Here is a 144,179-nt window from a genome sequence, read left to right as displayed (position 1 = left end):
GCTGGTGACCTCACCAAGAAAACAAGTAGAATTTAACAAGAGTAAATCAAACAACATATCACCAATCACTTAACTTCTAATAAACTGCAATTTCTCGAGAAGACCTGGCACACTACCCCCAAATCGCTCTCCCGAACCGTCCGCAGCCAGCCGCTTCAACGGACGCAGGAAGAACTAAGCCCCTACCGGGCGACCACTCGCTGAGTTCTCTTACTGGCGAAGTGGAAAGACTCTCATTTTGCCGGCTTTAAAGGTTGATCCGAACGACAGACAGACACTAACTGCCTAACAAATGCGACCGAGAGACACACTAGCAAGCTGAGGACGAGAGACTGACCCAGACTGACCAACCGGTGAGCTCATAGCGCCCTTTAAATGCACGTGAACAGGCACCTTTCCCCTTTCCCACCGGAGGGAGACACTAAAGCTGCGATTGCCACAGCGGCGCCACCGCCGGAAACGGAGGACGACTGCATCACACTTCGTGCTGCGGCGCGCTCTTCGAAACAGCAATTTTTTACCACGGCTCAACAAGGAGGTGCAAATCAAAATGATGAAGACCTCAGATCTTTTAACGTGGCACACTCATAGCTAAACGTTATACACTGCACTCGTTTCCCATGTGTGTGTCTCCAGTATTGCATTGCGCCGTGATTTCATTCTTATGGACGAGAATGCGCGACCGTATCGAACTGCACACGTGGAGGTGCCCTTGCCTCGAACGAATGGTACGGCGCCCGACGTAAATCCCGTCGAGCACGTTTGGGATGTTTTGGGAAGACATACTGCAACATGTTCACATGCACCGACGTCTGTCAATCGATTGTAGACCACGCTGGCGGATGAATGGAACGCCCTACCAAAACAACTCCGCCGGCCGCTGTGACCGAGCGGTTCTAGGCTTCAGTCGGGAACCGCCCTGCTGCTACGGTCGCAGAGTCGAATCCTGCCTATGGCAAGGCTGTGTGTGATGTACTTCGGTTAGTTAGGTTTAAGTAGTTCTAAGTATAAGGGACTGATGACCTCAGATGTTAAGTCCCATAGTGCTTAGAGCCATTTGAACCATTTTCTTGGAAACAACTCCTGACCAACCTTGTGGTCAACGACGGAGCATGTTGCAGAACATGCACTGCAGTCTCTGGTGTCCACACATCCTATTAAAAACCATGTACCGCCTCTTGCAAAGTCCAAGGTACATTCATAAATTGCGGTAACTTGAGTGTAATTTTGTCTTTGAATAAAAGTGTCTCTTCGTCTCATTGCGTATTTCTTCTATATTATAGTATACTATATTACACTGTACCAACCTATACTATACTATTCAGCAGCAGTTATTTCCATGAATTATCCAAGTTTCATCGAGATATATTACGTGGCAGTGGTATCATGTGAAAGTTACTATCGCACGCCAGTGTGTGTAAAAGAAACATCTACATACATGCTCCGCCATAAGAGGCAATTATCCGATTAATTAAAATCTAACTGCTAACCCCCTCCTCGCGGGTTGCAGTCTCAGTACAAACGAGGCCAGTACCATGGACACAGTGCAAATGGTTCAAATGGCTCCGAGCACTATGGAACTTAACATCTGAGGTCATCAGTCCCCTAGAACTTAGAACTACTTAAACTTAACTAACCTATGAATATCACACACATTCATTCCCGAGGCAGGATTCGAACCTGCGACCGTAACAGTCACGAGGTTCCGGACTGAAGCGCATTGAACTGCTCGACCACAGCGGCCGGGGACACATTAATAATATTTTTAGAGGGATGGTTATACCCAAACAACAAGAAAAATCTCGTAGAATATATGTTAGGTATGTGGTTGTAAACTGGTTACGTCTGATAATAAACAACTTCTTGCAACATCGACGTTATGGCGCAATCTTAAAAACAATATACAATCATCTGTGACATCTCCTCAATGTTTACCCCTGTTTCATACTCGTTGTCGAAGATGGAATGTGATGGGCATTGCCAGACAAGCGGTAATGTATCACGCTGCAGGACGCCGTGCCCAGAATATACGGAGGAACAATTTAGCAAAAAGAGCGAAACCTGGTTTTCAAAATGTATCGCAGTAGAAGGCCACTGATGACACATTTGGCTATTGACACTACAAGGAGATGAACAAGGCGGTCGTCAAGGAATTGTTCGCACAGCAGTATTTGAAAATACGCTATTGGCTCTTGAGGCAGAAGATTCATTAATGAAAACCCACCAGCTTTCTCTAAAGATCACACTTTGAATTAAAGAGAGTAATGTTTCTGGTTGCAACAGTAGTTACTAAACAATGTGAACGAAGAGTGGTATCAGATGGTTTTGCACCCAGAGTTCCCCTCTGTCCAGCACAGTATTACAGTGCGAACTTCCTGTGGCTTTTATTATTCACGGACGACGCCTCTTTCAATCTGGTAAAGTTTACTATATGGAGGGATGAAAATCCGTGCACCATACTCGTTCCTGGTCACCTGCAACGATTCTGCGGGGAACTGTAATATCAATTAACAGGATTCCTGGCTAATGCAATATACACTTCTACCGCCGCCATTTCCTTTGACAAAATCTTTCGGGACTGAGAGGCCGCAGGCGATATACACTGAGGAACCAAAGAAACTGGTACACCTACCTAATCTTGTGTAGAGCCTCTGCGAACACGCCGAAGTGACGTAACACGACGTGGCATGGACTCGACCAATGTCTGAAGTAGTACTCGGGGTAATTGACACCATAAATCCCGCAGGGCTATCCATAAATCCGTAAGAATACGAGGAGGTGGAGATCTCTTTTAAACAGCACGTTGCAAGTGATCTCAGAAATGCTCAATAATGTTCATGTTTGGGGAGTTTGGTGGGCAGCGGAAGTGTTGAAGCTCATAGGAGTGTTCCTGGAGCCACGCTGAAGCAATTTGGAAATGTGGGGTATCGCATGGTTCTGCTGTAATAGCCCAAGTGCATCGGAATGTACAATGGACATGAATGGATGCAGGTGGTCAGACTGGATGCTTACGTAGTGTCACCTGTCAGAGAGCTATCTAGATGTATCGGGGTCCCCATATCACTCCAATTGCACGCGCGCCACACCATTACAGAGCCTCCACCAGCTTGAACAGTCCCGTGGTGAGATTCAGGGTCAATGGATTCATGAGGTTGTCTCCATACCCGTACACGTCCACCCTCTCGATACAATTTGAAACGAGACTCGTCCGACCTGACAATATCTATCCAGTCATCGACTGTCGGTGCTGACGGGCCCAGACGAGGCGTCAAGTTTGTGTCGTGCAGTCATCAAGGATACACGAGTGGGCCTTCGGCTCCGAAAGCCCATATCGATGATGTTTCGTTGAATAGTTCGCACGCTGACACTTGCTGATAGTTCAGCATTTAAATCTGCACCAATTTGCGGAAGGGTTGCACTTCTGTCACGTTGAACGATTCTCTTCAGTCGTTGTTGGTCCCGTTCTTGCAGGATCTTCTTCAGGCCGCAGCAATGTCGGAGATTTGATATTTCACCGGATTCCTACACTCACGGACCATTCGTGAAATGGTCGTAAGGGAAAATCCCCTCTTCATCGCTACCTCGCAGATGCTGTGTCCCATCGCTCGTGCGCCGCGTGTAACACTACGTTCGAACTCATTTAAATCTTGATAAAGTGCCATTGTAGCAGCTGCAACCGATGTAACAACTGCTTCAGACACTTTTTGTCTTTATAGGCGTTGCCGACCGCAGCGCTGTACTCTGCTTGTATACTGTTTACGTCTCTCTGTATTCGAATACTCATGCCTAAGCCAGTTTCTTTACCGTTTCAGTGTATAAAACTATTCAGTGTGTGTGTGTGTGTGTGTGTGTGTGTGTGTGTGTGTGTGTGTGTTTGGAACTTACGGGCGCTCAACTTCGAGGTTACCAGCGCCCTACAAAACAATTCCCTGACGTTTCGTCTTCGACCGCAGAGGCATTGACAGATATAAAAAGGCAACAGCAACGCTACCTCGAGGGGCCTCGAGTTCATGGAGCTGTATGAAATGAACCACATTTCGACACATGTTGCCGAACGGGTGATTATCACAGACTGTCAGTCGTTTTCTATTAAAAGTAGTTGATAGTAATTCTGTTGGAGAAAAGTCAGCATCCATATTTTATGTAATTAGTATGTATGAAGTACCCGTTGTTCAAAACAATGTGTTTAAAGCAAAGTAGTACCACTACGTAAAAGCTTTTTAACCAAGGAAACTGTTTAGGACTAGTCGTTAACAGGCGGAACAAACGTTTTGTCTGCGACTGTTATTGTTGTACAAACTTCATTGTTGTTAATGCTTTTGTAAAAAAGAGTGTAGCTGTTTAGAAAGTATAATATTTCTACAAGCAGGAATCATATGCTTTACTGGTGAAGCACAGCGCGTTTTAGATATATGCACTCAGAAAGATTTTCATTTTAACTGTGTTACTACGGTAACATGTAATTACAAAGTAAGAGTTCTCAAAACTGGTGTAATACACAGATCTAAAAAGGTTTTGCATCACCCCGATTTCCAGAACTCCTGAAGATAGACGTTGGCTGTGGATATTGTATCACAGACGCAGTCCCTTTGACGGTTCGGAGATGTCACTAAACCAGCCCAAAGATGTAAACAACCATGTGTGAGCAGCGCCTATTAGACGGAGGTGGTCCGTCAGCCGATCATTTTCAATCATTCCACCGCCGGCCGAAGTGGCCGTGCGGTTAAAGGCGCTGCAGTCTGGAACCGCAAGGCCGCTACGGTCGCAGGTTCGAATCCTGCCTCGGGCATGGATGTTTGTGATGTCCTTAGGTTAGTTAGGTTTAACTAGTTCTAAGTTCTAGGGGACTAATAACCTCAGCAGTTGAGTCCCATAGTGCTCAGAGCCATTTTTCAATCATTCCACCAGGAAGGAGGTACACGGCTCGTGTTGCCTGTAGCTCAACCATGCCTACACAGTCAGTACCGCTGTTCGATCGCGTTCACAATGTTACTTTGTGCCAGGAAGGCCTCTCAACAAGGGAAGTATGCAGACATCTCGGAGTGAACCAAACCGATGTTGTGCGGACATGGAGGAGATACATAGACTGGAACTGTTGATGACATGCCACGCTGAGGCCGCCCAAGGGCTACTACTGTAGTGGATGACCGCTACCCACGGTTATGGCTCGGGGAAACCCTGACAGCAACACCATCATGTAAATAATGCTTTTCGTGCAGCCACAAGACGTCGTGTTACGACACAAACTGTGCGCAATACGTTGCATGATGTGCGACTTCACTCCGACGGCCATGGCGAAGTCAATCTTTGCAACCACGACACCATGCAGCGCGGTACAAATGGGCCTAACAACATGCCGAATGGACCTCTCAGAATTGGCATCACGTTCTCTTCAATGATGACAGTCGCATATGCCTTCAACCAGACAATCGTCGGAGACGTGTTTGGAGGCAAGCCGGTCAGGATGAACGCTTTAGACACACTGTCCAGCGAGTGCAGCAAGGTGGAGATTCCCTGCTGTTTTGGGGTGGCATTGTGCGGAGCTGAGGTACGCCGCTGGTGGTCATGGAAAGCTCCGTAACGGCTTTACGATACGTGAATGCCATTCTTCGACCGATAGTACAACCATATCGGCAGCATATTGGTGAAGCATTCGTCTTCATTGACGACAATTCATGGCCCCATCGTGCACATCTTGTGAATGACTTCCTTCAGGATAACAACACTGCTCGACTAGAGTGGCCAGCATTATCTGCAGATATGTATCCTATCGAACATGCCGGGGATAGATTGAAAAGGGCTGTTTCTGGACGACGTGACCCACCAGCCACTCTGAGGGATCTACGCTGAATCGCTGTTGAGGAGTGGGACAATCTGGACCAACAGTGTCTTGAGGAAATTGTAGATAGTATGCCACGACGAATACAGGCATGCATCAATGCAAGAGGACGTGCTACTGTGTATTAAAGGAACCGGTGTATACAGCAATCTTGATCACCACCTCTGAAGGTCGGGCTGTATGGTGGTACAACATGAATTGTGTGGTTTTCATGAGCAATAAATAGGGCGGAAATGATGATTATATTGATCTCTACTCCAATTTTCTGTACAGTTTTCGGAACTCTCGGAACCGAGGTTATGCAAAACTTTTTTGATGTGTGTACATAACATCTTTACACACACATATATTCTTCCCGCCCTTAACAAATTATTCATGGCCCTTCTTTCCTGTAAATCTGGATCCATGGTGTATAATTTTGTTCGGCGGTCCACTAAAAGAAGTACAACTAATGCCAGCGTACACAAGAGATAATTCGTAGAATCAAGAACTTTTAGAGTCTATTAGTAAATGGTAAAGTTTGGCATTATTGAATCTTCGGTAATTTTCGTTACACGGACATTGAGCCGTGGTGTAGCTCATATTTATGTTTTGTCTCGTAATGCTGGAGACATCGTCTGAGACTGTAAAGATACAAATAGGAGTTTCAAGCAGTTTCGACTCGCCGAAGCTGGTTTAAGTTTGAAACTATTATCCGATTTTGTTTTACAGTCACTGATGATTTCTGCAGCATTAGGAAACGAAATGCCATTTTTACCACGGTTTGTTGAATATTGCAACTATATTGCTTCAGAAGGCACAATTTATGTCTGAGTTGATACTTTTCTTGTACGCAGCTTTTTTATCCTTTTCTTTTCATGCGCTCATGACGTGCGAGAAGTGTCACCACCTCTCATTTCGTACACAAAGATTCCCAAAAAGGAGATCAGATGTGCAATTGTAGCCGAGCTGTCGCTCCTTGGTCTGCGAACAATACGACCCGTTCACCATCAACGTGGACGTACCACGGTAGCTGAGATTTCATCAAGCCTTCTGCCTTTACGGCCACCCCCGCTGGCAATAAAGTGCGCCCATTCTCCCTCCTCTCTCTCTCTCTCTCTCTCTCTCTCTCTCTCTCTCTCTCTCACACACACACACACACACACACACACACACACACACACACACACACCGGCACGTGGACTGAGATTTGCTGGTTGGCAGATGTGCGTGACAGTCACTACCATTGGTTCGCTGTGAGGTCATCCGCAGAGTCGTATTCTTCGCAGACCTCGACTTAGGTCTTGTCTGCATATCGACTGGTTCTCGTTTCGCATGCTTCGTCCGACTACCTTGCCCGTAAAGAGGAAGATGTTAGGTAAGCGGAGTGGCGCAGTTCTTAAGACACTGGATTCGCATTCGTCAGGAGGACGTTTCATACACCCTTTTGATCAACCAGATGTAGGTTTTCCGGTGTTTTCCTGTATGCTTGAATAGTATCTTCAGTCGGTAACTTCCCTTCTTCCTGCTGAACCGGTGCCCCGTCTCTAATCGAGAATGAGATGTTGTTCCGTCCTTTCATTCTCTTATGATAGTTGGATCTAAACAGGCTTGTCACTCCACAGGAACTATTACTAGGTACCAGATGGTTACCCGTCCTTCGTAGGGAATGAAGATTAAATTGTACATATGTAGCACCATACAGCTTTCCACTGCCTCAGTTGTTATTCTGCTTGAGGCCCTGTAGTGTACCGAGCGCCAGCTACGTCATTTCAGAACTCCATCTTTGAGAAACACGTGTATGCAGAAACAACGCAGCATGTTAGGTATCTTATCGTTATCCTTACGACAATGGATCATAACTGTCTGAGTGCATGACAATTCAAATACGCTGACTACATTCAAATGCAACAGGCTGCTGAAAAACAACTGCTATTAACTATGTGTAATACGGATTAGGCGCCAACCTCTAACGAGCACAGTAGCATTAAGTCATCCTTTTGTTGAAACCTGGAAATCACTGTCTTGAAAAACATTTTGTTTTAAACAATTGGAGATATAGGAACTTAATGTCTCAATCTTTTACAGTAAGTTACCTTCGGTTGAAAGGTCTCTATTGGATTCCTTTCATGTTAATTTCGTAAATCTGTTGTCATTTACAGCATACATTCCACTTCTGAATTTACTATGGTGTTTCTGACTGTATCTGGGAGGAGACTGAGCAGTGGAACGTATTACTTTTACACATAATCAAGAACAATCTGTCACACTACTACACTTTAAAACACAGCTTATATGTAATTCATGTCACACACTCTCATACGGAACCTAAATCCGCTTTCTTTTATATACCGTATATGATAAGATACTGTCATCCCCCTTCCCTTCTGTGTGAAAGGATGAATGAGAAAATGTGTCTCTAGTTGCATGCTTGATGGTAGCAGACAAGCCTGTCTGCTAGAGAACAGTAGGACCAACGTCGGAATAGGTAGCTACGCTTTCTAAAAGCAAAGAGGTTTCTATTCTTCGTATGGTCCTGTCTGTCCCTTGTCATGTTGATATAGGAAGCTGCCTCTCTAATCACTTCCGTTTGTATCTTTGAAGCACCCTCGGTAGGGGCCCATGGCAGTCTGTCCGCAGCGAGCATCTGAAGTGGTAAGATCTCCGGCTAAGCGCGTCTCTGCTAAGTCCGTAGGACAATGGATTTCTTAAGTTCAGCCTAACTGAAAATTTAATCACCTTTATTTCAGGTTTAGATCTAAAATATCTAATGTTATTTTAAATTGCAACGCAGTGTAATTCGAGTGTGAAGTTCAGAATCTTCCAGTAGTTGCTTTGTCACTACTTTGTGAGTAAAGTGGAACCACGTATTGAGGATCCGTAACTCTAACTAAGATCATCAATCTTAAATTCGAATGTGCGTGAGATTATAACGTCTCGTCTTGACAATTTTTTTCGATATAGCAACTTTTCTTTATGTTCAACCCACATGGGGTGTACTTTGTGAGACCAGTACCACGTGCTTATACAGTTGTTTGACCCACCAGGTTAATAGTAAGACGATAGTAACCAGTTCGAGGTTTTTCTTTTGTAAATTGCGTTTCGATGTAATTTATTTTAATTATCAAAATTATTGTGGAGTTACACTTTTTGTGTAAACCAAGTTGACCGCGTGAAGCATGTGGTGTAATCATCAAAGTAGCCCTCAGCTATTCTTTTCAGGAAGATTTCACAGAGAGTTAGTATGAATTTAGTATAACAGTGTGTGGTAATTTCATGACAGACAGGATTGCGCTACGAACGTAACTTCTTTGGGTGAAAATTGAGTCGGTTGGTTGTGGTTAATTTACTCTTGCATATGTTTCAACGTTCTTCGTGTGTAATTTATGAATGCATTGTTGTATGCAGTCTCCCAATCTTGGCTCCATATTTGATGTGTTCCGAAAGATTTCAAACTCACATTTTCACAATCCTAAATAAGGCACCAGTTTAGTTATGAATCAAGTTTAATATTCTGAAATTTTAACGGAACGATGATCAATGTTAAAATAAATGTCCAAATATAAACTGATTTATTTGTTTTTATTTAAATTCTCTTATATATATATCACCGGTTGTCGTAAGATGACTATTAAAAGATAATAATTAATGTTAGTCTGGTAAGCTAGACTGGATACCTGGTAAAACAGTTGCTCACTAATGCAAGGTTAACTTCCCCAGATAGCTCACGGCTTTTAACCCGCTTTTATTGTCTTGAATATCAGCACCGCTATCAGAACAAATTAATGCAGACATTACACGGTTGTCTAAAGAAACTGAGGTTTCATCTTAGTGCCTTAATATAAATGGCCGACGTCTTGGAATGTTAGATATTTTCAAAATGGTAGTAGGTCTGTGCTTAAACCAGATGTCTTATGTTCTGTCAAAATTTCCACATAATCATTTAAGCAGTTTGAACATGGCTGAGAATTCCTGGACGTACCTATATCCCCTCATAAGAACATAAATAAAACCGACAAACAGCAGGGATGGAATCCTGAATGGAAATGGAGGTAAAACTGTCCTATGCAGATGTGTCTGAAAATGCATCGTTGTCACAGTAGATGGCGCTGACAAGTGACAGTTCCTCTGAGCACGTGCCACGTGTTCCTTGTGTGTTGCAGGCTGTGTGAGTGTAGCCGTCTGCTGTAAGCAGCAGATTTGTCCGGTATTCATGTCGGGAGTAAGGTTCAAATGGCTCTGAGCACTATGGGACTTAACTTCTAAGGTCATCAGTCCCCTAGAACTTAGAACTACTTACACCTAACTAACCTAAGGACAACACACACATCCATGCCCGAGGCAGGATTCGAAGCTGCGACCCTAGCGGTCACGCGGTTCCAGACTGTAGCGCCTAGAACCGCACGGCCACCCCGGCCGGCTCGGGAGCAAGCCGAGATGGTGTCTGTGTACGGCCAAGCAGCTGGAAACGGCCGAGAGGCACCACGGCTATACCAAAACAAGTATCCTCACAGATACCAACGACATCACCAAACATTTCACGACTTTTTTTGGGCGTTTGTGCGATCAAGGGTTCTTTCAAACGGACGAACATGCAGGGAGGTGAAGGGCTGTTCGTAAACCAGATGCAGAACTTGTACTGGGGTTCGTCTCAATATCTCGTAACCCGTTCCTTATGAACAAGTTTATAGTTCGAGTCTGTGTGTAAAAAATGGGGTAAATTGTTGACTTCAGTGAGTTTAGGAAAGGACACTATGATGATGGAAAGGGTGAGGTTCAGCAGATGTTCATGGTGGGCTGTTTTTTATTACATTTCATAACTGGACACTGACGGTGAAAAACTTATTGGTTGATGGAGAAACAACCAACGTATGTTCCATAGTTTTTATTTGTCATTTTCACAGACTTTTCATTACAGAGGCTGTCATCATCCTCACACAGAATTTCCTTCCTCCTGCATTCGACTTCAGGAATATTTTCTGCAGGACGCGTTACTTTCTGCCATACATGTATTCCAGAAATCCCAACGAAATCCTGCAAATGCAAAATTTCACATTGTGTCAGATAAAGAGCAGTGCGGTAAATTTTCAGCAATCATAGAAGGCATCAGTACCAGACAAAAGCCAACTACTCAAAACACGGTGAGAATGAACTCATTAAAAGTAGCAACAGACGGACGCAGTTCTATGTCTTAATATTGACACAGAGCGAAAGCAGATTCCGTTGACAGTGCTTGAGATGAACAGACAACTAACACAAACCCTTACTTTTGAACAGCCAGACTTATCTCAAAACGTCCGCTCTACTTTACCTAATAACTTCATCTATCCAATATTCCCATACTAATTTCCACGAGTGCTGAACTGTATAACATATTTTTAAGTTAGCCACTTTTTTTAATGAGTTTCGATAGTTTCATCATAGTTCTCACTAGATACCAGAAATCATTTAGATGGACGTTACTAACGGTAAGTACTATTGATTTCCTGCTTCACCCTTAGAGATTGCCAAACACATATGTTGTCTCTTTCACTTGTATTTTTGGAAATTTATGGTAAGATCCTTTGTGACCAAACTGCTGAGGTTATCTGTACCTAAGCTTACACATTACTTAATCTAACTTAAACTGACTTACGCTACGGACAACACACACACCCATGTTCGAGGGAGGACTCGAACCTTCGACGCGGGGGAGCCGCGTCTTTCACTTGTAATTATATTCAAAGTGAGCACGTCACTGGAAGATGTGACTCTACTGCTGTAGGATCCATATATTTTCCACACTGAGTCTCTTTTAAGTGGATAATAGCACTCACCACTTGGTCCCAGCCTGATGCAATGCTCCTTCCTTCCGGATGACATTGAAAGGTTTATATGTAATGAGAAATGGCGATTTTGTTTGGAATGTTTAGCAATATGAGCGTCTTTGAATACCTAAACACGTGAATGATACATTATTCTTTGACTACCTGAGGTTGTGTTAGGATCAGATGACGTCACTGTTTTTCTGCTTTGAGAGTGAGTGTCGAGAGGTCGGAGGGTGAGATGCCCTGATGGCGGACGTGGAGAACAGAGGATGATTTCTCTCTGAGATGATCCCCGGTGTAACTGAGGATAGAGGATAATCTTTTGAGATGCTTTCATGAAGTGGAAATAATATAAATAGAGTTATCATTTACTGTAAGCGATAAGATTGCGTTTTGTTCAGCAGTATTTAAATTTGATGTCTAGAGTGGACTATCGATCAGTTGTTTAGAGTTTTAATAACAGTTTTCACTTTCTACTTTCAGTTGCAGCTATGTTTTAAGAAAAGCAAAGAGTAAATTTCGTAACTTAAATACTGTTTGTCTGCATTACGTATCATTGTTTCTGTCAATGCCACACGAAGGGCATCGTTTTGAAGTCAATGCGATGTATTTTCATGTTTTTAGAAAACCGTGCTGCAATTTCAAGTTAAAGCAACGTTTCATTCTTTACTAACTTTTCACTAAGTTTGATTTCACAGTTTGAATGCAAATCGTAATACAACTGTGCTGGCATGCCTTGCAGTACTGCAAGAACGGCCAGCTGCAAGTTCCTTTTTCAGATCAGCTGAAGTGAATAATAAGGCAGTTAACAGAGCAGTATTTTCTATCAGGAGCATGCAGTGCAATATTTCATATTATGCAGTAAAGCAGACCAGAACAGAACAGAGCAAAGCTGAATTCTCCGTTCGACAGGTAAGAATCAATCGCAGGGCCAAAACGAACTTTGCAAGATGGAGTTAGAAAACTGTGTTTATTGGTAAGTTTTTCGTATAATTCAGTAGATGCATTTTCTAAGACGACACAGATTCAACACGCGGCAGTCAGCGAGTGTATTGGGATTGTTCGAAGAGGGATCCGTTCTGCATATTACATAGGCCAACGAAAAAAAAATTTCTTTTCAAAACCATTTTTACTTTGATAGCTGATCTTTATAGATTTTTGTGAGCTGAATACAAATATAGCCTTAGTATTTTTGTATCACCCACAGTTTTCGATCAATATGCTTTTTACTATATAGTATAAAAAAACCTATGCTATACGGTAAACGCGGAAATTAATGGAACGCTTTGTTACAAATAAGCATGGTTTGTATTTACAGTAAGCTACTTGAAACAATTATATGTGTTAATAGAGGTTTCACTTGTCAGCTGGAATTGGTTTGTATTTTCTTTGTCTTTTTTCTTTGAAGCTTCTTGTGTAGCTTTTTCTACGATGAGTCGCTTGCTGAACTCAGTGAAGTGGCCAACAGCAGCCCCCCATCATGTTGGTGTTCCACCGGCCTTGGTAGCGTTTTTCCACCACTTTAATGTCCTGGTGAAAACGCTCTCCTTGCTCCTCACTAACATCTTCCATATTGTCCGGGAAGTAATCAAGGTGACTGTTCAAAAAGTGAACTTTCAGGCTCATTAAACATCCTAAAGTTTTTAACTTCTTTAACATTGTAGCTATAATAAAAACATATTCTTGGTCTTTTTCATGTCCTAAGAACTTTGTAACGACTTGCTTGATTGATACTCATGCTTCTTTCTCATTTCAGGCCATTGTTGATCCACAGTTAACATCAAACATCAATTTTCTAATGTCAGGTCCGACAAAGACGCCTTCTTTTAGTTTAGCTTTTGGCAGAGATACTTGAAACATGGTCCATCTTTAGGCGAAGCCTTTACAAACTGTTTCATTTAGCACTATTTCTAGATTTTCATAGCTTTCTTTCATATTTACAGAATGTCCAACAGGTATAGAAGCATTACCATGGCGTAATAAAACAGCCTTTAAACTACTTTTGGAAGAATCAATAAACAGCCTTCAGTCTTCTTTTTGTATACGATACCAAACTCATTCATCAGACCTGGAATGTCTGAGCAGTACAGTAAATCAACTTCCTGTTGAAAAAACTTGGAAAATTACTGCTCTCTCTCTCTTTCTATACATGTATACGCTGGTTCCAACTGCCAATATGTTCTTTTCATTTAATATAGAGCCAAGCAATTCAGCTTGTTCTTTCGTTAAGCCCAGATCCCTAAAGAAATCGTTAAGCTCGGGCTGAGTAAATAATTTGAGCTTTAGACTTTCTGTATTACAACGGAATTCATCATCATCTGGTTCATCTAAATCAGATTGTACATCAGAAAACACTGCTGTTGGAATAGAATTTAAATCATGTGGTGGTTCAGGAACCGGCAAATTTACACCATGTCCTACCGGTCTGATGGCGGACGGAAGGTTAGGGTAGCTTATTACATTCTTGTTTTTTGAATTATGACCAGTAATATCAACATTGCAGAAGTAGCAATCATCGGAATGATTTCTTGGCCCCTCCATATCATAGGAACAGAAAATCCAAATGCTTTTTTCTCCTTTTTGGACCATTTCCTCACATCTTCAACACACATATAACGTACCTTATGTGGCGCCCAAGATTTATCTTCATCACCAAGTTTAGATCCAAAGTATTATAGATAAACCTTTTTGACAAAGTCTGTAATGTTTCTTTGATGTTTCTTAATCACAAACTCACCAGAAATACAACTAAAACTGCCAGCAGACTTTTTACAACGACGATTAGACATTGTACTGAGCACATGTACAGGAAACGGGAAAGTGAGGTTAACACCATCTGTTAATACAAAAATAGAATCGACATTTTTTGGCAGCAAATGTTTTTCAGCAGTGCTACCAACGTCATCTACATTCATTACACCTCCTTTTTAAATTATTTGAACTACATAAAAGCTATTAAATTGTTTAAAAAATCGTTTAATTAAATAAATTTAACTGTAAAATGTGAATAAATGGTGGGTTTTAGTTTTTTAAGTATCATATTTGGATTTCGCACCGTAAAAAACATAAAAATAAGGTGTTTTCAGCAACGAAGTTTTTCCATCGTTGGCCTGTGTTATGGATCACCATTCTTCGTATTCAGTTTTACTTACAGGTAGTGAGATTCAGTTTAGAATAACTGTCCTCACACACATATAGTGAAATTTACAAGTAAAAGTAGTGCAGGGAAGGCTGTTCTAGATCAGAATACATGGGCGATAGGTAATCGGAATTTAGAGCACTTACTTTTATATTGCTAGTAACACTCTGAAACGCTATATGCATGCAGAAACTTAAAATTAAGAGTTCGAAGTACTGCTAAATAAGTCCCATAAGATTCCACCCACAGTACTGCTAAAGTGTACAAAGTATACAATAACGGTAATAAGAAACAGTCTTCAGTAAGAGGTTTTGTCACATACGGTTTCCAACTTTCAGCATAAAACTTGATATTTATCAACGCCCATTAGCAGCTGAAGGTGTTAATGTAATTCTAATTTCGTTCTAGACGGCTGCAAGTCATCAGTGGTGTCTGGTCTTTCGGACATGTTCGAAAGAACAGACACCATATCCAGATAAGTACATAGTTCTGGCAACACCGGCCATGACCTTCCGAACTCTTACGGGACTTGGTAAGAACGTCTTCCACGAGTAATGAGTGTGTTAGGGTGGGACACTACCAATGTAGTGTGTGGACATACAAGGTGAGAATGTGGGTCTCGCGGGAGGCATGCGCGAGATAGTCCCTGCAGTCGCGTTATCCTCTGTGCCTTCGGTGGCTCAGATAGCCGGCACGGTAACTCAGCGTGTTCGGTCAGAGGGTTACGTTCCCTCTGTAATAAAAAAAAACTGGTTTAATAGATGAACGACAAACTGAAACAGGTGTCTTACGACGTCCGCCACGAGCAGATACAACGAACGATAAACGAACAAAATGAGATTTTAAAAAAAAAAAGGATAGCACGTCTGCCATGTAAGCAGGAGGTCCCGGGTTCGAGTCCCGGTCGGGGCACAAATTTTCACCTGTCCCCGTTGATATATATTAACGCCCGTTATCAGCTGGAGGTATTAATGTAATTCTAATTTCGTAAAAGCTTCAGCGTTCGCGTAAGTCGCATACTTAATAAAATATGATCTTACGGAATATCAAACCATCTTGATAATTTCATATGTAGCAGATAGACCGCCTAGCTAGCACACACAGCTCCAAAGGTGCCAGATCACGTTTAATATGAATGCAGCTCCGCAGTGTCCTTAGAGAAGGATTGGAACGTCCAAGGATGTCAGCAGTGTCAAAGATTGTGAATAATGCCTTCTTGTTGCTCATCACTTTGCGAACTGTCATTTTAGACCGCAAAATGTGAGGGGATCAACGCCCTACGGAAAGGGGTGGTTTCATTGAGGTGTTTCGGGCCAGCCGCTGGGGCCTTTTTGTCCCTCTTCTGAGCGGCGGTGTGTCTGGAATGTTTTCCTCGGCCACTCAGGAGAAAACTGCAAGATTTCAACACTGTGCGTCGTGGTTCTAATTTCCATCGGAGAGGCCTGAAAAGAAGGGGTGAAATTTAGGTAAGAGGGGCTATGACGAGCTTTGCATCGTCTGGCACGTCCATGGTAGCGTTGGGTAGAATTTTGATGTCAATGTAACATCATTAAGCCCGCCTTACACGTCACTTGAACTTCTGAGCTGTGGCCTTTTTTTTTTTTTTTTTTTCCCGCACGTGTCAACACCTTGCTGTGTAAAGTGTTTTCGAGCGCGAGTCTGGCGTCGCAGGGCGCCACGCTTTAGCAACATTACAGAGGAAGGTTGCAAGCACCTTCTGAGCGAATTACATGTCGCAGTGAGTGGGAATTACGGGGTTTCGGAAAAGTGACCCTTTAATTCTTTGCGCAATGTATCTTCAGAAAAGATTTCCGAACACTTTTGATGTCAGATGTTAATAGATTCCTCTTTTCAGAAATTATTTTCTTGCTATGATGATTTACATTTTATATCCTCTCAACTGCTGCCAACATGAGTTATTTTGCTGCACAAATTGCAAAACTCTTGCACTCCTTTCAGTATTTCATTTCCTAATCTAATTCTCTCAGCACCCGCTGATATAATTCAACTACATCCCGTTACCTTTGTTTTACTTTTTGTTGATGTTCTTCACGTAACTTCTTTTCAAGACGTCATTCATTCTGTTACACTTATCTTTCAAGCCGAATACCGTCTCTGACAGAACTTCGTCATCAGTAAATCTCAAATATCTTTTCCTTGGATATTATTCCCTTCCAAATTTATCCTTGGTTTCCTATACTTCTTGCTCAATGTACAGACTGAATGACATCATGGGCAGGCTACAAACCTTCGATTCATATAACAGCAGTCTTGTTTCTGTACGTGTTGTGAAAAATATTTTGCTCCTTGTGTTTTATCCCTGCTGCCTTGAGACTTACAAAGAGTGTGTTACAGTCAACAATTTCAAAAGATTTCTCTAAATGTAGAGATGCTATAAAATGTTGTGTGCCTTTCTTTATCCTGTCTTCTAAGATAAGTGATGAAGTCAGTATAGCCTCGTGTGTGTTTCTATATTTCCCCAGAGGCAAAAATGATCTCCGACGTCGACTTCTACCAGTTTTTCCATTCTTCTGTATAGGTTCTGATAGATAATATTTATGCGTGTCAGCACTTGCCTTCTTTGGACCTTGAACTGTTACATTCCTCCTAAAGTCTGACGCTGGCCGCCTTTCTTATACAGTGTGATTCCGTGTTTACGTTACAAATTTTCAGAGATGATGGGGAGGGTAAATGAATCAATCTGAGGCAAGAGAGCGTAGTCCGGAAGACGACCTAGTCGAAATGTATAATCATAAATGTATTCAAGTTCCGGCTTAGGCCTCCTCTTCGCTCAAACTTAGGACCCAAACGTCAGAACACAAGATCATTACGTACAGAATTCCCGCTGGATACTCCCAAATACCGTCAGATAATGTCCACTGTAGGACTAGAATCGCAAATGTACCTTGATGTCAGAAGGATCAAAAATCCTAAGCCTACGCTACAGTAAATATGGATTCCAATTACCTGCGCAAGTCTTACAAACTGCTACTGTTACAACAGTTGTTCAAAATGGCGTCTGCCAGGTTCAGTGCAGGCATGGCATCGCCCCACAAAGTTCTGTCGTACCAGTTCTAATACCCCCAGTGTTGCCTGAACAGTGTCGTAGTAGTGAGAATTCTTGCCAGAAGAACGTCTTGAGTCTCGACAGGCATCTCGTACACAAGACATTTCACATGGCCCCACAAAAAGAAACCAAGTGGAGTGATATCAGGTTAACGAACTGGCCAAGAAACAAAACCACCTCTTCCTATGCACTTTTCAGGTAATATCTGATCCAGATGTTCACGAACCCTCAGTGCGAAGTGAGGTGAGAGCTTTATCATGTTGGAACCACAACTGTTGACGAATAACAAATAGAATATGTTCCAGCGGCCTGGATAGTTAGTCTCTGATAAATTAAGTGCACGCTGGTGCGCTTCAGTAGGACGAGTAAAGAAACGGTTCTAGTACGTAGTCATTTACTACCCCTTGCCCATATAAAAATGGTTCAAATGGCTCTGAGCACTATGGGACTTAACTTCTGAGGTCATCAGTCCCCTAGAACTTAGAACTACTTAAACCTAACTAACCTAAGGACATCACACACATCCATGCCCGAGGCAGGATTTGAACCTGCGACCGTAGTGCTCGCGCGGTTGCAGACTGTAGCGCCTAAAGCCCCTCGGCCACCTCTGTTGGCCTTGCCCACATATTTACTGATTGTGTTGATGGCTCTTCACAGCTATAGCGTGGGGATTCTCATCTACCCAAACACGACTTTTGAGACTATTCAACATTCCGTCTCTGGTGAAACAGGCTTCCTCCGTGAGAAGTACGTACGTAGGAATGTGAGGATCGACTTAATCCGTTGCAAGAAGCATTGGCTGTACACGACACGATATCCGAGGTTCACAGGAGTAAAAGCGTGCATTTTCTGTAGAATGTAGGGGTATAGCTGCACTTCGCATAATACTCGCCACACAGTACTCTGCGAAACATTCACTTCTCGTCAACTGGTCGAGTGCTGGTTGCGGATGTCTCATCCACTCGTGCAAGCACTGCATCTCCTTAAGTCTTCTAAGTCGGGAGTCACTGAAGTTATCTTCCTCTGCGGCCGTTGAATTGTCGTACATAGCCCTATTTCACCTAGTCGTTGCAAAAGTCATGGAAACATGGCGTGAGCCGCATGTCTTCTACGCGGATATTTGACCCTGTATAACCTTTCCGCTTCTGCTGTTTCCATTTGCTTGCCCACACATGAAAATCATGTCTTGAACTTCCGTCATTGGGAACAACTCAATTTGGTTAGGAGTGATCGATGTGAGTACTACAGCTTGTAAACACTCTGATCAGTCTAGTACACTCAAAAGTACAGACATTGTACATCAGCATTGCTCTTCATCACACAGAACACCACCTACATTGGATCAGTTGAGCTACTACCCCAGACTCTACATCTCGTGCTCGTGGGGACTGCCAACCCTACAAACTTAGCAACAACGGTACCAATATACGAGGGGCAGAACTTAAATAGTGGCAACTATTTATTCACAACCGATACAAGAGAGTTACATGTTTGCAGCTGTTACTGTCCTGCAACGTAGTCACCAGCGTTGTGTAGAACCCGTTGGCAGCCATGTGGAAGGCGTGGTATACCGTTAGCAGAGCCTGTTCTGTTGATGGTGCGAATGGAGCGGTCTGCTGCCTGTCGAATCTCTGGAACTGTTCTGAATCGAATGCCACGAAGTTGTTCCTTCAACTTCGGAATCAAATCAAAGTCACAAGGACTTAAGTCCGTGGAGTATGGTGGATGGTACAGTACTTTCCAGTCCCATCGACCGAACAGAGGAGCCACAGCTTGCGCCGTATGAGCCCGCTCAATGTCGTGCAAATTGATGGGTGGGTTGCGCAGGAAGTGTCGCCGCTTCTTCCGCAAATCTGGTCGCAAGGCTGCTCCAAAAAAAGAACAGTAATACTGTGCATTGACGGTCTGCCATGGAGGAACGTAAAGCTTTAGGTTAACACCATCACAGTCGTACACGAGAATCACCATAACTTTCACCATACTGGGGCTCTGACGCACTTTCGGCTTTCACCGCGACCCATAAAGACGCAATTCGTTGGATTGACGCTACAGTTTTGGCTCGTACGATGTGGCCCATGTCTCATCCAGTGCTACGATACGGCGTAAGAAAGCCTCTCCTTCGCGCTCATAGCGCTACAAGTGCATCTGAGCAGCGCCGTAACGCATCCATTTCTGCATTTCCGTCAAGTCATGCGGAACCCATGGTGGTGCAATTTTTCGCATGCCTAGGCGTTCCTTCAGGATGCGAACCACAGTCGTACGTGCTAATCCGGTTTCGAGGGCGAGCTCACGAATCGTATGGCGTCGATCACTGTCCACTATCGCGGCAGCAGCATGCACTTCTTCTTCAGAGACGCTAGGACGACCTGCACGATGCATGTCTGCCAGTCTGCCGACCTCCGTTGAAGGCTTTTACCCAACGTGTCACTGTTCTGAACGGCAATGCCGATTCCCCGCACGCCTCTTGAAGACCTTGATGATACTGTCGTGCTGTACGATCTCGCCGGCTGGGGTGGCCGAGCGGTTCTAGGCGCTACAGTCTGGAACCGCGCGACCGCTACGGTCGCAGGTTCGAATCCTGCCTGGGGCATGGGTGTGTGTGATGTCCTTAGGTTGGTTAGGTTTAAGTAGTTCAAAGTTCTAGGGGATTGATGACCTCAGAAGTTAAGTCCCATAGTGCTCAGAGCCGTTTGAACCATTTGTACGATCTCTGGCACATTCAATCTTGATCCAAGTCGGTTGTTCCTGTTTCGAAAACATAGTGACACCTTTACGTTTGACCACTCGCTCACAAGTAACTGTGTTTCCCTCGATAGTGCGCACGCCGGTGACGTGGGAAGGTCGAGTCCATTTTCTCGGAGATAAGGTAGATATGTCAACAACGTGTGCTATCAGCGACAGTAGTAGATTACATTGCATAGTGTCTCCACAGCAGTGTTACCACTATTTAAGTTTCAACCCTCGTATGTATTCTACTGTCGGAAGTATCAGAACGATTTTCGCTTATAGCTTTAAAGTCGGTCGTTTTCAGACCAGGCTTCCTTACTTAGAATTGATACATTCACCTTATTCCATATCCATGAAAATTTGTTACTTCATCAAGGAATCACACTGCATATCTTGCATACTAGCTTGAATAGTTCTGTCATAGGTAAGTGTCTTAGGGAAATGATAGTGGTACCATAAGTATGATTCGCCACGCAGCGTAGTATGCCTTGAGAGTATTGATGTAGATATATTACGTTAGCGCGTACGTTCGTAGCGTTTTTGTTTTGCATGCTGGTATTTCGGATACTACGGTTTTTTTATCGATAGTCATTCTTTATTTGTACATCACTGCTGCTGTTTGAGTTTACGTATTGTCATTTCATCATTTTGAGCTGTGGACGCTAGAAAATGGAGTGCCAAGTGCAGAAATCTGAATATTTCCGATATTTTCTTTGGTTTGGGTTCAACAGCGGCATGACAGCAGAGGACGCAGCCATAAACTGTTGCACAGTGAATAGAGATAATTTGATTGGACAGAGTACGGCGAAAATAGTTTTCTCCTTTTACGGAGGATCGTCTTGACATCAGTTACTCTCCGTGTTCAGGAAGGCTCTCGGGGTGTGATAAAAATCGTTTAAACGCATTAATCCACAATGGCCCATGTCAGTGTACTCGAGAATTGGAAAGTGTGATGAACTGGAGCCACTCCACCAGCATGCGGCATTTGCATACAATGGGGAAGATTCAAAAAATCGTGGGTACGGCATGCTCTAAGCCAAAAATCACGAAAATCAGCGAGTGGTCATACGTGCATCTCTGCTTATCGGTCATCATTTGGCTTGTGAACGACACGGACCATTCCTATCTTGTACCGTTACTAGCGACGAAAAATGGTGTCTTCATACTAACATAAGGAAAGTAAAGTAATTGTTAACCCCAAAGAAGCAGGAGCTCCCCGCACAAAGATCTGCGCGTATCCACAAAAGATAATGTTATGCATCTAGTGAAAAAGTGACGGTGTGGTGTACTACGAATTGCTCGTTGTCGACAACTGAGACGTCTTGCAGACGCAGTCCGCGATCAGCGACCATGAAGATTGCATGAAGTGATGCTAGTCCACGATAAGCCCCCCGCCACCCCCACCCACCGCATTCTGTTAGACTAGAAAAACACTACACATGAGTTGAAATTAGAATTATATTAATATCTTCAGCGGCTAACGGGCGTTGATATATATCAACGGGGACAGGTGAAAATGTGTATCCCGACCGGGACTCGATCCCGGGATCTCCTGCTTACATGGCAGACACTCTATCCATCTTTTCTTTTTTTTTAAATCTCATTCTGTTCGTTTTTGTTCGTTGCATCTGCTCGGGACGGACGTCGTAAGACAACCGTTTTTAGTTCGTTGTTGATCGATTAATTCAGTTTTTTATTACAGAGGACACGTAACCCTCTGACCGAACACGCTGAGCTACCGTGCCGCCTTCGTTCGTTGCATCTGCTCGGGGCGAACGTCGCAAGAACCCGTTTTAGTTCGTCGTTGATCTATTAATTCAGTTTTCTTTATTACAGAGGGCAGCTGACCGAACCGCTGAGTTACCGTGCCGGCTCCATCTGAGCCACCGAGGACACAAAGGATAGTGCGACTGCAGGGACTACCTCGCGCACGCCTCCCGCGAGACCCACATTCTCACCCTGAATGTCCGCACACTGTATTCGTAGTGTCCCACCCCAACACATTCAATACTCATGGAAGACATTCTTACCAAGTCCCGTAAGAGTTCTGGGAAGATGTGTGCATCCGCACAGAAGAGGAAGGTTATGGTCGGTGTTGCCAGAACTATAAACTTATATGGATATGGTATCTGTTCTTTCGGACATGTCCGAAAGAACAGACACCATATCCATATAAGTATCCATGAGTTGGGTTGGAAAGTCATTCCGCATCCACCTGATCTTGCGCCCTCAGATTTTAAACTTTTTCTCTCTCTACTGAGCAACTTTCTAGGAACTTCGTTTCAGAGTGAAAATGTGTTCCGAACTTGGCTCGACGGTTTCTTCGCCTCAAAACCACGTGATTTCTACAGTCGCGGAATCGAAAAGTTACCCCAGCGTTGGTAGACTGTGCAAATGGTGAAGGAGAATTTACAGGGTGTTACAAAAAGGTACGGCCAAACTTTCAGGAAACATTCCTCATATACAAAGAAAGAAAATATGTTATGTGGACATGTGACCGGAAACGCTTACTTTCCATGTTAGAGCTCATTTTATTACTTCTCTTCAAATCACATTAATCATGGAATGGAAACACACAGCAGCAAAACGTACCAGCATGACTTCAAACACTTTGTTATAGGAAATGTTCAAAATGTCCTCCGTTAGCGAGGATACATGCATCCACCCTCCGTCGTATGGAATCCCTGATGCGCTGATGCAGCCCTGGAGAATGGCGTATTGTATCCACAATACGAGCACTAAGAGTCTCTACATGTGGTACCGGGGTTGCGTAGACAAGAGCTTTCAAATGCCCCCATAAATGAAAGTCAAGAGGGTTGAGGTCAGGAGAGCGTGGAGGCCATGGAATTGGTCCGCCGCTACCAACCCATCGGCCACCGAATCTGTTGTTGAGAAGTGTACGAACACTTCGACTGAAATGTGCAGGAGCTCCATCGTGCATGAACCACATGTTGTCTCGTGCTTGTAAAGGCACATGTCCTAGCAGCACAGGTAGAGTATCCCGTACGAAATCATGGCGGTGAATCGAGGAAGTACAGTACATACTGACGAAACTAAAATGAGCTCTAACATGGAAATTAAGCGTTTCCGGACACATGTCCACATAACATCTTTTCTCCATTTGTGTGTGAGGAATATTTCCTGAAAGTTTGGCCGTACCTTTTTGAAACACCCTGTATTATCGATGACTGAAGCGTCCATTATGTATATCTGTTGTGTTTATTAAACTTATGGAAAACGATACCAGCTTACGTACCAAACAAATAAAACAGGGAACTATTTGGAGAACGAGAACAATTTCTTAGAAAATGTAACCTTTCTCGGAACAGCGTTACTGTCGTACAGCTTGCCTCGTATCCTAATTACTCTGGTAGCTTCCTTGAGAGACGCACATGCTGTGAGCGAGCAGTAGGGTTGCGAGGCAGCGCGACCTTAGCCACGCTTGACTGGGCTGTGGCCATTTCGCAGCCGGAGTCAAGTTGGGTTGGTTGCCGCGCCGCGCGCCACGTTAATTACGTCGGCGAACTCTGCGAGCGACAAGCCAGAAGTGGTTCCTACTCAGCCGCACTCTCCTCCCACACCCCGCCCCCTCGCCTCACCCACAAGTTATTCAAACTCCGATTATCTTATCACCAACAGCGTCGCGCTGCACAATTCACAGGTAATTACGTAATTATTACCGTCTTCGTACGTTGGTTTAATGCTGAAAATTGTTAAGGTGATGGAATCGCTTCTCTAATGCCGGAAGTTGTGCACCATGACACAGAAGCTGTGCAGAGCATATATTCCCTGCAGGAAAGTAGTTTATCCCTCGCAGTGTGTAAGGAGCACTCAGACGTGCCTAAATTGTTCCAAAAGGCCGCTCATAAAAATGAGATTTTCCGGTGTTCGTACCTCGGGTTCAACTGCTGATAAAAAAAGTAGGGTCAAGCGTTTTGGATAGCCCTTGGGCCTTTGGGCTAGGGACCATTTGTATATCCGAAGGAAGAATCGTCTCAGTGCCATTATCCTACAGCTTGTGGTCAAAGTGGGAATATTACACTCTTCCGCCTGCTTTGGCAAATGGGTAAATCGGTTGGTTCCTTTTGCGTTTCATGTGGTTGACAGATGGGCTTGATGGGAGTAATGGGAGTTATGGAGGCACCAATAGTTCATTCGCGGTCTTGGAAAACCCCACAAAAAGAGTTTTCCTACTATGTAGTCACCAACGGACCAAAACCTAGCCGCTGATTCCAAGAAGGCTATGCACAGAAAAGGGCTGAAGTCTTTGACGACAGATTTCTAAGATCTCGACGTCGAGCAACCCTGAAAATTTTCCTCTTATCTTTATCCGCTTCCGCTTTCGAGATACAGAGGTTCTAAGTTGCCCTACTCCTACACATAAAACACGTGTGTAAAATCTGGTGTGAGGGGAAATCGTAGTTTATAAACTGACATAGCACCGAGGAATATGATGTAAAGTGTCTCCGTTGTCACCTAAAAATTCAATGTTGTACTACTGAAACAAATGCAATTTTTTTGCGCGTAAAACCCGGTCTGAGGTTCAAAATCAAGTGGCTCTGAGCACTATGGGACTTAACATCTAAGGTCATCAGTCCCCTAGAACTTCGAACTACTTAAACCTAACTAACCTAAGGACATCACACACATCCATGCCCGAGGCAGGATTCGAACGTGCGACCGTATCAGTCGCGGAGTTCCGGACTGAAGCGCATAGAACCGCACGGTCACCGCTGCCGGCGGTCTGAGGTGTAAATTTAATTTTGTGATATTTCATTTTCACATAAGTAAACTATCTAAATTTTACTGACCAATACATTTATTTTCGTATGAGTTACATGCCATCCAGCAGGGAAAAGAAGTGAACCAGCGGAAAAATGCTGGTATCAGAGGAAGGAGCACAAAAAATGCCAATATGTTCCTGTTTATTTACAACTCTGAGAAGTGGGGTACCAGCTGCGTCATTCTCCAATCTTCAGTACGTTTAAAAATATTTCCAAATATTTTGGGATGCGAACATATTCGCAGGTTTTTATTCTGAGAGAGAAGAAAAGAGTAGCAGCGGCAAACAAACGGAAAAGTAGTAAATACTGGAAGCTGGCAATAGTTATAGAAGGAGCGAAGAAGGGAATGGCAATGTGACACAAAGAGAGGGGCACAATGACAGTGGAACAGTGGAACATAGTGCCAGGGGGTGGGGGGAGCAATAAAGAGAAGCAAAATGTGGAAGTGTGTGAGAGTCAGTGATAATGAGAAACAGCATAAATGACAATGACAATGAGGAAGAGGGAGAGAGTAACAGTGAGAAGAGACAGTAGCTGTGGTGTCACCGCCAGACACCACACTTGCTAGGTGGTAGCCTTTAAATCGGCCGCGGTCCGTTAGTATACGTCGGACCCGCGTGTCGCCACTGTCAGTGATTGCAGACCGAGCGCCACCACACGGCAGGTCTAGTGAGACGTCCTAGTACTCGCCCCAGTTGTACAGCAGAGTTCGCCAGAGATGGATCACTGACAATTACGCTCTCATTTGCCGAGACGATAGTTACCATAGCCTTCAGCTACGTCATTTGCTACGACCTAGTAAGGCGCCATTACCAGTTAATATTGAAATTATAAAACATGTACCGTCAAGAGCGACGTTCTCCAATTATGGATTAAAGTTAAGTATTATATCAACTACGTACTTTATTTGCTACTATTAATTCCGTTAACTGTTCCAGACCTCGCGCCTGCCTGCGTGAGCTTAAGCGCGTGCCTTTCGGCTTCCTCTCATAGTGACTTGGCTGTCTTGCCAAGTCACAACAGTAGCTGTAGGTTGGAAGGAAAGAGATATTAGCAGTAACAGAGAACGAGAGAGACAGTGACAGTAAAAGAAGACTGTAGTAGCAGGAAAGAAAGAAGGGGATTGTGGCTGTGACACAGGAGAGTTGGACTGAATGAGTGAGTGAGGAAGGGCAAACGTCAGTAGTTTGGTATGAGCGATTTACAGCGCTGGACTCGGAAGCATAAAATAGATCACATAGATCCTAGAGTATCACACCCTCTATTGGAGGATAGCCGTACCTCAGTTGCACCTGAGTACTGCGGAGTGTGGCGCTCTTCTGTGCATGGCTGTGTGTCGTACCTTACGCAGAACATAGCAGTTGAAGAACATCGCTGATAAATTTTTTGTTGTAGCACGAACAGTGTCTTATTGAAAGAATAATATGTGGGCAACCATTTGTGGGTCACTGACACGGTTGAATAAGGAAACTTGTGACACTGTCGAACCGTCGGAGTTCGTCGAAGCATTTGTAATAAATCCGAGACACTCTGACGTATGTGTCAGTGGAGAACATGACTGGCTGTCAAAGGACAATACACAGCTTCTTGTGGCGAAATTACTGCCGTTTGCTCCTCTGCAGACAATGATGGCTGAAGAAATTGAATATCAATCTGGAGGTATTATGATACGTACAGGGGAAAAACACAGCTGACCAAAGTAATACTTTATCTGGACTGCAATGGAGAAATAACTTCGGCCTAACTAACGCTACTGAAACGTCTCCGTGTTCGTGCTGCAAGTAAGCGACATAAAGACCTTGCACAACCGATTATTTCAGTGCATAAAACTGTATTTGTTTTCGGTATACAAGGTGATTCAGCTGGCCCTACCGCTGGGAGTTAAGCAACTCGCAACGCCCTCAAATACCATGCACAAGTTTTTCATATTCTGTCACTATGACCAAAGTATTAGTCCTACAGAAAAAATGAACAGTACCTTTTCACTAGAGGCGGTAGTTTTCGAATACTCAAGAAAACGTAAAAAAAAATGACCCTCAAAAGGGTTTTTTCCCGAATAAGTTGATAACTGTGGCCTCCATCGAAAATGTATCCCAGTACAAATTTTAAATGGCTCTGAGTACTATGGGACTTAACTTCTGAGGTCATCAGTCCCCTAGAACTTAGAACTCCTTAAACCTATCTAACATAAGGACAGCGCACACATCCATGCCCGAGGCAGGATTCGAATATGAGACAGTAGCGGTCGCGCGGTTCCAAACTGTAGCGCCTAGAACCACTCGGCCACCCAGATCGGCTTACAAATTTTAATTACATTAAATTGCCGACAGAAAAGTCCTGTTCATCTTTTCTGTAGCAATAGCGGTTTGCACATAGCAAGCGAGAGAATATAGAAATCTTTCATGTTGTTTTTGAAGGCGTTCTGGGTTGCATAAAACAGATCAGTAGGGGCAGCTGATTCACCTTGTTAATCAAGCTGACATGAAAATAATGTTGTGTGTTTACATGAGAAAAGATAATCTGCATATTTATGGCATCCCACCAGTGTCATTCTAACTTATTTTATGAATTTCTAAATTACCAGGAATTTCGAAAATCTGGATGGTCCGGCATCGCCCAGATAAACAGAGATGAGACAGAGTCGTAACCTATCCCTCAAGTAATTCAATTCTGGAAATTGAGAAATATCAAAGGAAAATAAGGAGAAATTTCGAAAGGGAATTTAAGACCAGTGAAAAGATTAAAACTTCAAGGTTTGCTGTGGACACTGTAATTCTGTCAGAAATGACGAAGAACGTGCGAGGTCAGTTGAATAAAATGTACAATGACTTGACAAGAGGTTGTAAATTGAACATCAGCAAATTCAAAACAACTGTAATGGTGTGTAGTTGAATGAAATCAAAGTGGTGGTCAGGGAATGAGATCAGGTAATGACACACTAAATGTAGTAGCTGAATTTTGATATTTGGTTAACGAAATTACTATCAATGGCGATAATTGGGAAGAGGTGGGGGACGTGACAAAGAGCGGACTGACAAAAAAAAGAATAAATTTTTTTGTAAATCAAACTCTGCGGGCATCAAATATAAATTACATCTTTCGTAAGACTTTCTGAATGAATTTGTCTGGGAGGTATGATTATATGGAAGAGAAATGCGAATGATAAACAGTACAGCCATGAAGAGAATATTTTTAAACCTGGTGCTACAAACGAACGCTGAAAATTAGGTTGGGTAGCTAATGTTGAGTTACTGAATCGAATCGAAGAAAAAAGAAATGTATGGTGCAAATATACTAAAAGTAGAGACTGGTTGAAGGGAAGCACCTTAAATGATGAAGTAGTAATTAATTTGATAATGAAAGGGAGGTTATGGAATAAGAATTATAGAGGCAATCTGGTTCAAATGAATTTAGGTTTCTGCAGTTTTGCAGAGATGAAGATATATGATAGATTAGCGTGAAGGAATGAATCAGTCTTCGGACTGAAGGCTACAACAACAACCGATGCGTTGGTTGGTTTCGTCAGAAGTGACTGGAGTTGCTCTTCAGACAGTCTCTCCGTTATGGCCACTCAGAACCAGTCAAGTACATCATTTAGCGAAACAGCTGACTTACATATTACACTCCCTTTCTTGTTCGCGTTATCGGAAAATAAGCACATCTGAAACAAATGTCTGAAAGGCGCATGCGCGTACAGCGACAAGCAAGCCTAATCGACAAATAATTCTACATCTGCCAGTGGTCACTAGGCCCCATTACGGATCATACATCACGACCAGAGTGTAATTAAAAACGTTTCTGCCTGACAAGTGGAGGCATCTTCCTCCCCAGCAAAGCGTCATTAAGGCGGCAGGCACCTAATTTGCCGCGCATCGCTAACGACCTGCTAATGGCGCCCTCCCCTCCCCCCCCCCCCTTCTTCTAGCTCATCCCTATCTCACCGACGAGTAACCAGTAATGGAAGCGGGAGCAAAGCCTCCCGAGTTCAGTCCCCAGTGAACGCTCCCCGGCATTTATCTACATACGTACGCGAGAACTACTCCAGAGAAGCTGCTCGAGTGAATTAATGACCCTGACGTCTAGAACGGTAGCTGATAATGGAAAGAGGAAGTAGCAAAGGCAACTGACTGCAAGGTGTACGATGGAGATCTTCGAATCTGCTAATGAAGACGGAGAGGCAAAGAGAGAAACAGAATCAGAACATTTTTCTTGATGGGAGAATGACAAAATATTACTCTCCATTCCCCTCATTTTCAAAATAGACACAATCTGTACAGCTTGACTTTGTTGTGTTTTAACACATTTTCATTAGGTTGATTTCTTGTCCGTCTCCCTGTTTGGTAGAAATTTTGCACTCAATTTGAAACCAACTTTCATATGAGATAAAGTGTTGAAATTTTAAACATAGGCCAGAAGCGGATGGTAATGTAATATTAACTCGCTTTCTTGTCGGTCGGTCCCATAGTGGTGTAGGTCGGGATAAAAAAGTTCGGTCATGCTTGACATCTCTGCTGACCTGCAGGAGCGTCATGTTATGCAGGCAGCATCGAAATCCGTTCCAGAGAGTATGCGAGCAGGAGGCAGATCTGAGCAAAGAGAGGGAGGAATAGGAAATGGATAGAGAGAGGGGGAGGAGGAGGAGGAGTTGTCTTCAATATTTGTGACACACATATAAAACGATGAAGTTGCTGTTAAAAACCTACTATATATAGAAATAATTATTTCAGTAATATATTCAGTCCCATCAAAATATTAAAATTTATTGATAAATTTCACATACACAATTAAAAAGGGGAAAATAATTATTTGAATAAAAATAAGTTTTTAATGTAATGCTTTTCAGATTCGACTAAAAATTATAGAATAATTTCTGCTAGCCCCAGAGAGACTCATAACATGATGCAGATAGCCTTGAAAATTTTTGCTCGTGCATTTTTAATAGCTGTGACGTTTTTTTTTCAGATCTATGATTAAAAAGGTGGTTAGAAGGTGAACTATTCATGCACCAATTACGTGTTGTATATGTCCGACGTGTTTCGTCATTTATCGCCAGAGCTATTAAAAATTTACAAGCAGAAATCTTCAGGACCATCTCTATAGGGTTAGGAAACTGTATTGGGCTAGGAAAAAGTAGCCTATAATTTTAGTCAGATTTAAAAATGTGTAATATTAAAAACTTATTTTTGTTCAAATAGTTATTTTGAAAACTTTAAACATGGCTGCAAAGCAGCAACTGTGTAAATCTGAAGAGGTTGAAAAAATCAGCCACCCAGTTGCGAAACAAAGGTTACTAGCCCTTGTCCTGAGTTTCGATATTTCTAAAAGTATCTCCTTCATAAGAGTTGGTCTTGTTACATCATATTATGGTACATTAGATTAGCTCAAGCCGAGCGGATCTTTTCATATATAAAACTGACACAACAAGAATTAACCCATACCCTAGCTTCAGCTAGCAGCCAGATTACATTTAGCATACTTCAAAATGAATTTAGTAGTGAGAATTCATTCTGAAGTATCCTAATTGTAATCTGGCTGCTATCGAAAGCCATGGCTTGAGTTTAATTCTTGTTTTATCAGTTTTATATACGACAAGAGCTGCTCAGCTTCAGTTAATCTAATGTACCATTACGTGATATAACAATGCCCTCTCCTTCTGAAGAAGATATTTTTAGAAATATCGAAACCTAGGTTAAGGGTTAATAAACCTTCGTTTTTCGACTGCTTAGCTGATTTCTTCAACCTCTTCTGATTATTTTGACATTTGGGCAATTACGCGTGATAAGGTATTACCTTTTCTGTTATTTTTACGCTGCGAAAACGTTCACAGCATAATGAATACTTGTACCTTTCGTTATTTGACATTAGCTGTCACTTTATATTGTCCGTGGTCTTAGTTTAGCGTCTGGGTAAGATGGGTTTTATATATTGTTTCATATTGATATGTTACATTACGAAAGTTAGGCTGTAAAACAAATCAGAAAACATTAAGTCCACATTTGTAATTTTTGTATGTCTGCACGATCGATATAATTTTCTTCTTTTTATTTTGAACGAGGTAACATATCTTCTGTTTATAAACTGTATTTTACTGTGTCTTTGTGTTTGAGCTCTTGTTCTGGAAGTTGTAATTCTGTATGTTTCATCTCATCTGTACAGTATGAGTACGCGTAATTGTTGTAAGTTTTGAGTGTGAAGTATGCGTCAGCATTATGAGGGTCATTTATCGAATCGCACTATGTTACCTATGATCACGGGACTTTGTTTCACTAGTGTCTTTTTACACTAAGCATCTTCTACATTTCATTCTGCTTGAAACAATAACTTTTTCAAAATGATGTATCAGTACATATTTATTATGCAACTAATTACCAGACAGAAGTCTATTTATGTACAGCCACACTACCTGGCGACGTGGAAGTTGATTTTCTCACTCTAACGTACTGCCCGCTCGTTAACAATGACAACATTACAAGCGTACGTGTAGTGACTTAAAGCATTTGAATTTCTTGGGCTGAGCAGCGATATTAACCACGTCGCGTAACAAGAATAGCAGCAACAAATACCTATAATTACCACTTTCCAGGTGGCGTCACATTTTACGTAATGAACTGAAGATTCGAAATTCTGTTGCTGTACCGAAGTGAGGCCGCCAATTATTCCCTTCTTTTCCAGCGACGCCGTTGCTGCGCTTTGTTTAGCCTGCACGCAATTAATTCTCTGAATCCTCGGTGAAACGGTATTTTACTACAATTTTACGCTCTGCGGTTTGTCTATAGAATCGATACCTGATTGCGTTCCTTTGTTATAAGAATATTTCTGTCATGTATTGTGACTGTTTGCTAAACTGAAACTCAATTTGCATCGCGGAGAGATACTGACGTTTTTCAATGAGACCCGTCCATATGCGCAAAGATGTGCTCGCGCCTTTTTAAGTAACCTAAATATGTGCACCAAAACGTATTTGCTACAAAATTTAGATTTCCGCGCTAAAACTGGATTAGAGTGGGATTTTTAACTTTGGAAAACAACGCGTCGCGCTTTTACCGTCTTTGAAAGACGCGGCTGCTACGGCCTGGAATACGTAATGCGTCTGATTCGCATTTCTGTAACTAGGTTTAGGGACTGGACCGTAGTTACAAATAATACTCAGAACTGACTGCAAACTAAGCGTCATAAATCAGTAACTCTCATAGTTGTTTTTATATTTCTTTCGTAACTGTACTCAAAACTGAGAAACTCATTCACGGACGATTTCGTGCCTCGCCGATAGTCGAGCACACCAAACAAGTAAAAAAAAAAAGCGTGTGTGTGTGTGTGTGTGTGTGTGTGTGTGTGTGTGTGTGTGTGTGTGAAAGAGAGAGAGGGAGAGAGAGAGAGAGAGAGAGAGAAGGAGAGGAAGAGAGAGAGAGAGAGAGAGAGAGACAGACAGAAATAAAGATAAAAAAGAATGGGATAGAAAATTTTTGTAATGAAATCTTTCATTAGAATAACACATTCCATGGAACAAGTATTAATCTCATCTAATCTAGTCATATCATATTGCTGACTAGCCCTGAAGAGTCATGAATTACCGAAATTTTCTCCAATATCAGTAACCAAATCTAAACTTGAAAATAAAAGACGACAGTTTTTGTATTAAACTGGGACTCCTATGAAGACCCTTTCATCCCTGTTAACTAACCACGAAAGATGTCTGATGTACCTCCATTCAGAAGTAACAAAGTGTGTATGCATGCAAAGATGAAGTGCATGATGCGAAGTTCTGTGACGGAGGTACGAATCAAAAATAAGGATACAAATTTTTGTGCCTGAGCGACAATCGAAGCGCACTCGTATCGTTCTTCTTGATCGTACACGAATACAGCTTAAGTATCAATTGCTTAGTCACCAACAGTAAGACGTGTGTGTGTTTGACCAGAAATTGTTGGCAACACATGAACAGACATTAAAAATACACGTTAATTTTCACTAGCAGGCCGACGTGCACGTGATAGGGCTTGAAATGGAATTATGAATATTTTTGTACTGGATCAGGAAGCGGACGCACATACTTACCTTTGGAGGAGACCTAGAGAAGATTGCAGTCTTGGAAAGAGGAACGAAATGACTGAACTATACTGTTCCTACAGATTCAGATCCTCGAAGGGGGAGATACGAATTCGAATCACAGTCCAGTCGTCATGGTATTAAGTCGACAGAAATAGCTGGGTGTTATTGCCTGCATCACCGGCTTCCCGTTGTCGTCTTCTCGTATTGAGATTTTCATATTACCCTGAACACAAGATGCCGAGATCCCATATTCCATTCAAGCTGATCCATTCGTTACATGCATCGGCAGCAATGAGTGATAGGGAACCTGTTGTGAGGTGACGGATAACAATAAAAATGGTAGTTATAACTAATCAGTAATCAAGGATGTTATTGCATTACAGACGATTAACAAAATAACCAAGAAAATCTGAATGTTTAATTGGCCAACTGCATAGGTGTTGTTTCCACATTTTTACTGAATTCTGTTCTGGTTGTTTGCAGAGAAAAAAGAAAGAACCCTTTAGCCATACATATCGCTAGTACAACGAGTTATTACCTATCAATAATCCTTGCTTTACATCACGAGACGAACACGGCGTCACCGAGCTGATATTTGAAATACATTTCTGTTTTCTCTCTCTGTCTCTCTCTTTTTATTTTTATTTTTTTAAGAAAGCATGGAGAAGCGCGAATAATAAACAAGTAGGTATATAACCTGTTTACTGTTATTTTCATTGGGACACATAATTCAAAAATACAACTTTTAAGTGTATTATTGCGTAATTCCAGTTATTGACAGTCTATTCGTGAGCTTGCTTGCATTCAATGGGGTGAAACCTATCACAGAAGCAAGAAAAACACAAATATTTCTTGCACCATGCGCATCACACAAACGAAATCTCGATGCACTGACGTGTTGTCCTACATATTGCACGGAAAACATATCTGACTCATGTTGCTAAATACAGCTCTATCAGATATCAATTTGGATGCGTACCAAGTGTATAAAAGTATATCTTGAAATACGCAGAAAGTCACATGGAGGTATTCGACTGAAACATAGCCATGACCAAGACCGTAACTGGGGTCGACAGCATCGTCGTCTACCACATTGACAACTCGAACGGTGACAGTGCTCGGCCGGTTACTTACGTTTGCTGCTATCAAAGCTACAGCATGAAAGCACAAAAATGTTAATAACCCGAAGATCATTAACTTTGGAATCCATAGAAAGTAAAGCAGTTATCAGTCGGAAGAGTGGTTTGAACACCACAGTGCTTTAATAGGCGCGGTCTTGTTGGAGGTGGTATGCCATTACTTTCCTGCGTCCTTTGAGTTAACTTACCTAGCCAGTTAACAGGGGAACATACAGTTTAACGTGGCTTTCAGACCACAGTGCAACTCGGCATTTTTCACAACAATAAACACTGCCTGACGGGAAATAAGTGCAAAATGGCACATATAAATCGTGAGCCTAACGAGGGATTGAATCTGAGACCTTCGTATTCGTTCTCTTGCTCTTTATCACTTTGCCACTATGCAGCTACTACTGTGGTCTCTGCTTAGCATTAAAATTAAGCATCTCTCATTTGTGCCTGCGTTGGCACATGCGTGTCCCTTAGGAGACCTTACTTTTGGGATTACCCTAGTATAAGTGTGTGTAAACGCCTTTCGATGCCCACTCAAGGAAGACAAGGATACACAGTCTAGCTTCAATATTATAAATACGCCTCACTTTGTGGATGAACTCAGACTTAGGTTGATAATCATTTTGAATATTTAGCAGTGCTGTACCCACTGGTGTTAAACTCGTTTTCAACCAATGGTTCCCACAGCTACAGGAACACTACTTGTGGTACCTCTTAGACAAAATACTTACGCAGTGCTATCAGACGAAAAGGTCAACCTAACACAAACTGTGGGAAGTTCGTTTTACAACCTTCGTACCTGGATCAAGAGCTTTTCCTATTTGAGATATCTGTGAACGTTGCTGCATAAGACGATTTAAGAAGAAACTAAATTCCTTTAGCTACGGCAATGTTTGAAGAAATCGTCTTAACGGCACTAAATTGTGGTTTGTGAATCGTTTACCGGCCGTGCTCTGCCGCATTTCGATGGTTGGAAGGCAAAACGCTTACTGACAAATTTCACACGAGGAAAAGGGGGACTAAATGTCTCCCACTGGAAGGTCATGTTGTTTTATTTAAATGATTACAAAACCAGGTCAAACGAACAGTGAGGTTGTCAGTATAAGCACATTTTGTTGTAAGTATGATGTTGCAACGTCCAGGGCTTGTAATGAGGAAGGGCCTCTTTAAGTCAGGCATATTGTATACAGAAGTGGAAGAGAGAGCACCACTAATTCGACAATCCGTATGCATTGCATACACACAGAAATCACTGTTACAGTGTACTTATGGAGCCCAAAGAGTGAACTGCAGATTTACCGGTGAGAAAGAGCACTGGTCAGCGACTAAGTGTAAGCCGGCGGGAGTGGCCGAGCGGTTCTAGGCGCTACAGTCTGGAACCGCGCGACCGCTATGGTCGCAGGTTAGAATCCTGTCTCGTGCATGGACGTGTGTGATGTCCTTAGGTTAGTTAGGTTTAAGTAGTTCTAAGTTCAAGGGGACTGATGACATCAGCAGTTAAGTCCCATAGTGCTCAGAGCCATTAGAACCATTTTGAACTAACTGTAAGGACAATGAGTCCAATGCGGGTTTTGCAACTGTGAAATACTTTCCTACATTATAGAAGCGAATATTAAATTTGAACTAATATTGCGAAAATTTTGAACTCGGATAGCTTAGAATGCAAATCTTTCTGTTTACTGCAAAGGAAAACAACTGATTTTATAAAACATTCTCTGTCATACACAACTTGAAACAGGTCACGTCGACCAAATCATATGGAAGAACTGACAACGACGTATATCGGAAGGCAGTAAGATACCTTGGCTTTTGGTTTGGCAGTATTCAACAGCCATTTCTTGGCGCAAGTAAATGAAGAAAGGCAGCGCGTTTTTGTTATCAAGTAACGTCTTCATCAATTAGTTTTAATGTAATCTACGAGTAATTGCTGATGTTTGATATTAACATGAAAAGGATTCATTAGACAGGGAAAGAACCTATTCTTGGGAAACTGCCTCTATAATGACCAAAAGGCCTTAAATGATCTTCAAGCACATGTGTTCCAGCAGCGGTATGAAGAAAATGGTTGTAATAATGACGGTAATAATCGATTTATCCGGTAACTTTACTCTTCACACTGGATTTCTCGAACTAAGAAATTTCCTGAATTAGTGAAAATTTCAAAATGGCTTCAAATCGAGGCTATGATGCCTAGAAGAGTCTTTACATCCTGCTTAACCATTTAATAGACACCCCCCCCCCCGTTTTTTCCCGCCGTGACTAATTTTGTAAGCTATGAACATCATCCGTTACAGCACACTCCTGGGGCTGGGAAATGGGGCCACAATGGTCTGGTGGAACGAACTATCACAAGTACAATGCGTTGGTTCAGGCATTTACTTTTAAGAGGCACAAACAGATTTACTTTACCTCTTTTAACCTCAAGACAAAGACGTTATAATCCAGAATCCGCATTAAACATCACGTTCCTTCATTCCCAACTGGACAGAGCCGGTTTGCTTTGAGAAATGACATAGGTGGAGGTCATTGTAAACAGAAATACTGTCGCCAGTAAACTTACTTACATTAGAAAATTTTATTCAATTTGATGAACCGATAGCCATTTAAAGAAACAGGGCTCTTATTTTGCTTGTACTTGATTGAACTAGAGACGTTGAAAAATTTGGTGCTACGGTCGCAGGTTCGAATCCTGCCTCGGGCATGCATGTTTGTGATGTCCTTAGGTTAGTTATGTTTAACTAGTTCTAAGTTCTAGGGGACTAATGACCTCAGCAGTTGAGTCCCATAGTGCTCAGAGCCATTTGAACCAAAATTTGGTGCTGGACTGTGATTCGAATTCGTATCTCCTCTTTCGAGGATCTGAATCTCTCGGAACAGTATAGTTCAATCATTTCGTTCCTTTTTCCAAGACTGCAATCTTCTCTAGGTCTCCTCCAAAGGTGAGTATGTGGGTCCGATTCCTAACCCAGTACAAAAATATTCATAATTTCATTTCAAGCCCTATCACGTGAAGCCCGGACTGCTAGTAAAAATTAGCGTTATTTTTAATGTCTGTTCATGTGTTGCCCACGATTTCTGGTCAAACACGCACAAGTTTTACTGTGGGTGAGTAAGCAATTGATACTTAAGCTATATTCGTGGACGATAAAGAAGAACGATACGAGTGCGGTTCGATTATCGCTCAGGCACAAAAATTTGTATCTTCATTTTTGATTCAAAAACCTAGCAGGTGGCAAGAAAATCCGATGCTTAACATTTGATTTTCTTAGTTAACAATCCGATTACGTGTTGGGTTCGTACCTCCGTCACAGAACTTCACATCATGCACCTCATCTTTACATGCATACACACTTTGTTACTTCTGAATGGAGGTATATCAGACATCTTTCGTGGTTAGTTAACAGGGATGAAAGGGTCTTCATAGGAGTCCCAGTTTATTACAAAAACTGTCGTCTTTTATTTTCAAGTTTAGATTTGGTTACTGATATTGGCGAAAATTTCGGTAATTCATGACTCTTCAGGGCTAGTCAGCAATATGATATGATTCGATTAGAAGAGATTAATACTTGTTCCATGGATCATGAATACGACGTTTCGTAGTGATGTGGAATGTGTTATTTTAATGAAAGATTTCTTTACATACTGGTATTCAATTTCTTTACAAAAATTTTTTACCGTCTCTCTCATTCTTTTTTATCTTTAACACTGACTGTCTCTCTCTTCCTCTTTCTTCCCCCCCCCCCTCTCACTCTCTCTCTCTCTCTCTCTCTCTCTCTCCCTCCCTCTCTCTCTTTCACACACACACACACACACACACACACACACACACATACATACTATTTTTTTATTTGTTTGGTGTGCTCGACTATCGGCGAGGCTCGAAAACGTCCGTGAATGAGTTTCTTAGTTGTGGGTACAGTTACGAAAGAAATATAAAAATAACTATGAGAGTTACTGATTTATGATGCTCAGTTTGCAGTCAGTTCTGAGTATTATTTGTAACTACGGTCCAGTCCCTAAACCCGGTTACAGAAATGCGAATCAGACGTATTACGTATTCCAGGCCGTAGCAGCCGCGTTTTTCAGAGGCCAGCTATGGTCACTTCCTAGCCCCCTGTAGGATCACATCGGTTCGTCTTCTTCCTGCTAGTACTGTAAGTGAGATTTGGCAACAAGGCAAGTTATTTTGGCAACTCTGTGATCGACGAGATACTTCCTGGTGTGTACGGAATTAAGCCTCAAAGTTCACTTGATTTTTCCTGTCATTTCCATTGAATAAGCTGAGTTATTATCGCTTGAGGTGTAACAAAATATTGTAAATTTACGGTTTGATCCCAGGAAAGTCGTTGCGTGTGGAAATTGCAACTAAACTCGTCCTTTAAATAGCGGTGTACGACTTCTAGCCCCTATTGGCCTCGTAAGAGGAGTGCAAAACACACACCTCTTCACTAGCTCTGTGGTGACGTGCTGACCTCTGAAAAGTCGTCTGTTATGGTTCGTGGTTCCATTCTCGCTGAATGTAACGTTTTCATTCCTTCAGTGAAAGAACTACAAGCAGTCAGATCAAACATCGATAAGAAAATCGCAAGCAAATACTTTAAGCTCATAGTGCAATGGTGAAAAACTTACAATGCTGCACAACAGTTAACGCCTCGTTCCGCTGCTGACAAGCAAATTATGGGTCTCTAGGAATATGTAACTTTATTTATGAAATACCACAATTGCAGTTTCGTAAGGTTTCTTTTAGTGTTGTTAAAACAATACTAAACATGAGAGAGAAATTAATCATCAACGATATATGCGAATTCCCTGATGTTATCTATGACAGTCTGACAATGCACATGCAGTTTATCGATGACATGCATGTAGAAAACTTGTTGTGAGTTAAAGTTGTCAAACGAGGTTTGAAGAAGAATAAAATGCCACTTCCAGACGACAGCTAATGTAGAAAATACTTTTCTGACTATTTTGGCACGATGTGCTCTCCCCATACATAATACAAAAGCTTCGAGATGCATCTGCTGCCGGGCCATCTATTAACCCTGAAAAGAACAAAAAGTCGCAGAAATTAGCCCTTTTCCCACATGCGGCTATTTTGGGTTGAGAAGTGAAGGGAATTTTGTTCAAAGTTAACTTCAACAGACAACAGAATTGTGTTGTAAAAAATGTAGCAGCGAATGCAATAGAACTCGCGACGTCGTATCTACGGTATGCGACACTCACCGAGACGCTACTAGCTGTCATCTAGCTAGAGCCCCTCCAGAAGTAAAGAACAGTTCCTCCAGAACTTCCGCATTCCACAGTGCTGTGAGATAACCCATATGGCCGGTACTAGACTTCTGAGAGACAGACAGTTACAGCTTTTCTTTTGCACTGCAGGACGTTATCAACAAACAGAAAGCGCAATAGAGTAGCTCAACTGGAAAGGAACACTTCCCTTTTAAATTTCTGCATCCTACACTGTTGGAAGCTCTGTGTAGGTGGCAGTTACGTGATTTTATTTCTGTGACTACAAAATAGAGTCGAATGTATGCACTGGGTAGCCGAGGCAATTAGTTCATGGCGATTCGGTCGACCAAGTAAATGAATGTACTGAAAATGCTGCAAACCACTACAGGGACCCTGTATGCCAGAATTCGTACGAGTGTGCCGCAACGGTGTTATGATAGAAAATGAGTCATACAGAAGAGGCGTTGGTGGTCTGTTGGGTTGGTGATAGTTTCCTATGATAATGGTCTGGGTTCGATTCCAGCTTCTGCCAATAATTTTTAATAGGGGGAGACAGATTCTAATCTCTTCTGGCTACGCCAGGTGAAGAAGGTATAATGGCATTGTGGTCTGAAATTCACATTAAACATGATATTCGTTCTCTACCAAGTAGACGTAAGGTTGAACCACAATAAAGTCAGGAGTGGCGAAATGTGGGAACTCTATCACCAGCAACCTTTCTTATACTAGTTATTTATTTCTAGTGACGAAACTAACGCTATGTGGGGTCCCAGGACCCTTATTCCATCTTTTATTTGAGCTTGTGTATGTCGATAAAATTGGTTCTGCCGGACGGTGTGGCGGTGCGGTTCTAGGAGTGTGGAACCGCGTAACCGCTACTGTCGCAGGTTCGAATCCTGCCTCGGGCATGGATGTGTGTGATGTCCTTAGGAAAGTCTACGTGGGATAGTCCTTAGGTTAGTTAGGTTTAAGTAGTTCTAGGGGACTGACGACGACAGATGTTAAGTCCCATAGTGCTCAGAGCCATTTGAACCATTTTTTGAAAATTGGTTCTGAACTTGGAATGCAACTCAGACCGCCCTTAAGGCGGAATTTGATCCCTTCGTGACAACACAGCTCGACTACAATTTGTTGTTTGTTCAAACCTGCAGATTCCTCAACATCTCCACATATTGCACGTGAATGGGTTCGAATGTCGGCCCTTTCACTAAAGTTTTCATTATGTATTATCAGGCTCTAGCATGAGATTACCTGTCTGCTGGTGGGTAATAATTTTGATTTGCAATGAATTTTCATTCGTTGTTAACGCTAACGATATCTGACAGGTTTGACTCCCAGTGAGACACAGGACTATTTGAGAGATCACTGTAAGTTCAAGGATGTTATTCCGAGCTGCTGGTGGAGAAAAATTCGGTAGCTATCGTCTCTTTGTGTGTAGTCAACAATGGTATATGTGGGGTTCGATTCCCAGTCAGCACTGAACTCTTCGTCATATTATTTCTAATTCAAACATGCTCACATGTCACTGCTGATGTAAAAAACCCATATTTAACGTTCGTTTTCTCTAGAATATAACAGCGATAGGTTCCGGGTTGGAGTCCTGGGAAGCAAAAAATTAATGTTACGTCTCGTCATTTCAGTTAAAACATCTAGCTACTGCCGATAACAATCCGATTAGGTTCTGGGCTCTAATCCGTGTCCAACACAAAGCTTTACCTCACGGTATTTCAAGTAAGTTACTTGTGAAGAAGCAATATTTAACATATCTCGTAGTTCGTTAACAGGGACAATAGAAGCTCGGTAGGAATTCGCGTCCGTTAAAAATGTTTACGTTATGTAATTTAAAGTTGATATTTGCTAACTGATACTGTCTAAAATCGAGGTTTATCACTCTCTGTATGCCTAGTCAGGAATGACTGTTAGTTTCCGTCCGTCACGAAATCTTAGTCGCATTGACCTGGGTTTGAATCCATATGCTGAACGAGACGGTTAGTTGTGTCATTTAAAGTTCATACATATTCTCAACTAGCTGCTAGTGAATAACTTAAATTTTTAATGTCATTTTGTGTTAAATAAGAAGTACTGTATGTTACTTTGAAGAGGAAGTTGTGAATACGACGAACTTACTAGGTGCATTACTTATCTGACGTAATAATGAGAATGGTAACATTTCAGGAATGTCATTTATTGCAATAAATGTGAGCTTACAAGCCTTAAGGACAGTCGTATCTATGATAAGGTGTTCCCTGATATTTGTAGTATCGTGGTATGACTTTACAGTTTGAGTTATTGCGTTACAGAGCCGATTTTTCTAGGGGTGACTTGTTGGAGCCATTTTCAATAGTCAAACGACTGTACCAAGGAGCGATTAGAGGATCTGCTAGACATCTGCGTTATGCTGGTTGCATGCGAATCAGGCGAAATGCAATTCAGGTCGTTCGGATACTTTTGAGCACGACTGTACGTAAACGGCCACAAGCGACTGGGCTGTCTGAGAGTGGTAGTGAGGCGTTTCCAGTTGTACAGGACTGGTAAGATCGCGGTACCGTCTAGTAGTCGTACCAAGAATCCGAGGATGACATGCTCCGGGCCAAGGAGGAGAGAAAATTCTTGGAGAAATAAGCTCACCTAATAGCCATCAATTTTGGAAGCCATGACTGTACTCAATGTATAAATGTATTGGAATGAGATTAATTGTCTTCCGATTATTTGTAGCTAATCACTCGTTTTCCTTCTGCGGTGCTACGCTGAGATAGGTGCAGGTGGCCATTAGATGGTCGTGGGAGAGAGGCTTTCAATTTTTAACACAGGTTGCCTACGAAAGACGAGAGTACTGTAAACAACAACGAGTCCTGTGCTCTTAACAATGTGAACTCGCAAAAGTGTAGCGTAATATCGGACCTGTAACGTTTATGATGATTAATCTCAACTATGTGAAACCAGACACTGAGACGTGGGTGCTCGTATTGTTCTGTCATGGATGAAGAGTAGAATATGCCTAAAGAGTGTGAGGGATTTGGTTTTTCGCTTGGTAGGACGCGTTTAGGACCTTATACGAACGAGATAGGCTAGATTGCTAACTCTAATTAAGGAAATGTCAATTAGATTCAACTCTTGCTCCTTGCGCAATTTAAAAGACGGTAAAAGCGCGACGTGTTGTTTTCTAAAATTAAAAATCCCACTCTAATCCAGTTTTAGCGCGGAAATCGAAATTTTGTAACAAATACGTTTTGGTGCACATATTTAGGTTACTTAAAAAGGCGCGAGCACATCTTTGCGCCTATGGACGGGTCTCATTGAAAAACGTCAGTATCTCTCCGCGATGCAAATTGAGTTTCAGTTTAACAAACAGTCACAATACATGACAGAAATATTCTTATAACAAAGGAACGCAATCAGGTATCGATTCTATTGACAAACCGCCGAGCGTAAAATTGTAGTAAAATACCGATTCACCGAGGATTCAGAGAATTAATTGCGTGAAGGCTAAACAAAGCGCAGCAACGGTTTCGCTGGAAAGAAGAGAATAATTGGCGGCCTCACTTCAGTACAGCAACAGAATTTCGAATCTTCAGTTCATTACGTAAAATGTGACGCCACCTGGAAAGTGGTAATTATAGGTATTTGGTGCTGCTATTCTTGTTACGCGACGTGGTTAGTATCGCTGCTCAGCCCAAGAAATTCAAATGCTTTCAGTCACTACACGTACGCTTGTAATGTTGTGGGGTTCAGAATTGGTGAGTAGTCAAAATGTAGGTTTTAATATCCGGAAGGGCTACTAAACTCGTTCAACTGCTGCTGTTTCTAAAATAAATATGATCTGTCACAAAATTACTTAACAGAATTCGCCACTGATGCGTGATCTTCGTACTAACATAGTTACACGACCAAAATCTGTTATAAGTTTCACTTATCGTAATCGCACGGCTAAAGTGAGACGTTGCAACATGTTACTGGCTAAAATTCTGTTCGTCGCAGTAGCTGGAGTATTATTTCTTAATTTTATTTATTAGCTGTTGCTCTGACATTACACTAATTTCTGGAATATTCCAAAGATATGAAGGTGGATGGCTGGCCGAAAGGTGAAGTCAAGACGTTAGGCGTACATCCGGGGAGGAATACCTATACAGCCAACGCAACTTTAGCTTTTCTGTGGTACCCCTTGCTAACTTCAGGAAAATGACGAGATGGTTGTCTTGAAAAGGGTACGACGGTTTTCCATCGTATCGATATCCAGTCCGAGTTTTTCCCAATCTCTCATGATATGAACTTCAGGGAGGGGATTCAACACTAATACTCCATCCTTACTTTCCTGGTCATTGGTAAGATTGGTAATAAACTGTGAACAGTGTGTCGATAACGAGCTGCAGAAAACATTCCAGTATAGACAATGAGAAAAAGAAAAGTATTGGTATGTGATTGCACGTAAGAAACCCGTTACGTAACTTAAGAAACAAGGGGAGCAGACGGCACGTGGTACCAAAAAAGAAATGTGATGCGAAAGAGGCAGAGACAAGACATACACTAAATGCAAAGGAATAGATGTTTTGGTGACATGTCCCAGCATGGTGTCTAAATCAGAAGAATGAGGAGGGAGAAATGGCTAGTCGAAGTTGTGAATGAGAGGGACAAATATTTTTTTGGAGATTAAACGGAGATAACAAAAGTTACTCGTGTAAAAGAAATGGAAGTTCTTGTATGCTCATAAGCAGTTTAACTAGACACTGCTGTTTAGTAGAGAAAGATGTTCTTTTTCGCCCTTATCACGGCTGCTTGGACGTAATGAAAAAGAGCTAGATGAGCGTTGATGGGCCATCTTGATTACGACCGCTCAGCTGCCACCCTGGATTGTTCACGATTTATCGATTTTTGCTCAAGGGAAAGTAAATCTCGCTGGATGAAGTTGAATGATGAATGACATACATTTCAAGATGTCACGCGAATAACATCGTCAGGATGGGTCCCAGACACAGAGAACTCCTTCGAAGATCGGGTATGTAGGACAGTTAGACTAAGATTTAATTTTTTGACCATATATACACTTCTGGCCATTAAAATTGCTACATCACGAAGATGACGTGCTACAGACGCGAGATTTAACCGACAGGAAGAAGATGCTCTGATATGCAGATCATTAGCTTTTCAGAGCATTCACACAAGGTTGGCGCCGGTGCTGACACCTACAACGCGCTGACATGAGGAAAGTTTCCAACCGATTTCTCATACACCAACAGAAGTTGACTGGCGTTGCCTGGTGAAACGTTGTTGTGATGCCTCGTGTAAGGGGGAGAAAAGCGTACCATCCCGTTTCCGACTTTGATAAAGGTCGGGTTGTAGCCTATCGCGATTGCGGTTTATCGTATCGCGACATTGCTGCTTGCTTTGGTCGAGATCCAAGGACTGTTAGCAGAATATGGAATCGGTGGGTTCAGGATGGTAATAAAAAACTTCGTGCGGGATCCCAACGGTCTCGTATCACTAGCAGTCGATATGACGGTATTTTATTCGTCCGCATGGCTGTAACGGATCGGGGAGCCACGTCTCGATCCGTAAATCAACAGATGGGAACATTTGAAAGACAACAACCATCAGCACGAAATGTTCGACGACGTTTGCAGCAGCATGGACTGTCAGCTCGAAAACCATGGCTGCGGTTACCCTTGACGCTGCATCACAGACACGAGCGCCTGCGATGGTGTACTCAACGACGAACCTGGGTGCACGAACGGCAAAACGTCATTTTTTCGGATGAATCCAGGTTCTGTTTACATCATCATGATGGTCGCATCCGTGTTTGGTGACATGGCGGTGAATGCACATTGAAAGCGTGTATTCGTCATCGCCATACTAGCGTATCACCCGGCGTGATGGTATGGGGTGCCATTGGTTACACGTCTCGGTCACCTCCTGTTCGCATTGACGGCTGTTGGAACAGTGGACGTTACATTTCAGATGTGTTACGACAGGCGGCTCTACCCTCCATTCGATCCCTGCAAAACCCTACATTTCAGCAGGATAATGCACTACCGCATGTTGCAGTTCCTGTACGGGCCTTTCTGGATACAGATAATGCTCGAATGCTGTCCTGGCCAGCACGTTCTCCAGATCTCTCACCAATTGAATACGTTTGGCCAATGGTGGCCGAGCAACTGGCTCGTCACAATACGCCAGTCACTACTCTTGATGAACTGTGGTATCGTGTTGAAGCTGCATGGGCAGCTGTACCTGTACACGCCATCCAATCTCTGTTTTACTCAATGCCCAGGCGTATCAAGGCCGTTATTACGGCCAGAGGTGGTTGTCCTGGGTAGTGATTTCTCAGGATCTATGCACCCAAATTGCGTGAAACTGTAATTACATGTCAGGTCTAGTATAATATGTTAGCCCAATGAATACCCGTTTATCATCTGCATTTCTTCTTGGTGTAGCAATTTTAATGGCCAGTAGTGCATTCTATTTTGTCGAGGTAGATACACGTATTACTCATTACTTGATGTCATTAAGTGTAATCGATTTTTTCTTTTTTTTAAATTTGATGTGGAATCCTTTAGCTGCCTTTCATTTTCGACACAAATCAAAATTTTATTCATTTCTTCGCTCATTTCTCAAATAAAAACCACTCGGTTTTCCTTTTTCTACGTTACAGTATGACCGCACCACACAATGTCAAAATATACCGTCTTTGCAGTAGCGAAGCCCTGCGACATACGGTCTACGAGCGTTGATGTGCCCGGCCACCTACCGTAGAGTGTCAAAAACCTCGGTTAAGGCAGATAGAAACCGTAGCGAATGAAATGGCGCAGCTCGTCAAACATACCTCAGCTCGATGAATTTCAGGCTTACGAATACTGCCAACTCGGAACGAGCTGGACACGCATTGCATACACTAAAAGAAACATGGCGAGTGACAAGATGTATTCGGTTCTCAGTGCCTTCCCTGACTTGGCCCGCTGAGAATAAGATTGGAAGAGTGTTAAAACTACCGACCCGTAGTCGCTAACGAGCACCGCATTATGTTACACTGAAGCGCACAAAGAAACTGGTATAGTCATGGGTATTCAAATACAGAGATATGTAAACAGGCAGACTACGGCGCAGCGGTCGGTACCGCCTATATAAGACGATAACTGACTGACATAGTTGTTGGATCGGTTACTGCTGCTACAATTGCAGGTTGTCAAGATTTAAGTGAGTTTGAACATGGTGTTATAATCGGCGCACGACAGATGGGACGCAGCATCTCCGTGGTAGCAAGGAAGTGGGGATTTTCCCGTACGACCATTTCACGAGAGTGCCGTCAATATTAAGAATCCAATTAAACATCAAATCTCCGATATCGCTGTGGCAGGAAAAAGATCCTGCAAGAACAGGACCAGCGATGACTTAAGAGAATCGTTAAACGTGACAGAAATGAAAGCCTTCCACAGATTGCTGCAGATATAAATGCTGGGCCATCAACAAGTGTCAGCGTGCGAACCGTTCAACGTAACATCATTGATTTGGGATTTCGGAGCCGAAGGCCCACTCGTGTACCCTTTATGACTGCACGACACAATGCTTTACGCCTTGCCTGGGCTCGTCAACACCGATATTCGACTGTTGATGGCCGGAAACATGTTGCCTGGTCGGACGAGTCTCGTTTCAGATTGTATCGAGCGGATGGGCGTGTATGAGTATGGAGGCAACCTCATGAATCCACGGACCCTGCATGTCAGCAGAGGTCTGTTCAAGCTGGTGGAGGCTCTGTTACGGTGTGTGACGTGTGCAGATATGGAACTCCTGATACGTCTAGATACGACTCTGACAGGTGACATGTACCTAAGTATCCTGTCTGATCACCTGTGTCCATTCATGTCCATTATGCATTCCGACGAACTTGGGCAAATTCCAGCAGGACAATGAGACACCACACACGTGCAGAATTGCTGCAGAGTGGCTCCATGAATACTCTTCTGAGTTCAGACATTTCCGCTGGACACCAAACTCTCCAGACATGAACATTATTGAGCATATCTGGTATGCCTTGCAACGTGCTGTTCAGAAGAGATCTCCACCCCCTCGTACTGTTACGGATTTATGGACAGCCCTGCATGGTATCGGTTCCCTCCAGCACTACTTCAGACATTAGTCAAGTCCATGCCCCGCCTTACTGCGGCACATCTACGTGCTCGCGGGGGCGCAATACGATATCAGGCAGGTGTACCAGTTTCTTTGGCTGTTCAGTATAGCTTCAGAAAGACTCCATTAACAATAGGGGAGTGCAGTATTCACAAATCCCGGCCTTATGGTTCGATCATCGGCGATGACGCATATAGATAATATCGAAATTGACAATCGAGTTGAACGAAAGCCACAGGGACCCCCATCTGCAAGCCACCTAGGGCAGATTCCAGGTTTAGGTAATCAAGAAACTTTCAAAACCAGTCAGTCAAGTTCATAATCGGAAATTTCAATACTAACAGCACAACGTCGGGCTACCAAGAGAGAGGTTCCAATGAGGAAAAGGAGGAAAGATGGGCGGAAAGAACTGAACTCAAGCTTGTACACAATCCTAAATTACCAGGTTCTTTCAACAGTGGTCGACGGAGACGTGGATACCACCCTGACGACATACTTGTAACAGATCTGATAGCTCAGCAGTCAGTTAAGTGCGTAGAAGACGTGAAGCCAGGGTCTCAATGTAGACCCATCGCACTGACCGTCAAGGCTCTCCCATTTATAAGGTGGTTCAACTTCTAGAAGGTACGTCGGAGATTTTCACAGAAGGACTGGGTTCCGAAACTGGTGAGATACCTCCAGTCGCTAGCTCCTATGACACATTTGTACAGCTCACCAGACGAATATGTCGGAAACACATCCCTACAGGCTGCCGAAAGGAATACCTAGCTGGACTTAATGACAACAAACAAGCAACGCTACAGCTTTACAATACTGATCCATTTTCTGAAGACACCTTGGATACTCAAGAGGAGCCGTCTGTGATCTCCATAAACGATTGACAACCTGAGCAATGCTGCTAGATTGTTTGCAGACGATTCTGTCGTTTACCGTCTAGTTAAGTCATCCTATGATCAAAATCAGTGACAAAGTGATTTACGGTAGATATATGTGTGGTGCCAAAAGTGGCATTTGACTCGCTGTAAAAAAAGTGTGAGGTCATCCACGTCTACATTCCTATTCTGCTAAACTGAGGCACGGTCCCAGTTAAAGTTCGCGACGCCTTACTGGGCAACCCAAATTTGATTTTCAGTCTTTCATGCAGTTTGAACCGTGAATTTACTTTCAAAATCTTTCTTAAATAATTTACTTTATTTACTGGCGATTCATCAAGAACATTGACAGATATAATCACACTAGGTGAGCGTGGAAGTAGTTGCCAGGAAGTAACTGATGGAAAATTACCTTTAACAAATGTGAATTTATTCCTAAAAGATTTTTCAAAACAGATTTAAAATTATAAGCAGAAAAGCACACTCGAAATATCAAGTCACAATTTAACAAATGTGAATTTTATTGCTAAAAGCCTTTTCAAAATAGATTTAAAATTATAAGCAGAAAAGCACACTCGAAATATCAAGTTACAGTTTTATTTAGAGGCAAGAACAATACTAACAGTAGGAGCCTTCCGGCTGAGAAGCTTGCCTGCTCCCTTTCAACACCGCTCACAACAACCTCTGAAAGAGTGCACTGGTGCAAATCTTCAACACACCAGATGACTTTAAACAAAAAAAAATTTTAACAACTCATACAAACATGTAAACTATGCATCCCGTAAGAGGGATGGAAATGGTACAGCCCTGAAATTATTTGCCACCGAAAGTGCAATTTGTTTTTTTCTTTTTTTAAAGGACTCTTACGGCGGAAGGGTGGCAAGCTTATAAACTTAAATGACTATTTAAATAAAACCCATAAAATGCAGACTTACATAAAATGTACAACATACTCTACATTACACATATACCACCTCGGAAGATGATAAGCAAGATAGAAACATATTTCAAGAATTCGGCCTTTAAGAAATACATTCGTTAACACCGAATCCGACAAACATGACAGAGGCAGCTATTAACGTGTGGCAAATTGACAGGGGCGGGGGGGGGGGGCGGTTATTAAACAACCCGAACCGCAGATTGGTCTAAACCTCCCCATTACCACAAGGGAAAAACGGACCACTCAATTCACAATAACCACCTTCCCGCGGATGGGAAAACGGAGAAGAATGGTGGGACGACCCCAAAACAAAGCGGCTGGTGACCTCACCAAGAAAACAAGTAGAATTTAACAAGTAAATGAAACAACATATCTCCAATCACTTAACTTCTAATAAACTGCGATTTCTTGCAAAGACCTGGCGCAGCACCCCCAACGCTCTCTCAAACCGTCCGCTGCCAGCCGCTTCAACGGACGCAGGAAGGCGCGCCGATCTCACGTCTCACGGCGTTGCAGCTTTCCCCGGCCACCCCGTTGTCGTGGTTCCGCTCCTGTTGCTCTCTTGTGAACCGCGAAGCCACTACCCCTTTCTGTACGGCACTACCCACTGGACTCACGTGGGGACCTCACATGCGCCGACACTCAAGGCGACAAGTCACCTAGTGTCTCAGTGCGCGACCAACCAACCGACCAACCCAACCGCCAATGACCGTTGCCCGAGCAACTCGAGCAGACTGGTGGCCTAACGAGCAGACTCAGATGCAAGAACTCAGCCACGACCGGGCGACCACTAGCTGAGCTCTGTTGGTGGCGGAGTGGCAAGACTCTCATTTTCTGGCTTAAAGTTTGATCCAAACAACAGACATACTCGCACTCCGGCGACAGACAGACACTGACTAGACTCGCCTCGACTGACCGACTCACCTCTACCGAGCTCATAGTGCCCCTTAAATGCACATGAACTAGCAATCTTTCCGCTTTCCCACCAGAGGGAGACACCAAAGCTGCGATTACCACATCGGCGCCACCGCCAGAAACGGAGGACGACTGCTTCACACAACGCGCTGCGGCGCGCACTTCAAAACAGATATTTTTTTTTTTTTTTACCACGGCTCACAGTTGTTAATCAAATTTAAAAATATCAAATGCTCTCATTATCTACTCATTAAGTTGTATAATCATATGTTATAGGCTTAACACAATTAGTCAAGTTTTGCAGTTGGAAACTGTGTACATATCTTGTGGCAATGTAATTCAATGCGCGCAAACTACATATATTGTATTCATCCATTATTTGGGAATGAGAGCACTCAGGGACTTCCAATAAACATTACGCATAATTACAAACTTTTATGAATCTTTTTCTTCGATAAGCTACCTGTCGCCAAATGTGTGATGTTTTTAGCTCAACATGTTTCGGAACTACACCATCCGATTAACAAATGCTATAAAACAAGTGAACCAATCAATAACTCGCAATGCTACACGTACTGGCAACCATTTAAAAATGCTTATAGAGGCCAGTAGTAAAATCCGAGCAACAAACGTGCACTGTCAAACATAAAACTCATCTTAGAACAACTCATGTTGTCGTATTACACTCTCAATGTGCAACTGTAAGTTGATGGCAGTCGCCTTTACCTACCAAAGATAGTACATTCATGCAAGGCACGCGTCATGTAGCTTTTATAGCATTTAATAATCGGATAACGTATTCTCGAAACATGTTGTGCTAAAAATATCACATATTTGACAGATGGTGGCGTAAAATCCACTTTACCGATGCTTGAGAAAGTTGTATGAAGGCGTCACAACAGACAAACATTTTCTTGCTGATACTCTCCGACAAAATGATGAAAGGAAAATACTCTATCGCTTACTACATTTTCAGAGCATTCACACAAGGTTGGCGCCGGTGGCGACACCTACAACGTGCTGACATGAGGAAAGTTTCCAACTCATTTCTCACACACAAACAGCAGTTGGCCGGCGTTGCCTGGTGAAGTGTTGGTGTAATGCCTCGAGTAAGGAAGAGAAATGCGTACCACCACGTATCTGACTTTGATAAAGGTCGGATTGTAGCCTATCGCGATTGCGGTTTATCGTATAGCGACATTGCTGCTCGCGTTGGTCGAGATCCAATGACTGTTAGCAGAATATGGAATCGGTGGGTTCCGGAGGATAATATCGAACGCCGTGCTGGATCCCAACGGCCTCGTATCACTAGCAGTCGACATGACAGGCACCTTATCTGCATGGCTGTAACGGATCGTGGAGCCACGCTCGATCCCTGAGTCAACAGATGGGGACGTTTGCAAGACAACAACTATCTGCACGAACAGTTCGACGACGTTTGCAGCAGCATGGACTATCAGCTCGGAGACCATGGCTGCGGTTACCCTTGACGCTGCATCACAGACAGGAGCGCCTGCGATGGTGTACTCAACGACGAACCTGGGTGCACGAATGGCAAAACGTCATTTTTTCGGATGAATGCAGGTACGGTTTACAGCATCATGATGGTCGAATCCGTGTTTGGTGACATCGCGGTGAACGTACATTGGAAGCGTGTATTCATCATTGCCATACTGGTGTATCACACGGCGCGATGGTATGGGGTGGCATTAGTTACACGTCTCGGTCACCTCTTGTTCGCATTGACGGCACTTTGAACAGTGGACGTGACATTTCAGATGTGTTGCGACCCGTGGCTCTACCCTTAATTCGATCCCTGTGAAAACCTACATTTCAGCAGGATAATGCACGACCGCATGTTGCAGGTCCTGTACTGGCCTTTCTCGATACAAAAAATGTTCGACTGCTGCCCTGGCCAGCACATTCTCCATATCTCTCACCAACTTAAAACGTCTGGTCAATGGTGGCCGAGCAACAGGCTCGTCACAATACGCCAGTCACTTCTCTTGATGAACTGTAGTTTCATGTTGAAGCTGCATGGGCAGCTGTACCTGTACACGCCATATAAGCTCTGTGTAATTCAATGCCCAGGCGTATCAAGGCCGTTATTACCGCCAGAGGTGGTTGTTCTGGGTACTGATTTCTCAGGATCTATGCACGTAAATTGCGTGAAACTGTAATCACATGTCAGTTCTAGTATAATATATTTGTCCAATGAATACCAGTTTATCATCTGCATTTCTTCTTGGTGTAGCAGTTTTAATGGCCAGCAGTGTACTTAGGATTTACAATTACGAACATCATAAACTGGAACGAAGACATATGGGGAAGGCGAACCAGAGACTGCGTTTTAGTCTGAAAACTTACAATATGCGGAAGATCTACCAAAGAGCCTGCCTACACCACGCTTGTCCATCCTCTTCAGGAATATTGCTGCGCGGTAGGGGCTGCTTGCGAGACAGGACTGACAGTGTACATGGAAACAGTTCAAAGAAGGATACCTCGTTTTGTATTTTCGCGAATTATGGGAGAATGTGTCACGGATATGATATGTGACGGGGTGGTAATCATTAAAAGTAAGGCGTTTCACATTGCGGCGAGATCTTTTTACGAAATTTCAGTAATCAGATTTCTCCTCCGAATGCGAAAATATTTCTTTGATGCCCGCCTACATTGGGAGAAACTATCATCGTAATAAAGTAAGAAATATCAGAGCTCTCACGGAAAGATAGGCTTAAGAGTAGGTTTTTCCGAGTGCTGTTCTAGAAAGAAACAGTTGCTATATAATCTGAAAAAAGTTTTTTATTCCAGTCTTTCATCAGTATATCAATTCTTTAGACGATGACCGGTTTCAGTCCACGATGACCACCCTCAGATCTTTCCTACGGTCGCAGGTTCGAATCCTCCCTCGGGCATGGGTGTGTGTGATGTCCTTAGGTTAGTTAGTTTTAAGTAGTTCTAAGTTCTAGGGGACTGATGACCTCAGATGTTAAGTCCCATAGTGCTCAGAGCCATGATGGCATCGTCAAAAACTTATAAATATAGTCAGTACAGCATTGTCATATAGATCAAAAATAAGGTGTAAAATAGGCCACATCGTCCACAAAATTATTCACGCGACTATGTCGCAGCTGGTGAAAACATAATCTGAAAGTAGCTCGGTGACCCTCTGCCAGACACTTACGTGTAGATGTGTTGCAGATGCATATGTAGCTGTACCCCGGTTACGGAATAACGGGCACCACCAGAAACTGCCGAGGCACTTCGATGTTCATGATTTCGTTCTCAGATTTGGGCGAAACTCGTAATGCTGGAAACATTTTTTGACTATCATGAACGACGTTTAAACACTCCATATTAGCAAAAATCTTTAAGTTCCAACCATTACCAAAATTGACTTTTCTGGAATCGATAGACACTGGTCACGGAATTTACTAACAAACGAAATACGGAAGGGAAACTTGGATGTAGAGATAGACTTCCATGGTCGCCGGATCTCCAACATTGGCTCGATTCGAAGTTATTGACAGTCTGAGGGAAAATCTAAACATCGAGAATATTTTGTGATGGTCACCAGCCTTCCGTAAGAAGGTTATATACATAGAAGAAGACACATCTCATGATTCATTCATACTCAGGTTAGCCACCCGATATCCATTTCACAACGTCTGCCACACTTCCCGTCCTTTGTGCCACAAAATGCACTTCTCGCTTCCAGTAAGATGCTTTCGGATATTTGCAGCCAGGTCTAAAAGCGATAGAGTTTAAGCTGCTTATATGCAGCTCAGGCGACGTGAAAAGGGCGTCTGAAATTGATGCCCAGTAGCTCAAAGCGCCACTCAAGCCGAGCCGGAGGTTCGCTCCGCTCTTCAATAGAAGTCGTTTAGCTTTGGTGAGGGCTTTTTCAGCGAGATGAAAGGCCGTCGAGTTGTTAACGTGGAGCGATGCACAAAGTGCAGCCCGGCGTGTGTTGTGACAGGCGGGCCCAAACAAACGCCTGTCAGCGCCAGTGGTGCACACCTCTGCATTTCGCCGGCGTGAGCCCATACCCCGCTCTGCTGACAGCGTCAGAGGCTGCTGCTGCACTAATGAGGTTCTGCGGGCAACACCTGTTTATACGGCCTCCCAGGAGCTGCAGCTGACAGCCGGTGTTCTGTACATCAACCACAGAGTAAACTCCATCAACGAATATCAGAAATATTGTGGAGTGATAGCAATTTTACTACTGCAACGAAAAGCTATTACATTCGACGAGGACTATAGACAATTTCCATGCACTGTAAACCAGTGGTTGCCAGTCGGGGGGTAGGTACCATCTGCGGGGCTAAAGGAAATTTTCTGAGAAATAAAAACAATAGCACTTGACGTGATCAGCCCGACAATCTCAGTTATACAGCAGGGGGAAAAAGCAAAAGAAATTAACGTAGAGTAATGAAATTTCGAGAATACATTTGTCTATTTAGGTATTTAACTTTGGAAGGTTGCAACTTAATGCAAGAACGAGATAAGCTATTGCAAATGTGAAGTGCTGGAAGATAAGTAATCGGTGTAACCGTCAGAACGTTGAATGCAACATATCCAACTGTGCGTGCATCGTGTCGCGCAGGAGTTGGATGTCAGTTTGTGGGATAGAGTTACATACTTGTTGGACTTGGTCGGTCAATACAGGGACGGTAAATGCTGGCTGTGGATGAAGTAGGAGTTGCCGTCCGATGATGTCCCATATGTGCTCGATTGGAGAGAGAGCCGGCCAAGGCAACATGTCGGCATACTGTAGAGCAGGGCTTCCCAACCTTTTCAGCTGGCGGATCCCACCTTCAGTCGAAAATCCATGGCGGACCCCTAGTCAGTCAAGAGCACAGTAACTTTAAATTTCAGAGCGAAACCCATGGGAACTGAAAGCTTCTTAATGCAAGTGCCATGTTCCCAATGACCCCCCCTCCCCCCCTCCCCCCTCCCCTCCTCCCCCCAAAGTATCAGTAGTCTTTGGTTTAGAGATGAATGGAAACAACTTGAAATTAACGATCCAATTTGAATTCCCACTGTATCCAGACACTTCCTAGTGGATTTACTCCCACTATAACCTGATTAAAAATACTTGGTAATCGAAATTTCAAACGATGGAGCTGTCTTCTTCCAAGAGCAATGAATGTCACGTCCAAACTGTTCGCTGTTGACAAGCTGCCGCTTATGGTCTGTTCACTTCCACTGTTTGACTACTGTTGTGTAAGGAGCATGCATATTTCGTAACAGTCGTGTGTGTGTGTGTGTGTGTGTGTGTGTGTGTGTGTGTCTGTGTATGTGTGTGTGGTTTTTCGTGAAATCCGAAGAAAAGTGTTCAAATGTATGTAAAGTCTTCCTTTGGTCGTCATCCCTCCTCATTCATTTCAACTGGAAACTTCCCTTGTTGTGAATGCGATGGGGAAACTGCACCCTTCTTCAATGAGCCTGACTTCAGCCACCGATCCATGTTAGAAGTAATAAATTGCTCAAAAATCGACTTATGAAACAGGTAGTGCACTGACAAAGCAAGTTTAACATTTAATGATGCCTGGGGCCGCATACGTGCCAGCGAGCGCTGTGATTGATTGACAAAACTTGCTCCGCGCATGCGTAAACGGTTTCAGCGCATCTAGCGCCGTGAGCCGGCGCACAAACGACTCCCGTATTGTTGCGAAACAGTCTTATCAGAGGAGCCGCATTCCCCGGCACTAAACTGTGTATACGTTCTCACTTAGGAACCGCGAAGGCTGCTTGGGGATACGACCTGAAGTAAAAGTACATATGTTTTTCACACGAAAAAAACGTGATGAATTTGATTTTCACATTTTTATTCAATAATTTTACTCATTATTTGACACGAGTTGGTGAAAGGTGGCCGCGGACCCCCTAGAAAGAGCCGGCGGACCCCTAAGGGGTCCGCGGACCACATGTTGGGAAGCCCTGCGTGTAGAGCATGTTGGGTTACACCAGCGGTATGCGGGTGAGTTTTATCCTGTCGGAAAATACTCCCAGGAATGCTGTTCATGAATGGCAGCACATCAGGTCGAATCACCAGATAGGCATAGACATTTGCAGTCAGGGTGGATGAGATAACCATAGAGTGCTCCTGCTGTGATACGAAATCGCACCCCAGACCATAACTGGAGGTGTGCGTCCAGCGCGTCTAGCACGCAGACAAATCGGTTGAAAGCCCTCAACTGGCCTCATATCATAACCAACACACGATCATCACTGACACGGAGCCAGAACCAGAACCAGCTGTTATCATAAAATGTAACCGACCGCCACCCCGGGCTCCACTGAAGACGCTAATGGTGGTGGTTTGGGGTCAGTGGAATGCACGCTACAGGGCGTCTGTCTCGGAGCTGTCCTTGAAGTAACAGATTTGTAACAGTTCGTTGTGTTACTGTGGTGCTAACTAAAGTTCGTATAGCTTCTGCAAATGCAGTACGATGCGCCAGAGCCATACGCCAAATAAGATAGTCTTTCTTCTTGGTAGTGCCACTTGGTCGTATGAAGCTCGTCTTTTTTGCAACCGTACATTACAGTTAATATAAAATTGCAAAATATGACATTCCAACGAAGACTATTAACATCATCAAGGAAATGTATGAAGAGTGTGAATGCCAAGTACTACATAATGGAGAACTGAAAGAGCCTTTCTTAGTTAATTTGGGAGTACGACAAGGGTGTATTCTTTCGCCAACAGTATTTCTTTTGGTGTTGGACCATGTGATGAAGAGAGTGATGGGGGGACGGAAGAGAGGTGTATAATGGGGGATACGGGATAGGCTCGAAGATCTAGATTTCACAATTTGCTTAATGGCACAACGATATCGAGACATCGAAGAGAAACTGGCCAGGTTGCCGAGAGAAGCGGACGTTGCAGGCCTCAAGATAAATGTTCGCAAAACCAAAGAAATTCGGATAAATTCGACGATCACGAATAGGCTGGCCATTAATGGAGAGGACGTAGAAGAGGTCCAATCTTTCCTCTATCTCGGAAGTACAGTCACGACTACAGGAGGCGCTGAGGAGGACGTCCGTAGTCGCATCCGCAAAGCAAATGGTGCGTTTGTACAACTGTACCTTGTCTGCAGTAATAGGAACATCTCAAAGAAGACTAGACTCCGGCTTTTCAATAGCAATTTGAACGCTGTTCTTTTGTATAGTTTCGGAACTTGGAAAGTGACTAACCACATCAAAAACCAGCTCCAAGTTTTTATCAACCACTGTCTCCGGCGTATTTTAAATGTGAGATGGCCAGATATAATGACAAATGAAGAACTTTGGAGGGAAACAAATCAGTAACACATCAATATACAAATCAAAGAAAGAAAATGGAACTGGATTGGGGATACATTGAGGAAACCAGATTGAGCTGTTGAAAGGATGGATTGGAACCCTCTAGGAGTTAGAAAACGTGGTCGTCACAAACAGACGTGGAAAAGTACGATCGAGAGAGAAGCTGCAGGGGATGAGAAAACTTGAAGTGAAGTGAAGAGACTTGCTAGAAATCGTACCAGGTGGAGGAATTTCGTCACGACCCTATGTTCCATAGGGAAGGACAGGAGCTAAGAAGACATTCCCGTGGCCACCGCTGGCAGGAGTAATGTACAGTCGCTACGTATCTGCTAAGTCTTTCTGGAATATCGCAAATGGAACATCCACGGCCTCGTCTTTGTCGCCTTGAAGGCATTCTTGACTAACATCAGCTCATCAAATCCACTCTCAAAGGTGCTGTAACTAACTCTCACGACCGTTACAGTGTGTATTTAAATAAAACCTGATTGTCATCCTCATAATGGCGCTACTGGCGCAAAATTTGAGTGCGCGTCATATTTCAGATGTACAAAGACGGCTACCAACTTTCGTTTCTGTTGCACAACTCGTTCTTGGTACAGCGATTTTTTTTCGTCCGTGTATCTGCAAAAAGTCATTATTATCGTTGTTAATGAAACGCCATCCAGAAACTCTCAGCCCAGCTCAGTTACAGCGCAGGGGAAAGGAAAATTCCATTTTCAGTTTTTCGCCTGATTATTAACCGGATTTAAAAATGTAGAATGCTGTGACAGTTTACTCATTACGAGCTACATCTACATCTACATTCATACTCCGCAAGCCACCTGACGGTGTGTGGCGGAGGGTATCCTGAGTACCTCTATCGGTTCGCTCTTCTATTCCAGTCTCGTATTGTTCGTGGAAAGAAGGATTGTCGGTATGCTTCTGCGGGCTCTAATCTAATATTATGAATATATAAATTAGAGCTCAACAGCCAGTATCCCTGACTGCTATGTAGAGGATCCAGCTTCAATTACTGGAACAGTCAGGCATTTCCCTTGGTGGAAGGACATAAATGTGCTGTTGATGAACATGCCATGAAACTCATGTGTGAAAGAATTCCAAAAGTATTCTCAGTTATAATTCTAAAAGTTTGTGGTTGAAGAATAATTATAGCAAGATTAATTTAACAGCATAAAAAGTAGTACATAAGACACGCACTTTTCTATTGTATACCTGTAAATAACAGGACAACTCTTATGGCTTCCATGAAAAATATTTAAATTGGTTCAAGTCGTATCTCATTAATAGGAAACAGAGCGTAGTCATACAACATTAAGAGTGAGAAAGCTTGCTCTAGTTGGAAGGAAATACAAACAGGTGTTCCCAGGGGTCCATACTAGGACCATTACTATTTCTATATTATATAAATGACATGCCCGGTAAGGTGACTTCAGATACGATTCTGTATGCAGATGACTCAACAGCAGTAGTCTGCTGTAAAAACACTGAAGAATTAGCACAGAAAACAAAACAGACTCTTCAAGAACCAGAAAATTGGATAAATAATAATGCTATTAAACCAAAACTTAACAAAAACACAAATTGTACACTTCACGACCAAACAAACTGTTGAATATTTAACATAGTTAAGCTATGAAGGCAGAGAACTGATAACTGCAGAATCATTCAAATTTCTGGGAGTGACCATAAACAAAACCTTGTCATGGACTGATCATGTGGATTACTTACTGAAGCAGTTAAATAGTTTTGTTTGGGCAATGAGGGTTCTGAATAAAGTAACTGGCTTAGCTGTTAGGAAAATTGTGTATAATGCATATTTTATATCAGTTGTAAGATATGGCATAATATTTTGGGGAGCTGAGAAAGGAAGCCTCCTCAGAGTGTTCGAGCTACAGAAAAAAAATATCAGAGCTATGACTGGAGCAAACAATAGACAATCATGTAAACCTTTATTTGCAGGCCTTGACTTACTGACAATTCCTTAAATGTTTATACACAAAACACTTCTCTTTGCGTTAAAAAGCCCACATCTTTTTGAGGGAAGTTCATTTACACACGCTTATGAAACAAGTCACAAATAAGATTACATGTTACCTTCTTGTTATTATGTTAAAAGCTTAACGCAATAAATGTTCCAGTTAGAAACTTTGTCTATTTTGAGGCAGCATAACTGACGGAGCTCACAAACACATGGACTTAATTCATCCTGTACTTCAGAATAACAGCACTTAGCGACTTCCATCTAACCATCCTTACACACAATTCCAAACATTTACGAAACTTTTATTCGCTGTCCCATCTCACCCCCAACCCCTTCCCACTCCAACACAAACAATAATGAAACGGGAAAAAGCTTTCTCTCTTACTTCATTTTCGTTGCTCATACAGTCAAACTTTAGTATCAGGTATTATCTTTCAATTTATTACTTCTTTGTATTACGGCCTCTATTCGCGTCACATTTTGCAAAAAATTGGTTCAAATGGCTCTAAGCACTACGGGACTTAACATCTGAGGTCATCAGTCCCTAGACTTAGAACTACTTAAATGTAACTAACCTAAGGACATCACACACATCCATGCCCGAGGTAGAATTCGAACCTGCGACCGCAGCAGTATCGCAGTTCCGGACTGAATCGCCTAGAACCGCTCGGCCACAGGGATCGGCCACATTATGCAGACAGTATCCTCATATAGCAGTGAATGTACCTGCAAAATTATATAATTGTCTGGAAATTGCTATGTTCGGCTACTTGGAGAAGATTTGCAGCAATTAATAGGCTCCTCGTTCCGAAACAGTTCAAAATTATATCATTGTACCACACAAAAAATCAGGAGATACTACGTAGTAAACATTGAGTTGCGTGTAAAAATAGCTTATTCTTAAAAAGGAGCGCAAATTACCCATTTCATATTCGCCGAATGTTTTATAATCGGAGCACTTAGCATCTTCAAGCAAACTTCCCTAAAAATTTCTCTCTTACTTGCTTAAAGACAAATATTTAACGCATTAACTCATTTTTAAAGTAATCACACATTTAAAGCGTTTGATACATGGGAAATCGACTCTTTAAAGCATGATACTGGTTATTACCATTTCACAAGGCTGTATCACTGATTACACTGAGGTGACAAAAATAATGGAACACCTACGAATATCGTGCCCGACGTCCTTTTGCCCCGCGTGGTACAGCAAGTCGACGTGACTTGGACTCAACAAGTTGGAAGTCACCTGCTGAAACAGAGCCATGCTGTCTCTATAGCCGTCCACAATTGCGAAAGAGTCGTCGATGCAGGATTTTGTGCTCGAACTGACCTGTCACTTAAGGCCCCCAAATATTCGATCGGATTCATGTCGGGCGATCTGGACGGCCAAATCATTCGCTCAAATTGTTCAGAATGTTCTTCAAACTAATGGCGAAAAATTATTGTTTCGGAATGAGAAGCATATTACACTACTGGCCATTAAAATTGCTACACAACGAAGATGACGTGCTACAGACGCGAAATGTAACCGACAGGAAGAAGATGCTGTGATATGGAAATGATTAGCTTTTCAGAGCATTCACACAAGGTTGGCGCCGGTGGCGACACCTACAACGTACTGACATGAGGAAAGTTTCCAACCGATTTCTCATATACAAACAGCAGTTGATCGGCGTTGCTTGGTGAAACGTTGTTGTGATGCCTCGTGTAAGGAGGAGAAATGAGTACCATCACGTTTCCGACTTTGATAAAGGTCGGATTGTAACCTATCGCGATTGCGGTTTATCATATCGCGACATTGCTGCTCGCGTTGGTCGGGATCCAATGACTGTTAGCAGAATATGGAATCGATGGGTTCAGGAGGGTAGTACGGAACGCCGTGCTGTAACGGATCGTGCAGCCACGTCTCGATCCCTGAGTCAACAGATGGGGACGTTTGCAAGACAACAACCATCTCCACGAACAGTTCGACGACGTTTGCAACAGCATGGACTATCAGCTCGGAGACCATGGCTGCGGTTACCCTTGACGCTGCATCACAGACAGGAGCGCCTGCGATGGTGTACTCAACGACGAACCTGGGTGCACGAAAGGCAAAACGTCATTTTTTCGGAAGAATCCAGGTTCTGTTTACAGCATCATGATGGTCGCATCCGTGTTTGGTGACATCGCGGTGAACGCACATTGGAAGCGTGTATTCGTCATCGCCATACTGGCGTATCACCCAGAGTGATGGTATGGGGTGCCATTGGTTACACGTCTCGGTCACCTCTTGTTCGCATTAACGGCACTTTGAACAGTGAACGTTACATTTCAGATGTCTTACGCCCCATAGCTCTACCCTTCATTCGATCCCTGCGAAACCCTACATTTCAGCAGGATAATGCACGACCGCATTTTGCAGGTCCTGTACGGGCCTCTCTGGATACAGAAAATGTTCGACTGCTGCCATGGCCAGCACATTCTCCAGATCTCTCCAAGTGGAAACGTCTGGTCAGTGGTGGCCGAGCAACTGGCTCGTCACTATCGCCAGTCGCTACTCTTGACGAACTGTGGTATCGTGTTGAAGCTGCATGGGCAGCTGTACCTGTACACGCCATCCAAGCTCTGTTTGACTCAATGCCCAGGCGTATCAAGGCCGTTATTACGGCCAGAGGTGGTTGTTCTGGGTAGTAATTTCTCAGGATCTATGCACGCAAATTGCGTGAAAATGTAGTCACATGTCAGTTCTAGTATAATATATTTGTCCAATGAATACCCGTTTATCATCTGCATTTCTTCTTGGTGTAGCAATTTTAATGGCCAGTAGTGTAGTAGCTGCAAATCTATTCCAAGTAGCCGAACATAGCCATTTCCAGACAGATAGAGCCATTTCCAGACAGAGTGCACAGTCCGTACGTTGCAAACAGAGCCCACGTCATTATGGACCTGTCACCAGCTTGCACAGTGGCTTTTTGGCAACCTTGTTCCATTACTTTCCGGGTCTGCGCCACACTCGAGCGCTACCATTTGCTCGTTAGCTCATCTGATCAGTCCAGGGGTCTTCAGTCGTGTAGGGACCAACCGGTATGCTCACTAGAGGCGCCGCAGGCGTTGTCGTGCTACCAGCAAAGGCACACGCGTCGATCGTCTGCTACCATAGCCCACTAACTCCAAAGTTCGCCCCACTTTCCTAACGAAAACAGTCGTTGTACATCCTATTTTTATTTCTGAGGTTCTTTCAGGCAGTGTGGCTTATCCGTTAGCACTGGCAACTCTACGCAAACGCCACAGATCTCGATAGTTAAAGCGAAGGCCGTCGATTACTGCGTTGTCCGTGGTGAGAACTAACGCCTGAAAGCTTCTCGACGGACTCTTGACACTGCGGATCTCAAGTTGTCGAATTCCCTTACGATTTTCGAAATGGAATGTTCTACACGTGTAGCTCCAACTACGTTCCGCGTTCACAGTCTGTTCATTCCGTCGTGCGGTCATAATCAGGTCGGACCCCTTTTCACATGAATCGTCGGAGTGCAAATGACAACTCAGCCAGTTCACTACCCATTTATACCTCGTGTACGCGATACTTCCACTATCTACATATGTGAATATCGCTGTCTCATGATTTCTGTCACGTCAGTGCACGTAGGTTACCAATAATTGTGTATTTTTTCAAATGCAGGCGTTAACGTGGGACACAAGCCTTGGAGGTCACAGCCTGTGAAACGAATATACGAGAAACATCATTCTATCCACTATACACATATTTTGTACTTTTGCGTCTTTGTCAGTAGAATTGAGACATACACGTCACATATGTTGAAATATCTAATGAAAAATCCGAATTGCAGGTAGTTCCCGCTACAGACCAGAAATCGCTTAATTATTCACTTCCCAGCAAATATAAGTACTAATTGACAGCACAACATGACAGTAACTATATAATGGTTACTACATTGTTGTGGAGCTACACGGTATTGTTACTGCTTTTACTGAAATTATTATTATTTGCGACAGTGGTCAGACACAAAGTATTGCTAGCCCGAATTCTATTTCTGTCAGTTCAGAAGTAAGGAGTCTATCACACATCTGATTTACAAACAATCAATGGTAGGCAATGAAAACCTGGTCACTCCACCCGTCCGTGAAAACTTGTTATTCCAGTAACCAGTAACCCCATGATCAAAGAAAGATTTGAAAGTACATGGCCGGCCGGAATGGCCGAGTGGTTCTAGGCGCTACAGTCTGGAACCGCGCGACCCCTACGGTCGCAGGTTCGAATCCTCCCTCGGGCATGGATGTGTGTGATGTCCTTAGTGCTCAGAGCCATGTTTGAAACTGCATGGATTTCTCTAATCCGTCAATAACTAGACTTCTACAATACTTTTACACACGTGCCAACTTTCTGTATCACTTAATATTATTTTATAAGAAACCGTTTTTGCTTCACCTGCAAAATTTAACAAAATGGAGTTGCGAGGTTTTCATTGCCTACCATCAAAGTGACCACGCTTCAACAAATGGGAATGTAAGCTCTGGCTACAGTAAGTGTCGCTGTGGAGAAGACAGGTGTGGAGCAAGCATGTCTTGTAGCGAGATTCTATCCCCAATATGGACAGTTAGCTTTCCTTTATGATAAAATGTTTTACAGCACTTGAGATGCACTGAGAATTGTTTCATCATTCTATAAAGAAAGGTTCTTAGACATATGATGTACGAGCTGTCTCATTAACTCATTAGTTTGTGGTTTAATAAAACATTTACATCAATTACCTTTCGTCATTTTAAAAATAAAACTGTTCAAAGTTTAGTTAGGCGCTAATGTAAATGATGGAGAGTGCGTGGGAGTACACTCAGGGGTAATGGCAGCAGAATGGTTGGAAGCCACCGCTGTAGACTCTTGCTAATTCGAACTTTGAGAAATCTAATTTCTCGATCAATCGAAATAACTGCTTTAATGATTTACACTTTGTACATCCGGTTTTATTCAGCGCTGAAGCAACATACGTGTTATAGTCGTCAGTTTTTGTAAAGAGTTTTACCCTTTGATGAAAGAATAATGAAAGAAAAGTTATTTAAGGGCAACACTTATTTTCTTCCCACCACCACCCCCTTTTTCTAAATTACGTATTTCTGCTCCAGGTCACATGAACGGTACGGCAACCGATTTCAAGTTTCTAAGAAGCCGTTAATAAAGTAAATAAGTTTCCTGTATGAGTATGCGATCATTGTGAATAGTTTGTGAATAAAATCGTCTAGACCGCTAAACAAATTTATTAATTACGTTGTTTCGCTTACTGCCGTAATCAGATATCTTTATGATGCTTTAGTCTTAATTGAAGATATATAGTGGCACCAGTAGCCGAAACGGCGTAATAAGTCAGGAAATTTATTTAGCTAGTTGGACGCTTTCATTCACAAAGTTATTACCAAATCGTCATCATCTAATAAACAGAAAAGTAAAATTTACTATTAAGAAAAGGAAAAAAATGATATACCGATGATTTAACAGACACTTGCTAGTAGTAGTAGTAGTAGTAGTAGTAGTATGTTATTCTGCCTTACAGCAGGTCTGTCATGGGTTAAGCCTCTTCCAGTTCTGTCTGTCCATAGCCAGTCTTTTCATTTCTGAATATATGTCTCCTTTTATATTGTCCAGCATTTGATATCTTCTTTTCCCTCTTCCCCTTTTTCCCTCCACCATTTCTTCTATTCCTTCCCTCAAAAAACAGTCCCTCCTCAAACAGTGTCCAATCCAGTTCCGTTTTCTCTTTCTGATAACTTTCAGCATTTTTCTTTCTTCTCCAACTCTTCTTAATACTTCTTCATTCCTTACTCGGTCTTCCCATTTCCCTTCTTCCATTCTTCTCCATATCCACATCTCCAGTCAACTCCATGTTTCCTTAGGATTTCCATCAGTTCGTCCCATCTGACACAATCAAAAGCCGTTTCAAGAACAATGAACACAACATACACCTTCCTTTTCTTCTCCATGTGCCTCTCCCCTATCAGTCTCAGTAGCCCAACGGCCTCTCTAGTTCCCACTTCTCAATGTACCTCTCCCCTATCTCTCTCAGTAGCCCAATGGCATCTCTGGTTCCCACTCCTCGCATCTACCTATCCCCTATCACACTCAGTAGCCCAATGGCATCTCTAGTTGCTCTAGTTGCTCCTTGCTAGTACCTTAGTAAAATGAATAGGTAAGATGATGATTTCGTAGGCGATTTAACGCGATGCAGACATCTAGCGACCTTGTGGACGGTGCCACTAAACACCACGCTTTGGGGCGGCGGATAAGTTTTTGTACAAATAATTATGTTTGCTGTATAAATGCTTGCATGTAGAATCAGTTTCTGGCTTTTAGAATGTTGTTAATGCTGTCGTTCGCCGTTCTCAACACTGGCTCTCTATTTACTTTTTGGCACCCAGAAAGTGATTTAATAAAACATGGAACCAGTAATTAGAGATCCTAGTGCCCACTTTATCTGAGAAGGTTATTATAGCTGCAGCTTATAGCTCTGAGGAATTAGGAGATTGTCCGGGATTTCTAATCAAAAACGGTTTTCCAAAATAGTTGAGTATATTCTGAAATTCACTGATAAAAAACACAGGTATCCCTACAACCTAACTAACAGAGCAGTTCAGAGTGTAATGCGCTGATGCAACTATAAATGTCCGAATTAAATGTTAAAAAGAATGCTCGCCATAATTTGATGAAAATATTTCATCAAACGCCACGCTAAATATTTGGTAGAATGTCTGTCCCGCGACGGCACGTGAAAATACGACAATACGCAAACTGAAGCTAGATAATGAAAATCATTCCAGAATTAACACTTCACATAAAATGTTTTCATGGTTCCGCGTATCTCTAGTAACTTAATACGGCACCCGAGGCTGTTTGTAGCAGTGACACTGATGCGACGCGGCTCCCGACACAGATGGCGTGTCATTCAGCGTCTGGAGAGAACTGGGGCCTTCCTTCCTCGCGCAGCGTCCTTATATATAAAGCCGCGGTGCGGACGGCGAAGGGAACGCCTGATCTTTTCGGCTCTCTCGACTAGCCGCTGGGCTAATAACGCACCACTTCAAGTTACATAATAATTTATAGCTTCTTTTGCTGATGGCCGATGAAGCTCTTAATTTAAACGTGCATTCAGCACGCAGGTAAGTATTGATAATAAAATTTTGACGTGGCTAAGTTAAATATTTTGGGCGAGAGAATTAATTAAATTACACTGTACGCAGTAGATGAGCTCTGAACTGGCCCTTTTGAGATCCGCTATCGCTATAATTTTATAGGTATTCAAAAGAAACTTTTCACATCTTCATAGTCATAGCGGACCTCCAACCTATTTAAATCTAAACATCCTAGCCTTATTTATTAGCCTACTTAATCTATCTTGCTTCCTTCAGTTTTGAGACGAAAACCACAAAATCATGAATTTCCACTAAAATCTTAATTTGTGAAATCTAAAGTACTGTTTTTATTAAATCATTATGAAAGATGAATCTAAATATAAATTTTGAAGTCTCTAGCTCTTTTCTGTTGCGCCAATGATTTTTTCAGAAAAACGTCCAAATTTCGAAAATGGCTGAAGTTATCGAACTGATATTTAACACACATTAGTTTAGTATTATATTTGAAATGCTAGAAAAGTTTTAGGTCATTTGCTTGATTTTTAAGGTATTGCGCATCATTTATGACGTCAGAGCTAGTTACAGCAGATTGGCTGGCACACAATGGAAAGACTGATGTGAATTTACTACAGCGTGAGTAGGCTGCTTCCCTACAACGCGACCGACGCGATCGGTGGGAATCTGGAGACATGTTTGTGATCATATGGTGATTGCAAATCACTTCGCAGGAACAACTTCGTAGAGTGTTTTCGAATGCTGGATAAATGTTAACATTAAATAGTTGATAATTTTATGTGATTTTGTCACTTTTACTACACAGGACTAAGGAAGCAATTCCGGACTGTGTCCTCTGCTGTAAGGAGATAGCGTGACGCGAGCAGATGCTGCACCTTCGGCCTCGCTTCGCTGTACTTGCGACATAAAACTTTTTTACGACCGGCTCCGCCGCAGCCCCATGCTAATCCGACGGTGGCGTCGGTGCAGCCGTGTCACACACGCCGGACACCTGTCTTTCGCATCTGGGCACAGACAATTTTTCTCCGTCGTCAGCATCGTTTTATAACGACTTAGCATCTTCGCAAACTCCTGAATTCATTTGAAAGCTGTGAGTTTGGACAGCTCGTGTTGCAACGAATTGGATGCATATCGATGCACAAAAGATTTTTTAATGGTGTTGCACACAGAGACGGATAACTGGAGAAAGTAAGGTTACACTGGGCCGCTTTCCACAAAGTGACTGTTGGCTTTACCTTTACAGAGGGTCTATAAACAAGTGTCACAAAGTACTACAGGTTACTGGTCAACAATAGAAGAAAATTTCTTACAGTTATGTACCCGAAAACAAGTACTAGTTTTACTTGTGACGTGAGTACGTGGTATTCGGTGGTGTAAATCGTCTTAAAGCTGCAGTTCCCTGCGCCTGTCTGAATAGTTATAATTTGCAGGGCGTATGGATTATTTGAGGCATCAGAATCACTTAAGTATTAATGTAGGCCTATGTGTAGGAACTGTCGGTGTGAACTGTCGGTGACAGGCTCACAGGCCACGCAGTTCACCAAACTAATTAACGGATCCTCTGTATTACTAATTTCTGACCGATTAATTACCAGCGCTATCGGAGAGCGTTCTCCTTGCACAGAGATAGCAACTGTGGTTTATGCACAGCAGGGCCACTCCATTTTCTGCGGATCTTGTGACAGTACCCCACCCCAACGTCTTATGCGCTATGGATTGCTCTAGTCGGTCCAGAAGCATGCCCTCACTGAAACTTCCTGGCAGATTAAAACTGTGTGCCCGACCGAGATTCGAACTCGGGACCTTTGCCTTTCTCGGGCAAGTGCTCTACCAACTGAGCTACCGAAGCACGACTCACGCCCGGTACCCACAGCTTTACTTCTGCCAGTATCTCGTCTCCTACCTTCCAAAGGTCCCGAGTTCGAGTCTCGGTCGGGCACACAGTTTTAATCTGCCAGGAGGTTTCGTATCAGCGCACACTCCGCTGCAGAGTGAAAATCTCATTCTGGAAACATGCCCTCACTGTTCACCAGACCCGAATCTGTTAGATTCCTGGTTATGTTGACATTTAAACGCATTGATATTCGCCAAACCGTTGGCAATGTGCAGACGTCACAAGAGCGTGTAACGAATGCGTGTGAGGCAGTCCCCCCAATAGAGCCAGATGTATTTCAAAGAGTGCAAGATTCACCGCGAAGATTGGCTGAACGATGTGGCGATTAAAATTGCAACACCATAAAAGCGACACGCAACGTACGACAAATTTGCATTAAATAAGCGTTTCCGCGCAGCTGCACGAACTAATTAAAACCAACCACAATAACAAAACGCATGATCAAATGAAACTATGTGGTTCCAGAGACCTTTCCAAGTCTCAAACAGCTATGATGTACAGATGCAGACTGAAGCAACAATGAAAATTTGTAACAAAACTGAAATTCGAAGCCGGCCGGGGTGGCCGATCGGTTCTAGGCGCTACAGTCTGGAACCGCGTGACCGCTATGGTCGCAGGTTCGAATCCTGCCTCGGGCATGGATGTGTGTGATGTCCTTAGGTTAGTTAGGTTTAATTAGTTCCAAGTTGTAGGGGACTGATGACCTTAGAAGTTAAGTTTCATAGTTCCCAGAGCCATTTGAACCATTTCAAATTCGAATCTGGATCTCTTAATCGCTAGGCAGATGCGCTACAACCACTACGCCGATTTTGCACAACTGTAAAGACTACCCCAGCACTCTTCCTTCATGACTGTGATTTTGGATTGAGGATGGAAGCATACTAGAGTAGTCCGAGCAGTTGTGCAAAGCCAATGTTCCAGGGTGGTGTGGTGGGTTTTAGTGCATCTGTCTAGCGAGCAGGAGATTCCGGTTCCAGTCCTGACCCTGGTACAAATTTCCATTTGTTTCAGCCTGCATATGCACATCATAAAAGAGAAGATTTCGCAACAGGTCTCACATTCAGATTCGTATTTGAAAGCTGGTTATTTGTGAGGAGGTCGTGTTATGCCTCGTGTAAGACAGAAAAATCTTCCAGCTCTGACAGCACATTCAAATCTCCCACCTACTGAAAACATCTGCTCACTGCTTGCCGAGAGACTGCTAGAACAATAGTCACCTGCCTCCACCGCTGACGAACTGTGGCGCGAAGCTAAAGCAGTGTGAAGGACGAACCCGTATTTATTATCTAAGCTCAAGGACGAACCCGTATTTATTATCTAAGCTCGGTTCGACGTTATGCCCCACCGGATTAGAGAAACTCATGCTGCCAGAGGTGTTAGCCCCACGTACCAAATTTTGCACTAAAAGAAACTTCAAAAAAGCCTAAAAATGTAATCAGAAACTGGTATTCTTCCTACTGTACTGTAGTCGCACAATGAGTGAACTGTAGTTATTTACTGTTCTTTCTAGTGTTGTCTAGTGTTCTAGTGTTGTCTAGTGTTCTAGTTTTGATGACCGTCACTGTATGCTTCCTCTACGATTGTGCAATAAGGGTAAGTCGATGTCTCAATACGACATTTCGATAGTAAATAGTTACTGAACTAAGTGTGCAGTGACAAGTACAAAAACTGCAACATATTCCTAACCTCACCGCTCTTGAGGAGTCTTACTCAGATCCTCCACTCACTCTTTTCCCTCATTTTGTGACTCGAACATTTTCCATATCGTTTTTCTGTTCCAAGAAAGAACCCATCTCCAGCACCTGCAGCAAGTATCATCAATGACGGTATTTTAACTTTAATGGAAAACCAATAACGAAGTTGTAAAAACAATAAAAAGCGTCACCAAAATATATTTAGAAAGCAACATTCATATTCATTTGTTCTTAAACATATAGTTTGAAACTTGCACAGGGCTATTCCGTGATGAAGTAACGAACGTTGAGGTAAGATGGAGAAGGGTGAAGTATTAATCTGAGGTATTGGTAAATGGAAATGAGCGTATGGCATCGTTGGCCGGGAGGCCCCATTCGGGGAAGTTCGGCCTCAAGTGCAAGTCCTAATTTCATTCGACGCCACATCGGGTGACTTGCGCCCCGGTTATGACGATGAAATGATGATGAGGACAACACAACACCCAGTCCACGAGTGGAGAAAATCTCCAACCCGGCCGGGGGTCGAACCAGGACCCGCTTTCGTGGGAGGCAAGCACGTCACCGTCCAGCTAAGCAGGCGGACTGAGGTAATGGTGCCTCGTCTGGAAACTACCGAAACGAAAGTTATAAACACAAATCTTTCTGATGGTTCTGACAGTGGATCTCTCCTAATCTACATCTACATGATTACTCCGCAATTCGCAATCAAGTGCCTGCCAGATGGTTCATCGAACCACCTTTAAGCTACTTCTCTACCGTTCCACTCTCGAATAGGGAAGAGAAACACTGACCTCTTTCCGTGAGAGCTCTGATTTCTCTTATTTTAGTGTGATGGTTATTTCTCCCTATGTAGACGGGCGCCAACAATATATTTTCACACTCTGAGGAGAAAGTTGGTGATCGAAATTTGATGACAGGGTTCTACCGCAGCGAGAAACGCCTTTAATGACTGCCACCCCAATTCGTGTATCTTTTCCGTGCCACTCTCCCTTATTTCGCGAAAATATAAAACGAGGTGTGCTCTTTTCAACTTTATCGATATCCTCCGTCACTCCTATCTGATGCGGATCACACACTGCACGGAAATACTCCAAAAGAGGACGTACAAGCATAGTGTACGCATTCTTTGTAGTAGACCTGTTGCTCTTTCTAAGTTCTCTGACAATAAATCGTAGTCTTTTCTTTGCATTCCCGACATATATCCAATGTGATTGTTCCACTTTAAATTATTATTAATTGTAATCCCTACGTACTTAGGCAAATTTACAGCTTTTAGATTTGTGTTATTTATGTGTAACCTTATTTTAGCGGAATCCCGTTATTACGCATACAGATTGTTTTGTTTGGCAGTAGAGCCAGCACCGTGTTACTAGAGGAGGCCGAAAGGCACGCGTTTTAGCTCACGCAGGCTGGCGTGAGGTCTGGAACAGGACAAGGAAATTAGAATTTAGAAAAAAGGACGTAGCTGGTGGAATACTTAACTTTAATCCGTTAATGAAGAACGTCGGTCTTGACGGTACATGATTCATAATATCAATAGTAACTGATAATGGCGCCTTGCTAGGTCGTAGCAAATGACGTAGCTGAAGGCTATGTTAAACTATCGTCTCGGCAAGTGAGAGCGTATTTTGTCAGTGAACCATCGCTAGCAAAGTCGATTGTACAACTGGGCGAGTGCTAGGAAGTCTCTCTAGACCTGCCGTGTGGCGGCGCTCGGTCGGCAATCAATGATAGTGGCGACACGCGGGTCCGACGTATACTAACGGACCGCGGCCGATTTAAAGGCTACCACCTAGCAAGTGTGGTGTCTGGTGGTGACACCACACAGATTTCTTGTCTAAATCGTTTTGCAAATCGTTTTGATCATCTGATGACTTAACGTGACGGTAAATGACAGAATCATTTGCAAACAATCTATTAGGGCTGCTCAGTTTGTCTCCTAAATCGTTTAGGTACATCAGAAACAACAGATGGCCTACAAAACTTTCCTGGGGAACGCCAGATATTTATCACTTCTGTTTTACTCGATGGTTTTTCCGTCAGTTATTTCGAACTTCGACTTTTCTGACAGAAAAATACGAATTCAGTCACACAGCTGAGACAACACTCCATATTCAAGCTATTTTATTAGAAGTCGTTTGTAAGGAACGGTGCAAAAATATGGAATCAATATGACGCCACCTAGCAATAGCACTCATTATTTCCTGAGAGTAAAGAGCTAATTGTATTTGACAAGAACGACATTTTCTGAATCCGTATTGGCTACTTTTCAATAAATCGTTTCCTTCGAGGTGATTCGTAATGTTCCCACCACAGTATATTTTCCAAAATCCTATGGAAAATCGCCGTTAGCGACATGGGTTTGTAATTCAGCACATTACTTCTGTTTCCTTTCTTGAGTACTGGTGTGACTTGAGCAAGTTTCCAGTCTTTGTGTACGGATCTTCCTAAGAACAAGCTGTTGTATATGATAGCTAAGTATCGAGCTGTTGTATCCGCATACTCTGAAAGGGACCTGACAGATATACAAGCTGTACCGGTAGCCTTGCCTTTCTTAAGTGTTTTAAGCTGCTTCGGCATGCGTTAGAAATTAATATTTGTGAGTCGGATCATCGCTTTGGAGCTTCTGACTCTGCAACAATGCTATCTTTCATCAATTATAGCCCTCGCACCGCACACTTGACTTGAATTATAAGTACCTTGCACCTCGAACTGTGGTCCACTGAACCATAGTAGAATGTTGTATCACGTGTTCCAAGCACATTAACATATACATTGGACAGTCCTATGCATATGGGACGTTGTAAATAATTATGTAGTTATCTGTAATGATTTTTTAATCATTAAAACAATGAGTAATATATGACATTTACAATAACTGCATAGTTTTATTAATAAATAATGTTTTGTATTTCTTTATGTTTATTTATCTCATAGTTGAATGTGTATAATGCAACCAAATGTCTTACTTGACTCTATTTAGTTGTTATAATGAGTAACATACTGTATTTACAAATTCTGTACACGTTTCACTTCAACACCATACTGAAAATGAGTTTATATATATATACATATAGGGAGTTACAAAAAGGTACGGCCAAACTTTCAGGAAACATTCCTCACACACAAATAAAGAAAAGATGTTATGTGGACATGTGTCCGGAAACGCTTAATTTCCATGTTAGAGCTCATTTTAGTTTCGTCAGTATGTGCTGTACTTCCTCGATTCACCGCCAGTTGATCCAATTGAAGGAAGGTAATGTTGACTTCGGTGCTTGTGTTGACATGCGACTCATTGCTCTACAGTACTAGCATCAAGCACATCAGTACGTAGCATCAACAGATTAGTGTTCATCACGAACGTGGTTTTGCAGTCAGTTCAATGTTTACAAATGCGTAGTTGGCAGATGCCCATTTGATGTATGGATTACCACGGGGCAATAGCCGTGGCGCGGTACGTTTGTATCGCGACAGATTTCCAGAACGAAGGTGTCCCGACAGGAAGACGTTCGAAGCAATTGATTGGCGTCTTAGGGAGCACGGAACATTCCAGCCTATGACTCGCGACTGGGGAAGACCTAGAACGACGAGGACACCTGCAATGCACGAGGCAATTCTTCGTGCAGTTGACGATAATCCTAATGTCAGCGTCAGAGAAGTTGCTACTGTACAAGGTAACGTTGACCACGTCACTGTATGGAGAGTGTTACGGGAGAACCAGTTGTTTCCGTACCATGTACAGCGTGTGCAGGCACTATCAGCAGCTGATTGGCCTTCACGGGTACACTTCTGCGAATGGTTCATCCAACAATGTGTCAATCCTCATTTCAGTGCAAATGTTCTCTTTACGGATGAGGCTTCGTTTCAACGTGATCAAATTGTAAATTTTCACAATCAGCATGTGTGGGCTGACGAGAATCCGCACGCAATTGTGCAATCACGTCATCAACACAGATTTTCTGTGAACGTTTGGGCAGGCATTGTTGGTGATGTCTTGATTGGGCCCCATGTTCTTCCACCTAAGCTCAATGGAGCACGTTATCATGATTTCATACGGGATACTCTACCTGTACTGCTAGAACATGTGCCTTTATAAGTACGACACAACATGTGGTTCATGCACGATGGAGCTCCTGCACATTTCAGTCGAAGTGTTCGTACGCTTCTCAACAACAGATACGGTGACCGATGGATTGGTAGAGGCGAACCAATTCCATGGCATCCACGCTATCCTTACCTCAACCCTCTTGACTTTCATTTGTGGGGGCATTTGAAAGCTCTTGTCTACGCAACCCCGGTACCAAATGTAGAGACTCTTCGTACTCGTATTGTGGATGGCTGTGATACAATACGCCATTCCATGATTAATGTGATTTGAAGAAAAGTAATAAAATGAGCTCTAACATGGAAAGTAAGCGTTTCCGGACACATGTCCATATAACATATTTTCTTTCTTTGTTCGTGAGGAATGTTTCCTGAAAGTTTGGCCGTACCTTTTTGTAACACCATATATATATATATATATATATATATATATATATATATATATATATATAACATGGGCCTGAGCTTGAATGAATAAAGAAATGTAATGTAATATAATATAAAGGATTGTTTGATTTTTACATGATATTTTGGCATAGGGTGTTTACAAAATTACTGTTATAGGACATTTCTGCAGAAACGCATAAGAAAGATATTTCTGCAGAAACGCATAAGAAAGATATTTCTGCAGAAACGCATAAGAAAGATGAAACTAAAGTGTGTATTGTAATCAAGTGAAAAACTGTAACTAATATATCAGTCACCGTTCGTATTGTCAGTGAGCACACTCGGCACAACTTAGGGCTCTATGTTCATTACAGACCGCCCTTTTACAATCCTGGCAACAAATTTTTTGTTTTTCTGTCTCTTTTCCTTGAACATGATGAACATCTCACTTTGCTGGTTACAGGTTCTGGCCTGTCTGGCGCCACAGTATCTACTTCCAATATTTCTTCTAGAGTTCTCTTCACATTCCTTCGTAGTGTAGGTATATCCAATCTATTACTTAGATGAGGCGCAATTATGTTCCATGCCAGTTCATGCAGAAATTTCCTTCATGGTTTCTTTACTTCAGTGCCATGGTGTTTATCCCACTTTGATCCAAAATGCCACAGAAAATCCTCATAGGTCATCTTCTTGTTGCACGTGCAGAGTTGTAAGTTTTGCAGAGCTGATCATAAGTATCAGTATCACCTTTTGTTTTATTGTATGAAATTATCATTTCAGGTTTTCTTGTTGTTTTGTCGATGTCCTTTGAGTAGTGCGTGGTAGACAGCAGGAGTACAACTTTATTCTTCCTTCACACCAAAGGCAAATCGTCTTTTTCCGACATTTTGAGAACGTAAAAATTATTGAGATATTTCAGGCAGGCCGCGGTGGCCGTGCGCTTCTAGGCGCTCAGTCCGGAACCGCGTGACTGCTACGGTCGCAGGTTTGAATCCTGCCTCGGGCATGGACGTGTGTGGTGTCCTTAGGTTAATTAGGTTTAAGTAGTTCTAAGTTCTAGGGGACTGATGACCACAGATGTTAAGTTCCATAGTGCTCATAGCCAATTGAACCATTTGGTATTTCAGGTTAATTTTTTTTATAGTTCCCAACATTTTCAAACCAAAGTTTTCAATCATTCTCTGATAAAGAGGAACTGACGTAAAGCGGTTGTCAACAGTCAGGTTCCTCTTAGTGCCATGAATGAGTTCTGATAACTTTCTCACATAATAAGATGGGACAGGTTCAAAATTGGAAATTTGTGGTGAGGGCTATGTAACCAAACTGTTAAGGTCATCGGTCCCTAAGCTTAAGCCCTACTTAATCTAAATTAGGACAGGTCCATTTTTTTCTGTTAATACCTTACAAATGTATGGAATACCGTTTAGCACGTAATAAGTCTTGGAATCATTCAACATCGGAATCTTAATTCCATATTTGTCCGGTTCTGAAGACATGTATATTCTGAATGGGTATCTGCCACGAAAGCCAATTAGTTGCTCGTCTGTTGTACAGCATTCGAAAGGGGAGTATAAGGATTTGCAGCTATCAGTAAATTTAGTCCAGATGCCCCAAATGAGTGCAAATTTGTCTTCCTGTTTTCTTTGCATTCCGGCTGCTTTGTCTTCAAATCTTAGACAGCTAGTCAAAAACTGAAATCACCTTTGAACATTGTAGCGCGAAACAGGGCATTGCCAAATTTAGGAGACCAAAGTTCTTCTAAATTTGTGTTAGCAGCTATGTTTACGCCGCAGAGATACAAGATTCCAGTGGCTGCTCTTAGCTTTACAACATTTGTAATGTTATGGTAACTTTCCAGGTTTCCGATTGAAGAAGGTTTGCGAGTAATTTCGTCGTTCGTGTAAGTGGCAATCTCGTCCAGTATTTCATCTGTCACTAAAAACTGCAATGCTCCAATTGAACTAGAAATAGACTCTCCTTGACCTTTTGGTCCTGGGAGGTGAATAACTAAATTTCTGGATTTAGTTCTTCCTCTCTTAGTGTAGTTGAAGACCTCTTCTAGCCGTTCTTACCTAGAAGGATGTTTCAATTGGAAGAACTACCACGACAATCAACATCGTCTTCTCTACTCTCTTCCGCAACTGATGGTTCCTATATTTCGACAAAATCGGGATCTTCATCAGATTCTAGGCCTCCAAATGAATTGTCTTCCAGGTCCAACTCGTCATAAGAGCCTTATATATATCGTCTTCTGTTACAAATCGTTTACTCATTGTCGCTGAAAAATAAAATAAAATAAAATGGGGCTACATTGAAAGGAAACAGTTATAAGTTACACACAATATATATTTCAATATTGTATACCTACCAAGTTATTATTTTCAATCTGCGTAAATGAGCTACACGGGACGCACATTGGCGTACTGAAGACCCCACGGACGTTCAACAATTTTTACAGCTTGACACTACCTCAACAACATTGCAAATGTTTGAATTAACATCGCATACATGTAGGCAGAGTTACCAACCTAATATACACTAAGTTTCAATAAATTGTAGCCAACATACTCTTTGTAACTTCCTGGCAGATTAAAACTGCGTGCCGAACCGAGACTCGAACTCTGGACCTTTTCCTTTCGCGGGCAAGTGCTCTACCAACTGAGCTACCTAAGGACGACTCACGCCCCGTCCTCACAGCTGTACTTCTGCCAGTACCTCGTCTCCTACCTTCCAACTTTACAGAAGCTCTCCTGCGAACCAAGCAGAACTAGCACTCCTGAAAGAAAGGATATTGCGGAGACATGGCTTAGCCACAGCCTGGGGGATGTTTCCAGAGTGAGATTTTCACTCCGCTGCAGAGTGAAAATATCATTCTAAATACTCTTTGTAATACACAATAAAAATTACGCTGGGGTCCATAGGATCCGAATGTATGGTGGGACACTTAAAAGAACTACTGTCCCCTTTAAGCGCTGACCTAATTGAGTATATACGCTTGCATCTAAGGCTACAGTGAACTTACCAACGGCCATTGCTCTGAAGACGGCGTACAGTTTGAACCTGCTATCCCATTTTACCTCGAGCGCTCTCGTGAGCGCCCCTGCTCGCTCAACCGCCTCCAGCGGTAGTGGTACCGCTGAGGCAGCCAGGAATACTTGTATTCCATATTCTGGGAGAAGCTAGTAAGGACCAACCAGGAAAAAATCGCCTAGTAAACATGGCCTCCAACATGCATAGCTTAAGAGCTATGAGCACTTGTTCATCTAGGCTACTGTGAAAAGCATCTCTTCTCTTCTCTTCTGGTGAACAGGTGCTCAGAGCTCTAAAGGTATGCATTTTTGAGAAAACGTCTACTATAATCCGTTCATCATAAGAATAAACCTCATGTAAACATTACTCTATATATTCTTCCGCGTTTTCTGGAACCTCACTGGATTTCGTTTCACGTGGAGTGGAAGCCAAGATGTCTCGAGTACAGTCAAGTACGATAATTAGGATAGGTTTTATAGTGTGCGCTACGCGTGCATCAACTCAGCGATAATAGGGGGCAACAGCTTTACCGGCGCATTTAACTTGGACAGCACTTGCGAAAAAAATGGCTCTGAGCATTATTGGAATTAACAACTGAGGTCATCAGTCCCCTAGAACTGAGAACTACTTAACCTAATTAACCTAAGGACATCACACACATCCATGCCCGAGGCAGGATTGTAACCTGCGACTGTAGGGCAGTTGCGAGGCACGAGATCCAAATAACCTGCAGTGATATGAACAGTTGCAGTAAAGACGTAACAAGAGACTAGCAGAGAACAGTATAGATTTGAATGTCATTTAATTTTTAACGAGAAGGAAATAATATATGGTAAAACTCAAGCGATGAACTTCTCAGGTGACCGGACGGAAAACATAACATGATCTCGGTCTTAGTTAACATAGAATGATGAAAATTCCTGACTTTAACAAGGGTAATTTTTCTGCATGACCTATGAGTAGCAAAAAAACGCACTCCTGGGACTTCACCATGTAGTTATATATTGAAGCCACTGAAGGTATTACAGTCAGTCGTCTGGTAATCTCTGAACTCCTTCCATGTCGGACTCCCAGGAATACATTTCATTACTGATATTTTGATAACGAGGAGATCAGCAACAGAATCCCAAGCCACAATAAAATCCATATTTCCTCCTCCTCTTTTATGTCCAGCAGTTCTGCGTTTCGACATCGTTCGGCAGCGCATTAGTTTCAGTATATTTGCCAGCTTAAATGTGTTGTTATTAACTTAGCTCCAGATCAGTTCTGCTGGGTTCAGATTGCAATGTTAGGTTGACAACTCTATAAATGCAGTATTTGTAGAGTGTGCTCGATGCCGTGAAAATTATTGTTCTACATGCTTCTACGATGCTTATCGATTTGGCTCGAGTGAGATTTTATCTGTCCTACAAGCACTCCGTCTTCAGGCTACAAGTGGTCCATCAGGACCATCCCACCGCCATGTCATCCTCAGATGAGGATGCTGATAGGAGGGGCATGTGGTCAGCACACCGCTTTCAATGGTTATCTTTGACCAGACCCACTACTATTCGGTCGAGTAGCTCCTTAATTGGCATCACGAGGCTGAGTGCACCCCGAAAAATGGCAACAGAGCATGGCGGCCCGGATGGTCACCCATCCAAATGCCGTTGCCATATCTGTCCTACAAAGCAATAGGCATATTCAAACAAAGAGTATTTGATTTTTAATTTTTCTCCAAAAAATTTAATTGTGTAATGTTTTCTTAACTAGAAAAATCTTTAAATTTTTTTTATAAAATATCGATAATTAAGAATGTGTATTTGTAATGAAAATCAGAATTTTGCGTGCGACATGTAATAAGAAACTAGAAGACATGCATTTTTCTTGAAAAATGATGGTTAAGTATTAGTTAATTACCGTATATTCCATGAATTTCATATTTAAATGATTTAAGCTATCAAACCAAACAAAAAATATTAGAGATTACAACGAGTTGCGAGCCGCTGCCCATAAGGTCAAACGATTATTAACCGACGACGCTTACCGATTACGCCACACAAATAAGGATTATATGTTTTCTTCTAATTAGAATATGGTGTTCCTGGGAAAACGTCAAAGCCGATTTTTCTCTGTAATCTTTTGAAAAAAAAAATTAATAGCAACTTGTTTCTCGCCATTAACGGTGTTCTGCGCATGTGTTTCACTATGAAGCAGAAAGCAGTGTCATCCAATTTCACGGTACATATGCACAGCGTTTACGGAGACTGTCACTGTACACGACTTTTGAAACAAAAATTACTTAGCTGAAGTATGATTAAGAAAAACATTGATGACTGTTAATACATCAGAATGGCTTAAAGATTCATTTACAGTGACATAGTAATAAGATATCTGATACACAAGTTAGACCTACTTCCAAGAGCGGAACAACACCAGTGTGCGAGAGCTACGGCTGCTGATCAGTCATCACTTTTGTGTTTGTTTACATCAGGTTTATTCTTACGATGAACGAAGTATAGACAATTTTTTTCTGTTTAGGTCCATAGCACCTCCTTTCACAATATAGACGGCAAAGAGCTTACAGTAGGAGTAGTTCACGGTCAGAAGTAACAGAAAGATTTTTGCTTATAGCTTTCGAGTCGGTCGTTTCCAGACAGCCCCTTACCTTATACTGATACATTTGTCTTCCCCATTACCCCTGAAAGTTTGTAACTTCATCATGGTCTCACCCTGTTTATGTAAAATCATAATCTGACGAGCGATTATATCCGTCGCCAACACTATGTGGGAAAGGAGGCTGTAGCTTCAGTCTGTCGGCTCACTCAGAAGATGGAAGATACGCACACGACCTGTATCGTACTGTAAGACACAAACAGCACGACCACAATGAACCAAAGTTTATTTTCCTTCCACGTACAAACGAACAACAGTTGGTTACATAGACACAACATAGAAACGTTCCAGGTCCTGGGACAAGCGGTCGCTGACGATAAGCATGAGCGTAATATGAGGGCTTGAGTGTCTGCATCTCCGCGCTTCCGGTAGACAGCGCTGGGGATGCCGTGCCGTGCGCACAAATCACGTGGCTCACAGCAGACGGCCTCTGGTGACCGGTCCGCTGAGTTGCCATCGGTGGAATATTCAAAGTGTAGCGCACCGGTGGTCTGGTGCCGCGGCGTATTTCCAAATATTACCGGTTTCTGCGGTTCCATGCACGAAATCAAGTGGATCATTTATTGCGCCGTCAAAATTTGAAGATTTATACTTGATTTATCAAAACTGCTTCTTAAGGAATAGTTATCACATGACATTTTTCACACACGTTGTACATTAAAGCGCCAAAGAAACTGGTACAACCATACACATTCAAATACAGAGAAATGTAAACGGGCAGAATATGGCCCTGCGGTCGGCAACGCCTATATGAGACAACAAGCATATGGCGCAGTTGTTAGATCGGTTACAGCAGCTACAATGGCAAGTTATCAGGATTTACGTGTGATTGAAAGCGGGTTTTATAGTCGACGCACGTGCGATGGGACACAGCATCTCCGAAGTAGCGATGAAGCGGGTATTTTCGCGTACGGCTTTTTCGCCACGAGTGTAGCGTGAATAACAGGAATCCGGTGAAACATCGAATCTCCGACATCGCTGGGGCCGGGGAAAGATACTGCAAGAACGAGACCAACGATGACGGAAGAAAATCGTTCAAAGTGACAATGCGCAAATTGCTGCAGATTTCAATGCTGGGCCATCAACAAGTGTCAGCGTGTGAACCATTCAACGAAACATCATCGATATGGTCTTTCGAAGTCGAAGGCCCACTCGTGTATCCTTGATTACTGCACGACACACAGGTTCACGCCTTGCCTGGGCCTATCAACACCGACACTGGACTCTTGATGACTGTAAACATGTTGCCTCGTCGAACGAGTCTCTTTTCAAATTGTATCGAGCGGATGAACGTGTAATGAGTATGGAGACAAATTCATGAATCTATGGACCCTGCCGGTCAACAAGGGACTGTTCAGGCTGGTGGAGGCTCTGTAATGGTGTGGGGCGTGTGTAGTTGAAGTGATGTGGGACCCTTGATACGCCTAGATACGACTCTGGCAGTTGACACATGCATAAGCATACTGTCTGATCACCTGCATCCAATCATGTCCATTGTGCATTCCGACGGACTTGGCCAATTCCAGCAGGACAATGCGACACCCGACACGTCCATAATTTCTACAGAGTGACTCGGGTAACACTCTTCTGAGTTTAAACACCTCTGCTGGCCACCAAACTCCCCAGACATGAACATTATTGAGCACATCTGGGATGCCTGGCAACGTGCTGTACAGACGAGATTCCACCCCTCGTCCTCTTACCGATTTTTGGACCGCCCTGCAGGATTCATGGTGTCAGTTCCCTCCAGCATTACTTCAGACATTAATCGAGTTGATACCACGTCGTGTTGCGGCACTGCTTCATGCTCGCGGGGGCCCTACACGATATTAGGCAGGTGTATCAGTTTCTTTAGGTCTCCAGTGTACATTTGACATCTCTTTCTTTGGTCTCCAGAGCAGCTACTCTACTTAGACATCTAACAGATAAGTATACATTGTTTACTTAACTGTATCATAAGAATAGAGGAAGCATACTTTTAGATGTAGAAGCTCTAGCTCTTGCAATTTTCTCCGCAGAAAAGTTTTACCAGATAGTATTAGAAGTGAATAAAACTGTTTTGTGTCATCAATTCACAGTATTTCTTAATTTTAATCTTAAGCGATAGAGAAACATGGAATTATGAACACTCTTGAACTATAGATTAATTGGTATCCAATGTTCATCAATGCTTTCAAGAATTGTGATCTTTTACAGCCAAATTTGGGACACGAAAACAAGATGTCGTTTAGATCAGCTGCCACTCAGGGTGGCACTCACATGCAGGAAAAGCGTAAATGTTGATTCTATGTACGAGAGTATGCTGAGAAGTTATGCCTTAGAATTTCTTAATCTGTTCTCACTAGTGGTTGAGGTACGAGTGTGAGTCAAATGAAAACCTTAAACTTGTAATAACAAATCGAAATTTCACGCCGTTGTCCTGTACGTTGGTAAGCGTGCTACAAACAGCGTGCAGGAAGGCCTGTAGGTAGCAGCAGAGTGCAGATGCAGAGATACCGTCGCAGTATCAGTATAAAAATGGCAGCCCCACTTGCGGCTTGCACCAGGGAAGAACAGCGTTCTGTCATTCGGTTTTTGCGTAGTGAAGGTGTGAAACCTATTGAAATTCATCGACGAATGAAGGTTCAGTACGGTGATGCATGTATGTCACAGCAGCAAGTCTACGAATGGAGTAGGAAGTTTGCAAATGGTGTGACTTCAGTGGAAGATGCTCCTCGTCCAGGTCAGGCACGGTGAGTTGTCACTCCACAGAACATTGCAGCAGTTGAAGCCATTGTGAAGGAAACCGACCGAGTGACATTGAATGACATTGCAGCATGGGTCAGCACACCACATTGTGCATGATGTGCTCCAGTTTCACAAAGCGTCTGCAAGATGGGTGCCATGGCAGCTGACTCCTGAAATGAGAGAACGACGTGTTGATGCTTGTGAAGAACTTCTTCGGCGCTTTGAACGAGAAGGTGATGGCTTCCTTGCAAGTCGTTATTGGGGACGAAATCTGGATTCACTTCCACCAACCGGAAACGAAGAGAGCGAGCAAGGAATGACACCATTCCTCATCACCAAAAGCAAAAAAGTTTCGAACGGGAAGGTTATGCTGACCATCTTTTGGGACGAAAAAGGCGTCATTTTGGAGCATTACATGCCTAGAGGGACCACTGTCACCAGTGCATCATACACAGATCTCCTAAAAAATCATCTGCAGCCTGCAATCAAATCAAAGCGACGTGGATTGCTGTCAGCAGGTGTCCTTTTGCAACATGACAATGCAAGGCCCCACACTGCCCGTACAACAGTTGCAACAATCACAGACCTGCATTCTGGATGTCTTCCTCATCCACCATACCCACCAAACCTTGCCCAAAGTGATTTCCTCATATGTTTGGACCACTCAAAGACGCAATGGGAGGAAACAAGTTCCGTTCTGATGAAGAGGTACGCTACGCGGTGCTTGAGTGGTTGCGCGGACTACTAAAAGAACTTTTTTCTAAAGGAATTTATGCACTTTGTAAGCGCTGGAGGACTTGAATTGAGCGTGGGGGAGATTACGTTGAAAAATGATACAGCTTTGTACCACTTCTGCATAATAAATAATATTTAAAAATATATTTAAGGTTTCATTTGACTCACCCTCATATTACAGGTCATGGGTATTACTCGGTCTACTTCCTGCTTCAGTGACGCAAGTTGTAATCCTTTGTCACTTGAGGACTCCGAATCGTCATGTGTAACACGGTGGTGAGAGAGGTAACTATGGCCGGCCGGTGTGGCCGTGCGGTTCTAGACGCTTCAGTCTGGAACCGCTTGACCGCTTCGGTCGCAGGTTCGAATCCTGCCTCGGGCATGGATGTGTGTGATGTCCTTAGGTTAGTTAGGTTTAAGTAGTTCTAAGTTCTAGGGGACTGATGACCACAGATGTTAAGTCCCATAGTGGTCAGAGCCATTTGAACCATATTTGACGTAACTATGCTGCTGCGTGAGAAACAGCGTGCTGTAATCGAGTTTCGAATTCGAAGAGTTCTTCGATAAATGGAGCACCCTCTCCTCCAGCATGATAATGCCGGACAACACACGAGCAACAATCTGACGCCTTGGGATCCACTTTTATCGATCATCCTCTATTCAGTCCCGGCTTGCCCCCATCCGATTTTCATCCGATTCCAAAATTTCAAGAACACCTTCGAGTACTTCGCTCTGGTAACGGTGAAGCTGAGCAAGCACAGGTGAGATCGTGACTCCGTCAACAGACATTCTACAGTTAAGTGGAGGTTTACTATCTTTGGCCCGAAAAAAGCATGTTCTTTGATACTTTTTTTCTCGGGATGCGTTACAGATATCAATGTCAATTTTGGTCAAAATGTTTATTGATATTTCCTATACAAACTGGAATTTTTTCGATCGGAAATGTCGAAGAGCAAAGGCAGAAGTGCCGTCGGAACGAAACAAAATTTCGGTGTAGACCTCCACGCGCGGTATGTCACAAGTCAGCCGACTCGTTGAAATCAAAACTGAGTCGACGTCGGCGAAGTATACAGGGTGAGTCACCTAACATTACCGCTGGATGTATTTCGTAAACCACGTCAAACACTGACGAATCGATTCCACAGACCGAACGTGAGGAGAGGGGCTAGTGTAATTGGTTAATTCAAACCATGCAAAAATGCACGGAAGTATGTTTAACACAAACCTACGTTTTTTTTAAATGGAACCCCGTTAGTTTTGTTAGCACATCTGAACATATAAACAAATACGTAATCAGTGCCGTTTGTTGCATTTCTTCTCTGTAGTGATCAATCCAAGGATTGGTTTGCAACAGCTACAATGGCAGCTTGTCTCCATTCTGTGCGTCTATCAGCTTTTCTCTTCATTTCTTTATAGGTGTTACATCCCACATCTTTCACGATTTGATCCATGTACCTCAGTCGTGGTCTTCCTCTTGGTCTTTTTCCCTCGACATATCCCTCTATGATTGTGTTCAGGAGTCCTTTATGTCTTAATAGATGGCCTGTAAATTGCACTCTTCTTTTAACAATGAAACTCCAGAAGCTTCTCTTCTCACCTGCTCTTTCCAGAACCACTTCGTTTGTGACCTTGTCGATGCATTTTATTTTGAGCATGCGTCTATAGCACCACATTTCAAAAGAATTTAGCTTCTGCTGTTCCTCTGTCCCGAGAGTCCATGCTTCACACCCATAGCATGCCACACTCCACACACATGATTTCAAAAATCTTTTCCTGGTTTCAAGGCTGATGCTCTTAGATGTTAATATGTTTTTCTTCTTGTTAAAAGCAGCATTTGCTTGAGCTATTCTAATTCTCACTTCTGCCTTGCTCCTTCCATCCCTGGTAATATTACTGCCCAGATAAGTAAATTTATCAACTTGTTCAAGCAGTTCATTTCCTAAATGAACTTGGACTTTCACTTGATCTTCTTTGTCGCATGCCATTACTTTTGTTTTTGCTTTATTAATTCTCATATTATATTCTTCACCCATAACTTTATCCATTCTATTCAGTAGGACTACAAGACCTTCTTCACTTTCAGCCAGGACAGCTATATCATCGGCATATCTTATCATATCTATTCGTTGGCCATGAATTACTACACCTGTCTGTGAATTTTCCCTTACTTTTTTCAGCGCCTCTTCAATGTATACGTTAAAGATAACAGGGGATAGTGCGCAACCTTGCAGGACACCTTTCCGTATCTGCACCTCTTCTTGTTTTGTCCGTCCACGGATAACTGCTGTCTCGTTTTTGTACAGGTTCCATATCATTTTTCTATCTTTATGGTCTATTCCTACTTTTTTGAGTACCTCAAACATCTTATCCCATTTAACATTATCAACGGCTTTCTCTACATCTACGAAAGCTATGTATGTTTTCAGGTTCTTATCTAGTCGTTTCTCTATTATTAGTTTTAGAGCAAATATTGCTTCTCTGGTTCCTCTATCTTTCCGGAATCCAATCTGGTCGTCGGAGAGTGTAGCTTCGACTTTTTGTTCTAGGCGTTTTAGGATAATTGAGGTTAATATTTTAGAGGCGTGAGTAACTAGGCTGAGTGTCCTATAATTTTCACATCTTGTAGCATTTGCCTTCTTTGGAATGGGGACCATAATGTTTTTCTCAAAGTCTGTAGGAATTTTACCCTGCTCGTACATGTTGAAAACAAGATTATACAACTCCTGATTCAGTTTTGCTCCTCCAGATTTCAGAGGTTCGGCTGGGATATTGTCTATACCAGGCGATTTGTTGTTTTTCAGTTTTTTCAGAGCTAGTTCAAACTCTACCTTTAATATAGGTTCACCTATGTTGCGTGCATCTACTTCTGTTTCTTCTTCCATGATGTTTTCAGACAGGTCTGGTCCGCTGTACAGTTTTCCTATATATTGTTTCCATCTTCTTGCAACTTCATCATCGTCATCCAACATATTGCCATTTTCATCCATCACAGCCCTACATTTGTTTCTTCTGTCTCCAAAGCAATGTCTCACACATTTATAGGCCTTGTCGATATTTCCATTGCTCATGTTGTCCTCAACTGAAATACAGAGATCATCAAGGTATTTTTCTCTTGCTTGTTTTGCCTCTCTGTTGATTCTGTTTTTCAGACTCTTGTATTTCTCTTGGTCTTCCTTCTTCACAGAATTTTTTAATTTCCTTCTTTCTTACATCATATTTAGTAGGTCATTAGTGATCTATTCCTTCCTTTTCTCTGTCCTTTCTTTTCCTATTACTTCTTCTGCTGCTTCTAAAATACCAGTTTTTATTTTTCCCAGCTGCTTTGGATGTCATTGCAGCCCTGTGTATTTGTTTTCTTGTCTGTTTCTAGTTGATAGTGCTTCAGTGTATTTTAGTTTTTCAGGTTTGTCAAATCCAATTTACATGTACTTCTTCTTTTAATGTTCTTGAATTTTAGTTCAGTCGTCATCATAACGAGTATGTGGTCACTTTCCACATAACAGCCTGGATATGATCTACTGTCCTTTACTTGGTTTTTAAATCTTTGCTTCACTAATATGAAGTCAATTTGGTATCTGTTAATGTCACCAGGCATTTTCCAAGTATATCTTCTTCTTGGATGATGATTAAAGAAGGTATTTGTAATGCAAAGTTTATTTCTTTGGCAGAATTCAACAAGTTTATCCCCTCTTTCATTTCTTAATCCTAATCCAAAATTCCCTGCCACATCCTCTTCTTTACCTTCCCCAACAACGGCATTCATATCTCCCATGATGACAAGGTTTTCAGCTCCTTTAATTCTGCCAATTACTTCTTCAAGGTGGTCATACATCATGTCGATTTCATCATCCTCGTGCCTCGTAGTTGGCATGTATGCTTGGATTATGATTGTGTCTTGGTTTAGTTTCCAATCGGACATAAATTATCCTCTCACTATGTTGAACAAATCCTTTTACTCTTAACCCCATCTCTTTATTGAGGATAATTCCCACTCCTGCAATCCCAGGACTGTCTTGTGCTGTTCCACTGTGTATGATTCTGTAATCCCCTGACCAAAGGCACCAGCGTTTGGCCATCTCATTTCTGAGATTCCCAGTACTTCAATATCCATTCGTTTCATTTCCATTTTCAAGTTTTCCAGTTTACCACATTTAAGAAGTGAGTTGACGTTCCATGTTGCTATCCTTCTTACATTAATGCTTTTGGATTTTGGTATCTCTTTAGTTGTCCCCGCCCGGAGATCCGAATGGGGGACTATTTTACCTCCGGAGAATTTAACCAAAGAGCTTTCCATCATAAGCTGTTGATACTTGGGATACCCGCTCGGGTCTTTAATGGAGTGGTTTCCCGTTGCCTTCTCCATTCTATGATGTTGGCCACCTTGTGGCTCCTCCGCCTTTAGGAGACGTTTGCCACCCCAAGGGCAAGAGAGTGCCCTTCTTCTAGCCGCTCATCCGCCCTCCTACAAGGCCGTTGGCGCTTGATAGAAGGTAATCTCCTTATCCCGGGGGATATTCGGCTCAGTAGAAGTATAGGTTGGAAATGGAAGACCCCTAGCCCTCGAAACCTAATAGCGTCAGGGTCGGAAAAGAACAAGAGTTGGCCGAGGGTGGCCAAATAAGAAAGATAAAAGTAAGATAAGATAAGTAAGTGGAAGCAATGCCAGTACTCAGCTCGGGACCCCGTGGTCGCCAGCCACGTACTCACTAGGTGTGAGTCCCTGAAGGAGTTTGTTGCATTGTAAAATGTTAATTTCATCTGGAGATATTGTAACCTAAAGTTGACGCTTGAGTACCACTCCTCCGCTGTTCGATCGTGTGTATCGGAGAACACCGAATTACGTAGGGATCCAAAGGGAACGATGATGTACCTTAGGTACAGAAGAGACTGAAACAGCACATTACGTCCACATGCTAACACCTTTTTATTGGTCTTTTTCACTGACGCACATGTACATTACCATGAGGGGTTAGGTACACGTACACACGTGGTTTCCGTTTTCAATTACGGAGTGGAATAGAGTGTGTCCCGACATGTCATGCCAATAGATGTTCAGTGTGGTGGCCATCATTTGCTGCACACAATTGCAATCTCTGGCGTCATGAATGTCGTACACGCCGCAGTACATCTGGTGTAATGTCGCCGCAGGCTGCCACAATACGTTGTTTCATATCCTCTGGGGTTGTAGGCACATCACGGTACACATTCTCCTTTAACGTACCCCACAGAAAGAAGTCCAGAGGTGTAAGATCAGGAGAACGGGCTGGCCAATTTATACGTCCTCCACGTCCTATGAAACGCCCGTCGAACATCCTGTCAAGGGTCAGCCTAGTGTTAATTGCGGAATGTGCAGGTGCACCATCATGCTGATACCACATACGTCGACGCGTTTCCAGTGGGACATTTTCGAGCAACGTTGGCAGATCATTCTGCAGAAACGCGATGTATGTTGCAGCTGTTTGGGCCCCTGCAATGAAGTGAGGACCAATGAGGTGGTCGCCATACATTTACAGTCCACGGTCGCTGTCGCTCTACCTGTCTGAGCCAGCGAGGATTGTCCACGGACCAGTAATGCATGTTCCGTAGATTCACTACCCCGTGGTTTGTGAAACCCGCAACGCATTCTCTGTTAATGCCCATTGACAGAATTTCACTCGATGATTAAAGTCATCACCATGTAATTGCTGATGTAGCCACACATGAAACGGCTGAAAGCGGTGACGATGCAGTATGCGCATGACACTACTTTGACTCAGTCCACCGGCTCTCGCAATGCCCAGTGTACTCATGTGTGGGTTCATGGCAACAGCAGCTAACACACCAACTGCACCCGCTTCTCCTGTGAAGGGCCTGTTACGAACCCGTTTACGTGCTACGACCATACCTGTTGCATACAGTTGGTGGTAGATGTTTTGCAATGTGCGGCACGTTGGATGCTCTCTGTCCGGGTACCGTTCTGCATACACCCTGCAGGCTTCAGCTGCATTTCGTCGACACTCGCCATAGATGAGTATCATCTCCGCCTTTTCAGAGTTCGAATACACCATGGTCACAGTTCCTACAACACTACGCTATCACAGACGTCTGGTAACACGGTGTACTACAGTTAGTCTGCGTGCGGAGACAAATGCAGAATAACAATAGCAGCAAGCGCTACATGCAGACACTGCGACAGCTAGACGAAACCACAACAGTGCACTACAGCCACACTCGTAAACACGGTCGTCATCGTAAACATGTCCCTGCATATGCTGCTCGCCGACCGTGGCCGTGTTTGTTACAACACGCAACTGAACGTCGGAGATTTCTAGCGTCAACTTTAGGTTACAATATCTCCGGATGTAATTAACATTTTACAATGCAACAAACGGCAATGGTTACGTATTTGTTTATATGTTCAGATGTTCTAACTAAACTAACGTGGCTCCATTTAAAAAAACGTAGGTTTGTGTTAAAAAACATACTTCCGTGCATTTTTGCATGGTTTGTATTAAACAATTACACTAGCCCCTCTCCTCACGTTCGGTCTGTGGTATCGGTTCGTCAGTATTTGATGTGGTTTACGAAATATATCCAGCCGTAACGTTAGATCACTCACCCTGTATAAGATTTTTTAGAAGTTGTACCTTGCTTAAGTTATTTTGACCATATGAAACAAAACGGCGGCCATTTGAAAAAAGTAGTGTTTTTCATCGATTTTTCCACTTCGTCGGCCAAGTATTAATATTTATAGTTGGTGGATCGGAATAAAAGTGGTACAACTCCTAGACAATTTAGTTAGCTTCGTCGGAAACAAAGAATCATGCCAATCGGTTCAGTAGATTTGAAGTTACCATACCGCGCGATAAAAAAAGTCATTTCGAGTAAAACGCGTTTGAAGTTTTGACTAGATATAAGTGCAATATGATGCAACTTACGTTCAATATGCTATTCCGGATCTATAAACTAGTCCTTTCTCTTCCTCATAGAGGGCGTTTGCTCCATGTGGGCCATCCTGCACTGCTCCAGAGCAGGTCGTACGGCCGGTGCAACCCGTTTTCGGTTTCTTGAACCCGGTGGTCGTCCGAATGCTTGGCGAACTGCGTCGAATAGAGTCCCAGGGTGACGTCCATCGTTGTCATGGTCTTCAGCATTGCTGAATACTCTTCGTTGAAGCTCTGCCAGGAAAGTCGCAGTCTCCACAGTCTTCGCACCAGAATGCAAATGCTTGGGCCTAACTTCCAAACACACACGTTCAAACTTTCATTTGAATTTTGTTTGTTTCCTCCTGAGCACCGACACAATAACTCGTCCTCCGAAAGAAAAAAACTGGTGCGTGCAAAAGGCCGATTTCAGGCAGGTGCACTTTTTTGTTCAACCGCGACTAACAAACATTTCCGTTCCGTATTCGGAAAAACCGTTTCAGGGGTGGATTCTAAACAGATTTACGGATCCAAAACTGCAATTGAAAAAAAATAGATTTTTTGAAACAAAAGACAGCAAACCTCCCATTAAGGTATCAACAAAGTGGTCTCTCGCTGAGGGAAATGTGTTCGCCGCTAGGGTGACTATTAGAGATGGGTAGTTCGCGCACGAACGGGTGCAAAGGAACGGTTCACCAAGATGAACGAAAGGACCGAGGAACGAATTCCAAGGAACGATCGGTTCATAGTTCACTTCGGTCGCGGCGGTCTACTTATAGTTCCCGGGAACGAGGAACGATCGGTTCATAGTTCACTAGTTCACTTCGGTCGCGGCGGTCACTTCGGCAGTTCTCGTTCCAGCCTCGGTCGCGTGCTCGTCTCAGTCTCGGTCTCCCTTGGCCGCACTCGTCGTTCTTCGCATGACCACCTGTCTCAGTTCCACTGCCGACTGCTCCTAGTTAGTTCAGTATCCAGTTGTTCGTTTCGTTCACTGCGCTCGCCCATTTTACATGTGTTCCAAACTGTTCTTGCCCTTGATTTTGGCTATTCAGCGTCCACGACCGGTAATCAAAATTACGTTGTATCTAATAGGTACATCTTTTCAGGTAATAAAAGGGCATATCAGCTCACTTCATTATATCGATGAACAGCTAAAGACACACTTATAACAAGGCAAGTTTTTTTTGTTATTCATATATTTAAGTTTGGTTGTTTCCAATTTGCATTACCTGCTAGTTTGGTTCAGTAGGAAAGGCGGTGCCTCTCCATTTGAAAAGACATAGATTGCTATAAAATCGGATTTACTTATTATCTCAAAAACATTTGTTCAGAAGGAGCTTTCAAACCAAAAACTTTATTACTGCGAACTTAATTATTATTATTATTGCTGCATTAACTTTAATAAAGCAACATAAAAACCTAATTTTTACTAAGCGTATGACGCAAGTATGATGAGAAAACCACATTTTATTTTATGCTTCCATAAAGTCTCTACTTCGACTACGAACTCAGAGACAACGTGAAGTATATATGGGGTGTAAACGATTATTGTTTACAACGTAGCATAGCTATGTAGTGGAAGTCGAAACGAAGAATTTTATACAAGACACTTGTGGTTTATTAAGTTGGGAAACAGCCACCAACAGGTTTACAAGACTACATGAGCTATAGCCCATGCGCGTCGCGTGAGATTTTCATGTTCTCTTCTCCAGCTCTCTATACATCGTCATCGATTGTTTCGCAATTGTTGCTTGCATTAGCTTGTTGTTTCTTCACTGCCTAATTATTACATGTTTGTCTGTCTGTTGTATCTACTAGTAACGGGCAACACATCGTCCGTAGTTGGGGCCGGTTTTCCGTACGCCACCCTATATTATTCCACTGCGATCAGCCACACAACGCTACAGCTGGCTAAACGAGAGGTTCTGCAGAATCACAGAAATTACTTCTAAAAGTGTGTAAGAATTCTGTAATGAATAAAAATTCCATACTTCAGGCGGGAGGCAAGTGCCCCCTCTTGGTGCCCTCCATTCTTCAGTCAACTAACCTACCAGTTTTCAGTTTTTCATACGAACCACATATCAAGCAAAAATGAACGGTGAACGAGTAAAAATGAACGGTTCCCAAAAAAGAACGATCAGCAGTGAATTAGTTCCCAAGGATGAACGAGTTTGCCCATCTCTAGTGACTATGTTGAGAAATAAATATGTAGACATGAAGAATTAAGATTTAGACAGTTAACAACGTTTGTTGCATTTAAAAAGCTTTAAGAACTTTCCCATAAAAAGTTCAGAAGTCTTACTTTTCAGATTGACCTCGTAGATCTCGAGCAAAAGAGGCGTATGGACTCGCATTCGGAAGGACGCGCATTCGGAAGGACGACGGTTCAATCCCGCGTCCGGCCATCCTGATTTAGGTTTTCCGTGATTTCCCTAAATCACTCCAGGCAAATGCCGGGATGGTTCCTCTGAAAGGGCACGGCCGACTTCCTTCCCCATCCTTCCCTAATCCGATGAGACCGATGACCACGCTTTCTGGTCTTCCCCAAACAAACCAACCAACCAAAAGAGGCGTAGTTAAAGCAGAGTGAACACTTGATGTGGCCGCAGCCTCATAAAGGCCACCTACTTCCCTCGATGCAGCCAAATACCAGCTGGCCGCTGCAGAGGCTCGCTCCTTGCTGTGGCTGGTGTCCCTGTTGTGACGCGGCAGCCTTCGCCCTTCGCCCACCGCGGCGCCGCCGTCGCCCCGGCGGTTATTGTTTTCCGATAAGCCGGCCGCCGAGGCGCGCCGCCCGACTTGTTTACTGCTCCTCTCTGAATAATTGTTTCTGTGCCCCGGCCCGGTTATTGGCTGCGGAGAGAGTGCGGCTTCCCTCCCCAGCCACTCTCTCAGCGTGTCCCAGGGCTCGGGCGTCATCGCGGTAGGACGAGGTGGAGAGTGAATCACTTCCGCACCGCCGTTCTCGGAAATCCGTCGGGAGCTTCGAGCTGTTAATCTGAAACGCTCGATGGGTGGCGTCCGAAGTTTACGTCACGAGGTCGCATCTGGTAATGCTGGCACGTTGCTGTGAAATGAACATGGCTACTCTCACTGAGCCGGCCGGAGTGGCCGAGCGGTTCTCGGCGCTACAGTCTGGAACCCCGCGACTGATACGGTCGCAGGTTCGAATCCTGCCTCGGGCATGGATGTGTGTGATGTCCTTAGTTAGGTTTCAGTAGTTCTAAGTTCTGGGGACTGATGACCTCAGAAGTTGAGTCCCATAGTGCTCAGAGCCATTTGAACCATTTGTTATCACTGACATGTACATCTGCATCTGTATCTACAGACATTCTCCACAAGCAACCCTATGTTGCGTGGTGGGAGGTACCTTGTACCAGCAGTAATCATTCCCTTTCCTGTTTCATTCGCAAACACAACGAAGGAAAAGCTACTGTATGTACGCGTCTGTACTCCTCTTGTTTTTGTGGTCTACATGGATACTCCGCGAAAGACCATTAAGTGCTTGGCATAGGGTTCATCAAACAACCTTCACAACAATTCCCTGTTATTCCAATCTCGAACAGTGTGCGGAAGAAACGAACACCTATATCGTTCCGTGCGAGCTTTGAATCCCCTTATTTTTTTTATTTAATAAAATTGCAGCCAAATAGCCATATACAGTTGTATTGTATGTTAACTGGCGACCTAGAAACGACGGAGAGGCTCCGTCCCCGCCGCAGCCGCAGTGGTCCACAACCCCACGACGACTACCGCAGTCCACTTCACCCCTCCGCCGCCCCACACCGGACTCAGGGTTATTGTGCGGTTCGGTCCCCGGTGGACCCCCCAAGGAACGTCTCAAACCAGACGAGTGTAACCCCTATGTTTGCGTGGTAGAGTAATGGTGGTGTATGCGTACGGGGAGAACTTGTTTGCGCAGCAATCGCTGACATAGTGTAACTGAGGCGGAGTAAGGGGAAGCCAGCCCGCATTCGTCGAGGCAGATGGAAAACCGCCTAAAAACCATCCACAGACTGGCCGGTTCACCGGACCGCGACACAAATCCGCCAGGCGCTCCTTCCCGCCCGGAAAGCCGTGCGTTAGACAGCACGGCCAACCGGGCGGGTGCTATATACAGTTACTTTGCTTAACATTTTACATTTGCATTTTACATTTTCGCATATTCATTTATCGATTTCACTCTTTTACTGCACAGTTCTATGTGATATCGTTCACAGGCTTCGTTACACAGTTCACATACTTTATCGTTTCTCCCTATGCAGGTGGGCGTCAACAAAGTATTTTCGCATAGAGAGGAGGAATTCCTTGCATGAATTGTATGTTGCAAATACCGATTCACCAAATTTTCTCAACAGGGCTTCCTCCATAGACTCACATTAGAATTCACTTAGCTTTTCCTCAATACTCCCGTAGCGATTGCATTCACTGGTAACAAATCTAGCGACACCACTCTGAACTGCTTCGACGTCTTCCTTTATTCCAACGCGATGGTGATCCCAAACATTCGAGGAGTATTCCAGAATGGTCGCACAGTTTTTCTATATGCGGTAACCTCTGTAGATGAGCTTCACGCTCCTAAAACAAACCGAACTCGCCTTACCTATTACTGACCTCACAAAGTCTTATTATTTCATATCCCTTTGCAACATTGCGCCAAGATATTTAATTGCCGTGACAGCTTCTAGCAGCATATAAATAATATTGTATCCTAAACTTAAAAGGTTGCTTTTCCTACCATTTGCAATAACTTCCATTTTTCCGCATATGTAACAAGTTTCCCCCCATCACACCAAATAGAAACTTAAGTTTTTCTGTGTTCATTCTTTTGAGTGGAGGTCTTGGGGACCAGGGCTGTTCACTATTCTAAGAAAATGAAATGCCTACTGGCGTCCTTATAATTTTATTTATCTTGTAGTTACCAGTTTCGGCGCTTCATTGCGCCATTTCAGGACGTAGTTGATGGCGAAGGGGTTGACAAGATCCCTACATATAAAGCATCAGTGGCCAACATGACATATAAACTCAATTTACACATAGTCTCCATAACCAGTTATGTTGGGCGCTGATGCGGTATATATAGGGTGGCGAAAAACTGTCACGCAATTTTAACTCTGGATAGCTGATGCCAGTAAGAACCAAAATTACTAATGTTGTGTAGGTCGACAACGCACAATTTTTAAGCTACGGAAACTTGGCGCAACGCGCTCCAATTGGCCGCGGGATTACCCTATTGCCGGATGTTCTGGACAACTATGACCGTGAATGCTTTGCCTGCCGGAAATTGCGATGTATCCAAGGCGGCCCGCACGCTCGGTGGTAACGCGCCATCCTTCCACTCTGGGGGCTCGGGGGCGAGTCCGCCGGATTCCCGACACATCCATTGTAGTTTCATGATAAGACGTACTGGGAACAAACCCGTCAACAGCTGTTAGTTCGCGAACAGAAAGTCTTTCACAAATTGTGTCGGCCCTGAAAAGTGCCCTTTTTGTAGCTAGGACAATTGTTTACGTAAAGCAGGTGCTCGAACTGGCGACCCTCTCACGCGAAACATGCTTGGGAACGTCGAACGGTGTTTCTCCGAACTCTTTCAAAGATTCCTGGCATTTCCCTGATGTGATCGGTTGCATGTTGAATACGATCCATTAATTCCTCCTCATTTATAGGTGGTTCGCGTCCGGGTGAGTGAAATAGAGCCTTGAAGAATACACACAGGAAGAAGTCCGGTGGCGAGAGGTCTGGAGATCGTGGGGGCCGTGTCCATCGAGCACCTCTGCCAATTATCCGGTCGTCGAAGAGTTCACTTAAATATCCACGCACAGTACGACAGTTATGTGCGGTCGCTCCATCATGCTGCAGCCACATGCGTAACCGTATGTACAGTAGAACATCTTCCAGCAGGCCGGGTAGAATTTCTTGCAAAAAGTTAAAGTAATTTGCCCCAGTAAGTCGAGGACGTTCAAAAATGGTTCAAATGTCTCCGAGCACTATGCGACAACTTCTGAGGTCATCAGTCGCCTAGAACTTATAACTAATTAAACCTAACTGACCTAAGGACATCACACACATCCATGCCCGAGGCAGGATTCGTACCTGCGACCGTAGCGGTCACTTGGCTCCAGACTGTAGCGCCTAGAACCGTACGGCCACTCCGGCCGGCAGTCGAGCAGGTAGATGGATCAGCCAAATCAGATGGTAACCCACAATTTCTGACCAAATATTGAGCAAAAATCGTTCCTGGTGTCCGTGGACCTGCATGACGTGAGGATTTCCCCTTGCCCAGCAATGAACGTTGCGAGTGTTGTAAAGGCCATTCCGATGGAAGATGCACTCGTCGGTAAACAACACAATGGCGGGGAAGTCAGGATCTCGTGCAACACGTCGCAGAAACCGCCGGCAAAACCCTAGCCCGTGTTCATAGTCCGCTACAGGATTTAGGTCTTGGACAGGGTGGAAACTAAATGGATGCTGGCCGTTATTCCTGAAATCCTCCCAGATTAACCGATGAGTGACCCCCATATCGTGTCCAGCTGCTCGAGTACTTGTCGTAGGTGCTTCCTTGAAGCACTCGAGAACACTATGTTTAAATGCAGGATCCCGTCGTGTTCGAGGTCGTACAGCATCACTGTGATATCCCGCTAACGAGCCTCTTTCGCCAAGTCGCCGGGGAATTGCTGTAAACGTTTGCTGGTGTGGATGGCGTCTTGCTGGGTATCGTTCCTCATACAGCCGTTAAGCTGCATGCGCATTACAGTCGGTTAGTCCATAAACGAAAATCAAATCTCGTTATTCTTCAAACGAATACTGTGCCGCCATACTTACTGCAAAGGACTTTGGAGAGCAGTTGAATGGAATGGATAGTGTCTTGAAAGGAGGATATAAGATGAACATCAACAAAAGCAAAACAAGGATAATGGAATGTAGTCGAATTAAGTCGGGTGATGCTGAAGGAATTAGATTAGGAAATGAGACACTGAAAGTAGTAAAGGAGTTTTGCTATTTGGGGAGCAAAATAACTGATGATGGTCGAAGTAGAGAGGATATAAAATGTACACTGGCAATGGCAAGGAAAGCGTTTCTGGAGAAGAGAAATTTGTTAACGTCGAGTATAGATTTAAGTGTCAGGAAATCGTTTCTGAAAGTATTTGTATGGAGCGTAGCCATGTATGGAAGTGAAACATGGACGATAACTAGTTTGGACAAGAAGAGAATAGAAGTTTTCGAAATGTAGTGCTACAGAAGAATGCTGAAGATTAGATGGGTAGATCATATAACTAATGAAGAGGTATTGAATAGGATTGGGGAGAAGAGAAGCTTGTGGCACAACTTGACTAGAAGATGGTATCGGTTGGTAGGACATGTTCTGAGGCATCAAGGGATCACCAATTTAGAATTGGAGGGCAGCGTGGAGTGTAAAAATCTTAGAGGGAGACCAAGAGATGAATACACCAAGCAGATTCAGAAGGATGTAGGCTGCAGTAGGTACTGGGAGATGAAGAAGCTTGCACAGGATGGAGTAGCATGGAGAGCTGCATCAAACCAGTCTCAGGACCGAAGACAACAACAACAACAACAACAACATGCTTACTGTATGACTAAATCGCAGGTGACGTGCGTGTGTGCTCCGTCCTCGAAGTCGCACTGGGCGCTTGCAAACGTAGTCGATCCCGGAATCCGCTGAGGCCGCGATCCGCCATTGACGTTCTAACGCGCTCACGCTCGTTTATTGTGTTTGTTTGGTACAAGCGTGATTTTCACGAGTATTTTTCAACCGCTCAACTATTTAGTTTCGAGATAAGCGGTTATGGAGAAATATCAGTGTGAATGTGAGCAACGGAAGCTTTAAATTAACGAGATCTTGAAAATTGGCCCTGTCACTCATATCTACCTCCAGTGGCTAATGTTAGAGCAGAAATTAAAACAAAATCACATCAGTAAAAGAAGGATCAAGAATAACTATAACGCTACTGGAAGGACAAATGGTAGAGTTCACTATACAAGTTATTTTAAATATAAGCACCGGTATTTACCGACATACCGGCCGCTGTGGCTGCGCGGTTCTAGGCACTTCAGTCCGGAACCAAGTGGCTGCTACGGTCGCAGGTTCGAATCCTGCCTCGGGCGTGGATGTGTGTGATGTTCTTTGTTAATTAGGTTTAAGTAGTTCCAAGTCTAGGGGACTGATGACCTCAGATGTAAACTCGCATAGTGCTCAGAGCCATATTTACCGACACAAATATGAAACAATACATGTCTTGTGGACTCAAACAATTGCGAAATAAATCAACGTAACTAATATTGCGAAGCTTCTGCCTGGTACTGCCCATATTGGCTAACGCGATCTGAGAAATACTACACCATATGACTGACTTTCTCTGTAGTACGAAAAACTAGAAGAAGCCACTGGAAACGATTGATGGGTGTGTAAGCACAGTGGAGCAACCTTTATACGTGATCCCAGCAATTTAACCGCTACCTGCCCTAAGAGGCTAATGCCGGTCCCTGTATCACCGTAACAAAAGCGTGCTGGTTGAACGGAATGGTGATATTCGATGTTACAGCGGCTGGCGACGAAGCTGCAGACCCGCAAATGCAGTGAGAGCTGAAATCTAAGACCTTAGGCAACAGACTAATATTTACAACTGCCAAAGCAAAGCTGAATCTTGTCTCTTTGCTGCCAGCAACAAACGTAAGACGCGAATTCCCAACACAAAACGGAATTTAGCTGCGTATTAAGAGCAAGTGAATAACAGCAAAGCGCTACCGAGAAGTGTATGCCAGATGCAAGACGATGACTCCTCCCATCACAAGTCAGAGTACAGTATAGTCTTTAAACTATAGCGTTCTAAATTATCTCTAAGACAGAAGTTCTGCACCCCACTGAGACTAAAACAGAATTCTTCCTTGCGCTTGAGAACAAAGACAAGAAAATGTTCTTGTTCTTTCGAGAGCTGATACAGCGCCTCCTGCTCCTTTCAGAGTTCACACAGGAATCTCGTAGCTGAAACAGCCGGCTCACCAGCTCGCATCTCTTTACCTAATCCCTAGGTATGGGAGAGCGATCATAGATTAGAAAGCACAGTGCATACTTCCTCTCTCCTCATACTAACTGGCTCCGGCCAATCACACTCCGTTTTCGTCGAATTTTCCAGAAAGCATACCTCCTACCAACGCTTAAGTAATAGGAGTAGGAGGAGGAGGAGGAGGACATTATTGTTTAACGTCCCGTCGACATCGAGGTCATTAGAGACGGAGCGCAAGTTCGGGTGAGGGAAGGATGGCGAAGGAAATTAGCCGTGCCCTTTCAAAGGAACTATTCCGGCCTTTGCCTGAAGCGATTTAGGGAAATCACGGAAAACCTAAATCAGGATGGCCGGAGACGGGATTGAACCGTCGTCCTCCCGAATGCGAGTCCAGTGTGCTAATCACTGCGCCACCTCGCTCGGTCCGTAAGTAATGTGCCAGTCCGGAAAGTCCGACTCAAAATTTCGCGATAATAAGTCCGGCATACGTGCGAAAGTGGCTAACGGTTCGAGGCGCCAGCCTGTCGCCTGACCGCCTCCAATTCGCAACATCCTGTTTGAAAGAATTTGCGTCCGCGACTACACGGCGCCCGTCAGTCTGCACCGGTCGTTGTGGAATAGCTGTCGTCATTCATACAACACCTACACGTCTCGTACAATTCGGCACCCCGGCCCTCAGTCGAGTCGGCGATGGGTTTCATACATTGTTTTGCGTTTCGGCGACCGCTCAAGGCGAGCGAACTTCCAGCAACCAGCTCCTGTCGCCTGGCACCCCGCCCCCCCCCCTTCCCTCCCCCCCCCCCCCCCCCCCCCCCCCCCCCCCCCCCCCCCCCCCCGCCATTGGGCCCTTGTCGCCCCCTGCCGCAGCATGTAGACTCAGGCTCACGGCTCCACTAATCTTACGCAGCCATTCTGCATAAAAGCTAATTACGAAACAAATAAGTGAACTACAAGTAATATATAGATGTATTTGACGACGTTAGTCATATTCTTTAGCTTTAATAAATGGTTCCAGCATTATCAACACATGTCTAATCCCTATACAATCGCATGTATAGGAGTGGGACAGGATAACATATGTTTCTGAGAGGGGTCCGCCTTTAGCAAAATACAATTTTGTTTTTCGTCCCAGACATGTTTCACTGCAGGTGCAGCATCATCAGTGTTTTTTTTTTCTTGTTATGGCTGCTAAACATAAGGAATCTTATTTACTGTTTAAATACATACAAATATTAGTTTCTAAATCGTAATTACAGGTTTTTGAGGAGCACATAAAATTGTGTATTCAGACCTTCTTACCACATGGTGTGGTTTTCCTGTTGTATTAGTATTACGTTTTTATAGTGCCTGTTTTGCTTTACTGTTTGTAAGCTGCAACTATATACAACTTAATGTAGGCAAAACATTTACGCAAAAACTGTTGTGGCTATGCCTGAGTTTAATAATTTATGTGAAAGGCTTTGTGTGTGTGTGTGTGTGTGTGTGTGTGTGTGTGTATCTGCTTACATTATGTTTCACTTACGGTTTCTTTTTTCGTCATCTTCTTCATTGTCAGGTTCAGTGTTTTGAGTTGCCACTGTCACTGTCACTGTCTATCAACTGTGATAACAACATGGCGGACTGTGGAACAGTAGAAGCTGTGAAAACAAGATGGCAGACAGTGGAACAGTTGAAGATGTCATTGGCGATTGTTTTGAATTTCTCAGAGAGTGTTTGTGTGTGTGTGTGTGTGTGTGTGTGTGTGTGTGTGTGTGTGTGTAAAGAAAGAGGGAAAGAGAGGGAGAGAGAGACATAGAGAGAGAGACAGAGAGTTGGTTTGAGGATTTATTATTATTATTATTATAATCTTTGCAAGGTGCCCAACACTGCCCTCGTGCAACGTCCATTGTCCTGAGTCGCTGTTGGCAGCAGCAGGCGACTTTCCGCGTGCCTCCAGCGGTCAAGCACATGCGCGGCCCAGTTAGGTCCTCTGGAATTCCAAAATGGTTCAAATGGCTCTGATCGCTATGGGACTTAACTGCTGAGGTCATCAGTTCCGTCGGCCAGTGTGGCCGAGCGGCTCTAGGCGCTACAGTCTGGAACCGCGCGACCGTTACGATCGCAGGTTCCAATCCTGCCGCGGGCATGGATGTGTGTGATGTCCTTAGGTTAGTTAGGCTTAAGTAGTTCTAAGTTCTAGGGGACCGATGACCTTAGAAGTTAAGTCCCATAGTGCTCAGAGCCATTTGAACCAATCATCAGTCACCTAGAACTTAGAACTACTTAAACCTAACTAAACTAAGGACATCACACACATCCATGCCTGAGGCAGGATTCGGATCTGCGACCGCAGAGGTCGCGCGGTTCCAGACTGTAGCGCCTAGAACCGCTCGGCCACTCTGGGCGGTCTCCTCTGGAGTCTTGCATGGTACGCACCCCTATTGTTACTCATTGTCCCCGTCGTACGCTTGGGTCCAGTAGCCGACACCAGATATCTGTTGCCGAGCAACAGTGACAGGATTCCCCCCTCCCCCAGAGGGATCCACCAGGACGATTGTCGATGACGTCTAGGGGGCTAGGAGGCTGCGAGGGAGTGCCTCCCCCACAGCCGCATCGTAGTCTTTCGGCCAAAGTCCCTCAGAGGGTCGTTACTCTCCGCACATCAGCTCTCCGAATCAGTTTCGCAAGATCCACAGTCACTATGCCACAGACAAGTACGCCTCACGAGAACTCGATGAATTAGTCAGGGGTATGTAGTCAGCCGATCTTCATCACCAAGAGCGGGTCGTGGTTTCTGCGAAACTCAGAAGTCCCTCGTTTTCTCCAGTTCAAAACGCCGACAGAATGGTGGTACGACTAAATGCTTTGAGCCTCTAAGCTCGACTATCTATAACCTTATAGATACATCACTGACGTAGTCCTGCTTGACGAGGACGAGTAAGTTTGCTTTCTATTTTTTGACCTGTCAGCTTTTCCTAGCTCACTATGCCCCAAGCATGGGTTGCTAGCCCCATTAAATTTGTAACGTGTGAGTCTCCTGGGAGCATGCAAGTCCCCGTGTTACAAAACATTACTTCACTCTTGGTCACACCATGTTTGCTCTTCCATGCGCTCCACTGTCACAAAATCACGTCTGCGAGAGGAAATCAAAAAGCTTCATTGGACTGTTCTTCCTCTTGTACCCCACATCCAGGATCCTGCACCTTCCGACCTCCATCTGTTTGGCCTAAGGAATGATACACTCCGCGGGAAGCAGTAAGTGGACTGTTTTGTTGTAATGTTAGCAATACCCTCCAGTGGCTTACTGGATTTACACCTCGGTGGGTCCGGCCTGTACCGTCTGTATACAGTAGGAATGAAACTTTAAAAATTCACAATTCGCGTGCCAAACTTTCCCGTGGGTCGGCAACGTTATTTGGACGGTGATGCACGCAGATGGGCGTGACTGAGTTTTGTGAAATCATCAGAATTTGACTCCAAGTTCCAGGCTGAATTTTGATCTAAGGACAAACAGAAAGTTTTATTGAGGCTTTTCTGGGGAGGGGAGAGAGAGATATTTTGTTAATTGCCTGGAAAGAATTCGGAGTTTGTCACATTGAACAGCTCACAAACTAGGCAGATTTTATAGTTAGGGTGATGGGGAGAGGGGGGACAAAATGGAGTAAACCAAACTGGAGTGAGTAATAAAAACGGTAGACAGAGGTTGTCAAACAGCTGGGGTAATACTCCTGACAGGGGCTGGATGAAAAACGTGCTTAGGGCAGTTGCACCACCAGACAGGGGGATCATATGGGCAGAAGAATACTGATCTCTGTCGCTGTCCCATAACCACGACACGCTGTCTCTTTTGGAATTCAATCCAGCCATCACGTAAACTGGTTACAAAGATGTTATAAAAGAGCGTGTGAAAACTGTTTAGATTATGTTTTCCAGCTGTAAAGGAAGATATAAGGTACTATATTACTGCATATTCCTGAATCAACCATAGATTGCTATCGCATCTTCTTTTCGGTATTTTTTACTCCGATTTTCCATTGTAAAGTGACAGATTGATGTTTTCCACCTAGCTACACAAAACACTGATGCATATACGAAATTTTACACCTTTCAGTATTTGTCCATAACAAAATAACAATTTTGTATATTTCGGTGTGATTAGGTTGTGCTACGAATATTAGTTATCCTGCGGATTTCATTTTAAAGTAACCTAGATTCGAAATATAATATGTACCTGAGCAAATAGTTATTCGAATTTTAATTTTTATATCATTCTTAACGAATGCTACATAGGAATGATTATTTTCGAAATTTAATTTCCGTAGTGATAAACAGAACTTTATTGATAATTTCCCAAATTTAATTTTCAAAGTGATGAACAGAACTTAATTGTTCATAAAATTTAGAATGATCAACATATTTCAAAAACATACTTTACATCTTCCCAAATAAATTAAAAACTAAATATGTACAATCTTCGTAATGTGGCTTGTTTTGAAGACTGTTTAATTTATCATACACCTGATGAAAAGCGACGAAAGAGAAAAAAATGTCACTACCCAATGACAGAGCTCATTTAATCGCGGTCTGCCCTCTGCGGGGCCTTCTGGCAAACATAAACGTAGCAAAGACGGTCGGTAGGCAACCATCTTTTTATAACGTGTGTTCTCCTCTATAACATCAAGATGTCCTTCGTTTCTTTCGCAAGAACCGAACTCCTAATATTTATACATCTAACAGACTTTCTTCGTGTAATGTAATCAAGTATCACGGCCATTGGCTACAAATGACGTTACGCCAGAGACAATGGGCGGGGTTTCCGCTGTTTCAACTATCGGCAGCCGAGCCGTATTCAGCAATATTCTCCACGCATGCACAGATGGACGAGTTCCACGCCAGCGGATCCTAGGGTCATCAAGGGTATATCAGGGCGCTTGTTCACTACGTATTTTATTTTAGTATCCATTACGATCGTAGCTGAAACATTACTTTTCTTTCTCGTCACAAAATGTGAGATCTGGAGATTATCCCTGAGAAGAGGGAAATCGGTCATCTAAAAATATAAAAAAATCAACTTAAATGTGATCACACAAGTGTGTATTGAAATAAGATATTATAATAATAATAATAATACATCGCTGTTTTTCCAGGAATAATGTTCTAAAAATTTTTGAAAGCATAAAATGTTTCTGTATTGACCGACCCGTATAGCAGGCACGGGACTCCGTCCAACAAACTCATATCCTGCACATGTACAGCACAATACATGCAAGTTTGCATGCTTGCATTTTACATTCTGGCGGTTGCACCGGTTATTAATGTATCAATATTTCACACTTGCAGTAGCTTATCTCGTGCTTACATTGACCTACGATCACGCGATGTTAATCACTTAAAAACGTTACCTAGACAAATGTATTCCCGAAATTACATTACTCTAGAGTAATTATTTTTTGATGTTGCAATTTCTTTCCATCAGTGTATCTTTCTGAGAATAGTCATATAAATATAATTTCAATTATATTTGACACTGTTGCCAAAAATGGAAACTGTACTTACTAACTTGCCGCACTGAGACTTCCAGAAGATTCTGGAAGTAATACTGATTTATGTATTCATCGAAATGCGCGCCAAAGCAGTCACTATTCTTCTTGTTATCTCTAAGTGCGGATCATCACATTGCGATCTGTTTCGTTTTGGAGAAGTGTTTCGCAAATGTCTCGCCTGTGAGTCAAAACTTTATATTGTGCATTTGTGAACAATTCTCCACGTAATAAAATCGCGTGATGAGAAAGCGTTGAAATAAAAATGTTACAGGCAAAATCTTAACAAAAGCTCACTATAAGTGCATCCATGAAGTTTCAGTAGTCTAACCATGAGGAGGGGGTTATAACTAGCAACACGGGGCAATGAAATACACAGTTTAAGATGTATTACTAACTTTTATCTGAATGTTAGTGTTTAAGTGAAAAAAGTCATCTGCAGGGAAGATTACCAAATAAAATGAAAATTGCATTTTAGGAACATTAATTGAACCTATGTAATTAAAATTATTGCTCTGTATTTGGACTGCAAAGATATTTATTTCGTATCACAATCATGGTACTTTGTTAATAAATTATAACATTTTGAAATACAGACAGCGTCAAAACAGCTCTGAGAACAATGGGTTCACATTTTATGCCGCTTACATTTCAACACATTATAACTTATTTAGTGTCATGGTAATAATATGAAGAGAAGATTGCTCCTGTGACAACTGAAGCTGTTAATGCAATGTAAAAGTTTTTATTTTGACAGATGAATAAACATTTTTAAGAAAATGACATATACAGGGCTATTACAAATGATTGAAGCGATTTCATAAATTCACTGTAGCTCCATTCATTGACATATGGTCACGACACACTACAGATACGTAGAAAAACTCATAAAGTTTTGTTCGGCTGAAGCCGCACTTCAGGTTTCTGCCGCCAGAGCGCTCGAGAGCGCAGTGAGACAAAATGGCGAAAGGAGCCGAGAAAGCGTATGTCGTGCTTGAAATGCACACACATCAGTCAGTCATAACAGTGCAACGACACTTCAGGACGAAGTTCAACAAAGATCCACCAACTGCTAACTCCATTCGGCGATGGTATGCGCAGTTTAAAGTTTCTGGATGCCTCTGTAAGGGGAAATCAACGGGTCGGCCTGCAGTGAGCGAAGAAACGGTTGAACGCTTGCGGGCAAGTTTCACGCGTAGCCCGCGGAAGTCGACGAATAAAGCAAGCAGGGAGCTCAACGTACCACAGCCGACGGTTTGGAAAATCTTACGGAAAAGGCTAAAGCAGAAGCCTTACCGTTTACAATTGCTAGAAGCCCTGACACCCGATGACAAAGTCAAACGCTTTGAATTTTCGGCGCGGTTGCAACAGCTCATGGGAAGAGGATGCGTTCAGTGCGAAACTTGTTTTCAGCGATGAAGCAACATTTTTTCTTAATGGTGAAGTGAACAGACACAATGTGCGAATCTGGGCGGTAGAGAATCCTCACGCATTCGTGCAGCAAATTTGCAATTCACCAAAAGTTAACGTGTTTTGTGCAATCTCACGGTTTAAAGTTTATGGCCCCTTTTTCTTCTGCGATAAAAACGTTACAGGACACGTGTATCTGGACATGCTGGAAAATTGGCTCATGCCACAACTGGAGACAGACAGCGCCGACTTCATCTTTCAACAGGATGGTGCTCCACCGCACTTCCATCATGATGTTCGGCATTTCTTAAACAGGAGATTGGAAAACCGGTGGATCGGTCGTGGCGGTGATCATGATCAGCAATTCATGTCATGGCCTCCACGCTCTCCCGACTTAACCCCATGCGATTTCATTCTGTGGGGTTATGTGAAAGATTCAGTGTTGAAACCTCCTTTACCAAGAAACGTGCCAGAACTGCGAACTCGCATCAACGATGCTTTCGAACTCATTGATGGGGACATGCTGTCCTGAGTGTGGGAGGAACTTGATTATCGGCTTGATAGCTGCCAAATCACTAAAGGGGCACATATCGAACATTTGTGAATGCCTAAAAAAACTTTTTGAGTTTTTGTATGTGTGTGCAAAGCATTGTGAAAATATCTCAAATAATAAAGTTATTGTAGAGCTGTGAAATCGCTTAAATCATTTGTAATAACCCTGTATTTTAAATAGTCCTTGTATTCAAAACATCAATCACCGGTATTGTTTCCTGTCTTCTGCTAGTAGATTGCCGTTATCTGGAATAATTAATATTTGTATGTTGGTCACTATTAACACAGGTGGTAGAAATAATGTGAAATATGTGTATAACAGATGGTACTTACTGAAAATGACTGTGTTAAAGATATTGTTAAGGACATATGAGCGGAATGTGAGACATACGCGCCATAATTTCCCTCCCTCGGTTTATATATGTAGAATATGACACGGTAACACTCCGGGCCGTTTCTTTGCAGTCATTACAAGGTGGCTTGTTCTTCAGTTACGGGAGAGTACTCCTGAACTTAATGCTGCAGATTTTATTTATGAACTAGTTTCGTAAGATTTGGTCTTACTGAATTATGTCCAAATGTACTGTGAGGGACTGTAAAACTCTCTCGTTAATTTTAAATGGGCACTGAACTCACTGGAATCTCGTGGATAATTCGCCAACAAATTGCTGCAATTATCCCTAGCGTATAAGTGAAACGAATGGTCAGGCGACAACTTCAATCTTACTAGTCGATAACTCGCTTCGTTCCGTTTGAAATGACGCAGTTTTATTGCCTTGCAGCATGAAGTCCTCAATTGAGCTGTAATTTTCTAACATTTGTCATAGTTATCGACTGCCTTGTGTGGGCCCTGGGCTTTAATATTCTCAATTAGTGAAGGGAGACTCTCGCTTCAAAGTATGTAGACTCTGGTTCACGATGCGACACTTCCAGATAAATTTAATGGCATCTGTGCGTGTTATGTGACAGGCGGTATGGCGCATATTACTTTTTTTAATGAAGGATAATATTATAATGCTAACTTCAGGTCCGGCCAGAATGGTTGATTTAATGGCCACTTCTGTTTGGGGTCATGCGGAAATCTTTGCGATACTGCTCCACCTGCATTAGAAATACTGATGCTCCGTCAACATTCTTATGTGTGAAATAACATATATCCCATAGCTGAACACTAGATTTCAGTTTATCTTCTAGTTTTACATAGATGGGCCGTACATTTTCTGTTTTACCACTTTCGTAGTAGGTCTCCTTTCACATTAGGTCTGTGAACTGTGCGATTAGCAGTGTTATTCATTTCTACACACAAGTTTATTCCATTAGACATAAACGATATTGCGCACAGGAATGTATTAATTAACTTTAAAAATTTCTGAACAGTGCAGAGCATAATTCGCAGAACAATATTGCTGGCACAGAGAGACAATATCACACTTCAGAATAATGTGTACCCGTTCTGTATGGACGAAAATGGGCATCTTAACTGTTTCTACTTATAAGCGAGACTAAAGCAGAAATGAGCGCTGCGTTCTGGACTACTGTGTCATACTGTTAATAGCATAAACTCTGTGAGCCCAGATGTATTAATCCCACGTTGACGATGACCACTATGGAAAATTTGCTTTGATACCCAGCTTCCTGTCGATATTTACAAGACATCCCGCAATGCACTTTCTCTTTGCCACGAATTCTACGCGGCTCCAAGATGACCCGTTTGCATTTTACCAACTATTTGCACTTTACCCACTAGATTTTTATCAAGTCATGTAGACATGGAGAGTGCCTTCTGTGCTTTCACTTCATGTAATGTAAAAGGGAATTTTATTATACACCGCCGGCCGGAGTGGCCGTGCGGTTCTAGGCGCTACAGTCTGGAGCAGAGCGACCGCTACGGTCGCAGGTTCGAATCCTGCCTCGGGCATGGATGCGTGTGATGTCCTTAGGTTAGTTAGGTTTAAGTAGTTCTAAGTTCTAGGCGACTGATGACCTCCGAAGTTAAGTCGCATAGTGCTCAGAGCCATTTGAACCATATTACACTACTGGTCATTAAAATTTCTACATGAAGAAGAAATGCAGATGCTAAACGAGTATTCATTGGACAAATATACTAGGACATGTGATCACATTTTCACGCAATTTTGGTGCATAGATTCTAAGAAATCAGTACCCAGAACAACCATCTCTGGCCGTAATGTCGGCCTTGGTACGCCTGGGCACTGAGTCGACCAGAGCTTGGATGGCGTGTACAGGTACAGCTGCCATGCAGCTTCAACACGATACCACAGTTCATTGTGACGAGCCAGTTGCTCAGCCACCATTGACCAGACGTTTGCAGTTGGTGAGAGATCTGGAGAATGTGCTGGCCAGGGCAGCAGTCGAACATTTTCTGTATCCAGAAAGGCCCGTTAAGGGCCTGCAACATGCGGTCTTGCTTTATCCTGCTGAAATGTAGGGTTTCGCAGGGATCAAATGAAGAGTAGAGCCACGGGTCGTAACACATCTGTAATGTAGCGCCCACTGTTCAAAGTCCCATCACTGCGAACAAGAGATGACCGAGACGTGTAACCAATGGCGCCCCATACCATCACGCCGGGTGATACGCCAGTATGGCGATGACGAATACACGCTTCCAATGTGCGTTCACCGCGATGTCGCCCAACACGGATGCGACCATCATGATGCTGTAAACAGAACCTGGATTCATTCGAAAACATGAGGTTTTGCCATTCGTGCACCCAGGTTCGTCGTTGAGTACACCATCGCAGGCGCTCGTGTCTGTGATGCAGCGTCAAGGGTAACTGCAGCCATGGTGTCCGAGCTGATAGTCCATGCTGCTGCAAACGTCGTCGAACTGTTCGTGCAGATGGTTGTAGCCTTGCAAACGTCCCCATCTGTAGACTCAGGGATCGAGACGTGGCTGCACGATCCGTTACAGCCATGCGGATAAGATGGCTGTCACCTCGACTGCCAGTGATACGAGGCCGGTGGGATCCAGCACGGCGTTCCGTATTACCCTCCTGAACCCACCGATTCCATATTCTACTAACAGTCGTTGGATCTCGACCAACGCGAGCACCGATGTTGCGATACGATAAACCGCAATTGCGATAGGCTACAATCCGACCTTTATCAAAGTCGAAAACGTGATGGTACGCATTTCTCCTCCTTACACGAGGCATCACAACAACATTTCACCAGGCAACGCCGGTCAACTGCTGTTTGTGTATGAGAAATCGGTTGGAAACATCCCTCATGTCAGCACGTTGTAGGTGTCGCCATCGGCGCCAACCTTGTGTAAATGCTCTGAAAAGCTAATCGTTTCATGTCACAGAATCTTCTTCCTGTTGGTTAAATTTGACGTCTGTAGCACGTCATCTTCGTGGTGTAGCAGTTTTATTGGCTAGTAGTGTAAGTTCCAGGAGATCAGGTGGTTGCAGTATAAGACTGTTGAAACCTGTCAACCTGGAGCAATAAAGTGTCTACACTGCGATCACGGAGTGTGTTCGTTTCCTTGTGACTAGTTTAAAAACAAATTCACAGTAACACCAGGAAACCAAAATTTAAGCTGTCTTTGAGAGCACATCTTTTGTCACCCACGGCTTAAGGTTACATGTAATAGTGGCCATCTTACTATTTGTAAATACTTCTTCATTTGATGTTGATTTAAGATGCTTAAAAACACAAATTGCCGTTCGTAGAGTAATCTGCCGTGTTTTACTCTTTAATTTAGTGTTACTAAAACAATTCAAAGCTTTTGTGACTTTGAGGTGACAGCCCATATTTGCACCCCATTTTTAGTGATCTTCGCAATCTCTGTGTGAAGTTTTGTTGCCGTGTATAAATAATTTACATTAATTATTGTTTTATCTTCTGCTTTTTAGTGCTGGCCTTGTGGCCGTGCGGTTCTAGGCGCTTCAGTCGGGAACCGCGTGACCGCTACGGTCGCGGGTTCGAACCTGCATCGGTCTTGGATGTGTGTGATGTCCTTAGGTTAGTTAGGTTTAAGTAGTTCTAAGTTCTAGGGGACTTGATGACCTCAGATGTTAAGCCCCATAGTGCTCAGAGCCATTTGAACTTCTTTTTTTTTTTTTTTTTTTTTGCACGGATCGCAGCGTTCAGAGCTATTTCTACTATCGTATTATAGATGTTATGAAAGTCAAAAATGTAGTCTTTTTCAAAAAAAGTTGCTTTTAAGTCAAAAATAAAAGAGGGTACCCATATTTACGACTTTACTGCGTTGGACGCATGTTATTATTTCGTAACTGTTCACTGGAAAGACATCACTTGCCTCCACGACCGTAGTAATTTTAATAAACCGTGATGCAATTCGTACAATCTGGTGAAGTGATACGCAAAACATAGTTCATAATCTAGATACGTAAGGTGATAATTACGAGGAATCGTACACGAACTGGTAGGGAATTACAGTAACTACACTCTTAAAATCATATCAGAGAATGTTCCTTGAACTCTATTATTAGGTGGTCTTTCCTCATGCGGCTTTGCATCGCATTCTGGCATTCTCTTAGCATCCAATTAATTCAATGTGTTGTTGCTCGTGGTCACTGTCCGGGATTCGTTGTACGGCAACCGTCTAAGATGAGTGTGTTAAACGCAATACTCAGTGTAGCAAGATGACAAATATGTTGCGTTATAGTTCTGGTATCATTAAGTTAATCTCACCACATTCACACGATCAAAATTTTATCTTCAGAAGAGTTGTAAGAATAGCACTAGGCAAGTGCCTCTGCATAAGCGTTTGAGTCACAAAGCGCTACTGGTCACACGCAGTCCCTATTCTTCCTTTCCATCTGTTCCGTATGAAATTGTCCTTAGCTTCTAAGTCCACAAAATTAAAATTACACAAATCATTGTTTCAATGTGGTGAATTCATCAGCCACATAAGCACGTGTTGTTATTACTATTATAATGCAATTACAGAGTTTAAAATACATTAAATTAAATTAAAATACAGGGAATTTTTTAGTTTTTTTTGGTTCTTATACATGGTCGAAAAATGTCTACTGGTGCACAAACCTTAATGGTAAGGTCGTACAAGTTGTACTATGCATCTTGCGAACACAGTGTGGAAAGATTCTCTGTTGTCTGAAGATCCAGAAAGATATATTCCAGATTCTCCGTCATATGTTGAAAGTTTTATTCTCAATTATTATTAATATCATTATTATTATTATTATTATTATTAGCATGGTGAAAGTTTTACTATCAAAATTTATTATTATGATGGCTACAGATGTATGGAAATGTGTAAAGCTCTATCTCGGACAATATTATCGTTATCTGTACTTTTTCTCTAAGAATTGCTAGGCTATCTAATGAAACTTTATTATCGTTATCATAAAATACGATATGTACCCGTACAACTTGTATAATGAAAACCTTTATTCCGACATGTCAGTATTGAAAAATTTTCTGGTGCTTCCTAATACCGGGCATGTCAATATTCTGGTAGGGAACAAAAAACAGAAATTAATTACTCTTCTTATAAATCAGGAAAAATCAGTTCTCTTGTATCTGTCTGGGATTTTTATAATATTCTCGAACGTCTCCTAACAATTGCACTATAATGCTCCCGCACGCGACAAACAACTTACCTCGTCTTGCAGCAGCGACTGCATAAACATTCTGCACCCAGGAAAATGCAGAAATAATCCAAAAGAAAGACTGCGATCAGTGCAAAAAAAAAAAAAAAAAAAAAAAAAAAAAAGGTTCAAATGGCTCTGAGATCATTAGTCCCCTAGAACTTGAAACTAATTAAACCTAACTAACCTAAGGAAATCACACACATCCATGCCTGAGGCAGGATTCGAAACTGCGGCCGTAGCGGTTGCGCGGTTCCATACTGAAGCGCCTAGAACCGTTCGGCCACCGCGGCCGACTCGTTCCGTACAGAGTGCAATGCATTGTTACAACTACAGGTGCAACTACTCCCCGTTTTCTTTTTTATAGAAATTAAATGATCGGGAAAGGTTCAGACAACAAGTCTTAAGTGGTGTAAAAACTGAAAGGAATCAATGAAAACTTTTAACTTACTGTATTCTGAAAATTGACGATTTACAAGCTGAGAAACTTTACTGAGACATTTCTTTTTGTCATGGGCGGTTTGATTAACAAAAAGTTTAACTTTTCCACAAAGACTTTGATCAATAGTCACGTATCTGGCCACAACAAAGATACGAATATTACTTTCAATGTATGCATATGCAAATCTGACAAAATCTCTCCACTGCGTAAGCAAACAACTACTACGCGCAGCAAATCACCAAAAAACCTCGATTAAAACCAAAATCTCCTCAGGTGCTACTAGCATGGTCAGGGCAGGCTGCGACTTCTCATGACGTGCGGCATCTCTTCACCCCAGGCTGCGTCCACCTACTCTCAACAACCGTTCCCTCGCTACCACAAGCGATACTAATATCCCAGTTTGCGTAGGCACGCAACAGCTACGCAATAGTCAGCTTTCCTAAAAAGATATGAACGTCCAACTTTCAATGTTGAATATTGCAGATGGAAATTACAAGACAGACACATCAATATATTGGATTATACGGGCTTGTAGTCTGCTGGAATGTATACTTGTGTAACATCTCTTTTGTACAGGGTGGGCAGCTAAGTCATAAGACCCCTTGTATCTCCCAAACCGTAATTGATACAAAGATGCCGTTTGGACAGTGAAGTGCAGGGCCAGGGGCTACTTGAATACATCACATTTCACGTTTGTGCTATTTTTTTATTACAGAGATAAGAGGCCATCTTTGTTTTCTTTTAATGGAACTATATGATCAATTTTAGTGTAATATGATGGGCTTAAAAAGACGGTTTCAAATATGTGTATATCATAATATATAGGCGAATAGTTTCTGAGACACAGATATGTTCTCCTATCGTATTTCGTCCTTCGAAGCCGCGTTGTCCAGTGCGACGTTTCCTGTTGACCGCTGAGGAACTTAACAGGGAAGGCGTTGTTTTCCGGCTTCTCGATAACGCCGCAAGGTGATGCACGAGGTAGCTGGAGAGAAGGGTATAAATGTGCTGCTGGGGTAATGAGACATCACATTTCCGTCACAGTTTCTTGGAGCAGACATGTGTACCAACTTAGAAAAGTTAGATATGGTTCTAGTGCATGGTGAAAGCAGAAGAAATGCCGTTAGAGCAATAAAGCGATATGAGAGCTGTATACTGATCGTGAGCGTCCTATGCGCCAGCTTCTTTCACGTATTTGCAAGAAACTACTTGAATCGGGATCATGGAACGTCGTACAGAGGACAAGGCAGAAAACTGCAACTGGCGAGGTACATGAGGAGGGCGTTCTAGCGTTGGCGCATAACGACCCTACTGTTTCGTCGCGACGTATCGCCTCGGAATGTGGTATAAGTCAGAGAAGTGTTCTACACGTATTGCATCGGCATTGTTTTCATCCGTTTCGCCTCTAATTACAGCAAGCTCTCTCCGGTGTGGATGTCGAACGGCGCCAGGAATATTGCCGGTTTGCTCTGCAGCGCCTACAAGATCAAACGTTTTTTCAAAGGATGCTTTTTACTGATGAAGTGACTTTCACCAACCACGGTAATGTGAATTTGCATAATATGCATTACTGTTCAATAGAAAACCCTTATTGGCTTCGACAGGTACAGCGTCAGCAACCTTGGAGTGTTAACGTGTAGTGCGGCATCGACGAAAATGTCATTGTGGAGCCGTACGTCATTCCGGGTATACTAACTGGCAATAACTATGCACAGTTCCTGCGAAACGTTCTGCCCATTTTGCTGGAAGAGGTACCACTAACTACGCGTCAGTGCATGTGGTTCCAACATGACGGCTGTCCTGCTCACTCTTCCCGTGTGGCTACAGAGTTGTTACATGAAAAGTTGCCAGATTGTTAGATACGACGACGTTCTGAAGTGAAGTGGCCACCCCGGTCTCCTGATTTGACCCCTCTTGATTTTTTTCTGTGGGGAGCAATCAAACAAAGTGTATGCTCAAGTACCAACTACGCCAGACGATATGACGCAACGTATCATCGAAGCGTACCCTGATATCTCACGTGACAGCCTCGCAGCCGTTCACAAATCATTCGAACGGCGACTACAAATGTGCATCGCAGCAGACGGGAAGCATTTTAAGTAAATGCTTCCGTAAAGTTTCGTATCATGTACAGTATGTATTTTGCATCTTTGTGTGTATTTGCTTCGTATTGTGATCAATAGTAAATATTTTCAAATAGAAAACAAATACGTAAGAAATAATTGTGACCAATAAGGGCCTCCTCATTAACATTTGTATTTCTGTTACTTAAAATGTATTAACATATTGTATATTCTATTACTGTATGTTGTCTACTATTTTGGTATCACAGTTGTCAAATAACTGAACAATATTTGCACGACATCATCAGTTAATTTTTGCGCAAAATATCGCAATATGTATTACTATTGTCGGGTAAATGGGCGTGTTTGTGTAAGGACGGACTCGCGACGGTTACCATGTACTCTACACAACAGGAAAGGTCGCATCGGACAACGCCGCTTCCAAGGACGAATACGACACGGGAACATATCTGTGTCTCAAAAACTATTCGCTTAAGTATTATGATATACACATATTTGAAAGCGTCTTTTCAAGCCCATCATGTTACGCTAAAATTTAACATAGGGTTCCATTTAAAAAAATCAAATATGGCCTCATATCTATGTAATAAAAAATAGCACAAACATGAAATGTGATGTATTCAAGTAGCCCCTGCCCCTGCAATTCACTGTTCAAACGGCATCTTTGTAGCTATTACGGTTGTGGAGATATAAGGGGTGTCATGACTTAGCTGCCTCACCCTGTATATTGTTTTGCCCAGCGAAATTAACTTTGTCTCTTTTCACATATAGTCTATTGAAATGGATATTTTCATCGAACTACGAGTACTTAAACTGTTCATTCACGATATTTTTTGTCTCACTGTGGTTGACACTTTACGCATGCTTAAACGATTGTTGTCTTTTCAACGGATATGCGGAGACCAATTGTTTGTTTATCGTCTGCCAGCACAGCTTATTAATCACGACTGACAGAGAGGTATGGGCGTTTCTGAGAAATAACTCTCCTTCAGGGAAATCACAGCGGCGGTCGGCGGCCCTCTGTTTTCGCGGCCGTTCATCACGGTCTGTCCTGGTGCGCGACGAGACACAATTCACTCCCCCCGGTCGCTTTTCGTTTCGGCCCTCTCCTGTCCGTTTCCCGTGGCCCGTAATAACTCATCGCCGACCGCCCCCTCGCCAAAACTGCTCGCCGAGCTCTCCGGGATTTATTGAACAATTTGTCTAGTTTTATGGCGCCCTCAGAATGCCATTTACTTCATACAGCGCTGATTTTGCCAGTTTTGTCATCAGAACAATATCCAGGAGGACCGAAGGCAATGAGATATCATGTTAATGTCCGGGTTAACAGAGAACAGTCTCTCGCGGTGGAAGAAAAGACGTTCCGGCGTGGAAAAAAGTTCAAGTGACTCCAGTGCATAAGAAGGTGTAAAACAACGGACCCGCAAAATTACAGACCAGTATTCCAAACTTCGGTTTGCTGCAGAATCCTTGAACATATTCTCAATTCGAATATAATAAAATTTCTTGAAACTGAGACAAAGTGGTTCAAATGGCTCTGAGCACTATGGGACTTAACATCTGAGGTCATCAGTCCCCTAGAACTTAGAACTACTTAAACCTAACTAACCTAAGGACATCACACACATCCATGCACGAGGTAGGATTCGAACCTGCGACCGTAGCAGTCGCGCGGTTCGGGACTGAAGCGCCTAGAAGCGCTCGGCCACCGTGGCCGGCCGAAACTGAGACACTCAGCATGGTTTTAGAAAGCATCACTAGTGCGAAACCCAGCTTGTCCTTTTCCCACGTGACATACTGCGAACTACGGATGAAAGTTCAACATTTGAGACGGTATCCCATTGCAGGCTGTTGACAGAGTTACGAGCATGTGGAATAAGTTCAGAAGCGTGTGTGTGGCACAAAGACTTCTTAAGTAATTGAAGCCGGCATGTTGTCCTCGATGGCGAGAGTTCATCAGGGGCAAGAGTAGCATCAGGAGTGTCCCAATGAAGTGTGATGGGACTGCTGTTAGTCCCTGTATACATAAATGAGCTGGCAGACATGGTGGGCAGCAATCTACGGCTGGCCGGCCGGAGTGGCCGTGCGGTTCTAGGCGCTACAGTCTGGAACCGCGTGACCACTACTGTCGCATGTTCGAATCCTGCCTCGGGCATGGATGTGTGTGATGTCCTTAGGTTAGCTAGGTTTAAGTAGGGGACTGATGACCTCAGATGTTAAGTTCCATAGTGCTCAGAGCCACTTGAACCAATCTACGGTTGTTTACTGATGATGCTGTGGTGTACGGTAAGGTGTCGAAGCTCAGTGACTGTAAGAATATACAAAACGAGTTAGACAAAATTTCTAGTTGGTGTGATAGATGGCAGCTAACTCTAAATATGGGAAAACGTAAGTTAATGCGGATGAGTAGCAACAGCAAACAAGAAATGTTCGGATACAGTATTAATAGTGTCCTGCTTGACAAAGTCAATTCGTTTCAATAACTGGCCGTAAATCTGCAAAGCGTTATGTAATGTAACGAGCATGGGAAAACTGTGATAGGAAAGGCGAATGGCCGATTTTGGTCTGTTTGGAGAATTTTAAGAAAGAGTGCCTTACACGTAAACTAGACAGCATTTAGGACGCTGGTGCGACCTATTCTTGAGTAATGCTGGAATGTTTGGGATCAGTACCAGGTGGAATTGAAGGAAAACATCGAAAGAATTGAGAGGCGGGCAGCTAGATTTGTTACCGGTAGGTTCGAACAACATGTAAGTCTTACGGAATACTTCGGAAACTCAAATAGGAATCCATGGAAGAAAGGTGACGTTCTTTTCCACAAACACTACTGAGAAAATTTGTAGAACCAGCATTTGAAGCTGACTGGCGAACGATTCTACTGCCGCAAACATACATTGCGCGTAAGGACCATGGAGATATGATACGTGACATTATGGCTCATATGGAGGCGTACAGACGGTCGTTTTTCCCTCATCCTATTTTCGAGTGGAGCAGGAAAGGAACTTTACCACTAGTAGTACAGGGGTCATCTGCCACGCACCGTACGATCGCTTGCGGAGTATCTATGTAGATGTAGATGTAGATGTAGAAGAAGATTGATGTTGGTAGTGAAAAACGTAGATCCCCTCGCTAATGCCACAGTACCTGCTTCCGATACATGCTGTTTCTAAGTCCCAGAACTGCGGTAATAAAGAACCACATACAAAAGTTTTCATTAAATATCCTCCAGAGGAGCGTCACAGCTGTACTGGGCTCGGAAGCAAGTCATTTCACCTACGTTACTTAAGCTACACATAAACGCGAAAGTTGTTCACTCTCAGAGAGCTGTTCCGAGCAATATGTGCGTGCAAAGAGCGCCGAGAGTCAGTTCACCAACAGTGTCAGAAAATGGCGAAAGATCTCAGATAGTCGTGCTCCGCGAGCTTAGACCTCGCATATTGACGGCAAGCTGCATCTCTCGAGGTCTGCTAGCCGTAGCTCTCAAACAAGAAAGACTATATCGGATTTTTGGGGTGAGCTGAGAGTCCTCGTTGGCTGCTGAGCGACCATATTGCGTCCAGGATTTGTGCTGTACTTCACAGTTTATGCGTTACCACATGCTGGTAATATATACTGCTCAAAAGGATTACGGGAACGTGACTTTCTATGTCTCACATACTCCACTGAGCAATAATTTAGAACTGGGTTGAGCCGTGTGGCTCGATCAGCGATATTCCTGCTGCTGGTGGTGTGCGCAGAGAGCGTGGTGGCGTCACCTACCGGACCGATCGTGGAGCGAGGTGTAAGTTCTAGCAAGTAGTGAGGATTTTGCTGTGGGACGCCTAGCAGTAACGTAGTTTGGGAAATGTGGCGGACAGTATCGGCGCCGTGCGAGGAAGCAGGAAGAGCCCATCTAAAAGGGGCTGTTTACCCGGGTGACGGCGGCGTAGCAAATGTCGCCGGCGTGGAAGTAGTCACGTTACTGGAAAGCCGTTAGTGTATTTCGCTTCCTGCATGTCTCCTGGCACCGGGATCTGTGGCGGCTGGCTTCGTCGAACATGCGAGAGGGTAAGGGCGCCGATTGTGCTGTAAATTGTGGCCGGACTCCATACTGGGTTCAGTGCTGTTGACTTCATTTTCTTGGCCCGCCGTTGCTACTCCTCCTGGGTCTGTCCTCGAATGTGTTAATTTCAATTTGCTTAGTACGCAAGGTTGTAGTGAGAGCTGCTTGTGATGTGATGATAAACGTTTACTAGCACCTGGAGTGCTGATCCATTCCGTTTGTAGATTGCTACTGTCTGTGTTAACCGCCATTGAACACAGTTTGGCTGGTCCTTGTCTAACTACCGCCTGGTTATTGTATTTATATCACACCACGGAGCTAAGGTGGCCAATTGTTATAGATATACAGGGATGAAATTTTCCCTGGATATACACTCCTGGAAATTGAAATAAGAACACCGTGAATTCATTGTCCCAGGAAGGGGAAACTTTATTGACACATTCCTGGGGTCAGATACATCACATGATCACACTGACAGAACCACAGGCACATAGACACAGGCAACAGAGCATGCACAATGTCGGCACTAGTACAGTGTATATCCAACTTTCGCAGCAATGCAGGCTGCTATTCTCCCATGGAGACGATCGTAGAGATGCTGGATGTAGTCCTGTGGAACGGCTTGCCATGCCATTTCCACCTGGCGCCTCAGTTGGACCAGCGTTCGTGCTGGACGTGCAGACCGCGTGAGACGACGCTTCATCCAGTCCCAAACATGCTCAATGGCGGACAGATCCGGAGATCTTGCTGGCCAAGGTAGTTGACTTACACCTTCTAGAGCACGTTGGGTGGCACGGGACACATGCGGACGTGCATTGTCCTGTTGGAACAGCAAGTTCCCTTGCCGGTCTAGGAATGGTAGAACGATGGGTTCGATGACGGTTTGGATGTACCGTGCACTATTCAGTGTCCCCTCGACGATCACCAGTGGTGTACGGCCAGTGTAGGAGATCGCTCCCCACACCATGATGCCGGGTGTTCGCTCTGTGTGCCTCGGTCGTATGCAGTCCTGATCGTGGCGCTCACCTGCACGGCGCCAAACACGCATACGACCATCATTGGCACCAAGGCAGAAGCGACTCTCATCGCTGAAGACGACACGTCTCCATTCGTCCCTCCATTCACGCCTGTCGCGACACCACTGGAGGCGGGCTGCACGATGTTGGGGCGTAAGCGGAAGACGGCCTAACGGTGTGCGGGACCGTAGCCCAGCTTCATGGAGACGGTTGCGAATGGTCCTCGCCGATACCCCAGGAGCAACAGTGTCCCTAATTTGCTGGGAAGTGGCGGTGCGGTCCCCTACGGCACTGCGTAGGATCCTACGGTCTTGGCGTGCATCCGTGCGTCGCTGCGGTCCGGTCCCAGGTCGACGGGCACGTGCACCTTCCGCCGACCACTGGCGACAACATCGATGTACTGTGGAGACCTCACGCCCCACGTGTTGAGCAATTCGGCGGTACGTCCACCCGGCCTCCCGCATGCCCACTATACGCCCTCGCTCAAAGTCCGTCAACTGCACATACGGTTCACGTCCACGCTGTCGCGGCATGCTACCAGTGTTAAAGACTGCGATGGAGCTCCGTATGCCACGGCAAACTGGCTGACACTGACGGCGGCGGTGCACAAATGCTGCGCAGCTAGCGCCATTCGACGGCCAACACCGCGGTTCCTGGTGTGTCCGCTGTGCCGTGCGTGTGATCATTGCTTGTACAGCCGTCTCGCAGTGTCCGGAGCAAGTATGGTGTGTCTGACACACCGGTGTCAATGTGTTCTTTTTTCCATTTCCAGGAGTGTATTTTGCTGCGAATTGCAATAACATTACTGTTACGTTTCTATCTGTAGTGATAGTGTGTCTGAGAGACACGTGTCAAATTCTAAATGATTAGTTTCATAAATTCTTACAAGATACGGAGAGGCCAGTTGTTATTGTGTGTTTAAATAGTTTGAAACTGATTCTGTTAATGAAAGTACAAGAATTCCTTCAATGGCACTATGTGGATATGGTAATTAAGTTTAAGTGTGGCTATGATTGACCTTACGCACATAATAAAATAGATTTGTACTGCTTAGCTGATGTTCAGTAGTAGGTTGATTAATTCTACAGATGATGTGCTGTAACGAATTCTTGTGTTTCTAGTTACTTAAGGCAGATGTCAGTCTGTTGTAGCTGATTTGTTGTTGCCTGTAGTCTGAACTACTTTGGTAATACCAATCACTGCAGTAGCGAAAGACTACATTTCGTCGTTAAATTTTAGTAAATTGTTCTTCAGGTTGATGATAGTTTTTGAGTAAATAATTTTTAACTCATTTCCTAAATGCGTAATAGCCCAGAAGTGTTTAAATTTTGAACTAACTTGTTCTCATGTTAATTTTAAAAATTTGTTGATGATTTTATTTGTTATATGTCTTGTTTAAATGTGCCAAATAAATGTTCAGTGCAACTGTGGATCGTGAGTGCCTGATGTATCGCTTGGTCCAGTCCTACCACCCAACAGCCTATTGTGCTTAGCTTGTGTCGTTGTGTAAAAGTTGAATGCCATGCTATGCTGACACATCATGGGTATATTACCGATTTATACTACACAGAATTAATAAACGAAAAATATACTGTGTTAATGTAACTTCCTGGCAGATTAAAACTGTGTGCCCGACCGAGACTCGAACTCGGGACCTTTGCCTTTCGCGGGCAAGTGCTCTACCAAGCTCTAGAGCACTTGCCCGCGAAAGGCAAAGGTCCCGAGTTCGTGTCTCGGTCGGGCACACAGTTTTAATCTGCCAGGAAGTTTCATATCAGCGCACACTCCGCTGCAGAGTGAAAATCTCATTCTGTGTTAATGTAAATGAGAGACTAGTGCGTTATCCATTGTGCTACGTAGCCACTTCAAGTAACTGCTCCATAGACGTGTACTGGCACTGTTAGGACAGTAGATACTACTGCTGCGATGGATATGCCCGATGAGATGACTGTAAGTGATGTGTCGGCATGTAATTAGTTTGTACGAGGAAAGGCCAGCGTCATGAATTGCACAGATACTGTACTACAGGAACCTTAATTTGAGGAAGTAATTTCTGACAATGTATGTATGGAGCACAGCATACAGTATGGTAGTGAAACATGGCCTGTGGGAAACTGGAATAGAAGAGAATCGAAGCGTCTAAGATGTTGAAAACTGGGTGTAATTATAAGCAATCAGAGGTTGTCCGCTGAATCTGCAACGAAAGAAATACATGGAATACACTGATAATAAGAAGGGATGGGATGATATGAAATCTGTTATCGGGGAATAGCTGTCAAGGTACTAAAGGAAGCTGCAAAGGGTAAAAACTGTATAGGAGGACAGACATTGTAATACATCCAGCAAATAATTTAGGATGTCGGTTACAATTGTTACTCCGAAATGAAAAAGTTGGCACAGGAAAAGAAGAAACCGAGATAAGAAGCAGAGTTTGCTGGTTGAATGGCTACAGTCTATGACATCGACACAGAACAAATTAACCAGAATATCTACAATTAAAGAAATCGGGTAAAGTAGTTTTATAACATTGATTAATTAAAGGAGTAAAGTTCTATTTGAAAGTGATCGTTTTAGAACTCGGAAAATCGCTGGTTAACTTCAAGTAATACATTTGTAACCATCTTGAGGTTGAAGCTTACAGACAGATCAGTTTCTGGAGAGGGACTGCCTTAAGTAAAACACAACTTTTCTTTTTATTTCCCACACATGTTTCGCTGAAGTTTCAGCATCATCAGAGTGTTTTTTACTATCTTCTATAAAACAGGAAAACTGCATTTTAGAACTTGCAGGACTCTGTGCAAGCTGGCCGGTCGGGCTGGCCGAGCGGTTCTAGGCACTCTCACATGCTCTTTCCATTTCACATAGTTTCGCAACGTTATGGCCAGATATTTAAACGACTTTTAACCGTGATTTATTTTCGAGGAATATTCTTAAGAATTTATTTTATTTACTAGCGATTCATCAAGAACATTAACACATTTAATCACACTATGTCAGCATGGGAGTAGCTGCCTGGGAGTAACTGATGAAATCATAACCAAATTCCTTTTAACAAATGGGAATTTTATTCACTTTAATAGTGCCTAAAAGCATTTTTTAAAAGAAACAGATTTATAATTATAATCAGAAAGCTCCTTCTAAATATCAAAGTTACAGTTTATTCAGAGGCAGAAAGAAACAAGTGTTGACAGTATGAGCATTCGGGCAGAGAACCTTGCCGCTCCCTTTTGACGCGGCCATAGTTACGACCGCTCACAACAGCCTCTGAAAGACTACACTGGTGCAAATCTGCAACACACCAGATAACTTTAAACTAAGAGTTTTAACAATTTGCACAAGCACACAAACTATGCACCCCACATATGAGGGATGGAAATGGTACAAAACACTAAAAATTAAAATATTAACATTGCCACCGAAGGTGCAACTTGATTTTAACTTCTAAGAAAAGTCTTACGGTGAAAGGGTGGCAACTTCATATACTAAAATTATCATTTAAATAGAAGCATGTAAGCTTTCACAGCCGGCGTCTTCATTAATTAAAACTTCCGGGCTGAATTGCCGTGGTCCATATATAAAACTTCTTCTCCTTCCTGACGTTTCGTTGCCGGCTGCGGGCAACATCTTCTGAGGTGAGTCGCCGACTCACCTCAGAAGATGTTGCCCGCAGCCGGCAACGAAACGTCAGGAAGGAGAAGAAGTTTTATATATGGACCACGGCAATTCAACCCGGAAGTTTTAATTAATGGATTTAAATAAAAGCCCATGAAATGCAATCTTATATAAAATTCTACAAGGTTGGCCAAACAATAGTTAAGATACTCTACAATACACAGATACCGCCTCTCAAGATCACAGGCAATAATATCAAAGTTTCCAAAGATCAAAAGATATTTCAGGTACTAGGCCGTTACACTCCAAGCAATAAATTCGTTAACACACCAGATCCGACAAACATCGCACAGGCAGCTACTAACGTACAGTAGATTGATAGGGAGATTACCGAAAAACACGAACCGCAGGTTGCTCTAACCTGCCCCTACTCCACAAGAGAAAAACGGACCACCCAATTTATAAACAACCACCTTCCCGTGGGTGGGCAAACAGAGAAGAATGGTGGGACGACCCCAACGCAAAACGGCTGGTGACCTTACCAAGAAAACAAGCAGAGTTTAACAAGAGTAAATAAAACATCATATCACCAATCACGTAACTTCTAATAAACTGTGATTTCTCGAGAAGACGTGGCGCAGCACCCCCAAATCGCTCTCCCGAACCGCTCGCTGCCAGCCGCTTCAACGGACGCAGGAAGGCGCGCCGATCTCTCGTCTCACGGCGTCGCAGCTCGCACCGGCGAGAATGATGTCGTGGTTTGACTCCTGTTGCTCTCGTGTCGACCGCGAAGCCACTACCCCTTCACTTTACGCCGCGGCCCTCTGGACACACGTGGCGACCTCACATGCACCGACGCTCAAGACAGACAAGTCATCCTGTGTCTCAGTGCGCGACCGACCAACCGATCAATCCAACCGACAATGACCATTGCCTGAACAAACTCGAGCAGACTGGCGGCCTAACGCACAGACTCAGATGCAGGAACTAAGCCCCGACCGGGCGACCACTCGCTGAGTTCTCTTACTGGCGGAGTGGAAAGACTCATTTTTCCGGCTTTAAAGGTTGATCCGAACGACAGACATTCTAGCGCTCCGACAGACAGACACTAACTGCCTGACAACTGCGGACGAGAGACAGACTAGCAAGCTGGGAACGAGAGACTGTCCCAGACTGACCCACTGCCGATTTTTTTTTTTTTTTACTTTATTGTTATTTTAAAACCTGTACAAATCAGGTAGGCTGGCAGCGGCACACTACGCCGCTCTTCAGCCACAGCATTTACAATAGTATAAGAACGGAGAATGATAGTGAACAAAGCGACGGGCAAAAGAGAGAGGTCACAGAGACACAAAAAACACGGAGTCGTTCACACGTGGCGATAACAACACTGAAAACACGTTGGCATGGCGCACAGAACACTGGTGAATCCGACGGCACAAGTGAACGTAGTAGTGGGACGGCGGACACCCAAAAACACTAAGCGACGTCACACACACGAGACACAGAAGGCGATGATCTCCGGCGCGCGAATGTTCACTATGCGTGTGCGAGTCCAGGGACCTGCCAAGAGAGGAGGAGGCGGAAGGGGAGTGGGAGAGCGAGAGGGGAGAGCAGAGATGCCACGGGCAGGGGAGAGAGGGGGGGAGGGAGGAAGGGGGAGAGGAAGCCCGGGGGAAGAGGGGGGAGGGAGGGGACGGGGAAAAGGAAAAAGAAGGGAAGAGAAGAGAAGGGAGGGAGGGTGCCGAAAGGAAAGGACACCGGAAGTGGGGGGCGGGGCAGGGTCAAAGTTGATAGGAGGGGTAGATGGAGGGGACAGGACAACATCAGGGAGAGGGAGCTGGCGGAAGCCACCTTGGGAGAGGGTAAGGAGGGTGGAGAGATGTAGACCGGGCGGGATGTGGTAATACAGGCGCGGCAGCGGGCGGGACGGGAGAGGATCGGGGATACGAGCGGGTGAGGAGGATCAAGTTTACGGGAGGTGTACAGGATCCGTATCCTCCCACTGTCGATCTCATAGCGCCCCTTAAATACACGTGAACAGCCAACCTTTCCGCTTTCCCACCAGAGGGAGTCACCAAAACTGCGATTGCCAAAGCGGTGCCACCGCCAGAAACGGAGGGCGACTGGTTCACGCTACGCGCTGCGACGCACTCTTCAAAACAGCAATTTTTATCACGACTCAGACTTGACTGTATGAAGCAGTACAATACTAATGCTGCATCAGAACATTACAGCTTTTTTCTTTGTGTTCATCAGCATTGATTTAAAATCGTCTTGCACCTTCCTACAGTAACTCACATAAATATGTGAGTAGTGTCGCAATAAAATATTCGAACTCATTGTGAATGAGAATTAGCTAAATATATTGCAAATTATTCAGAGCTACGGAGAATGATGCGTACATAAAAGAGTACGATGGCAAAAGACAAAAGCGGTGAGCCAGTTATCTCCTGGCTGCCCTCGAAAGAATTTGAAGGCTGTGCCCTCGTTTATTTGTAACTGTTGGTGTATAAAGTCTTTGGTGCTGAACCGTTAAACAAAATTTTAGACGCAGAAAACAATTTTTAGTAAATGGAGTCTTACACTTCTTGGTGACTCCTCCCCACCCCTTCTCCCCCCTGCCTCGGGATTAAATTTATGTAGATTATCTCTCGTCGTGTAGTGTCATCCCACGTGAAAATGTGTGTTTGTTGAAATATTTGCGAGTCGCGTAATTCAGGCAAGATGTGAGTACCAGCCAGGTATTCAGCTATTGGATGGGGGAAACAGCCTAAAAATCACAGGCAGGCTGGCCAACACACAGGCCCTCGTCGTTAACCCGCATGGTTAATTCGATCCGGAGCCGAAACGCCTCCAGTACTAACGAGCGCGGCTCTCCGGGCGGATAGCGGTGCGTATACCGGATTACATCAAATTACAATATATCCTATGCAAGCTTTATCTCGTTAAGATTTATTATTAACAGTATATTTTACCGATTGCTGATGAGGATAGTGCAAATAGTAAATACAGAAACGCTTTGTTAAAAAAATACATCGGTATTTATGATACCTATGAACTATGTTCGCTTCAAAATTCAAGTCACGTAAAACTGGTTTCTTTTTTAGTTCGTGTACTTTGAAGGTACTCAATCTCCTCTTTCAAGCAAACCTGCCAGTTTGTGCACAATCGAATATTTAGAGTATTCATTGACCTCAATACTCACAGACAAAACAACCAACACCAGTTTTCCATACTCAGAAAGCTCACCACCACTAGCACTACCATAGACAAATACTCTAATCATCCGCTTGCGCAAGAACTAGACAGCATCCAGCTTTTGTCGCATAGACTGAACAAAACTCCACTCATTGAAGGCAACTACAAAACTGAATTACAGGCTGTACTGAATGGATATGATACAAACGTTATAGAGAAACTGAATCACAGATTTAAAAAAAAAACAAAGAGGGCACTTTGCACACGAAAAGAAGCAACCTGTGACCGACGTACAAACACAGACACACAGAAACAACAACACGTAACATAAACGTACAGAATACACACACAAGCACACACGAGTAAGAAACAACCATAACACCACGCAAATAGTACACTCTCACTTACAACAAAAGAACAGCCCATAGAACAGGCAACATATTCAAAACAACTAGCATTAAAAATAGGCTAGAGGACAAACAACTCAGTACAGAGAAAACTAAGAGCAGACAAACACAACAAATCCGGTATTAAGCAACTGACATGCCAGGACTGTGAGTACAGTCTGAGTCACTCAAGTGTTGTGGAATGGCACAAACGATTCCTTGAGGGGTGCGAGTCACTGGAAGATGATGCTCGTCCTGGACAGGCTCCTCGTGTCATCCATCCGGAAATGGTTGCAGAAGTGAATGCTTTAGTCTTCGAGAACCACAGAGTCACTGTGGACGAGATCCATCGGTTACTGGGTATTAGTGTGGGCACCACCCACACCATAATGCATCAACACTTGAACTTTCGAAACATCTGTGCGCAGTTTGTTCCCCACCAACAGAGCGCCGAACAGTGCAACACTTGAATGGCTCTGTCTTTTAGACATCTGCAATGTTATCGTGAGGAAGAATACGGCTTCCTGTAGCGTATTGTCACAGGTGACGAAACATGGTGTCACTATTTTGAACCGGAAAGCAAGCGTCAGGGCAAGCAATGGAAACATGCGACTCGATGAGTCATGATGTCCTCCTTCTTTGACCATAAGGGCCCATTGTTTGTCGAGTTCGTTGAACGGGGAATTACCATTAATGCCCAGCGTTATCAAGCTTCTTTACTGAACCTTAGACAAACCATCAAGTCAAAACGCCATGGCATGTTGCCCAGTGGCGTTATCCATAATAATGCACGCCCACACACGGCCAGGGGGCTGGAAACGACATTACAGTATCTTCGGTGGGAAACGATTGAAGATCCACCTCACAGTCCCGACCTTTCACCGTATGACTTTCATGTGTTTGGGCCTCTAAAACAAGCTCTTCGCGGACATCCATTCGCAACGGACGACGAAGTGTGTGAGTGGATGAAGGTCTGGATCCGACAGCAGCCTTATAGCTTCTTCGAAGATGGACTTGACCGGCTAGTGTCGCAATGGGATAAATGTGCCAACAGTTTTGGGACTATTTTTGAGTATGTGTACTGTGTATAACTACATTTCTGAGTTAATAAAATCGTTACGGTTACTTTACACTAGTGACAGGGGTTCATTTAAATGCTCGTTATATATAGGACAGGCAAGCAGAAACTTTAATACCAGACACACAAAACACAATAGAGCATTAAAAGGTAGCAGCTGTCATTCTACATCTACTGAACACCTTACGGGCATGAAACATAGCCCAACAAACATCAAAACTGACCTAAAAGTTTTCAAAGACAGCAGCATCCTCTCCTCCCACAAAAATTTTAATTGAAGAAAACTACCAAATTCAAAAGGCCATAACTCAACGGAAACAGCCAATCAATGAATACACAGTTCACTACTATCAGACAACACCAACTCATAAACACTCCAAACCCCTCCTTCCAAAGACACACACACAAAATAACAGATACACCCCACGAAGATTAAAATCTCGCTCACAGAAAACATTCAACTCTTAGCAGCCCCCCTCCCTTTTTGTTTCTGTAGTTTGTAAACAGTGACACATAGTGTACTTAATGCAGGCCTCCACAGTGAAGATATGGGGAAACCAGCGAAAGTAAGTTAAACGTATTGCAAACACACGCGCGCGCGCGCACACACACACACACACACACACACACACACACACACACACACACACACACACACACACACTCACTAACTCACTCACACACACACACACACACACACACACACACACACACACACACACAGTATTAGTTAATGGTAGGCATATTCATAGCATGCCCAGAAGTAAATAACTGTTCTACATTAAGTTTCATACGGTAGCAGATGACAAACTGTGAAACAAACCAACTGCATTAAATAACACAAAATCTAGAAAATCCGCAGCATGTCATAATAAGGTATGTATACAAAACTTCGTCCGTTTTTAAAATATGTAAATACTGCCTTAAAAACTCAACCTCATATGAGCACTCTGACTTCGTGCCAGGCCTCACCGACCGGCATCGATACCTCTCCTCAGTGCAGCACTCCATGAAGAATGGGCCATGCCCCAAGAAACTTTCCAGCACGTGACTGAACGTATGTTTGCGAGACTGGAAGCTGTCATCAAGGCTAAGGGTGGGGCAACACCATACTGAATTCCAGTATTACCAATGGAGGGCACCACGAACTTGTATGTCATTTTCAGCTAGGTGTCCGGATATTTTAGATCACATCGTGTAGACCGGAGGATACACAAGTTACAGCTTGAAAACACAAAAACGTTAATAACTCTACCGTTGTTAACTTTATACCCCATATTATATGAATAAAAAAAGTTTGTTATGAGGCTATCATTCGATGTATTAGTGTTGAATATTCGATTTTCTGTCATTTTTGACCTCAAGTTTTTTCAAGAACTAGCAAGTGTCTAGCAAAAAGCCGAAATATTTGTCTCCTTAGTTTCAATATAGAATGTTGAAGCAAATCTTCATCAGAAAATCTGACCCACATGTTAGACCTTCACCTTGTAAGATACATGAATTTTGTGAAGTTGAGAGGTGGATTATTTCAAGTCCTGCGTTGGTTTTGTGTCGCTAACTGATCATGAAATCGATAAATATAACGCAAGCTTCATTGAAGCATCATCTTTCACCTGTAGTCATGTGGATTAGCAATTTTAGAAGAATATACGACTTAGACTGTTTGCAGTCTAGTCTTTCTGTTATTAGAAATCTGCTAACTGAACGAAGAAAAAAATTTAATGAGTTTATTTCAAAAGTTAGTTCTGGTTCACGTCTTGGCTGAAGGAAATCCGAGCACCGCAGAGTTGTTTAATTCAAATAACTTAAAACTTGAAACTTCAGCGGCAGGCCATAGCATCACAATGTGATGAGGCCAGGAAAACGAAGAGAAAAAGATAGATGGTGTATGCACTACTAACGAAGAGTAGAGAAAAATAAGGAATATATCTCTCAGAGATTTTATAAAACCAAATACGAAAATTTCACTTTACTTTCAAGATAATATTCCCAAGTAGCAATAAAAGATCCCAAAGAAACTTACCAGGTGAGTAGAAGAGGCAAAATAATGCAATTTCACTTGAAAGGGATAAAACACATCCTGAAAGATAATTTGACACATTAGGTTTGAAGGACATGTATATGTGTGTGAGTAATCAACATTCTAGAAAACTGTGCAATCGAATTTTGTAGTCATTTGAAATTTTGCAAAATTCCCTACCACCATTAATTTATTCTGAAAAATGAAAACTTTTGTTACAGCATAAATTACAGACACTTTCAAGGTGCATACATCAACGTCTAATAAAGTTGGCTTCTGAAATACCATTTCTGGAAAATAAGCTTTACACAGTTAGCAGTCAGAATATTTTCAACACATGCAATTAAAATATCTGGATGTTCGTTAGTAGTCTAGTTATTTATTTTATGTATATTTGTATTACATATATCTATTTTATGTTTTAATTAGTTATTTCTCGTTTTACATTCACTCTTTTACTTTACTGTGCTACATATGTGTATTTTGTTAACTGAAAATAAGAAGTAATTCATTATTTTGTTACGACACCTATACAACAATGATAATATGCAAAGAAATAGATGAAACATAATGTTTTCTTACAGCATGCACATAAAACTGACGAATTTTCTTCACATACACGACAAAGGAGACAAAAACAGAAAAATTTCTTAATGTTGTGGTTGATTTCTTAAGATCCTAATTTGTATCAGGTATATTTCAGTAAATATGTAAGCCTTTACAGAGAGAGTTGAGTATATACTAGTGACTTCAGCTTGATTATATTGTTTTGTCATGTGGAGACTGACAAGATAATTATCCAACAAAGCTAGATCTGAAAATCTTCTCACTAAGTTCTTCCAACATCTAAAGCCATATACATATGACAATTTTACCTGTGCTGTCAAGCCCTTTGGGCCTATCGTATCTGAGGACAAGAAGCTGATTCATTTAGTGATCCCAAAGGGCTTGACAGTACTAGTACAGTAATGAAACTAATATAGCTTTCGATATTAGATGAACTTATTAAGAAAACTTTCAGATCTGTTTCTGTTCAATGATTATGATGTCAGTCTTGAAAAACAAAATAATCAAGATGCAATCACTCTTTCATAATCAATTCTCTTCGCCAAGGTTTACCAATTTATTGAAATAAGCCTGATACAAATCAGTATATTTAGAGCGTCACCCACAACAATTTGAAATCCTGTTGAATTTCGATTTATATTGTGTTCCCTATCGTGCGTATTACATGCAGAAATTTCGTTCATTTTATGTGCATGGTATATGAAAACCTTAAGTTTTAAGCAATTATTTACAGATTATCATTATTATGATGATATTGTACCACAATAATGAGCTACCTATTTTAAATTAACAAAATACACACATGTGAAACAGTAAACTAGAAGACAAAAAATTAAAACAAAAACTAGTATAAAACGTAAAATAACATAAAATAACAATTTAAAATATAGAACAACATTAGTAAGATAAATAATTGGATTAATAATCAATGCTTAAATTTTGAACTAGGAATGTCGAAAATACTCTGGCAGCACACTGCATACAGTTTGTCTTCCAAAAATGGTATTCCAGAAACCGGCGTTGTAACATGCAGATGTATGTATCTTGAAAATATCTTTAATTTATGTTGCAAGAAAAGTTTTCATTTTTCAAAATTAATCAATGATGGTAAGGTATTTTGCGAAATTCCAAATTTATACAAAATTAAACTGTATCGTTTTCAAGAACGTTACTTAAGTATCAACTTTTGTATGAGAAACATTTTGTATTTATCATCATTGTGAAGACAGGGAAGTCAAAGTATGGTAGTCACTTTCTTATTTCGAAGTTTTTGTGCGGTCATCAACATAAATGTTCGCACTTTTATTTAACTAACTTTTGGTCTATATTTTTAAGGATTTTTTAAAAATATTTTATGGCTTCATAATTATTGTGATAAAATTGTCATTGTGTTTTCTGTTATATGATTTTTGTAACTACCGTCCTTAGGGTTGCTTGCCATGTGTTAATATTATGTGAGATTTGTGTTTGGAGAAACAAGATCCTCCCTATATTCATATAAATTACTTCAGTCCAAAAGAGTAATCAAGATTAAAACATAAAGGCTGGAATTCAGACACTTTTTCTGCGTCATTAATTTGGTTCACGGAGATCTCCAGGATGTGAATTTGTTTGACTCCTCCTTCTATCGTGTCAGCACTGAGAGCAGTAGACCTATCAGGATTTGGTCGATCCGTTACGAAACCAGGATCAAATTCATGGTCGCCAAAAATGTCTCTATTGAAGGGACTAGTGTTTAAAAATTCGCAGAATTATTCTTCCATCGTCCACGCATAAGGGCTCCTCCACGGCATCTCACTGGCCTATCACGAATAAAATGTTCTTTGAAATGCACCGTGGGAAAAATGAAGACCGATGGAATAGAATTACCAGTAGCAAAAACAGCAGCAGCTAAAGTAACTAGGTTGCCTCATTATCCAGATGTGATCAACCTTTTCGTGGGACACCATTCGATGTGGCTTTTTAACTGTTGTAATGCCACTGTCGTCCATGTTCCATGTATGCACTGTTTCATTACAGTACCCAGGTTAACGAGAAAGGTACCTACGTTTGTTTTATGAAAGCTAGACGCTCGGGTTAAGCTGGTAGCTTGAGGAGTCCTACTTGATAAATCGTTGCGTCTTTTCATGAATCCAGAAAACCAGTTAGCTCTATCTTGTCAAGTTTCAGTTCATTTTGCAGTTACTTCCAGCCCAATAGAAGTAGCTAATTCATAACACTATTTTCGCACTTCTTTTGGACTGAGACCGAATTACATGTCAGACGCAACTTTGATAAATTCTGCCAATTCATTTTCAAGAGCAACTGCCAGAATAAGCCTATTAGGATGTTAGCACACATGCAGCAAAGGGCGGGTCACATTACCACTTATATCTTTATCAGAAAACTTTTTATAGTAACGAGCCAATGTCTCTTAAATTATATAATCTTTGGCAACAGCATAGTGTCTGCAGGTCTTAGACCTTTATAGGGGATGATTCTCCTGAGTGACAGCCATACCCGTTGGTTGTGTGACAAAGAAATCCGAAACGCCCTTTTGAAAACTTTAGTTAGTATTCTGCATTGTATGTTTCATAATGATTTAGAAAGACCGCAAGTTACATGGGAATTGATAATCCAGCAGTTTAGCCACTTCAGTCCCCAAACCAACCAAATAACCACTACGTTACATGACTGTGAAATCCTGACATCAGTACAACAAAAAATTCTGTAGTTAAATCGAACAATAATGCTTTAAATTTTACTCATCAGCACTTGTAACAGAAAAATGTGGTCAGTCACTAGACGGAAACAACTGAAACTTCACACAAGAGTTGCAGATAGTGCTAGCACTCTTAACGAAGTCATCCCAGTACAGTGCGACATCCGGTGGCCGAGTTATTAACTATGGGACATTCAACTCCTGTGAATACCATATCCGGTCTCCCCTATATGCCAAATTAACTATCTGAGTATGTTGTACCCCCTAGAAGTGATGCACTATTTTGCCCCTTCTACGCACCAGATGAGTTGGGACAGTATCGTTTACTGATACTTAGCAATGTTCCTCTGTTGTAGAGACAAGACGTACGAAGTTACTAATGACTATGAACAACTAATTATCAGTTGTCAGCGGGATGGGTATGAAACAGGCGTTGACGCGGTGGCGGTGGTGGCGAGGCAGGGAGCTGGTGTTTCGCCGCGCAGCTGTGGAAGCCAACTCTGCTCGTTAGCGGACGTCGACCCCGCCTCGTAGGGCGCACACCACGGCCGGAGCCCAATTCTGTCTGGCGGCCGGCGGTTGGCTACCTGCGGCATTAGCATCGGCAGAGGAGGGGAAGGGGGCGTTGGTGGGGTAGGGGGGGTGACTGTTCCACACGTCCCGTCTGGACCTCCAGCTAATCGCTACAATTCGCAGCAGGATTGTCACTCGACTTCTCCACGAGTGTGGACCTAATGTCCCACGTTCTGGGGGAATAAGAGTGGTCACTTCCGTTTCGGTTCGTTAAACGCGAGATAATTATTCCTGTTACGATGCAGTCTGCCTCTGTACTGGGGGTGCTAAGTCCTACCAGCGCGATGTCTATTCCACCGCTTCCAGTCTACGAAGCGAAGTATCTCTCTTTTTTATTACATACTACCTCTCTCGTCCACGATTTGCTCTTACTCAGTCTGTTTAAATGGAAAAGAAAGAAAAGAGAAAGCATCTGTTTCTAATATTTAAGGAAATTGAACATATGTCCTAATCTCCTTCTCTGTCCTATATCTTACCATCTCCCCTCCCCTCCCCCTTCTTTGTCCACCTCCTCCCTCGCCCGCTCTCTGCTATCACTTTCTTCCCCTCTCTCTGTCCCACCTTTCCTCCCACCCTCTCTCTCCATCTCCTCCTGCTACTCCCTCTCTCCGCACCCCTCTCTCAGTCCGTCACCTCCCCTCCCCCCTTCTCTATACATTTCTCCTCGTCCATCTCCTCCTACCCCGTCTTTCTGCTCATCTCCTCTTTCGTGTTTTCTATTTGAATGTCCCTCTGTCCGTCTCCTCTTCACTCCTCCCTCTCACCATGAACCTTGTTTGTTGTTACTGCAGTTTCTGTAGTAGTATCCTAACTCTAAACCAGTAAACTATAAATACAACTTTCCTGCCGCACGGGGTAGCCGCGTGGTCTCAGGCGCCTTGTCGCCATTCGCGCGGCTCCCTCCATCGGAGGTTCCAGTCCACCCTGGGCACGGATGTGTGTGTGTGTGTGTGTGTGTGTGTGTGTGTGTGTGTGTGTGTGTGTGTGTGTGCTCTTAGTGTAAGTTAGTTTAAGTTAGCCCTAGGGACCGATGACCTCAGCAGTTTGGTCATATGGTCATATAGGAACTCACCACGAACTTCCAATTTCCCAACATTCCTGACTGCTAAAAACTTTCATTGCGTAAACCTGTTTAAACATTTATTATAGTAATGTATGAAACTTCGAAGTAAATTGAAAAGGTACATTTTGCAACTTTTGGTAACAATTTTTTCCCTTTATATGTTACATGTATATTATATGTATTAAAATATAAATATATTAAAGAATTAAAGAGTCAAAAACATCCTCGTATTAGCATTCAACGTTGTGTGAAAATTTCAAAGGAGTCGGTCATGAACTTTCGCAGATTAAGATTTTTAACAAACGAACATTAACATTTTATTTATGTATATTTCATTTACACTGACTCACAAATTCCACAAACCGCGGTACGGTGCATGGCAGATGGCAATGTGTACACTCTGTAGTCGTTCGCTGTGCCACTCACAGGTGAAGTTAGGGGAAAATGACTCTCTGTGCTCTTCCGTATGTGCCGTGACTTTCCTTATCTTGTATTCGTGTTCTTTGTACGAAATGTACACTATTGGCAGTTAAATGGAGGTTCTCTAAAATTTCTCAGGAGTGTTAAGCGAAAACAACTTCATACTCCCCAAGAGATTCCCATTTGACGCCGCGTTTGTGTAAAATTCGTGAGCTGATCGAACCTACCTGTAATACATCTAGTAGCACACCTCTGAATTTCTCCAATGTCTTATTTTAATCGTGTCCAGCAGTACTCAACAAATGGTCGCAGTTGTGTTCTGAAAACGGTCTCATTTATAGATCTGGTTCACTTTGTCAGAATTGTCCCGATAAACTGAATTAAGCCATTCGCCTTCCCTGTCCAATCTTAGGCGCTCGTTCTATTTCATGTCACTTTGGAACTTTACGCCTAGATATTTAATCAACGTGACTTTAAAGCAACAGACCCCTAATACTTATTTTGAACATTACGTGAATGTGTTTCCTACTCATTTACATGAGTTTACATATGCCCACGTTTAGTGCAAGGTGCCATCAGTTACATAAAATAGGGATTTTGCTTAAGTCATCATGTATCATCCTACAACATATTCACTCAAAGAATATATTTGAGCCACAGATCACGCAGATGATATAATCAACTTCGGACGATACCCATGCTTTGTCATATGACCTGTTTAAAGTGAAAGCAAGTAGAGATAGTAAAATACTAGGGAAGTATGTTAAACTATTATACACAACTATGTGTTCTTCAATGCTCTACACAGTAGAGTTACTCATCAACGGAAGAGATCCAAAGATGAGTTCACTGTACAAACATGTCTGTCCTCTTATGGTTGCATCTGGATGCTACAGCCAAATACGTACTAGTATAAAGCTGGTTAAGGTAATAGTTGTTGCTGTTGTTGTTGTATGTATGTATGTATGTATGTATGTATTTCCAAGCAATAGAGCGGACTGTTCAAGATTCGGCCTATTAAAGAGTCGCGGTACTTCCCAGCAGTCTGGTAACGTGGCAGAGAGAGTCGTGATTCGGAATACTTCGGAAAGGATTTCCAATTCTACCATTCACCTGATAACCAAACGAGTCTTCCAAAAAGTCTTGGTCAAAGCCTGGTGGCTGAAAATATTTTCATTTATTTCTTAAACAATTTTATGAATTATCCTACACAAAATTAAATACTGGTGTGTGTGTGTGTGTGTGTGTGTGTGTGTGTGTGTGTGTGTGTGTGTGTGTGTGTGTGTGTGTGTGTCAGTATATGGGTGTCACTGTATGGATGTATAAAAAGAAAGCCTTCACTCTATAGAGAAGGCTTTCTCAGAGCGAAAACCAGTGCAGTATTAATTAACTACTGGTGTAAGTACACGGGCTAGACAAATATGAGGAAGCACCGTGACAAATGCATGCTTGAACACAAATGCAGATGCTAACCAAGCCTGCACGTTGCACTGTTGTATTTGAACACGAACGGCACCTTTGCAAAGTCCTCAACGCGTTGCAATTGTTAGTCATGGTCAGAAAAATACTCTGTGTAGTCGCGAGTGCTTCATGTCAGAGCTAAGTGAATTCGAAAGAAGGCACATTGTTGGTGCTAGAATGATGGATGCTTCCATAATTAAAGTAGCACAAGTGACTGATGTTTCAAGTGGTACCGTATCGAATATGTACACAGCATACAGGAAATCGGAAAAACATCATCCGTTAAGTCACAACGCTGACGTAAGTATCTATATCGTGATGGGCAGTCAGTGAAGAAGATTGTGACAAAAAGTAAAACGACAGCTGCGAAAGTCACTGCAGAACGGAATGTCGCCCTCTCGAACTCTGTCAGCACCAAAATAACACGAAGAATGTTCCATAAGAAGGGAACTGAGGAGTGAGCTGAAATTCCAAAACTATTCATCAGTAATGAAACGCCCGTAACGTGGTGCCGAAGCCATACAATACGGAGCAGTGGAAGAAAGTCATATGGTCGGGTGAGTCTTGCTTCACACTGGTTCCAACTTATGGCCGAATATATGTCGCAAGAGTGGAACTTGGTGGGAATTCGGTGATTATTTGGGCAACCATATAGTGTTATTCCGTGGGTCCATGGTTACTCTGCAATGTCGCATTACTGCCTAAGTTTATGTGACCTTTTGATTGATCACGTCCATCCCAAAGTACAATATTTGTTCCCCAACGGTGATGCTGTGTTCCAAAATGACAGAGCCCCTATTTACACAGCTAGGATCGTTCAGGACTGATTTTGTGAGCACGAGAGTACTCCCCTGGCCACCTCAGTCACCAGAACTCAATATTATTGAATCTTCTAGAGAAGGGTGGGTGATCGCTATTCACCTCCATAATCGTTATCTGAACTTGCCACTATTTTGCAGCAAGATCTATGTAAGATTTTCTTGAAAACCATTCAGGACCTGTATTTATCCATTCTGAGTCTACTGTGAGCTGTTCTGAACGCCAACGGTTTTCCTACATCGTATTAGACATAGTAAATTATTGTGGTTATAGTGTTCCATATTTTTGTCCACCCCCTGAAAGGCGGACGTTCTCTAAGACAGATGACGCCCGCAAGCAGAAGCAAAAGTGGGAAACCACTATTTGGCGGTTAGAAGTTGTACTACACAGCTAGAATGAAACAAGTGTAAAACTGAACGCCTATTACACAAGTGTGAGCCGGTAGAAGAAGAATCCCCAATGAAGGAGAAAAGGCAAATGGCAGGAAACAGGGATAAGAGGTGTCAGAACAGATCAGAAAATACTTCGAAAAAGACTTTGTTATGAAATTAATTTGTTCATTTAATAACTGTTGAATGTGTTTCATTAAAATAAGTAAAAATGTCAAGCTGTTAAAGTATACGTATGTTGCATCCTGTAAGAACGTGACAGACATCAAAATGTTAACTTGTGCATCCCACTTTGTTGTTGTTGTTGTTGTTTTCCTCCCTTTTCTTTGTAAATGGGAACCAAAAACTGTTTCACTATTACCTACATTACAATGTTCTTATGTAATAAAATACATTTTCAGTTCCTGAATACGGTTAGTAGAGAGGGTAAAGTGCAGCGTTCAGTTCGTGAAATGAAACAGGAAGATAGATAGGATGTGCTAAGATAGGGAAGAAAATCAACCCTGTCTTCGACAAAGGAATCATCTCAGAATTTGCCTTAAGCGTTTCAGGGAAATCACAGATACGTGAGTCCTGTACAGTGTCCTGTACAGTTAATGACCCAACTATAGAGCACCATGCTTGTGGCCTAATTCCGAGCTCCCACGCAGTGTCTTACTGACTGCAGGCATCAGAAAGTTGTCAAAGATGGCTTGTTCGTCGGTTACGACTATTAGGCTCTACAGGTTGCTTGGTGTCAGTATGGAAGATATTGAGACGTCCTTTTGTCAACACAAAACTATGGTTCACATACACCCTTTACAATCATCAGTCTTTAACCGATCACCTCAGATGCAATACCATAGGTGTAAGTGACAAATAGTGTTTCATTATAATCCGAGAAACAATGGGCATACACTCATCAGAGTGAATGGCAGGGAAATGCCGGAGGGAGAACAGAAACTGACGAAATATCTGCACAGTGACAAGGAAATTACTTACTAGAGAAATGAAGCTCTCGTACTTGCATGAAACTAAAAGATACAAGAAACAGGCTACAATATTTTCTTCTAATTGCTCAGAGAAACAAGTCTCGATGTTGTCTGAAAAATTTTTTTCAAAGGAGACAACGAATGGAACTGAAAAAACCGACCAAAGGGTATTTACAAAACTGAGAATTGTAAATTCAGCTATCAAAACAGTACCATTGGTTAGGAAAACGCAATATGTTGATGCAAGCGTTCAACAGCGAACAAGTTAGACTTGTGGCTGTACGACGTTACAGATAATGACGAAATGCGTCTGTTGTTAACTTGTTGCCTTCTAGAACGACTAGTGAACTATTAGATTGACGCCTATTTTGCGGTATTACAGACACGTAGTGTTTCGAATAAAAGCAGCATAAAATGAAAGGCAGCATAACTGTAGTTAGTTATGTCAAGCGCAGAAACTGTTCTTGGTTTTTACGAAAGTCATTTCTGTTTTTGAACTGGTATATAACTTCCTCATCATCATTACCTGTTTTCAACGCTTCAAGAATGTCATAATCGCCGCCAAGAGCTGATGATAAAATTCCTTTATTTAACAACGTTTCTGCCCATAAACCTTCATTAGGTTGATAAGAACATTCACTACATCACACAAGGTGTTACAAAATAAATGAGAAATATGATTGGCTTCAGATAATAAAATCCATGAATTCGTTACTGTTGTCAACATTACTATGTAACATCAGTGACGAATTCATGGATTTTATTATCTGATGCCAACGATTTTATACTGACTAGTATGATGTTGGAAATGCTGCTGTGAACTTGATGGTGGTCTGAGGACCGATATTTTCTGTCAAGTAAAGAAATTTCATCAGCAGTTCTTGGCGGTAATCATGACGTTCTCCAAATATTTAAGAGCTGTGGAGCAACGTCTTCTGGAAATATTTTCATCATATTCGGTGTTAAAAATGAAGTATGCTGCTTATAAGCAACCATGTTTTAATGTGTTATCTGACACTAATAAACGAAAATACATCCTTCGTTAAACAACCTTGTGGACAAAGAAATACGCTTGTTGACGTACACACTGACGAGAGAATCCATAATGACCACATGCTTAGTAACGTTTTGGTCCATGTTTGGAGCGCAAGGCATTGGGAGTTCTGCGTAACATGGATTCAACAACTCTTTTAAGGTTTCCAGAGGTATGTAACACTACGTGTCCAAGAACAGGTCACGCAGTTACTGTATGTTAGTGTTTGGTGGTCTGTGGGCGCGACGTTGGCACCCGACAGCGTCCCAGACGTGTTCCATCGGGTTCATATCAAGCCAAGAAATGTCCTCAAACTATTGTAGCACGATTCTGACGTTCTAACAAGGGCAGTTATCCTGCTGGAAGAGATCACCACAGCATGATGGCATGCAGGCTCCTTGTTGTCTACAGTTGTCACGGTGCTTGGGTATATGTTTCGTAACGCCGTACATTTTTCGAGCATCGTTCGCTTAAACGACGGGGTATCTGGACTCGACCATCGACGTGGTGCAACGTGATATCTGATTCATGTTACCAGACAGCATGTTTTCATTGACTCCTGGTCCAATGTTGATGAGCCGGTATCCACTGTATTATTAAGGGGGATGAGAACGGAAAAAATTTCTTTTTCATATTTTTGGATTTTTATTTATTTATATAATTTGCAATTTTCCAAATGAAATTATATATATGTATATCACTTATAAACTCACAGGGGAAGTATTTTATTTTATTGTTTTAAATATAATCTGCACCGGTTGAAAACGTTAACATTTTTACGTGCATTACTTCAAGATCTAAAAAAAGTGGTAATTTTTTATATAGACGGCTGTGGATTGCTGCGTTATAAAGGTCATGTCCAGAAGGAGGATGGGCACAAGGTTGATGAGATTGAAAGAAAGTTTGAGAGACAAGAAACTTTCTGATGGTGAAACCATAAAAGAGAGGTGACAGACAAAATGATTGATGAACTACTCCAGTAATAGAAATAATAATGAGAATTTGTTGAAAATCAAGGAGGCAGTATGGGCTACCTTCTTCCACAGACTGTAAACTGATGGAAAAACCAGTACCCCACCTTTGCCCTCCTGGACCTGATTCATGGTGGTATTACCGCAATGCCCAGTACTCAGACAGTTCATACAGCCATAAATATTCCATCCCAGCAGCAATCATATATATTATAAAACCTATTTACAAAGACCAGGCAAGTCCTGAATTACTGAAGAAGTGTCTTCATGGTCAGACTGAAAATCCCAATGAGTCGTTCAATAACCCTACATGGACTCACTTACCAATAAATATTTTTGTTGGAATGAAGACACTAAATTGGGGGTCAGTGATGCTGTTATTGCATTTAATTATGGCACGTTGGTATGGTGAAGGTGCTACAGCATATGGAAATTAATCCTGTGGCAAACTGCGTCAGAGAACTTGAACGGATGGACAATGTTTGCATTTACAAAGCAGAGTATGTAGCACAGGTGGCCACAAAGGAGTCCAGAAAGAAGAAAAGAAGAAAAAACTTGGAAAAAGATCAAGAGAATGATATACAGTATGGTGCAGGGTGCTTCTGAGTGACTAAAATTTAAAAAAAGCATATATTAAGTGAGTTATAGTCTCTTGAAACTTTAGAAATCGTTCCTGAAAATTTATATTTTCTCTTGTATTTTTCCCTAAATCTCAGAAACCACTTCGAGTAGAGTCTTAAAATTTTCAGGAAGTAATAACATGCATATCCTGAGTCTACTGAACTAAAAAAAGAACATAACGTTACGTATAATTAAAATTACTTAGCATAACGTACGAAAAAGTACACAAAATTGTAACCGTGTAATTAAAAAATTGCATTTCCGAAATCAGTGGCTGAAATGCAATTATTGTAGTTGAGTAGACTCAGAACATACTGTTTAATGCCCTGTAAAAGTTTCATGTCAATGGCTAGAGTGGTTACTAAACACAGGGAAGCCAAGTCACCAAATTTAACATTGTTGGGATAGGGCGTTCCGACTCCCCTTAATTTACGATGTTTTTAGGTCAACATGGAACACGTGCAGTCGATCTTCAACAATGTGCGCTAAACTTTGAGTTCTGAAACACTCGTGCCTGCACCGTCATTGTACAGTGTCGTCAGATCTGTCACAAGTCGGCCCCTATCCACGTTTACAGAGAGGGCAAGCTTCTGACCTCCTCGTTCTTTAAAGTTGCGAACATATCCAACAGCTTACTGCCTACTCATGGTTTTTGGCTATCAACGATATTCTATAGACATTCACCATAGTAGCATGCGTACAGCCGACCAGCTTCGCGGTTTCCCAGTCACTGATTCCCAGGCACTGTCCTTTGTCAAAGTCTCTTATTCCAGTAGTTTTCCCCATTTCGGCCCTATGGTCACTAGAGTGATTCCATTCGTCTCTGCTGCGCTTATAATGGGTGATCAGCAACCCGACTATGTCTTTGTCACGCACGGTATCCAAACAGTTCATAGCCACTTAATTGATACAAGCTCCTCCTCCGAGCTTTGGGTAACTGTTAGCAAACCGAATCATAATGTAAAAAATACAAGTGAGGACTGGCCATGAGTTACACAGGATTTTTGACCAACATGTACCTTACTTCTGCCTTACACATCTAAGTGTCTCTAATTTTTCTTTGTGTAATTAGCGGTGTAGTCATAAGGGTTTTGTATGTCTCTGCAAGATTATTCCGTTTATAGTTCTTAATCTCTCGTAAATTATCCTAAAACCGAAGCCTTACAAAGTGTGTTTCACCATTGTAAACAATGAAATTAACAGGTGATATCAAAATGGGAAACGTGGAAGTAACGACTTTATGGTATACAACCCAGAGGAAAGAGTAATATATGAGTCCACCGTTAGTGGCCGAGCGGTTCTAGGCGCTTCAATCCGGAACCACGCGGATGCTACGGTTCGAATCCTGCCTCGGGCATGGGTGTGTGTGATGTCTTTAGATTAGTTAGGTTTACGTAGTTCTAAGTCTATGGGACTGATGCCCTCACATGTTAAGTCCCATAGTGCTTAAAGCCAT

General features: G+C 42.9%; 1 non-coding gene across 1 annotated transcript; it reads right to left on the bottom strand.

Annotated features, from left to right (window-relative positions):
- Positions 1-68,796: 68,796 nt before the first annotated feature.
- Positions 68,797-68,871, bottom strand: Trnas-aga (transfer RNA serine (anticodon AGA)). The gene has a single exon. It is a non-coding gene; the product is annotated as a tRNA-Ser (tRNA).
- Between the last annotated feature and the right edge of the window lie 75,308 nt (positions 68,872-144,179).

Source organism: Schistocerca serialis, chromosome 7, assembly GCF_023864345.2.
Source record: "Schistocerca serialis cubense isolate TAMUIC-IGC-003099 chromosome 7, iqSchSeri2.2, whole genome shotgun sequence".
Lineage (NCBI taxonomy): Eukaryota > Metazoa > Arthropoda > Insecta > Orthoptera > Acrididae > Schistocerca > Schistocerca serialis.
Note: the sequence above shows the minus strand (reverse complement) of the source record. Positions and strands in the feature narration are given on the sequence as shown.